The sequence below is a fragment of the Lytechinus pictus genome, chromosome 2, assembly GCF_037042905.1.
Source record: "Lytechinus pictus isolate F3 Inbred chromosome 2, Lp3.0, whole genome shotgun sequence".
In the NCBI taxonomy this organism is placed as follows: Eukaryota; Metazoa; Echinodermata; class Echinoidea; order Temnopleuroida; family Toxopneustidae; genus Lytechinus; species Lytechinus pictus.
In genome coordinates this window covers 57,084,539-57,218,233 of record NC_087246.1, presented here as the reverse complement: position 1 = coordinate 57,218,233, position 133,695 = coordinate 57,084,539, and the positions used below count along the sequence as shown (strand labels likewise).

The 133,695-nt window shown below is 36.3% G+C and overlaps 4 protein-coding genes across 11 annotated transcripts; 3 read left to right on the top strand and 1 right to left on the bottom strand.

Moving 5' to 3' along the window:
- Positions 1-30,859: 30,859 nt before the first annotated feature.
- LOC129277151 (zinc finger protein SNAI2-like) lies at positions 30,860-35,965 on the top strand. The gene is made up of 3 exons (XM_054913367.2): positions 30,860-30,920; positions 32,190-32,988; positions 33,354-35,965. Exons 1-3 carry the CDS (start codon positions 30,860-30,862, stop codon positions 33,622-33,624), a joined length of 1,131 nt encoding a protein of 376 aa, XP_054769342.2. The 3' UTR covers positions 33,625-35,965.
- An 8,459-nt stretch (positions 35,966-44,424) lies between these two features.
- LOC129277139 (neuronal acetylcholine receptor subunit alpha-3-like) lies at positions 44,425-59,458 on the top strand. Of its 4 annotated transcripts, none has more exons than XR_010292672.1 (9): positions 44,425-44,718; positions 47,463-47,545; positions 48,506-48,621; positions 50,493-50,537; positions 52,100-52,209; positions 52,877-53,012; positions 54,316-54,804; positions 56,188-58,918; positions 59,267-59,458. XR_010292672.1 is itself a non-coding variant. In XM_064095241.1 (8 exons), exons 2-8 carry the CDS (start codon positions 47,476-47,478, stop codon positions 56,290-56,292), a joined length of 1,071 nt encoding a protein of 356 aa, XP_063951311.1. In that variant the 5' UTR covers positions 44,425-44,718; positions 47,463-47,475; the 3' UTR covers positions 56,293-59,458. The 4 variants fall into 4 exon arrangements, 2 of the variants coding, with proteins under 2 accessions (XP_063951311.1, XP_063951313.1); XR_010292671.1 differs by having other exon boundaries at positions 56,188-59,027; XM_064095241.1 differs by having other exon boundaries at positions 56,188-59,458.
- A 10,767-nt stretch (positions 59,459-70,225) lies between these two features.
- Positions 70,226-99,295, bottom strand: LOC129277193 (pyruvate dehydrogenase phosphatase regulatory subunit, mitochondrial-like). 4 transcript variants are annotated; one of them, XM_064095237.1, is made up of 17 exons: positions 99,125-99,272; positions 89,794-90,039; positions 85,517-85,650; positions 84,636-84,717; positions 84,130-84,293; positions 83,452-83,573; positions 82,590-82,707; positions 80,762-80,914; positions 79,814-79,938; positions 78,793-78,985; positions 77,566-77,727; positions 76,595-76,731; positions 74,964-75,112; positions 74,069-74,276; positions 73,370-73,459; positions 72,451-72,633; positions 70,226-71,565 (listed from the first exon to the last, which is right to left on the bottom strand). In XM_064095237.1, exons 2-17 carry the CDS (start codon positions 90,033-90,035, stop codon positions 71,215-71,217), a joined length of 2,613 nt encoding a protein of 870 aa, XP_063951307.1. In that variant the 5' UTR covers positions 90,036-90,039; positions 99,125-99,272; the 3' UTR covers positions 70,226-71,214. The 4 variants fall into 4 exon arrangements, with proteins under 4 accessions (XP_063951307.1, XP_063951306.1, XP_063951308.1 ...); XM_064095236.1 differs by having other exon boundaries at positions 70,227-71,565; positions 99,134-99,295; XM_064095238.1 differs by lacking the exon at positions 99,125-99,272 and adding an exon at positions 90,600-90,670 and having other exon boundaries at positions 70,227-71,565.
- On the top strand, positions 98,996-123,411 carry LOC129277171 (U3 small nucleolar RNA-associated protein 4 homolog). Of its 2 annotated transcripts, XM_064095240.1 has the most exons (11): positions 99,392-99,456; positions 106,074-106,136; positions 112,239-112,431; positions 112,956-113,075; positions 113,859-113,924; positions 115,356-115,530; positions 116,463-116,617; positions 117,090-117,309; positions 118,822-118,928; positions 119,973-120,072; positions 122,243-123,411. In XM_064095240.1, the coding sequence occupies exons 3-11, from the start codon at positions 112,267-112,269 to the stop codon at positions 122,356-122,358; spliced, it is 1,224 nt and encodes a 407-aa protein (XP_063951310.1). In that variant the 5' UTR covers positions 99,392-99,456; positions 106,074-106,136; positions 112,239-112,266; the 3' UTR covers positions 122,359-123,411. The 2 variants fall into 2 exon arrangements, with proteins under 2 accessions (XP_063951309.1, XP_063951310.1); XM_064095239.1 differs by lacking the exon at positions 106,074-106,136 and having other exon boundaries at positions 98,996-99,456.
- The last annotated feature ends 10,284 nt before the right edge of the window (positions 123,412-133,695 follow it).

The window sequence follows — 133,695 nt, the reverse complement described above, 5'->3', positions numbered from 1 at the left end:
ACCTACTTCACAGATAACTGACTCTGTCATTCAGATTATTTTTGTTATATATATATATATATATATATACTTTTTTGTAGATATTATGTTCCTTCACAGCCAAAACTTTGATGTTGACCGGTATACATATAGGACCACACCGGTCATTTTACACCGGTGTTAAGTTTCTGGTGTAAGTTCAATGCACATGGGTGTTGTTACAACATCTTTGGTTGTTACTTTAACATTCTAGCATATCTTAATTTTAACACCTGACCGAGGGAGTGATACTCGATGGAAAACAATTAACTGGTGTCGGTTTAAACACCCAAGTTTTTATTCTGGAATCATACACTACATCAGTGGCGTAATGGGGGTGGGGGGGGGGGGGGCTTGGGGCGCTTGCTCCACGCCCACCCCCCCCCCCACCAAAAAAATAAATAACGACCAAGAAAAAAAATACGATAAAGAGAAAGGTGAAATATGATATCATTTTCTGAAGATTATGCCAAAATTTATCACATAATTGGATTTTTGTAATAAAAATATCAAAATTTTTGGTCGCTCGCAACTTTTTTTATTGAATAAATTTTGCCCCATTATGGAAACTTTGCCATGCAATGGTAACTTGCATGGATCCCTGATTGTGATTGGCTGTTGATCAGCGTTACCATGGTAGTTACCATTGGATGACAAAGTTACCATAGTAACTTTTATGCAACGGGGCCCTGGCCCCCTCAAAATATTTGGCTCTTTTGCACTATGAATGTTGATCTGTCGTTTTACTCCTACAAAGGGTATTCCTGCCTTAATTCTCTGAAGATAAACGGCCCGTATTCTAGTTCGGTTTAATTAAAACCATGGTCTAAATTTGTACATAGATTAATATGGGAAGCCCAAGATGTTGATAATTTGTAAACTGTATACTCACCGGCCTCATATTCAATTCAAATTTTGTATGGATTATAATGCAAATTAATATTTTGTGAAAATGGAAGAGAATAAATGTTTATTCAAAGGGGAATGAAACCTTCGGAACAAGTAGGCTTGTGTCGAAACAGAAAAATCAAAGAATAAGAACAAAGAAAGTTTCAGAAAAATCGGACAAATAATGAGAAAGTTATGCGCATTTGAATATTGCAATCACTAATGCTATGGAGATCCTTCTATTGGCAATGCGACAATGATGTGTGATGTCACATGTGAACAACTTTCCCTTTGATGGACTATAAAATACCCTCAAAATGTCTCTTTTTGCTTTTCTTATGGTGATACAAACTCTTTATCCATGATGCATTCTTTAAAAATCTGTATTACATGCCCTCTTATAGAAAGAACACATGATCTACTGGTAGATGTGATAAAAGAGGCATTTTAAGTGAATTATATACTAAAGTAATGGGGAGAGTTGTTCACAAGTGACATCGCACATCTTTGTCGCATTGCCAATTTGAGGATCTCTATAGCATTAGTGATCGCAATATTCAAATACTCATAACTTTCTCATTATTTGTCCGATTTTTCTCAAATTTCCGTTGATCTGTTTTTTTTATTTTTCTGTTTTCACACAAGCTCTCTTGTTCCAAAGATTTCATTCTCCTTTAAATTTGAATTCACCTTGTATTTTCTGGACTACTATCAAATATATATCTTTGATTAAAGTTATTGAAATAAACACGTTCTGTAATGATATTAGCAATTATAGAGAGTTATTGAAATATTCCATCTCTCGAGATCAATTGTGTCACACTCGCTCATTAGCATATAGATGGGGGCTGGGGCCATGTCCCCTCTAATATGGAAAGGAAGAAATTATGAAATATCTTATTGTTATCTAAATATATTGTCAAAATCTATCTCAAAAATTAGCATTTTGGTGATAAGTTTTCCAACACATTTGCTTGCTCGTGCATTTTTATAAATTTTAACCCATTCATCATGTTTGCCCCCTCATATATTTCTGCACTTTGCTTCCCGTATTTTACACCACAGTTTCAGAATAAGGACCATAGAAAATAAAGGCATGATGATGATTATAGTGTTAGGGTAGGCATGTTAGGTTTTAGATTTATTAATTTTTAGCTTTTTCCGAAGAGGGGGTTTGACCGAGAAATTTGATACGCAAAAACAAAATGAAGGTAATTTTGTCCCGAAAAAATGAAAAACACAAAAAAGGGGTTGGCTCCAAAAATGTAGGTCATTACTTTTTTTTACTTTGCAGTACAAGAGGTGGGGGCTTTAACCCCTTATCCCTTTCCCGTATGCTTCTAAAATAGTTAAAGATAAATAGTATTAGTAAAATAAAAACAGACCAATTTGATGAGCAAGAAGAACTAAAAGTATTTTCCCTCCAGTATAGGGTTCCACATTTTAGACAACCCATGCAGACCTCTCTTTTGTTTGAAAGTCTTTTTTCTCCCACCCCTTTCCGTCTTTATTCAATTTCCCCTCCTTGTTTATTAGTACACTGTAACAAAAAAAAAATCGACGAGGTGATCGCCTCTGCCCCCCCTCCCCTCTCTCTCTCTCTTTCTCTGTAGCGCCACCCTTCGATTAAATATTTTTGCATAGATTAAGAAAACATGAGGAATAAGGGTTAGAGTTTGAGCTACTCTAGAGGTTAGTTTCCGTCTGGCCTGGTTTCAGTATAGATTTTAAATTTTCAAGTATTTAGATTTTTGCTAACTTAGGGCAATTATAGTGAGAGCATGGAGCTATTATACAGAGCTCTATGGTAAGAGAAATACAATCGAACCCGTACCACTTATTTAGCCTCTACCAACGAGAGTATAAGATGGACGCTCGAAAAGGTTGTTGCTACAAACCGGGAGTTCACGGGTAATAACGGGGGCTCGATACCGCTGTGCCACTGTTCCCTTATTCGGTAAGGTATGCCCGTGCAACAGGTTCTATATAGTTTGCATTTCCACAGGGTGTTCTTATTTAGCACCATGATTCAAAGTATAACGATAGGAATTACAGTGTGACTTACTCAATTCTGATTACAATTATTAATTTATCAAAATATGTGAATTGCAAAATCAACCTTAAAATGCTTTGGTTGGGATGTTTCACTGAATTCCATGAATTCAGTCCATTTCGCTCTTTGGGGTTTTTGGTGAGTTCAGTCTTTTGAAATAAGGCAAAGAAATTAATCATTAATAACTTCTTTGGTCAACCGATCAAATATAAAGAAGGGGTGTTGTACATGTATGTGAAATCGTTGAATGAATATGGATCAGAATGATATCGACGGAAAACAATCATTATTTCAATACAGAGCCTTTATAGAATGACAAAGATATTGAACACATTTTTTTTTAACTCGTTACTTTTTGTGTACGGTCTTTCAACTCCACAGGCTGAGTATGGCGAAATTAAGTGATGGTGAGTGAAAACAAGGACCTATTTAAGGAGATTTTTCAAAGAACTACATGTATTTTCTCTGTTCGAAGAGCGCATGCGCGTATCCAGGATACCTCAATGTTTCTATAGCAACCGACTCTGACACTCCGATCAGCATTCCACTACACTCGTAACTGCGCGCATACTTTAACCCGGGAACCGAATTACGCTTTCAATATTTAAAACCAAAACCATGCAGCAAAAATTGTGATGTTCACCGGCGCGAGGACCGACCACACCAGGGGCCCATTGCATAAAAGTTAGGCTACAATGGTACATATCCTGAAATCCTTTATTCTGATTGGCTGCTTCGTATCGTAACCATGGTAGTAACTAAATGATGCCAACGGAGCCCAGACATGTTACTCTCGTGTTAAATGCCCAACCTTTACATTTATAGTGTCATATTCGAACTATATAGGGTGTAATTTAAACACCTCAAGGTGTGGTCATCTAGGGGTACCGACTGGTGTCGTTTTTACCACCACCACTACCATCATCACCATCATCATCACCACCATCATCATCATCATCACTGATACCAGATGGAACCTATATCATGAATCATAATCTTGGCATGTTAGTTGGAGGGCTGTAATTATTGATGATAAAGGGCAAGTCACCCCCCTAATAAAAGCTGAATGAGAAGAGAAAAGAAAAATTAAGCAAACATACATGACATAAGGCTGAAAAGTTCATCTAAATCGGATCTAAAATCATGAAAATAGGAAATTTATGGCAATCTAAAGTTTCGCTGACTCTAACAGAACAGTAAGTTGTATGCACATCCTACATGGTCGGGGTACGTATAGAACTGTGTCGTCAATCACTCAATGATTATTATGTAATTTTATTATAAGAAATACCTAATATTATTATAAGAAATACCTAATATTATTATAAGAAATACCTAATATTATTATAAGAAATACCTAATATTATTATAAGAAATACCTAATATTTTATGTTTTTCTCATAATAATGTGAAACAAGATTGATTCCTCCGGGTATGTGGGTATATATGCAACCTATATTTTATGAAAAATAAGCAAAACTTAATATATTATATAAATATATACTCTTATTTTACATCCCATTTTTATGAAATGTTGTTGATTCTTTTCCAGGAACACAGAATACTATAGCATGATTACAAATTCTTACATTAAACTTAACATGACTTGTTCATGATAACATATACAATAACCAGTGCCTTTGGATTACCTACAAAAAACTTATTATTTCTGTCTACTTGATCTTTATTTTCAGCATTTAATTTTTCGTTATTAATTCAAATCTACTTTGTTTGGGGTGGACTTGCCCTTTCATATATTATTCTGTCCATCGTTATCCAAGGAATCAGTGCCTGACAATCCGCAGACTATGCCATTATTGCTCGTCTTTCACGATTCTCTTTCTGCCGATCCTGCCCGGCACGCGAGCTCGCGGGCTCGGCCCATTTTTGGGCATGCTATATCCTTTTTCATAAATGCACAGAAAATAGAATTATTCCTGGCATCTTTACTCAATATCTGATCTCTGCCGGAATTTGAGAAGTTAGGGTCGGGTCAAAAATAATGAGGGGATAAAAATATATGTCCTTAGTTTTCTTTAGTATTGTTTTCTATATAAGAATGATTCGAAGAAGATTTTGACATCACCTATCGCAAAGAAAATATATCTAATTTCATCGGTTATGATATAAAAAGGCTTATTTCGAAGATTATATACTTTTATGGAGCAATATATCAAATAATGTTTCATATAACGTGAAACATGAAATATCCTCTGTTTGTAAGAATGAAATGTTTAATTCAATTCAATTCAATTCATGATTGCATTCAACCATCAAAAGTATAAAACAAAACAAGATAAAATTATAATAGAAAAACAAACAAAAAGTCGCAAATATTTTTTGACATTTTACATTACTGTTCAAACTGAATAGGAACAAGGTGTTGAAATATATAATTCATTATGTTTGGACTACAACACCCTATACATTGTGCAGTAGAAGGGGTACACAGTAAAAAAAGACTACGGTGTTAACAGGTGTACATAGAGCGGACTACACCAAGTACACATGTGTTGATATTGGAGGTGTTAGTTTAACACCTATAGTGTTATTACAATAGCTATGGTTGTTAAACTAACACCCTTTGGCGATAAGTTTGAACTCTAGGGTGTTATTTCAACACCTTAGGGTGTGGTCCTCTCGAAACACCTACTGATTTTAACATCCAAATTTTCACAGTGTTAGACCCTTATCGGCTTTATCGCAGTTGAGATCATCACTATACTGACAATTATAAAGGTTTCTACTTTTAAAGACAATATTGAATTTGATTAAGACTCAGCTTCAAGATTTTTATTGTATATCATAAAGGGGAAGTTCACCCTGGATATAAGTTTGTTGTAAAAAATAGCAGAAAAGATAATAAAAAAATATTGGTGAAGGTTTGAGGAAAATCCGTTAAAGATTAAGAAAGTTATTAGAATTTTAAGTTTTGGATTTGTGACGTCATAAAAGAGAAAGTGCCCCATGTGTTATGTAATATGAAATGCATGATTTTGATATTTTTGATGGTTCCTGATGACTTATTTTTGGTTCCTTTTTTTGATCGGGTGTGAAATGATTTGTCTATTGATATACAAAAGGTATAGTAAAAACCATTTAGAAATTTTCAAAGAAAATTACATTTCATTAATTTTTTTTTACCATTCGCTATGTAGGAATGCTGCTCGCATATGACGTCACAAATCAAATGGATGAAATTCTTATAACTTTTTAATTCTGTGATGGATTTAATAAAACCTTCCGTAATATTTTTTTTTTATTGTTTTATCTGCTATGTTTACCAAAAAAAAATTGTCAGGGTGAACTTCCCCTTTAATTTTGATATTTTACTATAATATAGCTTGATATTATTACCACGGTCATGGCTTGCCCGCAAACAATTTATACACTTTATCCATTCCCTGATGAGCATTCCAACAAGAGTTAGAATATTGTTTTTCCGTTGTTTTCCTTCTTCTCCTATTTTTTTTTTAATATTCCCCTTTATTTTTGACCAACCTGACCACAGATCCTACTTATTCCGAATCTGGTTTAAAAAAAAAGAGAGATGCGTGCACTGAATATGAACGACAGTTTGAAGTAATATAAGCCTAGTTGTGGATAACATATACTTTTGCTTCTTCTACTGTCAAAACTGTCATACAGTGTAACAAACTTCCCTAATAGACAAAGTTAAAAGTAAAAATATGAAATTAAGATTTTGATTACTTTAGTATCCAGACTGATATTATTATTGTATTTTCAAAGACGTTTAAGGACAATTTCTTATGTACACTATGTGTTTTAGAAAATGCATTGTTCATGTTTTTAATATTTATCTGTGTATTTTATAAACTGTTGTTATTATAATTTTCAATATTATCGTTGTCGTCATAATCATCATTGAAATCATCATCATCACTACCTTCACCATGATCATCCTCACTACCACTATCATCACCATCACCATCCTCATCCTCATCATTATCATAATCACCATCATCATCATTACTATTGGAATATCACTTGTTTTCCTTACTCTTGTTGATGCCTGCGGGGAGAGTTATAAATATATTAATTTTCCTTATGGTTCAGAACAACCCTCTTGCTTTCATCGATTTCATTATGAGCGCAAGAACGATCCAACGCTAAGTGAATGACGTGAGTATGGAGAATGCGGGGGGGGGGGGCTCGTTTTGGTTTTGAACTTGATGTATCTCTGCCCAACTCATATGAGATGGGCAGTTGATGTGTCGGCCTGATGGTGAGCTTCAAAGACTGCATTTATTTATAAGAGTGATAAACACTGCACTGTGTGTGCCACTCCGGAAGCAATTTATATAACAACCAATATAAAGAGGTTCGAATGGAGATGGGTAGGAGGGAGTTGGAGAGAGGGCGTGAGAGGAGGAGAGAGGGAAGAGAGAGCGAGAGAGAAGGGTGAAAAAAGAAGGAATGGAAAAGGAGGATGAATGGGGAAAATGAGCGTTAGGAGGGAAAGAGAGAGAGAGAGAGAGATAGAGAGAAATGGGTGAGGGGTGTGAAAAGAGGGAGGGAGGGGGTGTGGGGAGAGAAAGGGAAAGAGGAAGAGGGGGTTATTATGGTCATTTTCATATTTTAATTTGGATTAGATCCACTGGCATTTGAGATTGAATGAAACAAGGGAATTAATAAAGAAATGATGATCAGAATGGAATACTTATTTATGAGCACAGAAATAGAAATTGAAGAAGAAAATAAATCATTAGATGTCTACAGGTTGCCCAGTACTCAAAAAAATAAGAAAACAAACTTAAAAAACTAAGAACTAAATATATGAAAAGAGGGAAGGGGAGAGGAACAGAAAGACAGATAGACAGAACGACAGACATTTATTAGGGGAGTTAGAGATGGGGTGGGGCAAGATAAAGAAACAAACCAGATGATTAGCAGCACAAGAAGTGATGCACTTTTTCGATATGATGGTATCCTCGAAATGTCTCCATAACGGGAGTGAAACACCAGATTCCGGCACACGCCATGGTCATTATCATCATCATCACCACCCTCCACACCATCCCCCATCTGCAGAAAAATGCCAAGAATCTCGTCGTCCTCTCCTAGAATTCCTCTTCCATCCTCCCCCCTCGATCAGCCTGCCAGGGGCGGATATCATCAATGGAACATTAACGAAGGGATTCATTGTTGGTTTACTGGTCTTGTTAGTGGGTCTTCATTGAGCAGGAGAGAGAGCGAGAGAGATGGAGAGAAACGGAAAGAGATGGGGAAGGTCGCGTGCCGATTTTGTCCGTCGCGTGGCGCGTGGAAGGTCAATGTCCAAATATGGACGATAAACTGAGCTGGACGAACGGACCAGAAAGTTGGGACGAGCCGTTTCACGGTGCGTCAAAACACAGAGCCAACTTGTCACAGCTATGGAAAGTTAAAAAAATATATAAAAATGGTCGCAAAAAAGGATGATAATGATAGCGGTGAAGGTGCGATGTGGTTTAGAAGAGACGTTGTAAATCTGGTTTCTGTTTGGGGTGTGTGGTCAGAGCTTCGTTCTTTGTGTCTGAGGAAATAAAAAAAGAAGCTGATGTCATGTGTATCTCATTATTTTTTTCAAGATGATAATCATTAAATAATCTGAAAAAGACCCGACGAGTAACAGCATGCTTGTGTCAAACAAGATCAGAACTCATAAAAGAAAAGAAAGGGGAAATATTCATATGTATCCTTGATATGATTATAGAATAAAAAAGGAGAATTCAAGACATTTTCAAAGTTTTCCGAAGTACATCCAGAGCTGGATTTTTCACTGCCACCACCACTACAACAATCGACATGTCAATCTACAACCACCTTTACTACTTCACTACACCATCAGCCGACAAAATCAACGCTGGAACTATACAATACATTTTATTACATGTACAATCACTATTAAAGTGCCTACACTGCAAAAACTCCGGTGTTGATTTAACACCCGGAATCTATATTATGTCCACACCAGAGAAGTAATGAAACAACACCAGTTCGGAATCAAACCGATGCTGGTTTAATACTTGGTTTTGTATAAACACCTATCTGGTGTTAGACCAAAACGAAACTGGTGTTGTTTAACACTTCTCTGGTGTGGACATATATAGATTCCGGGTTGGTGTTAACTCAACACCGGAGTTTTTGCAGTGTAGTCCATCCCAGCAACACGTTGATTTCAATTTTGAAAAGCTGGAAATAAAAAAAAATGGATGAAATTTGGATGATAAAAAATTACATTTCATATAATTTGTTTCAACTTTTGTAGATTTGATCATAAAGAGACCCTTAATCTTGATGAAATGCTTAGTGGTACGATCGTCTTAATTTTCACTCAAATTTAATTCAAATCAACTTATTCATATTCATAATAATTTTTAAATGGGTCTCTCTGTTCCTACATATGATATTAAATTTGCTGATATTTTCTGTTTACTCATGGAAAAACATGAAAACGTATTATATATTTCGATTCATGTTGTTTGTACATGTATCATTATATACCGTATGCAATGTCATCCTGATACTTCCCCTGTTCTATTATAAGTGATATAAACATGAATTCAATTCAATTCAATTTTATCATCGTCCATGAGGAAATTATGGGATTTACTTGACGTATGAAATGCATGCATTACAGGATAACATTGAATTTAGAAGCCGTTTCTATGATTAGCTTCTGTTTGAATGTGAACTGATTGTATTACTTCTTCTTGCTAGGTGGTCCACCTATCCTTTCCCCTCTTCATTTCTTATCATTAAAATCATGTTAATCCCCGAAATCATCGCAATGATAATAATAGGAGTGGAGAATGGAGGTGCGATGTAAGAACAACAAGCCACGCCGCAGGAATACGATGTTCGGGTTTATCTACTCCAGCGGATTATTTTATGTGAGAAGGACAACTGTCAATCCCAGTTGCGAAAAAATTGGTTGAAAGCAGTGATGAGGGTGCAGGCATATACAGTCATGAAATAGGCGATAAATAGGCATATGTAGGCAAAAATAGTCAAATTAACTGGTTGCCAAATAAAAAGGCCCCCCCCCCCCCATGATCGGTGGCCGCGGAACAAGGGTTGGGGTGGTTTGGGGCTTCGACTCCCGCCCCACAAACATTTGTTTAATAAACGGGTTTTAAAAAACGTAAATTTTACCGTCAGGATTTCAAAAACTTTCTGCGACCCACGTATTCGAAGGAACATTACAGATATTCACAGTGTCCCGATACGCCGATAAAGACATACTGCATTCTACAAGCTCCGCTTTTTAGCAGCCCCTCCATTCCCAACTTGTTTGTATGATTATCTTGAATAATTATAATGTACATATAATTTTCTCTTTATTGTTTCTTATATGTATAATTAAGACATACGGAACAAAATATATTGTAAATGGAGGAAATATGTGCACGTTTCTGATGTCTGTTTCAGGGATTAAAACGTAATATTCATCTTGACCATTTTGAGTTTCCTTTACGGTCAACGAATGATTCCATCAACGGCTAAAAAATAATTAATTCTTGCCGAAACATGTTACAATGTTATTTTTCATATAGGTTTCTCTATTAATGTTTATAGTTCGTGCGATTTATTTTTGGGTTCAAATAATCACATGACAAAGAAAAGACAATGTACTATATCGTTAATATAAAACAATTATATATATATCTGGTCATGCCTAACAAAAAATAAAAACAGACAAAATGTAGAGAAGTTAAGGGAACTATTGAGGTAAAGGTGTTGAATTGGGGTGATCTGAATCATCGCATTATCTTGTGGGAAATCAGGTAGAATAACTTCATAGTATCATGATGTATGTATTTATAAGAAAGAACGATTGCGAAGATAACCAACAAAAGTAAACATTTGTAGTACTAAGTATCTCGTGGGTGGTACGAGCTTCATACACTTCATTGATGGAGATATGGGTAGGCCTATATTAGAAATACCAACCATTCACTATATTCAGACACGACTCATTAACAAGTGCAATAAGTGTGCATGGTCAGTAGTCAGTGGGGGCACCAAAGGAACCCTTCCCCCTCGTAGGCAAACGTCTATATAGAGATTAATTTTTCATAAGGTTGTCGCAACCCCCATAACTACAACACCCGTTAATTTGATTACCATACTGTGCTAGTGTGCAAAGTGATATAATTCTCTCCAGAAAGTTGTAATTTTTCGCTAAACTCACTCGCTAAGCTCGCTTGCAAACAGACAACTGATAATAAAATGAAATAAAAATAATGTTAAATATATAATCAGTCAATTTTTTATACGTTTAGATACAAACGCGCAAAAGGAAAAGCGTAGTAAAGGAATTTGACTGCATGGCGTTATTGCTCACTTCGGAATGAGACAGATAAGCGTATATTTTTTGGGGGGAGGGGGATGAGGGTGTTGCAATCATATTTCAATGTTTGCATAATGTTCATTACTAGTAATTTATCTTCAAAGTTATCACCATATACGTTTCCTGAATGGCTGGGTTATAATAAATTAATACTAAATGGATGAGAACGGCATCTAAATTGTGTAATTTCGTGGAATATCTTGTCGCTTCGTTAATCTTTATTGAAAATGATACAATTCTCGTCAAAGCCAAGACGACCAAATTGCATTATTTTAGATCAAGTACTCGCTAATATCATTTCAGGCAAATAAAAATAAATAAACAAAATCTGGACATTTTAATTGGGATTATATCTTTTATTTCAGATGACATTGTAGAAACCTATGAATTGTTTCAATATTTATGAATAAATTACTTGAAATTGTACCTTTGTGTGGATTAATTCATTTTGTCCCTCGTCTTATTATGATAAATCCACAGACATTAATCATATATACATTGCATATTTTTCATATTCAGAAGCGTGCATGGTTTTGTCCAAACAATGCCCACAGTGCTGGAATTTCTTTCTTTCTTTTTTTTATTTAATAAAAGAAGGTAACCTTGCTTCTAAATCTACAAATATGTTAAGAAAATATGTGATGGGATTTCTCCTTGAACGATACTATATTTACATCAGTCGTGTGTCAAGTGCGCACGCCTGTATGCCCCCACACGACGATACTATGCTTTCTGTTGATGATGTTGATCTGGTTTTCTATGCTCTTGTGCGATCAAAATGATTGGCTTTATGCGCAATGTTTCAAGTGTTATACAAAGGAATTATGCATCATCTGGTACTATCAAAGAAATATTACAAAAAATGCATGAAAATTACTGGGCTTTGGGTTTAGCAAGATAACCTTTTGTTTATATTTAGCGGTTATTGCAAGTGAATAAAGCATATTAAAATGTCTTTAATCCTCAACATTGTCCTTTTAAAAAAGAAAGTTTATCATCTAGATCTATTTCTATTTATTTGTACGTTCATTTACATAGTGTAGCATTGTCAGTTATACAAAACTACTTTGTACAACGAACCTTTCCGCATAACAATAATCAAACCAGCAATACTTACATAATCAGATTCATTTATTTCACGCCTCTTTAATTTACACAAAAATACATAAATACAAATAAAATGCTGATACAACAGAACAGATATTGACAAGTATATTGTATAAGAATTAATAAACAGATAGTAAGGAATAATGATCACCGCTGAACGGCGGATGTGGGGAAAGACAGAAAGCCTATCGAGGTCTACCCTGATTTACCGTACCACAGGGAAAGGACTAATCAATGACAATATCACGATTTAAAAGAAAAAAAATCAATATCTAAATTTTAAACTTTCACACTAAAGTAAATCGTCTGTTTGTTTGTCGGATGATTGGTGTGCTAGTATTCAAATAAACGTTACACCTCAATCTGGGTTTCTGCAAACAATCCATGCTTTGACCGTTATAACCTAACTGTTCCAAATGACCAAATCTTACGTAGCTAACAAAGGTTTTTTTGCCCCAATAAACATGATGAATAGGCCGAGATTCAATCTGAACGTATTCTAAAATATCAATTAACTGTAATTCTTTTCACATCGATCTTGGGCATTGATGGATTGATTGATTGCTTGATTGATTGATTGATTGATTGATTGATTGATTGATTGAATGAATGAATGAAGGAATGAATGAATGATTGATTGATTGATTGATTGATTGATTGATTGATTGATTGATTGATTGATTGATTGATTGATTGATTGATTGATTGAATGAATGAATGATCGATTGATTTTATTTGTTAAGTCACCACAACACAATATACAGTAGCATTAAAAAACAAGGACAGGCTTGCACAGGATGACCCACGAATGCTCCAAAGCTTCTTTCCATCCTGCAAAGTTGTTTCAAATCGTTAAAAAAGTGACAGCATTCTTCAAAAATCACAGTTGTATTGTATCTCCCTGTCAGAGTACTTTAATTTGTCGTAAATCTTTGTATACAAATCCCTTGAATATATTTTCTTTCTTACAAAATTTTCTTCGATTTTCAAAACTTAAAACGTGTTTCTATATAATTTTTATGTCTATTACAAACTATACGCGTAACAGCAGTATATTTTCTACCGTGCATCATAACTCTCTCTACACATTGTGGTTTATTTCCAATTCGTCTAATGCCAATTCGTCCAATTGCCAACTCGTCTATTTTGGTCTACCATCAGTTTGTCCACTATCCACATGGTCTAATTGCCAATTGTCCACTCACCATTTTGTCTAATAACCAGTTGGTCCAATAGTCATTTAGTCCATATACCGTTTGGTCTAATTCGACTAAGTGTTAATTGTGCAAAAATGAGTGAAAATAAAATGGATATTAGACCAAATGGTTATGAGACGAAATGACCATAGACGAAATGGTGATTAGACGAAGTGATGATTGGACCAAAGGGTTATTGGACCAAATTGTTGTTAGACGAAATGTTGATGGACGGAATGGCATTAGACTAAATGAAAATAGACCATTATGGTGAGTGGACGAATTATACCACGCTTTGTTGTCCTTTTTCGCAATATCATTATCGAAACACTCTGGCAAAGTTTATTTCATCTCACAAAACTCACACAGCTGGGATAAATCACTCTCTAAACATTGTATCTTTTGTGCTTGTGACTCGGGAGTGGGTGTGGGAGTGTAAGGGGGTACAGAAACGTCAGTCATGGCACTTGACCGACAGCAGTATAGGTAGTCCTACGACAACGGGTAAAAGTTGTGTATCGTTGTCTCCTTTTCCAAAACCCTTCTTAATGATATCTTCTCTCATACAATCTTCGGTAAATCTTGATCTATTTTACATAGAATATAGTGCACCGTACCGTATAAGCTATCTTCTAATGTTATATAATTTCATTGGGTTTCTTGTCTTAACTGTGTCTCTTTATTTTACATTTGGACTTTTGCGATGCACATTTTTATATGGCCACAATATTTTCAATGAAACTACAGATGTTATACAAACGTTTATTCCGTAAATTATTTCGTATAATTCTAAGTTAATTTCTTGAAAATGGCCTTGCATTCTTGTGATTTTATATTAAAAATGTATTTTCTTCTTCATGATCTTAATTATTTTTTAAAATAAAAACCTATCCTAAAAAAACCTTATCCTATACCAATCCTAATCATCATGTGTAACTTTTAAGCAAGTTCGACCATCAGACGGTCTGGATAACATCAAGACATTGTTAATTTTACGCACGAGCTGCGTCTTAACTGGTTTATCAAGGCAACCAATTCAACTCATCAGGATACCCGCCTGTCAAAATTACTTGACAGATAGGAGCAACCAATGAACGTGCATAGAAGACTTGCCACGGGCCGTTGGCTCCTTAAACAGGGTTTTGATTGGTCGGCTGTACCGACTGAGTGGCACGCGCGCTATTCTGATTGGCTGAGCCGCGAGAGGCATGGTAGTGCAGTATGGGGTGTGTTCTCCACAGGGGGAGATGCGATGATGGCGATTCCAGTCACCAACCACACTGATGCGTGCTTTAGCTGGCCCATCCCACCCCAGAACTGGTATCAGGGACCTGCCTGGACTGTCGGTTCAAACGGATAATAACACTTGTTGCTGGGATGAATATATAAGGTGGATACGCAGTATATATAGGATCTAAACATCGCTTGGTGTCCAGTCTGGCCGGTTGTTGCCCATCTCTCCATCTCATCCTCCTCCTCTTCCAAAACGACGCTTCATCATCAGCATCATCATCATCATCATCAACTTTCCAGTCAACCTATATTTCACCTTTGATATTATGATTGTGTTGAATCATCTTACTTTACCCTTAACGCTATTGTGAGTCAGTGTGTGTCACTGGAGACCACCACCATACTGCAACATCGACCCCGCATCACTTTTAAAGCAGGAGGAATCGTCATCATCTTACATTCGATATCATCCCTACCGTCAATATCCGAGTTGTATGACTTCTCACATATTGTTTATTCCATTTTTCATTCCAATCTCACGGACAGACTGAGGAGAAGAAAAACTCTTTTGAAAAAGAAATTGTCATTAAATGTACTTATATGTTCAGTTGTTTAAAACATTGCATCATAGTTATTGAGTAAGAAGAAAGAGCACAATTCCTTATACACTGTACTAGAACTGCAGCAACATCCACCCCGCATCATCATGCCTCGCTCTTTCCTAGTCCGCCGTGTCTCCCGGCCGAACAAGGAGAAGGCTGCCATGTGGGACTGCTTTGCCGCTTCTGCAGAAACAGCCATCCAAAGTAAGTTTTCATCTTTTATTTAATCATCGCCAGTAAAAATAAAAAACAACTAGTTTTTTGTTAAATCAATTTTGACAGCAAGTTATGTTTATGACGCTTTGATTCTGTACTTTATACCCCTATACTCTGGAGTGCCCCATGTCAAGTTCACTAGGAAAGTGGGATGTAACAAAACTGGATTTGTGAACTTTCTTGCTCCTTGAAAAGAATTCCGACGGCTTAGTTTCAAAATATGTTGTGGTAATTATATACAGTGCTAAAACCATGACTTTTAGCCTAATTGAATTTCATCTTATTTGTCTCAGAACGACAAGTGTACTTTTCCATGGAACAAAATCTCGTCTTCTATATTTAGAAGAAAAAAAAATCTGAGATCGACAATATTAGGGAAGGTGATCTGGAAAGTTTCCCTCAATTATCGTCTAAAATGAACAAATTCACCTCCTAGTTCGGATTCATTTTCTTAATTTGATACCAAAATTCTTCTCGGTCCATCTGTCTTTAAAGTACAATAAAAATTTTGTGCTAATTAAGGTTGAAAAACAATTTCTCCATCGGGAAGGCGATCAAGCGTAAAACGAGGTCTTCAACTTGCTCGTAACACGCTTCATTTGTTGTATTGAGAATGGAAGGGACTCCTCTTACCCCCAGTTTATAGTTAGGTCTCCCGTTGATGAAGATTTTAAGTTGGTGAAAAGGACTCCCTGATGAGGATGGACGAGTGGTCAAGCGTATCGCGGTCAATTTCATTGCTTCGATCAAATGGTCAGTCCTCTTCTGTTGACCCATGGGTCATGTGGGTTAGCCAACCAAACTTTGTTTGTCTTTTCACATGGCGCGCGACCGAAACTCCCTCCAGATAGGCCGTTGAAATACATGTGGGATTCCATTACCTTTTGAATTTAAACTCTACCAGATACTGGTAGAAAATGAAAAGAAACTTGAAGATTACAATAATAAAGGATAGCTCGAAGGTTTCCTTTTTGTGTTTGGTTAAACAATAAGTTAGGGGAGTGATGTTATTCAATGCTGAAAACGATGTGATCGTTCATCTATTATCACCTGATTATTGCTGATGACTTTGATATCTTTGAATCTACTGATTTACGATACTCAACCCAATGTTCGACGAATTTTATTGTATCTTCATTTGAAATCCATACTTACAACCATTGCAGATTTACCGGTCAACTGCAGTCAAAATGTTCTTGATAGGGAGAATGACCTGATTATTTTGTATTCTCGTACAGTTACAATAAGGTAATATTATTAAAATCAAAACAGAACACTGAATAATTCGTTCGCATTTATGTCCATTATCTTTCTTTTTTTTTTTTAGTTTTAAGATACTCGCTTGTCATAAACAAAATAATAGGGCCTGATACGAAGTGAATAAGTGAAATGAATTGACAGTATTGTTTTGTTTACAAATCTATATGTCATCTTTTCATAATATCTTCAGTGAGATGACTACATTCTATTATTCATTACTGGTATTGATATATCAGATTATAAAGCTTTATGTAAGTTCATGTTAGCTATTTACATGAACAGGTTGTACTTATTCATTGTAAAAAAAATACTGATGCGCGGAGTTAGTCCTATAACCACTTGGCATCTCAACTCATTAGAACAACTCCCGGTAGCTAGTACTAACCGATTTTTCTCCCATCCGATAAACAAAAGAAAAAAGTCTAAATTTCTTAAACAATTTACTCCCAATGTCTTTCCTTACTCATATTCCTACCAATTTTCTCACTGTTTTTCAGGCCGAGTATATACGAAAGCAAATTAACATCTCACGGTTCTAGAAATTCAAAGTTAATCGACCTAACGAGCGAATTAAGCATCGTTATGTTGTTAGGGTTGTTGTGCAGACGATCCGAGATCTTTCTCCGGGTTTTCGTCCACTTTTTTCCCGCCAGATCCCACGGGGTTTCTTTACCGTTGTGATTTAGGTGAAACCACCTTTGTACTCAATTCTCTCGACTAAAACCTTGTTTCGACTCGGCGGGGGCTTGTCTTTAGTGATATTTTGTTCAAGCTAATAGGCAAGTTATTTCCATGATTAACCGGCACTGCACTTTCGCGAAATTCCGACAGCTTTGCGTCATTATTTCTAGGTGGTGGTGGTGGTGAAATTTCTCCCCTGTTCCATTGTTTCATAAAAAAATCATTAGCCTTAATTTCTTCTTAAATGCATTTATACCTGCAAAGTACCCGATCCCAAGAATCATTTTTTACAAAGTTGGAATTAGAGTTCAAGACTTGCTTCTTCATTTATTAGATTATCACAAAGAAAATTTAATGAATAAAACTGACAAAATACAGAGCTCAGATATAGTTTGAAAAATGAATTTCATCATGATGCTATATTGATTATTCATTACCTTTTTTTGTTTATAAATATACATTTACCCAGTTAAATAAAACCCGTAATTTTTATCACAATAAGGATAACACAAACGTCTCGATAAGCCGTCACTTCTCATTAATATCCTGTGAAAAGCTACCAAAAAGCCTCGAGAAATAGGCAAAGCTACCTCCTCGCAACATCCCTCGTTTTCTTTTCTTTTTCCCCCCTTGTTTATGGACCATGCTATTTGAATATGAAACAGGTGAAATGGAATGTCACACTTTCGGTCTAGATATTTCTGCCTTTTTTTTTTACTAGGATCTAAGTTGATATCAAGTGATTTTTGACTGGGAATGTTATGTATTTGTGACCCGAGTTGAGGTCGTTTCCCAAGGGAGTCGAAGCCCCGACTTTGACCTGGACTGACAGTGGCAGACCTCTGCTCCAAGCTAAGCGCACACTCCTTTAAATGTCAGAATTTTACATCAGATGTAAAAATAACTGTTACAAAAACGTGCCTAGTATCCATAAAACTGTGAAAACCTATCCATTTTATTCTCCTTTACAACTGCGGGCAAAAAAATATTTAATTAGAAAGTATTTGTCCCCTTTAAAATATGAATCTAGAATATTGTCTTAAAATTCCGACCAAGAAATTGTGAAACACTATTTCAATTTTAATTCATCGCCATTATTTGCTTTTCGCCATTTTAAGAACTTTCAATCAAACGTTTTTTCTGCACTATTATGCCTAAACCCGAACTTATGCAGTAATCACCTGAGTAAAAATGTATTATAAATCGGTATATTCTTATAAAAGTGAAGTATAAGCCGAATATATACTCTATTCGAATGCATTATGAAATTGATCTCTTAAGTTTCATTTTTCATTAAAATATTCAGTTCTATCCTTGTTTCATTTTTATATAGTTGTTTAAATCAACTTGTTGATGAACCGACCAGGCCTTTAATAACTTTATCAATTCAATATTTTCATCATCTGCGAATTGTTTTCAACTCTTTTCTCTCTCTGTTTTCTTCCTTCCTTCTAAAATCTTTCTCTAATCTCTTCTTCTTCTTTTTCTTTTTCTTCTTCTTCTTCATCTTCTTCTTCTTCTACTCCTTCTCCTCCTCCTCCTTCTTCTTCTTTTTCTTCTCCTTCTTTTTCTTCTCCTTCTTTTTCTTCTCCTTCTTTTTCTTCTCCTTCTTTTTCTTCTCCTTCTTTTTCTTCTCCTTCTTTTTCTTCTCCATAATCCAATCATGTTTACCCCCGTTTCATTGCACCCTGAAGTCTCTTGTGAGCGCGAGTCATTGCCACTGTATGCCGAGCTTTCTTGGAAGAACTTTAAAATAGATAGCGGTCAAAGTGATTAAGAGCGCGAAGATGATACTCATATGGGTCGTTGCTGGTAGAAGGTGGTAGAGGTTTACAGGCCAGATAATAATGATTCGCCTGGGCTCTTAGCCAAGTCTTATGATGACGAGGATGATGATGATGATGAGTTCAATTGTCAGCATGACGTCCGCGTTGTTAATAGCAACCTCATCTCCATGAGCAAGATGGCCACCAATATAAACGAACTTTAAGAAATCATCTCTTCAATCTTTTCCCTCCTTAATTGTATACAACTGTTACAAATCTTAAAGTGAACACTTACTAATTTCATTTTCGATTGAAGGTTTCTTTATGTTTGTAATATGACAAAATATGAGCTAACGGGCATGGTAGATCAGTGGTAGCGCACCTGCTCCGTGAAAGGGAAGGTCGTTGGTTCGAATCCAGCCCTAGTCATACCATATAGACTTAATAACTTGTCACCTTCTACATTATTCTCTGGCACTAAACATTTGAAACGTTAAAGTGTAATCATAATAAATCTTATATACATTATCTTACCCACCCGTATATATCTCAAATTTCTGCAAAATTCTAATGAATGTTTGAAATAAAGTTTGGGCATCATTTTGATAGAATTTCTTATTTTTCTTATTCTTCAAGTTATGAAAGGGCCTACAATTAATCAATGTACAATCATTAATAACGGGAAGGGAGTGAATTTGACAAAATTTTATTCAAAGTGATAAACTTACAAACACAAGCTCATTGTTTTACAAATCTTACTATTTTTTGAAAAAAAAAACGTTTGCATGGAAATGTCCAGTAAGCAGGACTACATGTTTAAAATAAGGACATCTGAGTGCCCATTTATAAGATTTGACTAGTTTATCAGATATTTGAAAAAAAAAAAATAGTCATGAAATACCAGTAATCTCTCTAAATCACAACAGGCGATCAGATGGTCTTACGGCTACTAAATCCAGTCTGAGCCGATTGGCCGTCAAAATGTCGTCTTGTAAAGAACGCACATCTCGACCATAAACACATCGTTTAGACTATAAAATAATAACCATAAAGCTTCTCGAAATATTTATTTTCTAGAAAGGTTTGGATTAACCGTTCACTCGGCGCCCAAAGGAGTTTACGTCGATTTTTGTTTCTCAAGTTGAATATCCCTTCTTCTTCTTCTTCTTCTCCCCCCCCCCCTCTCTCTCTCCTTTCTCTGTCCTTATGGTCATGATAATTCATTCTCCTCTTCCTCCTCCTTCTTCTCCTTTCATTCCTTCATTGGGATCGGGCGTAAAGGAATTCACCACCGAGGGGGAAACGGGTAAAAATGCAGGAGCGGTATGCTCCCATTCGCTTTTCGATTTGGTTAAAATTCCTCATCAAATCTCCTATCGAAGTCTTGGGTTTGGATGGCACGCTACTGGGCTCACGCGACCAATAGAAGGGGGGTATGGAGGGGGTTGGGGAGGGGGTCATTCTTTCATTTGGTAATGTGAACTGACACTTTAAACTTTCAATCTACCCTATAAAATGATATAAATTTCTTCTATATTTTTTCTTGTAGTGCCTTTCCTCATTTGGGCTGAAGCATGCCAACTATAACTTTGGGCTTAACTTAAATAAACCAGCATTTTTTTATTGACATCATTTCAATCAATAATTCGTTTTGCTGGGGTTTGCTGGTCTATAATTGAACTTTTACTATAAGATTTGTTTTATACATAATCTTTTAAATCCATATCAATAATTTGACATCGACATTTCCACTGTCAAAATCCATAGTTACTTTCCGATTTTATCAGATTCAAGTTTATAGGTTTAGTGGGGTTTAGTGTTCGAACATATATTATTATGGGACCTTTCTGTTTATTTACTTCTTTTTAACTTTGATGGGCTGGTGCAGGATAGTTTTTTATCATCAATGACCGATTTAAAGGCTTCTTGATTGTTAAAAACCGACTCACATTATCCTGTAAATATTATGTTTTCTTTTTAACTAACGGTAACGAGTATAAGTTAGGTTTGGTAAAGAGACTAGGTGTAAGTAGATCGCAGGAGAGAAAAAACGGCCTGTTAGATTCCTGTGCAATCTCTACCCGAACCGGGTGGCCGTGCTTATGACCATATTTGGGCATTTGGTCGCGTGGCAAAGTTGGCGAGGGCATCATCATCTTCTTCCACCACTGTGCTAACTCGCTCCTCATTTCTATTCGTCTCTCCCTCTTCCTCTCCCCTCTCTTTCTCTTCATCTCTCTCTCTCTCGTTCTTACTATTTGTTTCTTTTCTTCTTTCTTTTTCTTTCTCTCTTTCTTTCTGGCCTTTTTAATTTCCATTCTTCTATCAGTATCTCCCTTTTTCGTTCGTATATTTTCCTTTTATTTTCTTTAATACCTTACCGTCCAGACTTTTCTTCTCTGTGTTTTCTGTTAAAGTATATACAGTTTTCTTTTCCTATAATTTCTATTTCCTTGTCTTTATAGTTCGCTTGCGTATCTGTCCCTTTCTCCGCCTCTTTAGTTCGTATTGCACTTCATCCTATCTTTTGCATCAGTTCTATATCTTGATATCGAATCAATATATTATAACTCCCTACTTTAATCCCATATTCATATCCCTGATTTACCAATGTTTTCTCCCTCCTTTCATTTTCAAGAATTTCATTGGGTCTTTTTCCTAACTTTCATGAATCTCCCAAATCTGTTCTTTTGTAGATTTAACGTTTTACTTATTTTTGATAACCAGTTTCATTTCATCATTTCAGTATTTGCTTTCATTTATGCTTTGCTTTCGCCCGCAATCTTATTTGTTCATCCACCTCTGCAGTTTCGTTTTGATAGACACTAATATATCCACGATTGTTTTAAATGAGAAATGAAAAGAGAAAGATACGTAAATGGGGAAGGGAAAATAGAACGAAAGAATGTAGCAAATATATGGATTATTCTTATAACCGTACTTTTTTATTTTCAAAACTCATTTGTTATCATGAAAAATTATAGGGGACTTTGCATCTTTCGAGGAAAGTTGCAAAGTCAGTCTTTCTAAAAACTTTTTTTTTTGGGGGGGGGGGTGGGGGACGAACAACAACATATCATTTAAAACGTTATCGATATTTGGTTATTTACAATTTAATCTCACAAAATACACTTTTAATGTATTTTTGTGGCAATGGGAATGTATTTGACATGACAAGCCAATAAAATAAAATCTATTTAAAAGACTGAGCATAAATGAAAAGAAGAAGGTGTTTTGTCCAAGAAAATTTGGCGGGCGCCTCTAACGGTCGCGTGTTCGTAATTGTCGTTCACATGTTTGACGGTGTCTCTCGTTGCCACACCTGTGCTTACAGTGCTTTACCATCCTGTTGGGTCTATCATCAACCTACCTGCTTATTGTATCAGCCAGTTGAACTGTGATTTTATCATTTTAAAAATGGCTACGTCAATAACGAACTCGAACGGTTATGAAGTTTCGCACTTTCTTGATGAAGCGCTTTATATTGAGCTATAGTCAGGGGTGTCTGATCTACCAGAAGTGAGCGCTGTATAAGAATCCAATATCGTTATCCTTACTATAAAGTAAAGCTTCTCATAATGATCCTTTAGTTGTTTCTTCTCTACTGATATAGTCGATTGTACTGTTCCCCGTGCCAAGCGACATGCAGTTGCACACGGAATATCCAGCATGTGAGGCAATGGCTAGGGGGATTGAACGTTTTCCGAAAGGGGATCCACTTTAAGGGGGTCAAAATACTCTGGTAGCGGTGAATCCTTTTGTTTTGTTGTCCCACATCAGCTATCAAATCCCCTTTCATGAAAACCGACCCGACCTATCTTTCTCCACTCACTCTTTACTCTGCTCTATTTTCGTACGGTATTTAACCGATGCAATGCCGCATTACGCCCCATCTACCACTTTGTATCCACCCTTTTCATCGCTTTTCTCTCTTTTTTTTCCGGGAGGGGAGGGGGGAGTGGATGAAGACGTACATGAACGAGAGCAGGTTTCATACCTTAAATATCTCCCCCAAATTGGGGTCAGAGCTCCTGAAACTAAAGACCAAAATGTATTGATACACGAAGCTTAGCCTTCTGGGAATGCCATTTCGTCAACACTTTGGCAAAAGGTAGATTTAAAAGGGTGAAACCACATCTGAGCAGGCATGAAAGCTTCTTGATACAAGCTACAAGGCTTTGTCATTGTTCTAACACTTCCAATAAAGTATTATGGAAAAAAATGACACATGTTTTCTTTGTTGATTTATCAGCAGTGGCCGAACATTATGATTTCATTCATACATATTCAGATATTGTCAACTGCCGTTTGTCCTATAATGCTAAACAGTTTACCACCCTCAAGGTGCGGTGTATGAATTTGATACATGAATTTTGGAGAGTCTTTCAAACCTCATTTGATATTAATCGTCATCACTACCTTTCACTTCTCCGAATGAATCCTCTTGGCTCTATATCCATGAAAAGAGTGAATCATGAAGGGACTGCATGTTTGGTCAGTGACGTATATATTGAGCATGTTGAGAGGGCAGAAACAGAAACAGAAAGTAAATACTGCTACACGTTTCTTAATTAAATGTCTCTTCTTTTAACTCTCAATCTATCTTCCCCATTATCGTCTACCCCCACTCCCCTTCGTGGCTCCTTCGTTCTCCTTAAGAAAATTTGCAGTAGTAATGCAGTATTCAAATATTATTCGGGGGGAGGGGTCGAGAGCCACATTTTGTCCACCCCTATTGCGCATGACCATGCTGTGACATTTCATAAATGCTTGACCGAGAATGACATAAACTATAAAATATTATCGTTCTTTTGGGGCAGTTTAGTTTAAAACAAAAGAAAATTATGACGACTCCTTATACTCCAATATTTGTAGATGGTGCTATTGATCGTATAGGGATGAGGAATGGATGTTGCGCCCCACCTCCCCGGGTTGCGTTATTAAGATAATGCCACCTGGTTATGGGAGTAAGCCCCTATTTCTTTTTAATGCCTGTAGTGGGAGATACTATCCTAGATAAAGCAAGATAGTGAATTGAATTAAGATGGTGAGGGGAGGTAACGCCATATGACAACTGTCAGTCGCGTGGGTGCTGTAATTACGTTATGTATAGAGATAAAGACATGTATTACGCTAGGGGTCAAACACACTTATCCCGAATTCGTTGTAATTCTTCCCCCCGCCCACAAAAAAAAATGGAAATATGAAATAATAATAATAATAACAACAACAACAACATCTAAAACAATAGTAATAATGATAATAATATTAATGATAATAATATGCTTTTTTTTATACAAATTTAACAATAGCAGAATAGAATATAAATAAAAATAAAAAAGGATGGAAATAACAAAAAGTAGACTGTCGAAGTTGTGTCATTGGTGTCCATATCATACTAAAGTCTTCAATTATTGTGATAAGTTTATAGTATATTCATGGAGCTATTAACGCAGCTCCGTGGTATTTTGAAGCGTATTCATCGAGTAACCGTGGTAACGAATCCAGGTCCGACGTCCAAATCCCTTAAAAGAACCATGTATAATCGTTTGAAAAATTCGAACAGGTTTAAGTTGTCAACTTGGTGAAAGTTGCCATCCCGCGTAACGCTCCCCCCTCCACGCGACCACAGTGAGCCCTGCCGACACGCGCGTGCCGCTAACGACCTCCACTGACACACAACTCCCGCGGTGAGATAAATATACCTAAACTTGTTTAAAAAGAAGAAAATGAAAATTATACGAGGATGAGAGGGGTTGGGGTCCTTTTGATTTTATTTAATAGCATGATTATGTTTGGCATGACCACCTACAAACCTCCGGTCAGTTTTTTAAAAAATTATAGAAATCTGTTTTATCGAGATTTTAGGCCCTATACACTTATCGCGATAGAGTTTAAAAGTATAATATTCACTTAATTGTATTTCATTCTTATTTGTATACTCCATTAATCATAATTCATTTAACATAAAAAAAAATGAAGTATAAACGGAGTAACATATAACCACTATTCAGAAAAGCATTTGGGACGAAAGTAATGGTACGTATAAACTTCAAGTTTATTAGTTTCAAAATAGTTGAAACAACCATTAAATGACGCATGAAAATAATATTATCCGTTGGACACGTTGGATGAAATCATAAAAAAAAACAGAGCAACAATCTCACTTAATAGCGTGTCTGGAAAACATTGCAGAAAGAGACATAAACTTTTCAAGAATATTTTTTAGTTAATCAAAATTCTGTCAGGGGGCACTCTCCCCCCCCCCCCCCTTGCGGGTACGCGAGCGCCTAGGCTGAAAATTTGAGAGATTTAATAAAAAGCGAAATGAAAGTGAAAGCCTTAAAGTACTAATGAGGCTACTAATGATTTCTTTTTTTCTTCTTAAAAAAACCTGCCCCCCCCCCCTTTAAGGTACGCGAATGCCTACGCTAAAAATTGGAGAGATAAACTAAAAGCGAAATGAAAAGCCATTTTACTACCACTGAGGCTACTACTGAATGAAAGTCTGTCTGAAAACCTGACTACCACCTGTGATGCTGCGCGTCAGGTCGAATTGAGTTGAAGAGGAGGGTAAAAAGAAGAGAAAACGAGGAAAATTATGAATGGAACTGAAAGTCCATTGTGACCCCTACGGTATACGAAAAGAGTCGGGCTAAATTGGAAGGTCATAATGTCATGTGTGTCAAGCTAATCAGGCACACGTCAAATACAAATTGAGGAGTGACGTTTGGATGCCCGGTCCGTGATTAATCTGTATGAAGTTTCTTGGTTTACGGCGTCGCTTGATTTTTAGTCTCTTTTTTTTTTAAACATCGGTTGTGGATCGGGAGGTTAGTAGGACAGGGATTTAAGGATTATAATTACATTCATGTAATTATTGATAAAATCAATACAATGTGATGATTTGTGCAGCAAAACGTGGAAAATGCTGACCAAGAACATAACAAATATGGGTGATAAACAATTTTTTGTTAACATAGTAAATGTGATGATACGATAATGTTCTTAAAAGCTCAATGGATGGGGAAAGACCACACGCCCGGCAAAGGACATTAAACAACGTTCTGACAAGAGTTTTTCCGCACCATACAGATACAAGTTTAATTCCCAGACCCCATCATAAGTTTGACGTTCCTCTAAAGGCTAAGATTTACTGAAGACAAATAGAGCCTTCTCGATGAAGAGAATGATATGTTAAAATCTCCATCTGATTATAAGACCTTTTAGTTATTCAAATACAAATAGGATGAGACAGATCAGTTTATACCAATTAGCCGATCTTCGTCCGATGGGGGTAACCATGTACCCCTGTCGTTTACCCACGATCCCCAAACTTCTCGATGTCAATCCCTAATGATTTTTCATAGAAATGTTATACCACCAATAATCCACCAGAGACAACGATTTACCCCTCCCTTTCTCTTTCTTCTCTCTTCTATCTTTCCTCCCCTGTCTACACCCCCCTCTTTATCTTACTTATTTTCCATTTGTTCTCTTCTACGTCAATGTCAAGGAATTCTTGAACGAAGACGCTGGTTACATTCATTTTTAGATTGTTTGTCTCTTGATTGTTTTTATTCTGTTCTTGTGACCCTGTAAATCTTTGTCATGTGGGCACTGTTTGTGTGCAGAGGCTCAGCAAAGTTGTGACCCCCACTTTGAGGTCATCCGATCGAATCTTGACCTTAAACAAATTTCTACAGGAATATTTTTTTCAATTTAGCACGAAAAATGCAAAGAATAATGATAACATGCGGATATTTTAGAAAAGAAGAAAGTAGAAGTCAGTCAGGGTGTGCAAACTTTCACCTCCTTTAAACCGATGTCATATTTAATTACTCGCTTTCTTTCAATTAGTCGATGTCAAATGCAATAGCCAAGATCTGCATTCATCACTTAAAGGTCACGCAGAAATGTTATCAATCGGATCAAATAAATATCATCGAGTATTTTTAGAATGTTCATCAACTAAGAAGAGGAGAGATTTAGATCTTCTAATAGTGTCCCGTTTCATACCCGCTGCTGACATTAAAAACATTGTGAGGGAGAGCGACTGGTAGATCGCTGCACAGTCGATGGTCACAAAAAAATAAAAGGAAAGCTTGAAGACGTTGTTAATGTGAAATGAAAAACCGTCTTTCCGTCGCAATGTTAAAGATGATATCTGCGAAGTAAATGTGACATGAACTGTACATCAGCGTCTGTCAAACAGTCCTTGCTTTTTTATTTTCATCCTTTCGGTTTCGGCTTTCTATTTTAGAAGGGGATGATAAAAAGCAGTCATACTTCGGCATCAGTCAATTTGTGAGCGTCTGCTGCTTGGTTGGGAGAAGATGGAGAACGAAAGTACTTGAAAGAGAAAGAAAAATGAAGAGGGGGAGTCGAGAAGAGAGAAAGAGTGAAGGTATGGTGTGTGTTTTAGAGGCACGTGGGTCGGGAGCAAGCATGACCATATATGGATACAACCGGCGCGCGCCAGTGGTGGCTAAAAACTTGTCTTGATTGAGGCCTGTTACATGAAGGCCCACTTGATTCTCCTGCTTCTTGTCTACCCCCAAATATTTCAGCACGAGCCCTCATCGACAGTCATCTTTTTACCACTCTACCACCGCATCGCTCGTGTTGTTATTTCATCCAATCAATCCTTTAAAGATACCTAAAAACCGCTAACCCGTTTTCTTTTTTTTTTCTGGGCAGCATCTCTGACTGACTGTCCATTTTCAACAACTTGGTCTTTGTTGAGTCCCAGAAAGGCATCGGAAATGTTTCATTAAGGCCGTGCTTATTAGACATGTGTGGTTGATGAGTTTTGCGGACGGGCGGACTCGTTCGGTAACAGTTGCTAATAAAATAGACACGTTTGGAAGTTCGAGGGGAGAATTAAGTAGAATGCCGGATGTTTAATTTTGACACATTCTTGCGTATACAATTTGCCGTTTGTCCCCCGCTTAACCTTGGCTACATGTGTATGAAAATATGAAAAACAAGTTTTTTATTTTGACGCAAATGAATTACCCCCGCACGTGCCATTAACAAGAGAGAATGCACTTTGCGACTTCTCTCATCGTCACCTTCATTTAAAGTTCAAATTGAGTCCACACTGTACTTAATTGACACAATCTGATTTAAAAAAAATGGAAATTAAACAAAGTATAGTACTTTAAACTTTCGTTTTGTCATTAATATGATTAATTTTGATAATGTTATTAATATTACTATCTAAAGATAAAGTAAGCATACTTATTAGTTTTTATATATTTTTGCTAAATCCTTCTTTTACATAGATATTTTCTAAATAACGTATTCTTTCGTTAAGATATCTATCCGACAAACCCATTTTCCTGCTCGCTGAACTGATTTGTGAACTCTAATTGAAATGTCATAGCATTCAGATGCAGAGAAGGTAGATATATGATTCTCATTTCTTCTAATTTCACTGTCTCCGAGTCTAGTCAGGCAAACTGATGATCGGTGGAAGACAGGCGTGATGGTGGAGTCTAGCATCTGAGCTAATCATTCAAGTTTCTAGCCAAAATGCATCTATGGTAGCGTGTAACGACAAAAGAAAAATGTGGTGTGGTATATTATGTTAGGCATGGCCGAAATGTATTGGTCCTAAGACTGTTCCGCACTCTCTGTTTTCGTTATAATATTTTCATCATCGGATTTAATTTGACCATCGTACTTTCTTGACAGAGTTTATGATCTTGGCTACGTTGATTAATATCTTTATTCATTCGATTAAACAGAAGAATATGTTGAATATTGGGTTTGTATATATCCATAAAAATGATAAATAATCAAGATACATCAATAACAACAACAACAACAAAGCAAGTCTCAATTCATTTCAAAATTAGTTGATCATCGGCACAACAACGTACCCCTGATTTTTTTTATTTTAATTTCCTCTTTCGACTTTGGAGGTTTGATGTGTTACAGTCACAGCAACAAAACCAACTCCGATCCAAACCAGATAACGCGATCGTTTGATCGGTTTGGAGTCGGAATCGTTGGTATGATCATACGCCCATGGTATGACTAAAGCATTACAAGTGTTGTCTAGTCATAGCCACCAGTTATCAAGTCGGCATGCATCAGTTGGTTGGCTGATTTCCAGTGAGCAAGCGTGACAAGTTGGTTTGCTCTCGTTGCTATGCCATATGACAGGATGGTGATGATAATGATGATGAAGGGTATAGAGGCCAGCGACAGGTTACATCATTGTACATACGTGATATAAGCCATGTTTGTTACTAATCCTGTTAAAGAGATGCACTAACGGGGGCAGGGCATTTGAATAACATACGCTGGTGACATTAGTACCTCTCCGGAACAATTACATTAAATGAAAGCTAAATAATAAAAGCGATTCAATGTTTCATAGCTCAACTTCATGGGTCCATGTGCCGATTTTGTCATCGTGATCGAATTTTCGTTAGGATATTATTTCTTTTAATGAGAAAATACCAACAATAAATAATTACAAAGCGGACAACCGAAATTGTAAATTCCTCAGTCATGATACCATTTGATTACGCAATCGCCAAAGAAGAACTTAAGGGTCTAAAGAGAGACAAAAATGGTGCTGAAGATGTTTTATATTTGGGCTAATGAAACAGTCTTGTCTGTTCTGCTCCAGGCCCCCTCTATCTGGCCTCATCTTTCTCGCAATCAATCAAGAAAACAGCTGTTCGTCAGCGAACTACTTCCACCATCACCACCTACAAACAAACGTAATTTCAACGGCTATTTACATGTAACATCATGGAGGTACAGTATAAATGATATACAGGCCTATAGTGGAGAGTATTTGGGGAACATGGTTACAGAATATTCTAAATAAAATGGAATCAAGAGCTCAAATTGATGTTGAGGGGGTGGGGGTGGGTAACGCACTTACAGAAAAGTTGTCCGCCCTAAATCTTTTTCGAGAAATCAAAGCGTGATAATAATTGATTTGCGAAATAAATCGAAATAAATGATATTGTGGATGTATAATTCCATTCTCTACGATCGTTTTAATGTATACAGGACTCAATATTGACTATCACGACTATGACGATTTCTGTTGTGGTGGTTGACGTAAAAAAAAAGTTGACGAAATTTCACCGCAAACAATCGATTCTTATATTTTCATTTGTGATAACTATTATTATGACACGGTCTTTACGAAATTTCTTTGGCATTCTTCTGGCCACCAGCTAATTGAAAAAAATATGACTGGGTTACATCAGACAGCTTCGCACTTTTGTAGTGATGGAGTAATTAAAGATGGGTCTCCTCCCGAAGGATTTATTTATCGATACCCATTTCATATTGAAGGCACAAGAAATAAAATCAAAATCCTTTTTTAATAAACTCAACAGCATAACATTGTAGGATGTATCTCAAGATTCTAATAGAATCATCGGCGGGGTCAGATGATTTGCACTTTTCCTTCGCAACTTAACTTTAAAAAAAGTAGGAGAAGTGTGAGGATGACTGAAGATGAAAATAATGGTCGCGTGGCAGAGAGGTTGGCTAGACAGGCGGCATGCTGTAAGGCACGGGACTGGGAGGTTGCTTATTTCATAGCCACCATGACGCACACAGCGCCTGCCCCAGGAGAGAGTACCACTATCTATTTGACACAACCAATCAGGACGCGCGTCCTCTCTTCTTCTGCTCGCTTTCATCTCTCCTCCGCTGCGATGGAATGTCGACTATTTTTTTATTCAACCCTGATGCTGCTATTGCTTTTAGCTCATCCAAGTTTTTACCCCACCCCCTTCCCTCTCTCTCTCCCTCCCTGCCCTTTCTTTCTTTGTCATATGACCCCAGAGTTCATGGAGTTGGTGAGTTTGTTTTCTAGGTGCGGTGTATTCTGATTGATGTGCAACGGCATGCCCATGACAGCTGGCACGCGAGCTTGATTAACATGCGCACTATGTATCCTTCTACTCCCCACTCGTTGGTTAGTCTACTGCCGCCCATGAAACGTCCTAACTCCTAAAATTAAATCGACGATAACCTGCTCTTTTACTTGTTCTATTTTTCATGATGCATTACCCTTTGTCAGTCACAGTTTCTACCTTTTTGACACACGCAAAGGGCAATAAGATTCATTCGATCGTATATTGTGTTTTACGTTAACTGAAAAAATCCCACAAGACTGTGATGAAACATTGTAGAAAATATTTGACAAATATTATTCATGATTTATAGCTCAAGATACTTCAACTATTTTGTATAGTGTTTTTGTTAATAACCTCTTTCGTTAATAACCTCTTTGATATTTCTAACCGTTGTTAGTGATTTATGAACTTGGACCTTTTTTTTACCATTTTCAAATTAAAATCAGAGTGTGCAAACGTCACAGGTTTCAATGAAATCCTTATTTTTCATTCACTTTTGGTTTTTACACCAAGCTGTATATCTGCCCTGTAAAATGCGATCAAGTTTTGGTGGAACCCTTTTATTTTTATTATCATAACATGAGGGTGACGATGTCAATGCTCTAAACCTCGACATCCCGGCCAATCAGTCAGACGTTCCTTATCAGCACCAAACAGACATTTTCCAAAAAACCGTGTTGTATTTTTTTCTTAAAATGAATATAAGTGTTATTCTATTTTGCAATAGAATTCATGGAATGTAACTTTCATATCAATCTGCTGGCAGAGTCTCTTGGTGTAATCATGTTCAAAACCACGTGGGGTTAGAAATGAAAACAAAGGGACCTCGTTATCACCTCGAATCTACTGATGTTCTTTTTTCAGTTTTGACGTGTAGTTTAACTTGTTTATGTATTTTTTTTTTCATTCGAAGGTTACTATGGCTACTCCAGCGTCATTCAAATTCCATCTGCGAGGTCGGTTGTCTCGGCGACCTCACCACGCAATCGACCCTTCCACTTCCACACAACATCTCACCCTTCTCAAGTTGGCAGCAAGGCTAAGCAACGCAGAGGGCGCCCTAGGAGTGAAGCGTCCGCGGACAAGAAGAAACAGAGGATTCAGCAAGTGACAACCCTTAACATCCCGTCCACGGAAGGGCTTCTCAAGACCATGGACTCCTCGCACAGCGGACTTTTTATTCTATCTACACTTGCTGAGAAGCTTGACAGCTCGGAAAAACAATACTACGACCAATCCCAAGCCCTCTTCTACCCTAATGATATCAGTGGACTTCTAAATCAAACCCATATTCGTCAAGCCAACGCAACTCTCAATTATGGTTCCATCATAGGTAATGCTCAACCCGCTGAAGGGTCTGTACCTTCTCGTAATGACCGCGCCACTACTCCCTCAAGTCCCATCAAGGCAACTTCACCATCTAGTATGGTCGTGCCCCAAACCTCATCAGAAAGCTCGCCAATCTCACATTTCAACAGTCAACCTGGCAGTCCGACGTCGGCAGAATCGCAACCGATGGCGGTGTCGCCTTTGAACGGGGCAATGATGCCCGGTGGTCATTCGTGCCCTGAGTGTGGTAAGAGCTACAGCACTTCGAGTAACCTGGCCAGGCATAGACAGACACACAGAAGCGTTACAGACCAGAAGGCAAGGAAGTGTCCACACTGTGACAAGGTCTACGTCTCAATGCCTGCACTCAGTATGCACATTAGGTGAGACTATAACCTTTTAGCTTTACATTGCATTCTGATGTCCCCATTTAAAAGGAAACGAAACGATAAAAAAATCATATAATTAAAAGTGCTCATCCATAGCATGATTTTTTTTTAATTTAAGAAATATTATACTTGGCTTTGAATATAAGATAGAAATGGGGTATTTGTTTTTGGAGACAATTTGATCCTTCAGGGTAAATTTTCAAACTTTTTTATACTTGAATATATTAATTGAATTGTATTACTATCATCATCATTATTATCTATTGCAGTTGTCAGTCTAAAAATATAAAAGATTCGGTATGAAAATAAAATGAAACAAAGTAAATTAATATATGTTTTCTTTCTCATAACTTTTGCAGGACACACAAGCTTGGATGTAAATGCCACATTTGTGGAAAGTGTTTCAGCCGTCCTTGGCTTCTTCAAGGTCATATCCGTACCCATACAGGAGAGCGTCCTTTCTCCTGTCCACAGTGTGGTAAAGCCTTCGCTGACAAATCAAACCTGCGCGCGCACATTCAGACACACTCCACCGTAAAACCGTACGTCTGTCAAAAGTGCAACAAGGCTTTCGCGCTCAAAAGCTATCTCTACAAACATGTCGAGTCTGCGTGCTACAGGACCACTTAGAGAACTATTTTAAAACACTTCTTGATCGTCCGTCTATTTATGGAATATCTTATGTATGTTTATTTATTGATGATGCAAGTATGCTTCTTGTGGACGTAGGAGTTTCAACGATAATTTTTTTTTTTCAATCAGTTATCATTTTGTTGCATATTGCTCTTTGATGACAATCTTGTTGCGTTACGGGAGCAGAATTTTATAAATCGTTTTCAATATTCAGTGCCTTATGAATTACATCGCCTTAAGAAGTGCCTTCAAATAACTTAAAGATCACCAAATTACGCCTTATAAATCATACTTTATAGTTAACCTTGACTTATAGCCTTAACAGTATCAATGTACTCGCAACTGATTTATACAATGTAGCCTTAAATTGAGCGATAAGCTTATTTATAATTATAGATATCACTTTCTTTCAAATCTGTATGATAAATAAGGAACACAAACTAAAAATATTTAGCTACGTGAAAATGAAAAAAAAATCGATGTAAAAGTTTGCATTTATGAATCCAAGATTAAAAGAAAATCATGTATGCTGAAGAATGAAACTTAGATAAAGATGCCGCCACAATCGGATTTTCATTATTGCTTGATTTAACAATTCTGTTTTCATTATATGAATGATTTAATGTCCTCCTATCATGAACTCTTATCTCTTTATCAACGCCTTTAAAAAAATATTTAGGGCCAGTTCTGTGCTTTCAATTTCCTTTTTTTAATAAGAATCATTCTCTGAATAGGTTATGAGACAATCCTTGGAATATATAACGGTTTTTTTTTTACCTAACATGCCTAAAGAATGCAATTTCGTATTACGTATCAGCTTATGGCCTTGTTAATAGACTTCCTTCCCAAAAATGCGTATTTTTTTTTTTACATTATTACATTAATGTTATATGTTAAACCGTTGATATGTTTTTATTTTAATTTTTAATAAGTCATTTCCATTAATTCAGTGACGTTCCTATTCATGAGTAACTTTCCTTTGCAAGAATATATTTTTTGCAATTAACTACTGAGCTCTTTTGTACAGATTTCCTTTGTAAATATATATATACCTATTTATAACGATGTGGTAAACAGTACATGATAATAATAAATGATTGTTGTAAATATATAAGACTTATACAATACGAGATAGAATAGATTGTGATTTATTTGAATGTGAGGAATTTACGCAATATCTTATTGTGGGTGTAGTATATATTATTTTTAATGTAAATCTTCAATGTTGTTGCATAATATTGTCTGATTTACAGCGATAAGTGCCAACATGTAACTTGCCGGCAAAGGTGCCTTATTTTGTAAATTCGTTTTGTAGATTAGTTTTTGAATAATGTACAGATTTTATGTATTGAAAACGTGATAGCTTTTTAAATGATATATTTTTGGTATGTTTAACGTTGCAGTTACAACTAAATACCAACTCTATAGTCCAATCGATGATATGCCATTGAAAATAACGTTGTAGTTCTCATCAGGCTAGAATCAGTACGATTCAACGTAAATTTCCATTGATGCCAAGTGCCAATGGGGCAAGCGAAGACACTTCAAAAGATCACAAAATAATTTCGAACAACATGAAGGAAAAGACGATTTTCATGAAGACTTGTTGCAATATAAAATCCACAATTACTACAACAAGTTTTACTCAAAGCCAAATGAAAGACAAAGAAATGTCTATTTCAATTGAGTTGAATCCAATTGAACGCTTTCAGTAGCTTTAATCTGTTGTTGCAAATTTGTTATCCTTAAAAGTTTTATGACATTGTTCCCATGGTCTTGTTGCAAAAAAGGTTACTATTAAGTTAACTTCAATAGCAATTTCTATGGCAACACGGCTCAACATCCAATCAAACATGTCGAAATGAATGATGTCAAAGTTACCGTAGTAATGATTTTCATGCAACGAGCTCCAGCACAAATCGACTGAAATTCTTTTGTTATTAAATTTGTATTTTTACCTTGTATTACCTTCTGTAAACATGGTGAAAACACTTGGTGCATATCCAGTTACTAGACAAACCAAAATTGTAATTAACAGGTCAGTTGATAAATAACGGGTATGATTTTTTTTCATTTAAGCAGGCAAAATTCATAAAACGAAACCGAAGAGTATAACGGCATTGGTTAGAATCCAATATTAACTGTAAGTATTTCAATTGAACTTTGTAAATCTGAATTTATCGTTCCTAAACTATTGTGAGATCGATAAACGTGACAGAGTGAGAGTGTGTTTATTTATATACAGTATGTAAAGAACGACTAAGCTTTAATTTGTTGATATTGATTTTGTTGATACGTGATTTTCTATGTGAAATAAAAGATAGAACTATGATACATGAAAAATTGATATTTTTGGATGAATTATTTACCCCCGTTCAGATTGTTAAAGTTAAATACTTTATGAAGTAAGGAATCGGATATCCGACCAAATATTGAGCTTGATTATTTTTGGAGATGAAACATTTTCCTCTAGAAGGATTTCATCAAATTAAGGTGTTTTGTCAGATATTTCATTAATTGGCCCATTTCCCAAGCGAATATCAAACTGAGGTTTTCAGTCATAAACCAGATCCAGTGGTTAATTTGAATTGATTTCGTTTCATTTGCACCTAAAGTATAGCACTTATATATCAATTATAGCAATACATAATTCAAATATCAATTACATACTACAAAAGATAAAAACAATGAGAAAATTTATTGCGTTACTATAACTGTGAATATTGTCAGTTTTTTTCTTCATGAATAGAACAGAAGATAACTTCAAGTCGAAACAGAATAAAAACCATGCAGGAGACTGCCCTCTTACGTTGAAAACTTTACATTGATAACGGCGTTGAAACGATTAGGCCTACACTACAATAACAGACATTTATTTCCATAGAGATATATCTCTACGTTTATTTCATGCTGTATATAAGAGATTAAATAAACAAAACAAAACAAAAATGAATAAAATGGGGGAAGAAAAGAGGGGCAAACTTAGGAAAAGGAGACTGCAGTCAAAGTATTTTTTTAAATTCTCTCTCTTAGTGACTGTGAGTGTATATAAACGCACAAGTTATTACGGTGCGTGGGGTGGGTGGGTGTGTTAAGGGGGATGGAAAAAATGAGGGTGTGTATGTACATATATCAGGGACTGATCCAGAAATTTTCAAAAGGGGGGCAGAATGTTTTTAATGTGAAATTTTCGGGTTGATATTGCGAAGGAGCGTCACAAATTTCTTGCTATGAGAATTTATGACGGCAGTTAAGCATCAAACGGGCCCGTGAGGGGTCGCCCCCTCCCTGCCTAGGATTCCAATATCTGTTTGGGTGGTAATAATTTTGGGATGACAATCTCCACCAGAAAGAAACTTTGTGCAGATAATAATTGGTACCTTTCCTCAAAATTTTAATTATCAAGACCACCCCTCATAACAATGCGTGGCAATATGCTCCTATTCAGCAGACTCCAAATCAATTCATCACCACTGATCTGTAGGTTTATTTTCAATTCGTCTAATGCCAATTCGTCCAATTACCAACTCGTCTACTATCATTTTGTCTACCATTACTTAGTCCACTATCTACATGGGCTAATTGCCATTTCGTCAACTCACCATTTCGTCTGATAACCAGTTGGTCAAATAGCCAATTTTAGTCCACAGCGTTTGGTCTAATAGGACAAAGTTTTAATTCGGCGAAATTAGTGAAAATAAAATGGATAATAATAATAATAGTAATAATAATAATGATGATGATGATGATGATGATAATAATAATAATAATAATAATAATATAATAATAATCCGCTTTTATATAACATAATACATCGGAACGAAGTCTATATTAGACCAACTGGTTATATACGAACTGGCGATTAGACGAAGTGATGACTGGATCAAATGGTTATTGGACCAAATAGTTGTTAACCGAAATGTTGATGGACGGAATGGCATAAGACTAAATGAAGCTAGACTATGTGATGGGTGGACGAGTCACGAGTTGGCAACAGTCGAATGGGCAATTTACCGATCTGTATTCGGCTTTGTTCGTATACAGATCAATGTTCCTCACAGCATTTTAATAAAATACGCCCTCTGATGTCAATATGATTCATCTCTATGATTTTTTGTTTTATCGTGACCTGAAATGTTTGCTATCTGCCAATTATTCTCCATTTTCTCCACTTTCCCCCTCCCTTTGTTTCTTCTTCCTTTATGTCACTCTGCTGCTTTTCTTCTTTTTTTTGTCCTCTCCTTTTCCCTTCTGCCCCCCTTGCCCCCCCCCCCCCCCCCCATCTATGTCTTTCCATTTCCCTTCATAATCTAATTTGGTACAAGAAGCGGCAAGAACTTTAAGATTCCTAGTTTAACAATATTGTAACAAAAATAAACAACTGATATATTTTAGTTTTAGGCCTGTACGCTTTCATTTTGTTCTCATTTTTCCATCTTCGTTATACCATTCATGGGATATGTTATAGGGCCGTTCCGACACGGTATCTTTCTTTTTCTATCCATTTTTCCTTTTCCCCCTCTACTGTTATTTTTTTTCCTTCTTTTATTTCTTGGAAGCAAGATCCTCAGAGGTCCTTTCGCCCTCGTACTACATTTTCATTATCAATCTCTTTTTTATCTTCCATTCTTTTGCGGAGAAAAAGATGAGAGAGAACAATTTTTATGAACTTTGAAAAAGAATGGAAAAAAGCTCAGTGAGCCCTACCCTTTATAATTATCAACCTACAGACCTACGTCCACGGGCAAAGGCTGTGCTTTAAATTTTCTCCCCCTTTTTTTTTCTTCCCCCAACTGTGTCCCCCATCTTCGTGATCTTTTGCCTCTTTTTCACTCTCTTTTCCTTACTTTATCTATCCCCTCTCCCTACCTTCATTTCATTCTCTTTCTTTCCTTTTCTCCCCCTTTCTCACTTTCTTGCTCCCCCATATCATATAATTGTGGTCAGCAACAGAATTATGAAAATGGGATTCTGCGGAGGACAATAAGCAGGAGGAGAAAACAAGAAAGAAAAAAAAAAGAAATTAGTAACATATTTTCTTCATACATATTCATAGCAAAAAAAGTTTTGCATGAATGACACAAGACAGTATTATGTAAATATAATAGGAGTAAAATCGCTAGGATTAATTGGAAATCGTGTACACTTGAAGTTTTTACCGGCATTAACAAGACTTCCAAGAAAATAAACATTATCCAAATAAATTCTCTTTTCTGTCAATATTAAATTGGAAGTGTTGTCCTATCGTATATATAAAAAAAACTAGATTTGATTTCCTGAACGACAGCGTTCTTTAGTACGGGATATCCGCTGGACACGCAGCCAGATGAACGATTATTCGTTTTTAGTTTTGATTATTAACGCATGTGTTTTTATACCGAGGGGCTCGGTTATAGGTGGAAAAAACATTTTATCAAAATTTACCAGATTCCCGAATTCGGCCTTCTACATATTGATATTATTGATATCAGACGGTATCATAACATAGAAACGACAGACGAATTCCATCTATAGACCAAGTCCACTTGTAAGGGGCGATCACACTAGATGTTATTCTCATGAATTCCATTCTCATGCATGTATTAGTGCATGATAGGTACAAAGTAAACTGGATTTGTACTCGCTTTGAAATTAATATGGTTTTGCCCTCTTCAATTTCTAGTTTGTACCAAAGTCAAAACTTCAATCGAGTCCCTATGGCTACCAAATAGGTATTTCATAAAGCCGTTCGAATGACTTTACACAAGACTGGTATCATTTCTTTATGCTTAAAGGTATATCCCTATGTAGACTTAGCACATAACTGCATAAGAACATGTTCCAGTCCTGTGTAAAGACGTGCACTGTAAAAAATATTGGATAAAATTGTTACCACCACGAGGGTAATTATGTGTCCAACCAATTTGGGGCAGTATTTCATCCAATACAGAAAGCATATTGTCCAATAAGGTTAAAAAATAAGCAGCAGTTACTTAAAAATGGGCAACATTTTCATCACACTGGATAAATAACAATGCCCAAAAGAAATGCCCAATGTTGGTTGGACACATATGCCTAATTACCCTCAAGGAATACTTGTACCCAATATTTTTTAGAGTGGTGTGTAACTTTACGACCAGCTTTATGAAACACTGACCTGGGTCCCGTGAGGTTAGCGATCAATTGCACGCTTGATTTTCACGATTGATTGTACAAGCATTCATGCTTTCTTAGCAATCAGGTAAAAAATCACCACCACCACCACCACCACATTGTAGTCAATGTACTAGTAATCGATCTTAGAAAAAATGTTGTACGATCATTGCTAAGCTTTGGGTAATGAGCCCCAGATCATATTAAATTCCTACCATAGCCACAGTCAATGAAAGTGGCGTAAAATTTAGCAACAAACAAAATCATAGTTGTGAACTGTTTTTTTTTTTTTTTTTTTTTTGCGAGCACACGGTTTTAAGTTATTTTGTAGGAGGATATCGGCTAGATAAAAAAGGGGAAGCGTCGTGGTGTAGCGGTTCTGACTCTCGCCTTGTAATCAGAGGGTCGTGTGTTCGAATCCCACCATGGCCTAGCGTCTTTTGGCAAGGCGTTAATCCACACTTTGCCACTCTCCACCCAGGTGTTAAATGGGTACCCGGTAGGATGTGAAAGCCTATATGTAGTATGCCTAGCAATTGAGTCTTGGAACTCTTGTTGGAATGCTCCCCAGGGAGTGGAGAAGGTGCATACATTGTATGCGGGCATGCAAGGATGACCAGGGTAATAATATGTCTGTAAAGCGCTTAGAGACGTCGTTCCGATGTATTAAGCGCTATATAAATGCGGAATATTATTATTATTATTAATTCGATAAAAAAATATGATGAAACTGAATTACACACATTGATTCAACAAAAATGTCACTTCTGCCAACGTTTTGTTGACAGTAGCCCGTTTATGACACTGACGGTGGAAGCATATAAATTTTCTTCCAATTTTTTCCCGTTCGGCTGCAAAAAGCTGATTAAAAAAAATAGGGGGTAGTCCCCATTAGAGTCTGAAGTACGTCTTAGCTCAAGATAAGATAAAATATATCATATCATTTAGTGATCTCAGTATTAATGCTTCGGAAAAATTAAGCACCTAGGTTTATATTTTGATAAACATATACTATTTCTACTGTTTGTTGTATTGTCACATATCATTTGAGGAACATAACTAGAATTCGTAAGTTTATTGATCAGTCAACTGCTAACTATGTCATACGCTCCCTTATCCTTTCTCGTCTTGATTTCTGTAAAGGTCTTCTTTCTTCTGTAATAGCGGCCCACTTAAATCGTCTTTGACTCCAGAATTGGACCGCTAGTCTTGCTTTTCGATGTCCGCCTTGACAGACTTCCTAAACCCTGTTACATAATTTACACTGGCTCCCTATTAGACAACGGATCTTTTTTTCTAACGCTACTTTTTTTGGGTAATACAAATCACCTAATAACATAGCCCCAAAATATTTGTCTGATTGTTTAGAATTTTTTGTCCCAGGTAGAGGAACTAGATCCTCTGAAGACCCTCTTAAATTAACATATTTAACCAAACGAAAATAGACCGGGGATAGAACTTCATTATTGCATCCTCAATGGAATGGAACAAATTTCCTCTCACATTAAGACTATCCCAACAATTGAATAATTTTTGTTCTAGGCGACTGCCTTCATTTTTATGTATGTCATTCTGTATTTGTTTTGTATGAATCAGGTAAACTGAAATTGGGAAAAGTTCGTGATAAATATTGGGTATTATCTTATCATTATGCATGAATTAACAATAAGAGCGCGAAGCGCGAGCACAAATGTTTTGATATTTCATGTATTCGGACCTGAAAATTGAACATTCTAAGCCGTTTTTGTAGTCATGAACAAGATGCCTAGGTCCAAATAAAATAACAGTTAATGGCGAGCTGATTTTTTTTGTTTATGTACTGACCATGCAGTGACTTGCAGTGACTATGAACAAGATACATATCTCACCAAACAAATAATGCGAGCGCGAAGCAAAAGTTGATTTTTTTTTTATTTTACGACATGAGAAACTTGGCATTCTAAGGACTTTTTGTGCATATTAATGTTGAGTTGAAGACAAGATGTTAAGCCACATGTTATCTTGATGAACAGCCTTATCTCACGAAAGGCAATGCGAGAACTAAATTTTCAGTTTGGTATACCGACCTGAATTTTGCTGTGAATAATTATTTTCGAATTATCCCATTCCTTTTATTTACTTTTCTTTTTCCTCTTATAGTTTCCTCCCTTCTCTCCTCTTCTTTCTCCCATTCTCTTTCCCCCGCTTTTACTCCCCCCATTTTTTTTTTTTTGGGGGGGGGCGCTAATCTGGCCTCCTGGATCCGCTTATGTATCAAGGTGCCATTATAAACACTCTATATAGATAATAATAAGAATGGTCACATTATCAAAAAGCAGCCTTGTGAAAATGGAAGGATATTATCATGTCTTTCTTTCCACCTTATACCGGAAAGAAGCTGTTATTTACTCGTTTTCTCGTGTGCAGTGTTTTTTTTTTCTTTGATGAGCGAAACTTGAAAGTTAATTGCTTTCCTATGTCCGATTACGGATTGTCACATAAGGGATGAACTCTCAAGCTCTTACAGTCCTTTTTGACCTCTCTATACCGCAGGGCAGCATTGAGACCAATGAAAGACCAATGAAAAACCGTCAAAAGAAATATTTCATAAAATACTCCAGCTGAGAACGACGTGTTCAGATGCGTTCGCGATCGGAGTTGGTTTTAAAGAGAGAAAGAAATGATACACAAGAACCGGCATAAATTAAGGCTGTAGAGATACAATAGTATGAATAAAAAATGATTTATGGTTGTGATCAATGGTGATACACGGTCTTTGAATTGTAAGAATTGGTTAATATCGTTTTATTGGGCCGCACCGGTATACCGTACCTTTGATGTCCAATAGGGGTGCTTCTCCATTCTATACATGAGATCGTTCCCACCCCTATTCCTGCAGGCCATATGCCCTATCTTTTCTATCTCACTTATTTAACATGACATGATCAATCATCGAAATGACACTAGTTTACACGTAAATTCGCTTCACGAGAAAAAAAAAATGCTTTATTACACTGAGTTGATCTTTTTCCTGCATGACTATAATCATGATGCATGTTTTTTTTTCTCGAGATTATTCGATAAAAAGACATTTTTAGATTTTGTATTGAGAACTTCATTGATTTTGAAATAAAAATAATGAAAGGGGGAAGACACCTTTCGAGTAAACAACAAGGTGATATTAGTGTTTCAAAGAAGGAGGCGCGATAGCTCAGTCGGTAGAGCGGGGATTCGTATTCCGGTGAACCGGGTTCGATTCCCACTTGGTGCGCTATAGTGCCCTTTGGTAAGGCATTAATCCTCATTACCAGGTCCTTCGGAGAGGACCTTCAACTCAATCAAGAACAAAAGTGGATTTATTCTTTCGAATGAGATACAGATTCACTTCCTTAATGAATCAACGCCAAGCCTAACGTTAAGTCTCCAAAATAGTCTATGGAACAGCTACCAAACTTATTATAAACATTAGGCTAACCGAACACTACAGCTATTTAGGCCTAACTTGTAAGTTAGACAGCAGAAATCCGTCTGTTTGGATGAGTTTTTAAACATTTTAAAACTATTTTTGTATCGCCTGCATAGCAGAGCGAGACCATAGGCGCCGCTTTTCCGACGGCGGCGGCGACGGCGTCAACATCAAATCTTAACCTAAGGTCAAGTTTTTGAAATGTCATCATAACTTATAAAAAGTATATGGGCCTAGTTCATGAAACTTTGACATGTCAAGTATTACTGAACACTCTGCCATAGTTTCAGATAACATGACCAAGGTCAAAGGTAATTTAGGGTCAATGAACTTAGACCATGTTGGGGGAATCAACATTAAAATCTTAGTCTAAGGTTTAGTTTTGGAAATGTAGTCATAACTTAGAAATTATATAGACCTAGTTCATGAAACTTAAACATAAGACTAATCAAGTATCACTAAACATCTTTTGTGAGTTTCAGGTCACATGACCAAGGTCAAAGATCATTTAGGTCAATGAACTTAGATTATGTTGGGGGAATGGAAACGAAATCTTAACCAAGGTTAAGTTTTTGAAATGTAATAACTTTGAAAGTATATGGAGCTAGTTCATGAATCTTGGGCTTAAGAATAATCAAGCATCAGTGAACATCCTGCGTGAGTTTCAGGTCACATGATCAAGGTCAATGAACTTTGGTCGTGTTGGGGGTATTTGTTGAATTGCTATCATAACTTTGAAAGTTTATGGATTTAGTTCATGAAATGTTGACATATCAGGTAATCAAGTATCACTGATCGTCTTACACAAGTCTTCGGTCACACAATCAAAGTCAAATATCATTTAGGGACAATGAACTAGTATATATCCTTATTTTGTGAATAACTATTCTATGGTCGTTTTCAAAGTCAGCACTGCTGCTATATTGAATCGTGTAATGCAGGCGAGACTGTCAGAGGAGCTCTACTTGTTTAGATATATGCCCATCCTGTTCATGGTTACATTGCTTTGAATGTCCTGTTTTAGGATTACTTGTATAAAAAAAAATCAGCTCGCGCTCTAAATACAATGGTCTTATTAAAAACGGGCTTGAATTGTCAAGTTTTGGGGTCTGAAATTTGAATGTAAAAAAATGAAAATCGACACCGGAGCCGCCCCAGAAATATCTTAAACCTAGACCTTTAGGCCTATTTCTGGATCTCCTTTACAGAAAATGAGATCTGGCTTGGTGAATAGAAAAGAAATCACCCACACCCTTAACGGCCCTCTCCTGTTTGCTACAACCACTGCGTTCACACATCAACTGTTATCGTTTTAGCAGTATTTCCTAGAAAAGTTGATTGATGTGAATGCCCCCTCTGGCAGAGATGTTAGGTTACTTCTTTATATATTGGACGCTGACAATTCTCGAAGCCACACAGAAATAATACTCGCTAGTCAATCGCTGACAGTGTTGGAGAGTCTTTGATGTTCACATCGCTTTTTTTTTCTACAAGTACCAAGTTTTCGGATCGCAGTAAGTTTGTTTCAGAAGCTATGTTTTACAAAGTTTCATGGTGTTTGGTAAGGTATTATTTTTCAATAATTTATTTTTTATTTCTCAGTTATGTTTTTACTGGAAACTTCAGCTGACATTAACATGGAATGTATGTATTGTATATGCAACAACCGTTCATCAACCTGTTTTCGTTTTAACCTACTAAAATGAAGAAAAAGAAATTGCATCTTGACACACAAAAACGAAAATGGTTATTTGAAATAACTGATTCGCAATAAAATATTACGGATTCATATAATAAAGATGAATCGATGCAATCATGTCACAATCTGAAGTGGTTGATCGGTGTCATGTAATATATTTTGTCTTATTTTTTTCTTGTCTCATTGTAGAGGTGTATTTAACACCCGGTGCCCACTTCCATTGACGAGTGGATACCATGCGCGACCATGGGGTCTCAAAAAGCACCCTAAACACGTATTTTCCATATTCTGAAAATGCACCCCTTAGCAAGTATTGGCGTGTGAAACCCTACCCTTAACAAGTATTGGAAACAAAATTATACTCTTGGCGAGTATTCCCTGAATTAAACCCCTAAACAAGTACATCGATATTTTAATTGTTATATCACGGACGTCGGTTTTACCTTTAACTACATCAATGGGTTTAGTACGGTCCCACCTCCCACACCTCGCGTAAATGATACTCTAAACACGTAGTGTTGACTATTGGGGCAAAAAGTACATCCTTTAACATATTAGTCCTAATTTACTATACCCTCGCAAATTTGACCCTAAACACGTAGCTCTTCTAGCGAAAATAGATACCCTTTTTTCATTATTTTAGTGTTTTTGACACCCTTATTACGGTACGTACTTAACGTGCCCTATCTTGAAAAAGACACCCTTTTTTACGTGTTTTTTGGTCGCGCATGGTATCCACTCGTCAATGTAAGTGCCCCCCCCCCCGGGATTTAACATCGCCTTTCTGCTCGATTTTTGTTTTCCCCTCGATTGCGTTTGGTAGTGATTAAAAGTATTATGTGTGGGCGTTCCTGAGGGTGATGGTGTGGGTGGTTGTATGTATGTGTTATGTTTAGAGATGAATAGTTTTATGAGAGAAATAATTAATGTATTGGTAATTTTCTATTGATGAGGTCGATAAAACATTTGAAAAAAGGGTGCGTGAGTTGTGTGTGGGTGTGTGTGAGCGATCAAAACTTATTTTCGTTCCCGTTTTCGTTACTTCTTATCAAAATTCGATGAATAACCTATCGGTATTCTGTGCTTGTAAAGTCTCCCTTTCAAAAGGGCCATTTTCCTCAACTTCAAGGGACCTTAAGAAATATCATCCAATTTCAAAGAGATTTTAGCCTAATGCATTCCATTCCCAAGGATTAGGGGTGGGGGGAGGGGGGTAACGTGACCTGAATAATCGGAGAACAAGTGTGTTATCCAAACCATGGACCCACTCGATATCTAGTAGGTCCATGGTCAAACAAGCCTATCCGCCCCATGACTTCTGATCTTTTGACAATAACCTTTGTGACCCAATATCTCTATGGCAACAAGGAAACAAGAAGTTTCCTTGTTTTACTTTCCATGTTTAGGAAAATGTATAGGCCTACTTGGAATGCAAGAAATTGTATTTACTTTTCACACTTACTTAACAGGGGCCGCGGTACTGTTTTCAAAGTGGGGGGGGGGGGGGCTGAGCCAAAAGTGGGGGGCTGACCATGCTAAAAATCACAATCATATGGTCATTTTTACGTTTTTGTACACGGTTTTGGAAAAAAGTGGGGGGGGGGGCTGAAGCCCCCCCCCCCCAGCCCCCCCCCCGGTTCCGCGGCCCCTGCTTAATATGGATACTTATGGATGCTTCTGAACGCAACCTTAAGCATTTGTATTTCAATTCCAAATTCCTTCTCCTCTTTAGGTTGGTCGGATCATTCTTTCTTTCTTTTAAAAACTTTGTTCAATATCATTTTCTCTCTAAACGCCCCCAAGATTTCGGCCTTTGACCTCGCGATCGCGAAGAAAATTTATCTGCATATTAGCCACAAAACTGGAAATATTCTGATAAGATTTCATTACTAATTAATAGTTTATTATTAATTCGTCTAATGCCAATTCGTCCAATTGCCTACTCTATTATCATTTGGTCTATCATCAGTTCGTCCGCTATCCACATGGTCTAATTGCAAATTCGCCCACTCACCATTTCGTCTAATAACCAGTTGGTCCAATAGCCATTGATTCCATAACCATTTGGTCTAATTGGACTAATTGTTGATTGTGCAAAATGAAATGGATATTAGACCAACTGGTTATGAAACGAAATTGTCATAGACGAAATGGTGATTAGCCGAAGTGATGATTGAACCAAATGGTTGTTAGACGAAATATGGACGAAATTGCATTAGACTAAATGAAATGAACATAGATTGTGGTGAGTGGATGAGTTGGCAGTAGACGAATTGGCAATTTACCCTAATTAATTACGCTAATTATGTAAATATAAAATCGAGATTTTGCTGTAATCAACTAAAGAAAGCCCATAAATTGTTATTTTTCGTCAACAGACTCTTCGTGGGATTCTGATCTTTAAGAGAAAAATGAAATAGCGTTTTGCATTCAAAATTAGTAACAATAGAATAATCCTCCGCGGATAGGTCCATGATTTCATTTCATTTACGATAGGTACTATATGGATCAGTGTTAATGAAACTCACAGTGCAATAATTGTTTATATTTTGTTCTCAGAATAATTTCCGCCATGAAGGTGTTACTGGGATTGTATTTGCTGTGTTTCATTTGTATGTTTGGAGAGACAATAGCTAATCCGGGTGAGTTATAATCCTTGACATAGTACATTCCCGCCCATGTATATATATGTCCCAACTGTAGGGGGTACACTGCAAAAACTCCGGTGTTGATTTAACACCAGCCCGGAATCTATATATGTCCACACCAGAGAAGTGTTAAACAACACCGGTTTTGGTATTAGTCTAACACCAGATAGGTGTTTATACAACACCGATTAGTTATAAAACAGCATCGGTTTGATTCCAAACTGGTGTTGTTTCAATACTTCTCTGGTGTGGACAATATATTCCGAGCTGGTGTTAAATCAACACCGGAGTTTTTGCAGTGTACAAGAGGTAGGTTATCGGCATAAAAGTGGGAATTATCATTCGTATAAGACTCGAACATTTGATACGGATTAACAGATACACGAACGGGAAACTTTGTACAAAATTTTAGAAACTTTTTATTTGATAACAAAGTTATGGATTTTTAAAAGTTTATTAAAAATGTTATCTGTACATCTATAATTTAGTTTGAGAGCATTATAGGTGGATTTGGGTTTACCTTTTTCGCGATATAGCGTTTTTCAGAATAAAAATTCCTCGATGGTTATTCCAAATAGACGAAATCTAATGTTTGATATCACTGATATTTATAATTCATTATTATTAGTATAATGATTACTATCATCATCATCATCATTATTATTGTTATTATTATTATTCATTTTATCATTATCATCATCACCATCATCATCTTCATGATTATCGTATACTTTTTAATCATTATTAATAAAATCCTTATACGATTGACGTTAATGACCTCCCACCAAGGCCTCCCACATATACACACGCACAGGCGCACAGCCACCCAACTATCTTATTTTATTGAAAACAGTTTGAATGTGTGATTTTGCCCTGGACTGAGAGGAATATTTTCCTTAAATTACGCTAATCTGATTCTCGATTTCTCTTTTAAATTTTCCTGGTATTTCGCAGTTGAGAAGCGCTTGAAAGACACTCTATTTACTGGCTATGACAAGAGTCTTCTACCCTCCCATGAAGAAAGTCTGGATCTCAGTCTGCAAATGTCCTTAGCATGCTTGAAAGAAGTGGTAAGTTATTATTGGTTCAGGCGCGGATCCGGGGGGGGGGGGGGCATAGGGGCAATTGAAGTGCCCTGTGACAATATCGATGTATATTGTCAAGCATGAAAGTTATTCGATTTAGGGGAATCCCCCTCGCAAATTGTAAGAATCGTTTGTTCATTTTGCTTGTCCAAACAATTCTACAAAAATCTATCGACTAATAACTGTACTCCACCTATTAATGACGATCCGCCCCTGATTTGGTTGCATGTGTATTTACAAGGGAGTGTAACTGTTGTGAAAGTGGAGGGGGTGCTAATCATGCAGAAAACAATCAGATTGTAATTTTCACATTTTTGTACACGTTTATAAAAAAAGAGAGATGGAGGTTAAAGCCTTATTCACCAAGTCCCCCCCCCCCCTCCCTGGTTCCGGGGTCCCTTTTTCGGTTGATAAACATTAAAAAGTTGTAAATTAGTCGGTCTTTCATCAGAATTTGCTGTTCTTCGCTAAAGAAGATGTTTGAACCTATACCCACTGATATAATCTGCAATGCTCCGTTTCGTGCCCGTTCTGATCCACTTTTTAATGAACTTAATATCCTCAAAGTTAACGATCTCTAATTGTTTCATCTTGGACAATTTATGAATAAATCAAATTCTGGTGCCATTCCTTTTGCTCTTCATGACTTGTTTAGAAACAAATCATACTATTCATAATTATCCCATAAGACAGTTGGAAGAATTTCATTTGCCCTTTCTGAGAACACTTTCCGCACAAAATACATTCATTTTTAAGGTCCTAAATTTTGGAATACTTTGCGCATTGATATGAAAAATTTCCCTTCACTCGTAGTCTTCAAGAGAAAACTCAAAAACTCTTTATTGACTCCGTATAAAACCTAGCTTTCTTTGTTGTAATTAGACTGTCTCTTCTTTTCTTATCAATACTTTTTACTGTTATTATTGTTAATACTGTTATTACTAATATTGTTATTTTATTACAGTTATTAGTTTTGGTATTTATGATTATCAATATCATTACTACTATCTCTATTACTTTAATTTATTGTTTATTAAAGTTGATATCCAAAGAACTCATCACCACTCCTCAACCAGGCATAATCTTTGACCCGCTTAATTCCCTTGCGCGTTAACTTCATATACTTGTTATACACCACATGTGATACATTTTCTTATTTCAGTCCACACGCAGAAATTATGTTCTCTTCATCGTCTCTCCTCGTTATTTTTTGTACATTGCTCATTTCATGTATTATGTTATTGCTTTCATTTTTTATTTTTCCTTTTCTCTCTGTTGGCTTCAATCATTATTCTAATTATGTAATCAAATATTGACTATTATTGAATAATTTCATTCGAGTGGTCCACGATTTACAAGCATAGCTTCACAGTGGACCTCTCCATTTCCAATATGTTATTTTCAGTTACAAAATATTTTTTTATGATCCATCCAGGTTTCAAATGTATTGCGTTACGTGTTGGTTTATACCACCATTTTTTATCATAATTGTATGTTTATGTATTTGTATACTGTTCTGTTGGAAATGGGAAAAAATAAAATTGAAACTGAAACTAAAATTGCACTTTTATATCATATCATATAAAAGCCTGCATAATACATGTACAGAATGATTACATCTGTGCGATCTTACACTCTGAAAAATTGGGTTCTAATATGTGGACTAACACTTGGTTTAAATCTTTAGGCTACATGTTTTTTTTTATACCATCACACGCAGAGGTTCCGGATTATATTTATCACGTTCATTCTGTTATGAAACAATCATTGAATATGCACAATGTTGTTATGACGTTTTCAGATTACTGTGTTAGTTGTTTTATTCATTCTTATCCATTTCCCGCCTTTCATTTCAGGATTTTTCTCAAGGGATCATAAAAATGAATGTGTGGCTAAAAATGGTAAGAAAATAACATAAACGAATATTTTCATCAAACTTATTTATGGAAAAGGTTGAATATTTCATTTTTTCTTGATAAACAGATCATCAAATTAATGAAATACATATAAGAAATTTACACAATCGTTGTTAGTCTGCTTTTATACTCAGATTGCTATACAGACCATTGCATGAGCACAGATATATGACGTATCAAACGGGAAGTGTTTTCCTGGTTTAAAATAAAAAATCGAATCAACAAGAATCAGTAAATATATTTGGTGTTATTTTGATACTGTTTGCAAGAATTCATTAATCAAAAGAGCTCATATCTCATCAATCATTATGTGAGCGCGAAGCGCGAACTGAAAACGTTTACTATACAGACCCGTAAAGAAACATTGTAAGAACTGTTTTAGGGAATTTGTGAACAGTTTTATTAATCTAATAGATATAATGTGATCCTTAATGTTTGATATTTTGACGGAAAAAAGGTACATTTAAGCACTTGTAGCCATGAACTGGGCGTGTCTCTCACTAAACAAAGTAATGAAAACTTGAAGCGAGAACGGATTTTTGTTTTTATATTGCATAAAAAGAGGATCTCTTATTAAGTATGTATGCGGCCGCTTTGGCTCCCTGGATCTGCCTTCATTCGATTATCTATTTGTTTTCATATTTGATTTTAACAATTCATAACTGGAAAGATCTACATGTAGGTCTTTGTACAGTGCGTCCTATAAAAATAAAATAGGGGTTCACAGATATGTTTTTCTTCACTGGCATATTTATTTTGATATTGCATTTACACCATTATAAAATTCAGTTTACCCTGTATTTTGATACAGGATAATATGTATTGGTACAATATCAATACTTCACGCACTAATGAGTAGGAAGACAGATTTTGTACAATAAAATGTACAAGATTTATTTAAGATATAAATTGAACCTAATGGCTCATCCCTTTTGTATTCTCTAAGTGAGAGTTGATTCAGATTCTACGGAGCCCGCCAGGTGACATGAGGAGAAAAAATTCTCCGTACATTATTTCGTTCCCACGAAATACTATTTCGTGGCCACGCAATATTATTTCGTTCCCACAAAATAATATTTCGAGGGAACGAAATAATATTGCGTGGCCACGAAATAGTATTTCGTGGGAACGAAATAATATTGCGTGGCCACGAAATAATATTTCATGGGAACGAAATAATGACGGAGATTTTTTTCTCCTCATGTCACCTGGCGGGCTCCGTATGAACGAAATGCTTAGTACTTGGTCTCAAACCAAGAAGAGTTTCCACTCTTCCACTCTTTGACACTTATTATAAGTGTCAAAATGAACTTAATTAAAACATATTTAATAATATGGGTTTCCCTTTTCTGTTTAGGGCACATTGTATTGGTAACAGAAAATATGGAATGATTTGCGCTGATTAAGATTGGTCAATAATTCCCATTTTGTAACTGAAATTTGAAATAAATTACAGATCAATTTATTACAAAATCCCTATATTAATTTTTAGCCTTCTGAATATATTCGGGAATTCATTGTTAACCGCTACAAATATTTTTGCACAGTTATGGCAAGATTCACGTCTGGAGTGGGATCCGGAGCAATTTGGAAACACTTCTATCTTGCGCGTTCATTCTTCCGAGGTCTTCAAGCCAGACATATCCCTCTACAACAGGTAGGTAATTAATTAGTTAAATTGATGATGAATGACAGAGAATCGATTGTTAGATCACCAAAGAACCAATTATAATGACATGATAATTTGCTTTTTGCAGAACAAGAAAAAACATAACAGTCTAAAGCCCTTCTCTTGAGCCCGCCTATGTACAGGGCATGGTCGTATACAATTTTTACCGGGGGCGATACCATGGAGACAAAATTTACTGTTTAACATTAAAAATAAACAACATTAAAATATTAACATAAAAAATAAACAACAACAGATATTCAATACACATCTACCTTATTATTTCATTTAGTTTATTTTCATTTCAACGATTGCAGTATAATGTTTGGCTTTGCGCAACTTTATGCAAGCAATAAACAAAAGAAAATGTCACACAAAGAAACAGGAGCAGCAGCTACCTAAGTACATGAAGTAATTTGATTACAATTAAATTTATTGGGAATATGACATAACTTTAAAAACACCAACTGAAATTAAAGCTATGATTAAGATCTATATAAAACCAGGTATATCCATGAATTAATGATTACACGAGAAGATGAAAAGAGGAGGAAGGAGAAAAGGAGGCAAAATTGTGTAGGAATACTCCCAAATAGGCACGTCATGACGATCAATGATTACGCAATTCATAGTTTAGAACTTGTGTTTCCTCCAGCCATTCACCAAATGAGATGCTTTCGGATGATATTGCAGTTCTAGTGTACAACACTGGTACCGTGTTCTATCTACCGCCTATGGCTATTGAAGCATCATGTGCATTCGACTTCAAGGACTACCCATACGATACACACGTAAGAATATGAACACTAAATACCATCCGGTTTCAAGTTCGGTGTTGTTACACTTTGTACTGCGCTCTTAGAAATTTAGATATGTTCATTTTAAGCATCTTTAGCAATGCCACCTACACTAGAAGCACCATATATGAAGGTGCACCAGAAATGTGCCAAGTTGCACCCTTTTGATGTTCTATTTTTCCCTTGAGTTTTAATGTGGGTGTTTAGGCTGCTATTTACCCGGGGGTTGGGGGGCAGTCAATTGTATTCTGTACACATTCGTGACCAAATTATTTCCAAACACCCCCTAAACGAGTTTTTCTCTGTGTGCAAAATAACCCCCTAAACAAGTTTTTCGCGGGCTTCATTTACACATGTTGGCCCCTAACCAAGTTGTCGCCAGAATATCACCCCTAAACAAGTTTTGTCTCGGGCCTGAACACTTTTCAGAACGAGGAGGAAAAAGCCTCGGGAAAAAAAGCTTGTGGAAAAAAACATACCCTAAACACGTAAAAACATTACCTAAATACGTTTGATCCCGTGATTGACCATTGACCAGTATTTCAAAACCACCCTTTTTTTTAAATCGATGTTTTGATACCTTAAACTGCTAAACGAGTGCACGCGCGGCCCGTGTCCAAAACTGAAAAAAACACCCCTATTAACGCGTTTTTTGGGGTCACGCATGTGTACAGCAAATTTATTTGATCGAATGTCACTCGATGGATATATTTTTTGGTATAAACTGAAATTTGGTGTTGGTGCTATCGATACACGCTATTCGAGACCTTTAGGTGACACAGAGCACCATGCGAATGATGCGATGCTAATGATTGTGTTTCTGAATTGAACTAGGAGCCTGTAAGTTTCCCAGTATATTTTGTCAACTTGGTTTAGAACTCAATTTTATTTTCTTTTCTTTTCATCATGCGTTGCTCTTGGTGAGCTAGACGAAAATTTTAAAACCTCTCTTTACTAAGCGCATTCTTTTTTAATTTGTTATCATAATCAACCTCAACATCAAAGAGAACCTTGGTAATAGATATTTTTTTAAATGATTATAAAAGTTACGGTGATAGTCGGAAGAAACTGGACCAAAAACTAACTATTTTTTCAATTAAGAATTGTTTAGAAATGAGAATTTAGTCTCGACAGGTGCAGAGGTTGTCTACATTATTTCTTGGAATATATTGCTATTCCATTTAAAATTATGGGCTTTATTGTAAACAAATGAAATTTAGCAAAACGAAACTTCCAAAACAAGAAATTGGAGGAAGGAGTGCAAAAATTCTGACTTTATCAACTGTTTGATTTATAGAAATGCCGCCTGAAGCTTGGATCGTGGTCGTATGATAACTCGAAAATAATGGTCACTTCATCGGCCAATGTGATAGACATGGCAGACTACTGGGGACACCCCGTGTGGGACATTGTAGAAACCTCAGCTGTTAAAAACACCATTAGCTACCCATGTTGTGAAGACGTATACGAGGATGTGACCTTTCATTTGACCATACGACGTCGAGACAGTCACGGTTATATAGCTTCCTCCGTGATCGCCACCTGGCTTATCCTCGTCGTCTTCCTGATCGGACCGTCATCGGCCGGAGAACGTACCCTCTTTGCGGGCTTAGTCTTCGTCTCATTGGTGGTGCTATCAGCAGCGCTGAGCGGCGAGGTTCCCATCTACTCAGCAACCAGACTCGGTCGATTTCTCATCGCTGGGATGCTCGTCACTGCCATCGTCATGGTCATCAACGGCCTCATCTGCCGTTTCTACCCCAAGGACCAACCTGGCCAAATGAAGGTGAGGGAATGGGATACCGGTGTACACTTCAAACTGACAACTTTCATTTCAAATTACAGGAAAAAGGAATCGTCTTAAGATTTTACCGTCACTTTACTTTTTATTCCGCATGTCAATGGAAAGAACCCTTTCATATTTTCTTTACACGTGTTATTCAAAGCTCCTGTCCATTTTATTAAAAACACGAAGATGATATATGCATGGTTAATATTTCCTGTTGCTTTTCAACTTTGCAAATCATATTCCCCAGTATTCAAAAGGGAATATGTGTTTCAGTGATGTAGGCCTAAATACTGCAACTAAAGCACATCAAGAACAAAGAAAATAATGAAGGCTTTTTAACAGAATATACACAGTAAAACTTTGGTGTTAAGACTGACACCAGTTGGTGTCTATAGAGGACCACACTATGATATGTTAAAATTACACCCTAGAGATTGAACATAACACCAAAGAGTGTAAATGTATAAACAAACACAGGTGTTGTAATAATTGTGTTAACCCTAAAATGGCCGGGGGGGGGGGGTTGAATCAACCCCCCCCCCCTCAACATTTTCTGCGATCATTCCGCCGCGCGAAATTTTTTGACCACGCCACTAGCAGAGTTTATACTTTTAAGTCTCGCGCATATTTTGAGACCAAATTTACGACGCTCGGTTACGCAGTTCCGAAATTACGCAACATTTTGTAAGTGCATGTCAGACCAAAAATTGTTCCAAAACGTGATTTTGTGTACAAAGTCAATGCAAATTGAGTTTTCTCATCTTATTCATAAAGATATGATTATTTTTACTTTAAACAGTTGAAAGCAATTGATTTTAGCATAATTATGCTTCAAAATGGTTGTGCAATAAATCTGGTGAAAAAACAAAGAAAAACAAAAGGTTGAAAAACAAAGAAATACATAAGAAATTCATAAAACAATAAAATACATAAAAAATTGATTTCCAAACCGAAGTTTTTTTCAATTGCCATTGTTAAGAATGCTACAAAGAATATTTTTACCAAAAATTAACATTCTACGAGCTTTATTTAGTGAATTAGAGCAAAAAGTATGATTTATGCATAAATTAGCATAATTAATTCATATAAAATAAAATCTCATTATTTTGGAAAATTTTACCTTACAGCCTTGTAGATTACATCGCACACTACCAGCGTGCAAATTTTTGCGGCGCTCGCGCGATCGGCGGCCGAGATCTCAGGGGGGGGGGGTTGAATCAACCCTCCCCCCCCCCCCCCCCCCCGGCCACAGAACAGCCAAAAAAGCCCGGCCTAGTTAGGGTTAAACTAACACTGTCAATTTAACACCGGAGTAATAAAACTAACACCTCAGTTTTGCTGTGTAGCTTAAAATTTACATTTTGTCTCTACATTATGCAGGAGGGTGATGGAACTGCTCCTCGCGTGTTTCTCTTCATTGATATCGGTGCTTTCCTTGGATCTGTCATCATCCTCGCTATATTAACAGGCGCCCTCTTCGCCTAAGGCAAGGTAGTTCTTAATTTAATTCTGCCTTCTGGACCCGGCTTCTGGAGAAATTCAACGTCTGATTTTTTTTCAGAACTGTACCAATAACTGTATCAATTATAACATATGATAATTATGCTGAGAATATAAAACATCAAAATTGTGATAACCCGCCTACCTCCCCCACAAAAAGTATATGTAGATAATTTTTACCCCATAATCGATTGGTTAACATTGGTTTTACTTTTAAAAATCTGAGCTAGAAGGTCACACTTGTCACCTGTGTCTGTGATATGTTACAAAAATGAAGCCCAGAAAAAATTGCGTTCGAAAATTATTATTTAGTGCTTCAAAAATTGAAATATAAAGTGACCGAAAACACCATCTTAATTTCATCCCATACACTTATGTGTACTATTTAGGCGTCTATAAGACGCCTATTTACAAAATCGGGGTTTGCCTTGTAGTTTTAGCTTTTCATTCTCAATAATGGTTGTTTTCAGGGTTTATTAGTTCTAATACATGCACTTGTACACATGTTTCATCTTGGTTTGAGAATTTTTTAAATCGGCTGCTCACAAAGTTAAACAATACCTAGATTTAATCGCAAAATGTATAAACTTCCTTCATTTAGTATTTGATTTATCACAGTTTGTGATATCTTTCCGAAAATATGCACTTTCTGTACGTTCTTGTTTCTCTGTTTGTTTGAAATTAGTATGTGTTTTGCATGACGAAAAATATGTGTTATGCATTATATAGGGATGAATAGTACCTCGGGCCAATTATATGCCATAGTGAAACAACTCTCATAGGAGACATATGCACTGACTATAACGCTCGTATTCTCAAGTCTGGTTTGATTGAGGCCATGGTCTAACTCTGTTCTAAAATTATGAGAAGCAGAAAATGACAGAATTATTAAGTCACTGTGTTCTTTCATCATGCTATATTGGGGACGGAAACAAATTAATTTACTGTTCTCAGACAGTTACGAACTGATAAAATCGAACGTATACTTTTAGAGAGTTTGTGTCACATGGCTGTCCATAGTTAAATCACAACTTGAGACCAGAGTTCAGAATAGGGGTCTTTGTATATATGGGTTGAGGAAAAGGACTATGCATGCACGATCACTTTGTTATAGTTTGAGGACAATTTCAATGAATATATTGTCGGCGTCGCTGGTTTGTCCATTATTCATTAATGCATTTATTCTTACATTATTCATTCATTCATTCATTTATACAAACATTTATTTTCTTCCATTAAAACTATCGACATGTATTTATACAAAATCATGATGTCATGAAAGGCTATAAATATCTCATCAGCACTGGCGTAAATCCCGGGGGGGATGGGGGGGATATATCCCCCCCACTTTTCGAGGAGGGGGGGATGGCCTGTACAAACATCCCCCCCACTTTTTCCGAAAGAAATGAAAAAAAAATCACAAGAGATAATTGTTTTATTGGTGAAAATTCTTCCAAAAATACCGCTTAACAAATAAAATAATATTATTGAATCATAAAATGCAAATAAAGAGCCAGTTCACCATTTCCAAACGAAATACTTATGTCCTTATTATAACATTGAAGAGAAATCCCCGTTTCTTCCAATTCATCTATGTTGGGGTCTTTGGGAAGGGATTAAGATGGAATGTCAAAAATTTGTTGAATGTAATCTCTAATAAAACCATTAAACCATCATGGGGTAAAAAAGATAATAATATTGGAGGGGTATTTGCCATATGGACATACAGTGGCGAAACTACGGGGGACATGGGGGCACATCCCCCCCCCCCCTCCATCGGCTGACCAAAAAAAAAAACGGGGAAAGGGGGAAAAGAGGGAGAAAGGAAGAGAAACGAAGTGGGAAAGAAGAAAATATTATTCATTAGAATGTTATATTATATTATAACTATGTTAAGTTACATTACATAAGAAACATTTTTATCATAACTTTATGAAACATAATTTGCCCAGGGCCTACGTCTTCATTGTTCCTGGTGCTCGCATTGTCTGTTTAACGAGATATATAATCCTGTTGTACTAAAACATCCCGTTTTCAAGTCAATATAAACCAAATATATTTCCTAGCACTTGAGTTATCATTGTTTTATGTAGTGACATATGCTTCTTTTTCATGACACAAAAGTGATTGCCCCATGTTAAGGTCTTCGTATATATGAAATATTTCCTATCCGTGATTACGTTCGCATTAGTGGATTGGTGAGATATGTCTGCTCTTCATGAATTCCTAAAATCAGTCCTTCAAATGTCCCTTCTTCTGATCTGAATATCAAAAATTTTCAGCTCGCGCTTCGCGCTCGCATCATTTGGATATTGAATTACGTATGGTCCTACTTAATTCCTACAAAGAAACCTTAGAATGCCCCACTTCAGGTCTGAATTATCTAAGTTTTCAGCTCGCGCTTCGCGCTCGCATTGTTAAGCGAGACAGGTACCTATCATGATTACACAAATTTGATTATAATGTCCCTTTTTAGGTGTGAATATAAAAAAATTTCAGCTCGCGCTTCGCGCTCGCATTATTTGATCTGTGAGATACATATCCGTTTAATGACATTGTCCTTAAAATGTCTCTATTAGGTCACTCACTCAGTCATTCAAAAATTTTGCTGGTGCCCCCCCCCCCCCATGCCGTGACCCACGGTCACCACTGTGGACATATCAATGACAATTCCTTGCATATCTAAAAACATGATTGCAAAAAAATGCCAAAATATTTCAGTCATCCCCCCCACCCATCAACACGGATTTACGCCAGTGCTCATCAGGTTTTATTTTTAAAGAAGAAGGCGTTGGTCTGTCGTTCAGGCACGGCGCACACGGTTTTGAAGGGGGGGGGGGCTGAGCCAAAAGTGGGAGGCTGGCGATGCAAAAAAGCAAAACAAAAACAATCAGATAGTCATCTTTACGTTTTTGTACATGTTTTTGAAAAAAAATGTGAGGGCTGGAGCAAAACCCAGCCCCCCCCCCCCCCGTTTCCGCGGCCCGTGGACACAATGTTATAATTATGTTTCTACACGTGACTTGTGTTTGTTATTCTCGAAATGTGTATTTTGTTAATATTTTTTGTTCTTTCTTTGTAGTCTTGGTATAACATTAATACCATTTGTATATGAACAATAATTCTCATTAAAGTAGGCCTACATTATAAAGATATTTTGCAAAAAATGTTTTTTTTTTTTTTTTTTTTTTTTGGGGGGGGGTAGGTTTTATTTTCTCTCGTATTTTAGTGTCTATGACCTCATAATAATTATACTGACTGCTCTATGTGATCCTCATTATACTCCCCCTCCCACTTCTTCTTCTTCATCTCGTCTTCTTCTTCATGTTCTCGTATACTTATCCTCCTCCTCCTCCCCTTCTTCTTTTTCTCCTCCTCCTCCTTCTTCTCCTCCTCCTCCTTCTTCTTCTTCTTTCTTGTTTTCGACCCTCTCATGGGCGGGTTATTATTTAGGACCCTCAAATTGATATTTTGAACAAATAAATTACAGCATAATTAATCACTAATAATTTTTTTTTTTTCAAAATGGCCACCGGCTGCCATCTTGGATATTTTGTCAGTAATCTCTGATTAGGAGGTCAAGTAGACTTCAGATTTGGATTTATTGGCCACTAAATAAAATCTCCCGTATTAATTTTGAAGAGAAGTTTAAGTGTGGCGGTCCCCTAACATATATAGCCTTGGTCTATAGATGAAATTCGTCTCCTTGTTATGATACCGTATGTTAACAATATCCGGGACAATATCAGTAGGTCCTATGTAGAAGGCTGAGCGAGAGAATCTGGTCAAATTTGGAATAATGCGTTTTCTCACTCTAATCGATCCCAGTGGTATAAACACACACACATGCGTTGATAATCAAAACTAAAAACGAATAATCGTTCAGCTGCATGTCTACAGCGGATATCCCGTAGAACGCTACCGTTCAGGAAGTATAATCTTCTTTCTATGACACTAAGACGAAATTTCACTTTTCTATCGACAGAAAAGACAATGATTTATGTGGGTAGTCTTTTTTTTTTTTTTTTTTTTTTTTTTTTTTGGGGGGGGTAATCTTGGTAATGTCGGTCAATAACTTAAAGGGGAAGTTCACCATGACAACAATTTTATTGTAAAAAAAAAGAAAAAGTAATGAAAAATGTTACCCAGGTATGAAAAAAAATTCATTAGAGAATAAAATAGTTATTAGATTTTAATTATTTGATTTGTGACGTCATATGCGAGCAGCTTTCCTACATATCATAAGGTAAAAAATCAATGAAATCTCATTTTCTCAGAAAATTGAAAATGGTTTATACTGTACCTTCAGTATATCTATAGAAAAATAATTTCACACCCGTTCCTAAAAGAAGATTAAAAAAAAGTCATCACGAACCATTAAAAAAATGAAATTTATGCATTTTACATTACATAACATATGGGGCAGCTGCTAGTATATGACGTCACAAATTCAAAAGTTGAATTCCAATAACTCTTTCGTAATCTTTAATGGATTTTCCTCAAACCTTCACCAATATTTTTATGGTAATAATAATGATAATAATATGTTTCATTAATATAGCACTTTGAACGATTGTTTCTAAGCGCTTCACATAGGAATAGCACAAAATAATAATACAAAATATAGCACATGAACATTTCATATACCAAGGATTAAGTCAATTAAAAGTAATAACAGATATCGATCACAATCACAATTAATACTTAATAAATTAGGACAAGAAGAGATGTGTTTTGAGGAGACATTAATTCAAAAGAGGTTGACTGACGAATATGAGATTGTTCCAAAGAGTGGGAGCAGTGACACTAACTAAATTCTTATTTATTTATTATTTCATTTTCATCTTTTATTTTTTTCTGCTATTTTTGCAACAAACCTTTCTTCAGGGTTAATATCCCATTTAAAGAATACCCGATAAAAAAATGTAAGACCGGATGTATATTCAAACAGTTTCAAATTTGGACGTATTATAAACCCCTCAAAAATGTCTGCAACCCCAAATTTATGGGGGGACGGGTGTACATTTTTTTTAAAGCTCTGATCATCGTATATATCATTAGAAAACATGGTGGATTTTTTGCTCTTTACTGATTTTGCTATGCTAATGTGGGCCTGATCATGGAATACACAATCCTGCAAAATTTGTTTTCCATTTCTTTTTGAGGATGGACAGAGCTTGAATGATGAAAACCATCTTCAATCTATTTATCTTTCCGTTATATTTTGTTATTTTCAATAAAATATACAAAATTCAAAACTCAACTATTTTGGGGGTGATTAGTCACGAGAATTATTAAATGAACATCCATGTATATGAAGCGTTGAAACAACACCAGTTTAAAATCAAAACGATATTGTTTTAACACTAATTGGGGTTGCTTAAATGCCTAGATCTGGTTTTAGACTAACGCCACACCGGTGTTGTTTCAGGAACTCTCTGGCGTTTTCCGTATGGGGAGAGAGAGCTAACGAAGGGCTATAGACCCCCCTTACACTACACACACACCAAATGGGCACCAAATACAAAAGGTGATGCAAGTTCCCGGGTGTAAGTTACAACTCTCGGCAAGATACATGTTCTTAAATGCTAAGTCAGCTACTGTAAATCGGGATATACGGTACAATCAACATAAGAAAGGATCACCAGTCGTGCTACAAACAGCTTTATGAAACCTTAAGGCCTGGTCACACCGCCCGCGCGGTGTGAACAGGCCTTAAGGTTTCATAGAGCGTTGTTGGAGCGGTCGTGGAGCGGAGAGAAAAAATCATCACCGCTCGCTACCGTTCACCACCGTTTAACCAAAGTTGGCCTCCGTTAAGGCAACGCCGAATACGCTCGGCCACCACTGATGGTCCCTCTTACCGCTCCGAAAGTTTTGAGCTGCTCAAAATATTGCGAGCGGTGAGGAGCGGGCAATTTTCCGCTCCCGCAAAGTTCACCCCCGCTCCAACAACGCCCAGTCAAAGTTTGGCACCGCTAGACGAAAGTTCGTGAACGCTTGGGTCCGCTAGGCCAACGCAGAAATCTTGAAAGCTGGACCACCGCTGCGGTGCACAAACTTTGGTAGAGCGGTTGTATGCGTTTTACGAGCGTACACGGAATTGCTGGAACGGTATCGGCCGTTGAAGCAGCGATCCATTGCGGCGATGAACTTTGGTTTGGCGTTGATATGGAGGTCTTTGGGTGCACCGCCGGGGTGCACCGCTAAGACAACGCCCGTGTTTTCGAACCCCCTCCCCCCCCCCCCATTTTGCGCGCGTAGACGAGCGTTTCCGAAATTCTATCCCTCCCCCTACCGTTCAAGGACCTCTCCAGCAAAATTCTGGCGGTGGGACCACTACTTTAATGGTGCAGTCCTAATATATGAGTCAAACCCAACTCAAAACATCACTGTCACGTCACCGGTACCTGTCGCGCAATGCATTGTTTCGTCATAAGGATAGAGCGCACAGCAACATGACCAATAGTGTAACATAAACATTATCATTGATTTTTTTTTCAATTCAGTTGAACAGTTCCTGATCTACCAGTCTCGTTCACAAAGTTATTCCAAATTGAAAAAACTAGCTATTACGAGGAATTTTGTACACCGTTAATAAAAATGAACGCCTTGGTGAGTTAATTACTTATTTTAATTTCATATCTTCAGTTGAGGAAGGACAGGGGGGTCTAGTTTTTAACTCAATAGATCTATAGTATAGGAATGTCAATGAGAAACTTTGAGTGGTTTTGGGGTTTTAGTCTTTTTATTTCACCATCCGATTAAAAATGCACAAAAGGTGGATAAATGAACAAGTTTAAAAATTCGATCTAATTAAGTTACGCATACAACCATTTTAATGTTTAATCTTTTCCTGTGTGTTTTCGCCTTTAGTTTCTATGTTTTTTATCATGATTTTGTAGGCCTACGTGTATAGTTTCACATAAGTTTGTATGAAAGTTATACTTCCTTCCCAGCCTTTAACAGTATTTCGTCAATTTTCTTTAATATATATACGTGCAGTCGCTTAAAATTGTGCTTTCAGAGTTGTTACCTCCAGTACATTGCAACCAATACGAATGTCATAATATATGAATGATTTGGAAATAAATGTTGAATTGAATCTCAAATTTGGAATCTTTTAAATATCATTTAGATGGCCAAATATAAAACTGAAAGTGCTATCAGTACTTTTTCATATTATGCCCACCTGTTTCGCCTTCCCAAAATAGGTCTGTTTAATGTGATTTTTATTTACCTCCAAATGAGAAGACCTATTCCTTTAATTTTGTTATATCATGAAATTCAATCTTTAAATCTCAAGAACAAAATAAAGATTGAAGAAAATTGAAGAAAAAGATAAATTAACCGTTAATCGAAAATTCACTGATAATAGCATGAATCATACAACAGAAACTATAATCATAGACTTGATAACAATGACAATAAACATATTTATGATAAAAATACCAACAAATGAGGATAAGAGGAATTGGTATTCGTAGAAGTAGCAGTGATGAAACAAAACGGTAACGGAAAGAATGAAATAAAAAAATAGGAGAATACGAATATTTTGCCATTTTATCTTTAATGTTCTAGCTTGTTCATCGATCACACGCTCGATCACCGATTGGTCTGACGACCACCACCAGTCCAACCATCATCGACAATACGGAACAGACTCCCATGTGTGGTCCTTGGCGATGGAGGATCCCAAAACTCCACATTGCTTCTGTCTTCTGCTCTCTGTACTTGAGACTTCGTGGACGCACACCCGTAACGATGATCAAACCAAACGCTAATGACAGTGAAGTCAGTACTGCAGAGAGATCACCAACTAGCAGGAGCAGTAAGGTAGAGCCTCTGAGACCAACTGCTTTCTCAACACGCAGTGGAACGTGCCTGCAGTCCTCTATTGGCAACAAGAGCTCCCCAGTGCCACCAAGCTCCTTGGTGAGTGGGATTCGTGATATCAGCATGCCCAGTCGCTTATCCGTCCCTGGTGTGGTCGGCGAGAGTGAAGTCTACAATCTCGACGGACCAGTCACAAGTAAATCAATCTGTGAGACTTTGATCTATCCACCAGCAGATCTTGACAGTGACAGAACCACTGATGACCTTGCGACTGAAGCCGACCTCACAGATTCTATGATTGACAATGAGTTATCAAGACACTCAAATAATGACAGAGACATTATTGAAGTTGAATGTGAGGATTCACAGTCAGAAGACAAAGCTCAGCACCTAGCTGACATCCTTGAGGCTAATTCACACCCATCGTCACCAACTAGTGAAACCGGTAGCGATGTTGATATCAGCTTCCAAGACAATGGCATTGATATGGATGAGGCAGTGCAACCAAGACCGTTCTCGAGAATGGGGAGGGAATGTTGGGAAGGACAAAAGTCTGCAACACCATCCCCAGTTGAGGAAGATACTGAGGCAGCTGGTATCGGATCATCAGCGGACTTTAGCAAGCCTGATGATACTGAAGCAGAAATCTCATGGGTCAGGAGTGAGGAAATGGCAGATGATCCTGAACTAGAGGACGAGCTTGATTATTATGAAAATAACAACGAAGATGGTGATGATGCGCTCGACATAGACAAGGTTTTGAGGAAATGCCCACCAACCGAGGTCCTTCAGAATCTGAGAGATATGGTTCAGCTCTCAAAGAACACCACCAGTCAGCTTGAGAAGGCTCTTCGAAGAGCAGCTCGTATCTCCTGTGGTCCTTTCCCTCGGCTTCCTAGCTCTGGCTTCACCAAATCTGAGGTCATCAACGTAAAGTGCCAAAAACTTCTTGGAGAAACAGAAGACTTCCTTGGAGAAATGAACAAGAATTTCTTGACCTTCTACACCGTCCTGGAGCAGATGGACAAGGTCAGTGTCCAGCAGGACAGCTTTTTCTCCTCTATCATGGTACAAAGAGGACCTCGTGACTGGCGCAGAGGTCATGCTGCCATCCTTCGGAAGATGGACAAACTTTGGAGCAGAGATTATCCCAAAGTCATCACTAGAAAGCTGAAGGGTAGAATCCAGGAGACCATCTACGAGGAGGATGGAGAATGAGGACACAACAGCATTGACCCAGTGTTGAACATTTGAAATGCTCACTGGTTATGCTGCAAACCAAAGACAACTGGTCCCGAGGTATGATCGACTTCATCAGTGGTGATGCTGTACTCCGCAGGAGAGTGGACAATTAGCTCTGTCATGGATAGTATCGCAAGGAGATCACCATGCAGGATGTTCAGAGGAAGCATCCATGACACTAGTACAACGTTGGTGCAATGTTGAACATTAACAATGCTAACTGGGCATGCTTCAAGCAATGCAAACAGATCTTAGGAAACGATATAGTTGATGGAAAGTCTTTGGAGCAAAAACTTTCCTGAGGTGATCAGCATGAAGGAAAATTGGAGAGCATCCTGGATACTAGAACAGCATTGTGAAACATCATAAATGCTCGCTGGGCATGTGACTGAACCCAAGATATGATCAAACTATAGAACAGGAGGGATCGAGTCTCAAGGGCAGATATAATTCCTGGGTGATTGCTATGTAGGAAACAAACCGGAAGCGTCCACAAAATCTGCCAATTTAAAACTGAAGGGTAACACCGCTGGTGAAGAATCAAAAGACCATGGTTTAGTGAATGACCAATGAAATAAAATATAAAATGACATCACTATTCTGCTTATTGGTGTCCAAAGTTGTCCAAAGCAAGATGGACAGTCTTTGGAGCAAAGACTTCCCTGAGGTGATCAGCTTGAAGGAAGTTTAGGAGGGCATCTTGGATACTAAATCACTATCCTGCTGATTGGTGGCACATTGAAAATTGATAAAAAGAGGCAACTCTTCATGAATTGAACTATCAGAACCACATCCAAAGCAAATCCAAACCACCCTACAAAACTGAGCAAAATAGAATATAGGTGTGATATTTCCAATAAATTAACTATGAACTGTATCCTCAACAAATTTCAAAGATCATGGTGCAATTGCAATAAATCTGAAAAAAAAAGAGATTACTGAATGCCTTTATGTGTTTCATTTGCAAGGGTATTATAACTGAAAATATGAAGGTTTGTCTGTAAAAAAAATTTGGCCTCCATATCACTTGATTATTTTTTGTTTTCAACACTTTTATATATGCAAAGGGCCACTCAAGATAGTAAAACCATTTAAAACGATGTGTTTGAAACAAGAAAATATGCAAAAATTATACAAATGGCAACAAGATAATAGAAATGATAATATAGAATATTTCCAAAACACCTAATCCACATGGTTTATGTGCCCAGGATGATGAGGAAAGGCAAAATATATCAATGACAAAGGATAAGGAACAACATTGAAATGAAGCTACAGGAATGTAATTTTTTAACAGATAGGTTTTGAAAAAATTCAAAAATTTTAATAGTACAAATGTTTTGTGGCAATTGATTCCATGGGGAAGGTCCAGTATATGCGCAAATGACCGATGATCCCCATGATTTCCTAGATTTTGGAACAGCAAGCAATTGGGAATCATCGGATCTTAAATGTTGAGGAATGTATGGCATCAACAAATTAACATTATATTCTGTGACAGATCCATGTATACAGTGAAAAACTAGCAGTAATATTAAGGTGTAATTCACCCTTTCTGTAACTTGATTTTGATGAAAGCAGAAAAATGAGAGAAAAAAAGTGAAAGTTTGATGAAAATCCATGAAAATAATAAGAGAGATGAATTTCTAAAGTTTTTAATCAAATATCATGTCATATGCGAGCAGCATCCCAATGTGATATAAAATTAATTAATTCCCAATTTCTTAATTAAATACGATGAATAAAAATAATGTTGTCTGATGGTATAGCTTTCCACAAGTAAAATCACTTTCGTCTTTTATTAGAAAATGAAATATATTTATATCACACAGCATACAGAGGAGCTGCTCGTCTGTGACATCATAAAATCAAAAGTTTGAAAATTGATAGCTCCATTCTTTGGTGGATTTTCATCAAACCTTAACCAATATCCCTTATTCCTATTTTTCTGCTATTATTATAAATAACTTTTCATCAGGGCAGACTTCCCCCTTTAAATTTAATATGGACTCAAAAAGAAAAGAGTCTGATAATGGTAACAATACGGGCTGCAGAATTCTGTAAATTTTGTAAGAATGAGAGTTGGGATTGTGGAAGTTGAAACATACTGTAAGAGAATTACCGAAATCAAGCCGGGAAGATATCAGAGCATATACTATATTTTCTGTAGCCAAGAAGTATATATATTTGAAAGAGATGCCTAAATCAATAATACCTAAGAAATTTACACATTGTGGAGTCAAATAAAACTCCAAGACATCTACATGACTATAAAAGATGGCATCATATCAACATTACCAATTTTCAAGGATCATGGAAGACCTATCTAATAAAGCTTTAGAGCTGATATATAACATTCTATTGATTTGCTCTGTACATTCTCTGAAAACAGATCATTTGACATTCAAAGATAACTAAAAAAGACATTGGAAGTTAAAATTTGGACATCAAAAAATTTATTGTACATTTAAATACATATAATAACCATCATATTTCAGTTAATATAAATTGAAGATCATAAACTCATCATAAAACAACCACATTTATAGAAGTGATGAGGACAAAGAATTTATCTGTTTCATAGATCAAAGCTCATTATCACGAGGACCGTAACAGTTGGTCAACCACTTTTTCCTAAGACATATCAACTAGCAAGGGCAATGCATGAGAACTGAAAAATTAAAGCATTTTTAAACTGAGCAATGAATCCCCAAATAGAGAATAAGGATTATTTGGTAGAACTGTGCGTGAGATTTCAGGAAGACTATTATCTTTAAATTGAATACTTAGTAACTTTGATAGAGAAACATGATTAATGCATGGTGTTTCTTACACTATGGTCATATGATCTTTTAGAATTAACATGGACTGACATCAGAGCAAGGGGACAATTTGTGCACACAGTGGCGGACCGTGACCCGGAGGAGACAAAGCATTGGAGGGGCACAGCGTTGTTCGCAAACAATATACAGTGCCCCTCCAATGCTTTGTCTCCTCCGGGTCACGGTCCGCCACTGTGTGCACATGTATTCAATATAAAACAGTAAAACACAGATATTGTTTAGCAATAGATTTACAAGAGCAACAATTTAAATGCTATACATGTTGAATCCACTTTTCTATTTCCAAGTTATAACAGTAAATATAAGAGAGAAATATTAATACTTAACATAAAATAACAGGTGGGTGTGTCGTGAAACTGTTCGTAAAGATACGCATGACTGGAACATGTTCTTAGGTGCTAAGTCAGCTGCAAAGGGATATATCACATAGAACAAGAAAGGATCATAAGTCGTGCGTAAAGTCATTCGTATCTTACGAACAGCTAAATGAAAAACCCACCAGGGGGCCGTTTCATAAAGCTGTTCGTAAGTTAAGAGCAACTCTAAGAACGACTGGTGATCCTTTCTTACGCGCTAAACCATCGCCTATGGTGTATATCATTTACGAAAAGAAAGGATCACCAGTCGTTCTTAAAGTCGCTCTTATCTTACGAACAGCTTTATGAAACACCCACCAGGTTCTATAAAATGGACAGATAAATGGATATACATTCCACACATGTGTGAAATAGTAAGAAGAAAAAGGGGGAGCGCAAGTGACTTGTAGGCCTTAAATCTATATATATTATAGGGCAAGTTCACTTTTCTTGAGGACATCTTTCACCACCTCAACTGAAAAAAAAAATTAAAAGAGCACAATTACATACAAGGCCAATATGAGGGGCATAAAGCTCAACCAACATGATATCCAAAGTCGTGACATTGCTTTCTGGTATTGGATGAATTTATGGACAGGATTTGTGCCTCTCATTAAACTCCAATAACTTTAGAATAATAGGGATATTCAAACTTTTGGCTGTGCTCGGACAAATTTTTAATTATAATAATCTTGATCAAATTGTGGTCTACATTGGTTGATTTCAAGTATGGTGTTGAAATCTGGTGTTGTGACAACACCTACACCAGCCACAACACTGTACTTGAAATGATGCTGGTGTTGGGGTTGACCTCTGAAAATATGATGTATTTCCGGCAGTTCGTGTTGAGCACTGGTGTTGAATGTTGTCTGCTGAACCGAGCATCACAGCTGGTGTTGACGATCTATGTGTAATTTCCCCATTTACCAACACCAACCCCCAGGGATTAGGAAAATCATGATTTCAAGTTTGGTGTTAGTGTTGCTGACTTGAAGCCCCACGAACAGGCGGCGAACAGGATGAAACATCCCCATAAAATTTAATTTTTTCAGACAACATGAGTGCAAATCATTAGGGCCTTATCCATTTTAATGGAAAATAATATTTACTCTTTCAGATTCTTGAAGTTATTTTAGCCTTGGCATTCTGTACGATGAGATTTTAGTGTAAATTCTCCCCAATGTCACTTTCATCGTCGAGAAGTTCTCGCATAAAGTTGAGATGATCAGCAGCGCAGAGGCGTGATGTCACAAGTTATCAATAATGCGATCGGTATCGTTCCTCCGAACCCAGCTCGGTTCAGTAGCCTTTTCACACTCTCAACACCAACATCGAACTTGAAATCACCTAATTAATTCTACATTTGAAATAATTCTCCATGATATCAAACCTGCATCTACATATTGCAATAAACCACTGTGTACGTCAGTGACCCACTATTTTTTCACTGCTTTTAATGCAGATATGAACAAGCAGACTCAATAGCCACACCCCATGTCCTCAACTACTCAAATCAGGCCAGGTTCCTGACCCATAATCCAATATTCTAATCAGCATAGTCTTGCAATATAGGCCCACTTGAATGATAATCCTACCAAAACAGTTCTCAATACATTCATACACCAATAATAATTTTTTTTTTCTCTGTACAAATAAAATAATGGGTTAGTTAACACTCTGTATTATCTAACCCTATTTCAACTGGGCTATTTCAGACAATGATATACAGGGGGGGGGGGGGGGTCAACCAGACCACCCCTTAGATCTAAGCAGCTGATTCCATGATCGCTGCAAAAAATTGCACGCACGTAGAGCCAGATGTAAGCTACAAGACTGTATAGTAAAATTTCCAAAAAATTAATTTTTATATTTTTTCATTAACTAATCATGATTTGTCCAAAAGTTTTTTTAATGTTTTTGCCTTTAACTCAGTTTATATAGCTAGTAGAATGCTAATTTTGGTGAGAGTATTAATTTTACATTTCTAACAAATATAAAAAGAAATAGCAAAAATATAATTAATTTCTTGTGTTTTTTCCGATGAACTTTGTCGGGGACACTTTTGCGATCATAAATAGAATAGAATAAATCCATTTAAACCAACAACAGTAAAAATAATCATACATTTATGATTTTTGGTTGAAAAACACAATTTGCATTGACTTTGTTTTTGCACACGGAATCATGTTTTTGAGCAATTTTGGGTCTGACATGCACTTACAAAATGTTGCGTCATTTCCGAACCGCGTATCCGGGCGTCGCAAATTTCAAGACCAGCTATTTATAATACACAATGTTGGTCAGTTTGCTACCCTTTTAAGAAAAATGGTGTTGAGTGATGCATTATTTTAATCAAGGTATCAGTCGAAATGCTCATAATGCTTCTCTTGAAGTTAATTCATTTTATTGGCACTGTTATATCTATTCAAATAATATTCAGATGCCATCTAGCATTGAAGCAATGGTTAGTAAAAAATACAAATAACACTTCTCCACATTCGAAAAGCCCTTACATCAGAACAATCTCTGTAAGTGCTTATTGCCCGATTCATCGGATCCTGGCTCGCCTGCACACGATGCATGCACTTTCTCCACTCCCTGGGGAGCATTCCAACCAGTATTCCCTCCTCTCATCCTATAAGAGCATGTCTTGTTGCCTGCTTATGAGGATACAATGATGCTTTTGCTTTATACCGCTGTCCCGCTATGTCCACCTCGTAGTTGGCTTTGGTGACGTAATCGTGGGTCATAGGGTCAGAGTTCGTGACCCAGCCGAGACAGACAATCTTGCCCAGGCTCGGGCCATAGCCAGTAGATGTGACGAGACCAGTATACTGACCATTGCGATAGATTGGCTCACCACCGGCAGGCCAGAGGTGGTAGTCGATGTCGTGGTCTTCTAATGTGAATTGGGTTAGACGACATCGGATCCCTCTGTTCTTGTGGCCTAGCAGGGCTGACTTGCCAATGAAATCAATGTCCTGACATGTAAAAAAAAATGGAATATGGTTTGGTCTGATGTCTGTGTTTATGGGATATTTGCCACCATTTGGATATGAATCAACCTTGTATTTAGAATGTCCAGATATTTTGGTATAAATCTCTAAAACACACGCACAGAGTAGACTGGTATTTATGACCAGCAGATGTTAGGTAATGCCACTGGAAATTGCCTTATGGTAAAATTGTTATGTCACTTTCTCTGGCCTGACATTTGCACAAGGCTAAGCAGGCTTGGCCAAAGAATTTCTCTCTGTTACACAAAGTTTACTTTCTCTCAAAGACATTTCTGCTACAGGTATTTCTCATGCTAGGTCTGAGGTCATAATCCACTTCAATGAAATCAGCACCCACCAGTCTTGTTAGGGTTAAGTTCAATGTGAGAACATCATGGGATCTTTGAGCATTAATGTACCCTGGTGGGTGTCTCATAAAGTTGTTTGTAAGTTATGAGCAACTTTAAGAACCGGTGATCCTTTCTTATGCGCTATATGTCACCATGAACATTAGGTATATACCATTAGAAAGGGTACCCAGTCGTTGGTAAAATTTCTCATGAGTTACAAACAGCTTATAAAACACCCACTAGATTGTAAAACAACCCAGATTAATATCGTATATGTGCTTCTTATACCAACACCAACTCAAACACCAGACTTGAATTCCCTCATGAGTTACAAACAGCTTATAAAACACCCACTAGATTGTAAAACAAACTAGATTAATATTGTATTTGCGCTTCTAATACCAACGCTAACTCAAACACCAGACTTGAATTCCCTCATTGTGTTATGATTGACCAGCTGTGTTAACTAGTCAATACTTCAAGTCCTATCAATTATGTAAGACAAATGAGCAATACAAACCTTGTCAAATTTCACTCTGTGCTCTCGTCCAATCTCGTATGGAGTGTGCGTGTCATTGAAATCATCTGCCCAATACGCAAAGAGCTTTTCTATCCTCAGCCACCTGAGGGCGTAGTAACCTACATTACGTATTCCATACGACTTCCCGGCACTCATTAGAGAGTTGTACACATTGATAGCCATCTAGAGTGGAAATGAATCAACCGTAAATACTTTCAACTTGAAGAACAAATTACAAAACTTTAGCAGTGGTCATAATACAAGTGAAACCTCTCATTGGAGACAAGAAAAGCAGTCTTCATATTACAGACAGGTTGTAATATATTCAATGGGGAATAACATTGAAGGGAAAGCAAACTAGTGTCCTATGATCACTTCTTAAGCAGGTTATTGAACAAGGTCCCAAAACACAAAAGTTAGCAATAATTGTATGCTTGATTTTCACGCTTGATTATAGTCAATGCAATCAATCGTAGAAAACTGTTCTACGATCATTGCTAAGCTTTGTGTTTGAGGCCCCATATGGTAATTTTGATCCAGTTCAGTTTCTATGGATTAGGGTGGCTGTAATAACACCTCACTAGTAGCAATGACCTCCCCCTCAGCTTCTTCCATTTTGCCCGATTTAGTTCCAGTCTCCATCATCCCAACCCTCCTACTCTCATCCTCCAGTTGTCCCTTCTAATACCGCCCATTGCGTTCTTGCCATCGAGTACATGGAATATTTAACATATCATAAGGCAAAAACATCTGGAAAAAAAAAATCTTTGCAGATAGTTTCAACACCACTTTCTCCATATTTGTCTACATTTTGTATAAACTGGATAAATGCTTTATTTTAAGGGTTATACTAGTAGATTATTTTCAAGAATCAAACGAGAAATTAGAGAATAGTAGAAAATTTACTGTTTGGTAATACCTCATTAGGAATGTAAAGAACACAGCCATCCTCTCCTGCGTGTGTGACCGATAGGGCTCTCACGGAGTTGGCATATCCTATACTAATGTCCTGTAGGTTGAGAGATAAACAATTCAAGTCTTCCATTAAACCCACTAAAAACAATTTAAATCAGGTCAGTAACAAAGCCTTCTCAAAGACCCTAGACTGAGGCACCTCCAACAGTGCGGCATATTACGGTTTAAATGTAATATATGAATGACACAACTAATTGATACAGATGCCTCAGAATAATGTGATGGAACAAAAAAGTTCCACTGCAATTGCTCTTCAGATACCTGACTATTCAAGGCTTGATAACAAAAAAGTTGAAATGTAAATGTCAGTTCTGATCTGAATGGGAGAAACAGTGTCAAAGTAACTGAAAGGATGTTACAAATCAGACAAGAACTAGTGTTTGCTCTCAGGCAGTTGCATCATCCAAATTAGAACAAATTAACTAAGGTCTCCTGAGAATCACATGAACTGTGCATGGAAAAGCATGTATGGGACTACAAATAAAAGATAGGGACCTATTTTGAGCTGCAAATTGTAATATCATGAATAAGAGGGCATTTCAAGAGAAATCCAGAATGATTTAATAGCTCTCATAAAGATTATGTCAATCTTCAGCACAACTGTACTAAGCATATCTTTGAGAAAAAAAGTAACTTCATTTACCCTGACGGTGAAGGGCTTCATATCTACTAAAGTAACTGATGTTGTTGTGAGCCTTTGTAAGACACTTCTTGCCCTTGGTCCCAGTACATTGATTCCCGTGTAGTAACTCGTGACATCTCTCAGCTGTACGGAACCATCCGATGGCAAGTGTTTGGAGATCCACTTGAATCCTCGTCTGAGTTGTTGAGTGGGTGAGATCATGAAGTACCTTGAGAGGTAAAAAATGGAAAAGAGTGATACTAAGGCACCTCGTCAGAACCAATATAGGCTGAAACAATTGTCCCGAGAAAGAGAGATTTCACAATATGACCTTCCTTCTTTGACCTCATGACCCCCCAAAATATAATCAGATAATCACCCCTCCAATTTTCATAGATGAAGCAATATTGAAAATCTCTCATATATGGTTCTTAGATTGTTGTTAGTAAGATGTATGTCAATGTATATAATGATCTCTGACATTTTTTGTCACTCCCATATGCATACATGAAATAAGTTTGAATTGAATGCTCAAATAATTCTTTAGTAATCATGAGACCAAGATATCTGAGGGTATAAAATGGCTTCTACTTTGACCTCACAACTCCAAAATCTAATCACATCATCGCTGCTCCCATATGCATACATGACCTGAGTTTGCAATAGATTTCTCAAACAGTTCTTTAGTTAACGTTGAACAAAATAAAATTTTCGATATATAGTATACTACTGTATATGACCTCTGTCATCATTGACCTTTTTCTTGATACCCCCAAAACTAATCATCATTTTCACTTCATTGTGTTAATTTAATTGGACCATGAATCAAGTAGATCTAAAACAGAAAGCACAGACGACCTGAAAACAGAATGCCTCCGGCAACCACCTATGGCAGACGGGGGCATCTGCTGCTTACTTGTTTTCTGAAACTCTTGCTACACTGCAGTCGTTCTCATATCCTCCTCTCTCATTGAGCATTGGCGTGTGTGCAACTGATCCTATTGGCATGTTCATCTCATTCGGGCACAACTTCTGGAGAAGAGCACATGCCTCTGGCCCATCTGACTGTCAAGATTTCAATGATAACATTACTCAGATTTTGGATGGAGAGGTTTGCAGTAACACCGTGTAAGATAGTACTGTAAAGTGCTGTTTATCTTTCTGATAATAGCTCTTAAAAGAACTGTTATTCTCGACGTTTCAAGCACATAAGCTTTGTTCTTTGTCCTGATGAAGAGCAAAGTTTATGTGCTCAAAACGTCAAGAATAACAGTCTTTATTATTATCCAAAAGACAAAAAGTCCTTTTTAGGACTAACTTATATGGTGTTAACACAAACTGTTCTTTTTTATTATCAGAAAGACAAACAGTCCTTTTCAGGACTAACATTAATATGCGGTATTCCCACAAACCTCACCATCCAGTCTTATCACCATGCAAAACTGGGCACATTAATCAGCTTTTATAGGAATAATAATAGTTACATATAACTACTAAGGTGTTCCAAACTCAGATTTAAAAATGTGAATTGTTTTAAGGCAGCTATTAAAGTTAAGACAGAAGTGGCAACCTTCTTTTGCCCAGAAAGAGTTCTCTTTAGGAATTTGGAGACTGTTTTCTGATAATATGAGGTTCCCACCATTGCAATGATTTAAAAATTATGAACACAGCTTGATCTAAGCTGCCCTAAGATATTCAAATTTTAAGATCCAAGATTTCAACATTCCCAGCGACAAGATATAAAGTAGTATGATTTTTTAAAAGCATTTCTAATCTGCAATCGTTATCATTCTGGTCATTTGATGTATTCACTATTTCATTCCTAAATGCACCATCTCTACTCCCAAGGGAGTATCTATTAGATGCCAATAGGTACTAACCAGCACACTGATTTGCACATCGTATCAGGTATCCATCTTACACCTGCGTTGAGAGCGACAAATGTGATAGTGTCTTGGAAAAAGGCATAAGTGCCAAGTGTAATTCAAACCCCAAACCATTTGTTTATTTAATAGATTAACATATATTTCAATGGAAATATGTATACATTTATCATAAAAAAGCCTCTCATTACATCTTCTGAATTGAGAGAAATTAATAAAAATATATTGAATAATCAATAATGAAATATTCAAAATATAGTTTGCAGGTGCCAACCCCCTTTTAAAATAATATATAACCCTGTTGAACGACTGTGACATCTGAAAATGAATGGCCCGAGGAGGAAAGAAAAAAAAGATTACACGTAAAGATGCGGTAAGGGAAAGCTGTGTATCCACTCTTGTAAATCTCAACTCAGTTGCAAAATGGGTAACCAATAGGATGTGAAAGTAATTGTAGCTAGCTTTTTCAATATTTTGTTCCAATGGCGAGTGGTTGGAGTACTCCCCAGGGAGCAGAGGATGTGCATACATTGTGTGCGGGATGACTGACTGAATCCAATGACTGGGAAATTATAAATCTGTAAGTGTTTAGATAGGTATAAGCACATTTTAAATAAAGTGATTATTATTATTATTATTTTAAACATATACATTTTCTCATTACCTCTAATTCAAATTTGCTGAAAGAGGACATATCCATAAGGCAGACACTCTCCCGGCACGCCCAGTACTCTTCATTTACATAGTCAAACCAAGCTGGCTTTCCAAAAGTACCCTTCTGAAGCTCCTCGTAAAGTTCCTCTGTAAAAAGGGATGAGTAATATAATATTAAATGACTTCAGTGGTATATCAGAATTCATAAGTATAAATATTGCATGAGTCCAGGATGAGTGCAATATTCATGCTCATGAATGCAATATACCATGAAAGAAATTCAAGATCATTGTCATAAATACAAACCACTATCCGTGACAACAGCAATACATTTAGTTTAACCAAAAAAGAGAATGCTTAAGGGTTTGATTTGTTTCTCATAATGAAACCCTATACAGCCCGGGCTATTTGGAAATTGCATAGCACGGGGAGAGGGGTGGATATTTGCCGACCCAACCCCCCCCCCTTCAGATCTTGGCCATTGATCACATGATCACAATGGAAATTATCGCCTAGAATAAGCCTTGAATACCCTTCTGGTATAGGAGTGTTCCCTGCTAAAAGCGGGGCTCCCGGCAAAAAGCAAGGAAACCATTGCTCTGTACTGAAATCATTAATTAATGCATAAAATCAGAATTCAGATTTTAATCTTTAAATAAAACTCCTGTATGTACACATGAGCAAAGTTTGAATTTGAATCTTCAAAGTGTTCTTTAGTTATAAAGAGAATGAAAACGGAATGGACGAACGGACGGACAACCTTAAAGACATAATGCCTCGGGCAACCAACTAGGAGTGGATGCAGGCACAAGAAACCAAAGCACTGTTTATTGAATCAATCTTCCTTGGCATGGGCTTGTACTAGAGCAACTCTCACCCTTTTATCAGGTACAGTAATTGGCAAAAGGGTCATACACTATGGAGAAAAATGATAGATCAGTTGCCATATTCTTTAAAAAATGTGACGCTATCTGCGGTCACCTTGATTTGCTGGGTTCATGTAGTAGACTGGCCTCTCTACACCAACCTTCTCAGCAAACACTGCTCCAGCTTGCTTCTGGGCACCAAACAGAGGAGAACAACGTAGCATACGCCCCGTCTCAAAGTTAATATCTCCCGGGTAAGGATTATGATAGTGCATTCCTAAAAAGAAAAAAAATATTAAGACATAACAGACGTGAATTAGGGGATAGGGTAACTTTGTGGAGGTTTGTAGGGGTCCTTCATTCTGCCAGTTCAGGAAATAATGTTTCTCGAGGAAAGTCTGAAAATGTTATTTCATAAGCATCATTCCATACCTTGCAACACGATTAAAAAAAAAAAAATTCCTCCATAGCCTAGAATAGCAACGTAATTGGGCCTACAGATGCTAATGACTGTAGTAACCACTACCAAATATCAAAGCAACTGATTAGCTTTAAAATCTCAGTTGATTCCTGTCCGACTGAGAGGTTTGCAATTATGATCACAGCGATAGCTGCAAGAGGACAAAATATATTTTAGATCCCGAATATATAAAGCAAACAGCATTTTTCAAAATGGATTTCACACCATTTGACATTTGAGAAGGAATGCAGAATATTGTATATCAATTACTACCAGCTGAAATTAGGTATGTGAGGACAAACTTTCCCCCATGAATTAGAGTATAATAGTGATGGTAAGCAATGTTCACACAACTTTTCAATTTTTCTTACATTTTTCTTCAGCTACGACCGACATACAAAAAAACTGCCATAGACGATCGATTAATAAAACAAAATACAATATACCTCAAAATTTGAAATATGAGATGCACTCCAATGCCTTACAGGGTGAGTGAACTGTGTGTGGTCTCTCATTGACTGTGTGTAATAAATACACGTTTTCAGATATCTACTAATACTACAGAGAATAAATTGACCTGTAATTGTATTTGTATAGAGAAACAGCTAAAATGTTTTGAGAGGAAAAGTATTTTTTTGCTACTTGGTAACATGATTATTGCGGCATAAGTGTATTGAGTAGTTAATTAGCATGTTATTAAAGTGGGTCTATATTACTAGACTACACTAGAATTATGGGTCAGGAAACTGGCCAGGTATGAGTAGTTGAGAACTCGAGATGGGGCTATTGGTTTGTATCTGCTTTAATTTGTTTGCAATGGATATTTCAAGCACAAATAAAGAATTAAACCAAAGTGCATAGAAAGGGTAGGAATGGACATACCTTCTGATTCGGTGACCCTGTCTCTCAGGAAAGCCTTGTTATTGTGGTACTCAGTGAAGCGACGTAGATCCACACACCATGTGTTGAGGGGGGCGTGGCCATTGACGATCCACTCGGCCATGACCCTTCCCAGACCTCCGCTCAAGACCACACCCTGTGAGCACAGGCCGGCCATCACAAAGTAGTTGTCCATCTACATGGAATGAGAGTGATCTACTTAAGGACACTTAGACCTTTGATATCATGTACGAGAATGACCACATGAAGTATATGGCAGAAAAAAAATGTGTATATATGTTTGCTTCTTGACAAAAAATTATTTTGATTCATGTCCCTTTTAAAATTTGCTGAGGATAAAACTGCAAATTAAAGATGATAAAGGTAATTTATTATCTGACAGTCACATGTACTGCCCACAGAACACTTTGTATGGGTCTTCACATAAATGTTTCCTCTATTAATAATTTTTTTTCATTCCCTTTTAATGTTTTGGGCATTTAAAAAGAAATCTTTAAAAAAGTAATAAATGAGAAAAAAAAAACACCCTGACACCTCACAAAGACACAGTATTTTTTTTTTACTCCTTTACAACTTGAGTTCACATTGATAAGTTGGTTTTAATAATGACAGATAAAATCAGAGAAAAAATATTGAAGAATTTTTGATGAAAATTCATCAAAGAATACGAGTAATGAATTTTCTAAGATTTTAAGTTTTTATGAATAATTTTTTTTTTCCTTCTATAGAAGAGGGTATAAAATGAAGGGTCTGATACTAGTATTTCACCTGCAAAAATGAATTCACGTTCATTTGTTTGAGAACATTGCATTTAGGAGAATTTATCATTTGGAGGAGTTGCTCATCAGTGATGTCACAAAATCCAAAGTTAAAAATTTCATAGCTATGTTATTCTTGACATATTTTCATCAAACATTTCCCACTATTTTTCTGTTTTTTTGTTGTTGCTTTTATCAAAACCAACTTATCGGCATGGTGAACTTTCCCTTTTTAAGAAGACTACCTCAGGTGCTGGTCCAAAGAGAGGATTGCAGTCGGGTGAGAAACTCTCAGGTCCGTTGAAGAGCTGCTGGACCTGAGCCTTCTCAGCGGCTGGAACTCTTCTTAGAAAACCCTGCAGATGTGGAGCTTATCCAGGTAAAATGTTAGGGTAAAAAAAAAGTATGATGAAAACCATATTCAGATTGATGCATAGTACAGTAACCAGCCAGCCAACATTCAATAAGTCGCTGAGGAACGTTCTCTGTAAATAGCGACAGGAGTAATTTGGTCTTCAAAAAGTAAAAATTCGCTTGTCTGAGAGAGCGATTCCTCTTCTTCATACTGTCAAAGTTTGAAGATGTAAAGTTGAATAAAATACGAGATACCTGGGGCCCGTCTTACAAAGAGTTGCGATTGATCCAATCAATCGCAACTATGGAAAGCCAGCAACGTCAACATCTAAAATACATGTTTGTTCAAAATATTTTCTAGAAATGTGTAGTCATACATTCAACGTTTTCCAGACAATTAAGCATACTTCTCTAGGGTTTCAAAGGACATTGAGCAAATTTCATAAAGAAAAAATTATGACATTGATGGATTTCCATATACTTGAGATTGATCGGATCAATTGTAACTCTTTGTAAGACGGGGCCCAGAGTTTCTTTGAAACCATTGTTTTCTGGACAGCTTGGATGTTTCACTAATCCAGCACAGTGTGCACATCTCATGCTTGAGTGAATCCCAAACTTGTTTTCTCCTTATCTTTTTAAGCTGTCACTGACTTTATTCTGCATTCAGACTAGTGTGGGTTATTGTTAATCAAAATTGGCAAGTTGTATATTACCATCAAGCATATGAAGTGGTTTTCCATGCTCAAGATCTCAAAAATTCATTTTGGGCAACCTTTTTTGGGGGGGAGGGGGGATGGCAGGTTATATATTGAATATATACTATTAAAAAAGCTCACCAAAATGATCCCAGTCTTCTGGCATCGACAAGAATTCTGACTTTTCAGGGATTCCGTCAAAGAAGATAGGTTGGCCTTTCTTGGCAAACATCCCGACCAAGAAACCTCCACCCCAGTCTACGATATAGTTTCCAGTATCATAATCTCGTATATCTACGGCAAGAAAAAGAGCATATCAGTATTCACAGGTGAAAACTTGATGAAAGCAAGCTCGGGGAAGAGAGACGGCAGGTGAAGGCAAATAGTAATAATATACATGATATGTAACATTTACTTAGTACAATCCTAATTTCTTAATTAGATGTTCAATGTGCTTCAAAGCAAATTAGCAAAAGAAAAGATACATTACAGGTTCAAATCTGAGCAATGAATTCATATAAAATGGTTGTGGATCAAAAGGAACTCTTGTACAGGTATGTCTTCACATTGCCCTGGATGGGTCTGGGTTTTCCAACTTTGTGGAAGAGAATTCCACATGGCCGGCCCCATATGAGCAAAGGCTTGTTCCCCCATGATTTCTATGAAATTAGAACTTGAAACAAGAAATTCTGGAATTTAAGGTTCGTGATGGTTGGTAGTTATGTATCAACAACGGATAAATTGCCAACTCGTCCAATCACCACATGGTCTACTTTCATTTAGTCTTATGCCATTCCATCCATCAACATTTCGTCTAACAACCATTTGGTCCAATAACCATTTGGTCCAATCATCAGTATGTCTAATCACAATTTCGTCTCATAACCAGTTGGTCTAATATCCAATTCATTTTCATTCATTTTGCACAATTTACACTACCGGTAGTCTAATTAGACCAAATGGTATATGGACTAAATGGCTATTGGACCGAGTTTTTATTACACGGATTGGCAATTAGACTCTGTGGTATAATATAAGTATAATATAAATAAACCTAAAAAACCTTCTGTAACTGGAGGAAGTTCCATTGAAAGCTTTATTCATAGAAGAAAATCCTCCCTATTTTTTTTTTAAAGGATGGTTATTTTTTAAGAAGGGCATTTAATATTGCATAAGTTCTAGGGCACATGTCCTCTGAACAATCAAGAAGCTTGAAATTTAAAACAATGTATAATTATAAAACAAACATGACTCGTTATCTCTTGGCTATGTAAAATTATTGGTTCAGTCAATTGTACAATGAAGAGTAACTGTATTAAGCCTATGGCAGACTACAAATAAATATTTACAAACAATTGTAAATATTGATTAAAATCATGTGTAAATATCATTTCTACTGACTTACAAGAGACACATGGTTCACCACATAATCAGTCTTAAAACGTATTGGCATCTGTGTGTGAAATTGGAATCTAATTGATTTGAGTAGACAATCAATTGTACATATTGACATTCTGATTATAATAAATTGTAAATATTGACTGTCTCATTTCAAGTAAAAGGACTCCGGATATATCATATACATGATATGATAAATTGCTTATAATAATGCGCTTATCACATCGAAACAACGTAAGTGATCTACATATACATGTATATTATTACCCCGTTCACTGGATTCTGGCTTGCCTTCATACAGTGTATGCACACTCTCCACTCCCTGGGGAGTATTCAAGCAATGGGCAGTCATGATGCTCTAATTGTTAGAAGCCAACCACAATGACATTCGCATCCTAACGGGTACCCATTTAACACCTGGGTGGAGAGTGGCCAATTGTGAATCGATGCCTTGACATCAGACACTAGTGTCTCGGTGGGATTTGATCACACGACCCTCTGATTGAGGGCAAGAATCAGAACCACTTCACTATGTGACACTTCCACATGGTATATAATCACTGGTACTCACAAGGATCATTATGAGGCTCTACACCGGGAATAGGCTTGGTGATCATGTATTGATGCTTGACACTATGCAGAGGAACCCTGACTATAGGATCACTCTTCAATCCTATATCCCGAGCCCACTGTAATCAAACATACAAAAATAAACATGTTAATTAGTCTTACTACAGAGAGAATACAATGGAAATTGTACCAAGTGGAATGGGTAATTCGTGCAACCCGCTCTACGGACAGAAGGCTAGATTACGGGTGGCACGTGTATGAAATTCTTGGCAAACCCTTTTTCTGGTTATGCCGACAAGTCATGCAACTGCTTACTATGGCAATTGCATAAAACATATTTCAAGTTCTTAAGTTGGAGTATGAACAAAAACTGGATGGATCTATGACTGAAGATTATGAAGTCTGCAATGTCCCCTTTATTTAAACAGTGGTATAAAAAAAAGGCAATTTTAATACCATTATATGATTTTTTTATATGCTGATAAATCAAGCAGTGATTTAAATTTCATGAACTTGGGAAACCTATTGCAAAAATTCTGCACATGTGTACCAATGGCTATTGTTATAAATACAAAACGAACGTGAATAAAATACATATATCAATATGATGAATAAGTTAAAAATCGAACAAAACAATGATACATGTGGGTTATTCAATCTGAATAAGACTACAGGGTGAAAAAAGGATTGATTATACAGTAGAAATAAGACTACAGGATAGCACAACAAAATGTTGCTCATACAGTACAAATAAGACTACAGTGTGACCAGGCAAATTGTTGCTTATACAGTAGAAAGCATACTACTAGATTACCAAACAATATAATAATGAAACACAGCCGAGAAGATATTCTTTACTGTACCTGACCTCCACAGTTGACAAAGTATTCACATTTGACAGTGCCATGCGATGTCTCCACAGCAGATACTCGTCCGTTCTCACTCTTTATTTTGCTAACTTGAACACCCTCAATGATACTGACACCTGAAAAAAAAATAACGGTATATTTACCCAGGGTAGCAACTTCAGTTCTGAAAACTTTCTCCCAGCAGGCCCTGCTTAACATAATGTTATCATTACCGTGGCTTAAGCTGGGCTGACTAGGTGCTCAAGCATTTGAGGAATGGAGAATGGTAAATGTAGATAAACGCCTTGCTGTGCTGCAGTGAGATTTGAACCCCTGACCTCGTGGTTCATAGTCTGAGACTTATCCACTCGTCCACAGTGCTGTCATAAGTCTTCCGGTGTTACCCCAAGATGTGAATTTCATAATACATGTGCAACTAACATTCAGAATTACCTAGAGTGAGAACCGAAAACTGAAATAAAATTATTACAACTGAATAATGAAATCCTAAGCACAGGAGCAACGAGTACTACTTTAAAGGAGAAATTAACAAAACTGCAGGAGCCAGCTATCACTAGGAAAATGCTTGACTGAATAGCAGCCAATGCTGGGGCAAGAGATGATTGATGATAACCAACATTTACAAAGCACCATTTATCTGTTAAAAACACATTCAAAGTCACTGTTTCTTACCGTTAAGCCTTGCTCCTTTGGCCAAAGCCATGACCGTGTTAGGGGCATCTGTTCTGCCATCTTTAGGTGAATAAAGACCACCAACAAGGTCGGTTGTCTTTACGTAAGGAAGTAACTTCTCAATCTCGGAAGGAGTCACCATCTCACATTCACTTCCAATCTCTCTGAGTATAAAAAAAAATATATATATATATAATTGATATTTTGATATACAATAACAACAACAATAATAATAATAACATTTACTAATATAACTAATAATAAAATTATTATCATTAATAATAATACATGTAATAATAATATGCACCATTTATGATAATACAATGTTTCTAAATGCTGTATACTATTACCCTGGCTTTGGCAAGGCTACTGCGATCAGGCACTTGAGCATTCAAGGAATTTCTTTCTACACCTGGGTGGAGAGTGGCATATGTAGATATTAGCACCTTGCCAAAATATGCAAGTGCTGTGGTGGCATTCAATCATAACTGCATAACACAGCTTACCTCTCTCTTGCCTGCAACCTCTTGAAGGAGATTAAACGATCTTGTGTTTGAGCAAGCATGACTGCCCCGGTTTCACGAAAGCCTGTCAAACAGGAAAGACAATGTTTGAAGATGATGTGGGAGATGATTCACCATGAGGTATAACAGAAAGAGTTGCAATCCCGGAGGGGGGGAGCACTCAGATTTGGAATAGGTATTTTTGTAGGGGTGCGTTGCCTCAAAATCGGAAACCATACACTTCAGAATGGAAGTTGCTTATGAATTATGGGGTTTAAGAAATAAAAAAATTGAAGGCCCTCTGCACATGGGGTCCGAAAATGGCTAATTTTTATACTTTGTGTACAAATTCTATGGGAGATGAAATTTATAAAAGGGTGATTATTTTTCATTCTAATTGATCTGCTTAATTAATTTAGGGTGTAATTTAGTTGTAAAAGGGTCTACAATAATTTCCATTGAAAAAAACAATAAAAACAAAAGATAAAAACAAAGAAATACATAAGAAATTCTAAAAACAAAGAATTATATAAGAAAAAAATTGGCTTTCGCAATTTTTCTTTGTGGAAACCTTTAAATTAGATTGAAAAGATGACATCTGGAAAAAAAAAATGTTAATATGCAAATGATATTTTTCACGAATAAATTTGCATATTTTATTCATAAAAAAAAAATTAATAACAATTTTTTTTCATACTGGCTTGTGGTTTATGTGGTAAAGAATGTGCGTGCCAAATTTCGGCGCAATCGCGCAAACGGCGGCCAGGATCAGAATGGGGGCCTTCATGGCCCCCCTAGTCCTCAATAAAGAAAGGTAGATGAATGTTAATTAACAAGAGCACAGATTTAATACCCAAAGAATTATAACAAAGATTTTTAAATACCTGTATCAATATCTGTTTCTTCCTTGAGACTTTCATAAAGTTCAGCACTCCATCTTGATATCTGACTCAGCGCTGAATTGCTCTTTAACACGCCTACTAGCCCAACAGAATGCCAGGTTGTCCCACACGTCAAACTAGAAAATTCAATCACACACACAAGGAGGAATCTCAGCATAAAAAAAAAGTTTATCAAAACTTAAAGAGGGTAGTTCCCTGAGGTCTGTAATAAAGTTTCAAAATGTTTGTGTATATTATATTAATTAAGCTTTTTTATTCATTATAATTCTATTTATTTATTACTCAATGTTAAGATTATTTCATTAAATGCAGAAAAAGAGTTTGTATCGCCTTTCATGCTAGTTTTCTTGCCTATACAAGACCTACATTTTATGAATTAAAACTGTTAAATATACATGTATATAATTTGAATATTTTCAATACCGCTATTTTAATGTACTAAATATTTAAAAACGGTGTACCTATATTAGGCCGTGGGCCGAACGATCAAAAGTGCTTTAGTTTTTAACTTTGTTTCAGTGACCTTGAGGTATTTTTTATATACTGAAAAAACGAAGGAAAATACATTGATTGGGAGATGGCTTGTTCCCGCAGTCAACTCGCTGCAGTTAGCAAAATATGTAATTAAGAACTCCGGTTTCACCATGCTGCCTAATTATTGTACGAGCCGCACATTTAGCCATACGCACTGCAATAGCACAGCGGGGAAATGCGAGCACCACACTCGAACTACGAGTCAAGTTTGGTCAGTATTAAACATTATTATTTTTACACCTACTATAATGTATCCCTGGAGATCTCTGTGGATGTCTACAATTTTCTCGACTGTTTCGGTAAATTTTAGGATATCATTATTGAATATTCATATATTTCAATGATTTACAACTAAAGGTAGGTGATTGACGTCCAAAGAGATTTCCAGGGATACGTTATAATGGGTGTAAAAATAATAATACTGTTCAATACTGACTGAAATCAACTCAAAGTTTGACTGAAGTGCTCGCATTTCCCTGACGTGCAATTGCAGTGCGCATGGCAAAATGTGCGGCTCGTACAATAATTAGGCAGCATGATGAAACCAGAGTTCTCAATTACATATTTTGCTAACTGCAGCGAGTTGACTGTGGGATCAAGACATTTTCCAGTCATTATATTTTTCTTCGTTTTTTCAATGTATCAAAAATACCTCAGGTTTCAACTGAAACATTTTTAAACGAAAAACACCCTCGGCCCACGGTCTATACATGTCACATACAAAAGTTCACTTTGACTTCTGAAATAACTTCTTATGACATGCGTAACCAAAAGGACAAAAATGAGGAAAGCTCTGTCAGAAGAAATGAAATCAAGTCCTTCATTAAACGCTTTTAAGAGAATGGCAAGAAATTTATACAAAATTACATTATCAGGCTCATTTTTATTTTGGTTATGTTATATATCTGGTCTGGTTAGGGTTTGTAAGGTTTTGTAACATGTTCAATTAAAAGATTTGAAATCCATTTACACTCTCTTCATATTTTCTTGTATATTATTTGGTTTTGATTGTTTGTATATTGGTGGCAGCATTTGATAATAAGACTCCAATGTTCTTCCAAGCTGTCTCCACATTCTATATTTTTTTTTTTTACCTTGTAATTGTTTTCAATTTTGAATGAGATAAAATTGAAATTGAATTGAGTAAAATGCCACAGTGAGTTTTCTGTTAAAAACCCAATAGTAATTTGGTCTTCAAAAGTAAAATTAGGTGACCAGAAATTGTACAGGTCAGGACAACTTTCCACAAGTTGTGTACTTAATCATCACAGATTTTGGTTTTCTCATAAGTACATATTTTCCAAGGGCAATAATAAAAATAAAACACAAATAGCATAATTTAATGTCCTCAACAAAGAAAATTTGATTTGAAATAATCTCTTTTAAATCCCAGGACCAAAATCCAGTTAAAACCAATTAGGGTAAAACCAATTGAAACCAGTTGGCCAACTGGTTTCAATAGGGAAATTGGAACAACTGGTTCCAATTGAAAACCAGTTGCCAATTGGTTCCAGTTAAAACCAATTGGTTCCAATTGAAAACCAGTTGCCAATTGGTTCCAGTTAAAACCAATTGAGCAACTGGAACCAGTTGGCAATTTGTGTCAATTGGTTCCAGTTGTTCCAATTTCCCTATTAAAACCAGTTGAATCCAATTGGAGGCAACTGGTTTCAATTGGTTCCAGTTGAAACCAATTGGAGGCAACTGGTTTCAACTGGAACCAGTTGAAACCAATTGGTTTCCAACTGGATCCAATTGGAACTTCCAGTTGGAATGAACTTAATTAGTTACAAATTAATTAGCATTTGCACTAACTATTGCTCATGCCAACACAGAAGCAGTGTTATATGTCTATTAATACCAATGTAAAGGGCATTGATAAAATACAGACTTTCATATGTACATATATTTGTATGGAAGATCTTCAAATATATGTATTTTCATTTGATGTAATTTGGTAACAGTTAGTGGTGTACTAATTATCCTTTAATCTGTTTTAATTATAATCTATAACATTTATGAACATGGTTTTCACTGCAAAGTATTCTAAATACTTATCTTTAAAAAGTGTGGTACTTGTAATTGAAAAGAGAAAAATAGATACATTGTTAATGATGATGAATCTCATAAAACATTAATCTGTGCACACTGGCAGATAATATGCAAATTAACTGGTTTCAATTGGATCCAGTTGGGTAACTGGAAAATTTCCAATTGGAAACCAATTGGAAATCATTTCCAGTTACCCAACTGGTTCCAGTTAGGATTTCCAGTTGCCCAACTGGTTCCAGTTGGGATTTCCAGTTACTCAACTGGTTCCAGTTAGAAATCATTTCCAAGTGGAAGTCATTTCCAGTTACCCAACTGGTTCCAGTTAGGATTTCCAGTTGCCCAACTGGTTCCAGTTGGGATTTCCAGTTACTCAACTGGTTCCAGTTAGAAATCATTTCCAATTGGAAGTCATTTCCAGTTACCCAACTGGTTCCAGTTAGGATTTCCAGTTGCCCAACTGGTTCCAGTTAGGATTTCCAGTTACTCAACTGGTTCCAGTTAGAAATCATTTCCAATTGGAAGTCATTTCCAGTTACCCAACTGGTTCCAGTTAGGATTTCCAGTTGCCCAACTGGTTCCAGTTGGGATTTCCAGTTACTCAACTGGTTCAAATTAAAAATCATTTCCAATTGGAAGTCATTTCCAGTTACCCAACTGGTTCCAGTTAGGATTCCCAGTTGCCCAACTGGTTCCAGTTGGGATTTCCAGTTACTCAACTGGTTCCAGTTAGAAATCATTTCCAATTGGAAGTCATTTCCAGTTACCCAACTGGTTCCAGTTAGGATTTCCAGTTGCCCAACTGGTTCCAGTTGGGATTTCCAGTTACTCAACTGGTTCCAGTTAGAAATCATTTCCAATTGGAAGTCATTTCCAGTTACCCAACTGGTTCTAGTTAGGATTTCCAGTTGCCCAACTGGTTTCAATTGGTTTCAACTGGAAATTATTAAATTCCAGTTAAGACCAATTGAAACCAGTTAAAACCAATTGAAACCAATTGAAACCAATTGAAACCAGTTGGAAATCCAACTGGTTTCAATTGGATTTTGGTCCCGGGATATTAAAAAAAACACAGTTCAGCCATTTTGTGGCAAATGGAAGTAGTCCCAATCTGACATCACTATGACATCACCAATGTGGCCATTTTGAAGTCTCAATAGGTATAGGGATTACAACAAAATTAAAGCTTTTAACAATTCATGTTTTCTCATTTTGTCCTATATTGTTTTAACTTTTATTGTTTGTCCTATATTGTTTTAACTTTCACAATATATATCCACTTGTCCAAATTATCTTTCGTTTAAAAATAAAAACCCTTGAAATTAAGCTTGCCTTTAATTCAATAAATTGCCATATTATGATACAACATGACTACAAATATTTTTTCTCCCATAAGTGTGTTTGAAAAGTGTGATTTTAGGCGTTTTTGTAAAGGATATTTTTTGGTTCAAATATGAATAAAGCAATGATGCATTATACTAGAAATGCCAGGTTAATAGTAATCATTTTCAAAACATATTTTATATGCAAACTTGGATAAGCTTTGCGGTGGATGGAGATTTTCTTGGGCTTTTTTTAATTTTCCAAGAATCTTTCAAACAATTTGGGAGGGAAATCGCCCCAAATCCCTCTGTAAGTATTTTTTCCCCCTGAGAATGGTCATGAAAGTTACCTACCTTCCTTGCTCAAGAAGTAGAACATCATTCCATCCAAGTTTAGCCAGGTGATATGCAATGGAGGTCCCAGCCACTCCTCCACCACAAATCACTACTTTGGCCCTATCCGGTAAATCAACCGATGGGGAAGATTGACTGCTGGCAAGACGGGTGACGGAGGGGTAGAACATCCGATGGGAAGCATTCCAGATGGGTACAAGCCTCTGGACGGGCACAGACCCACCCTTTAATAGATTCTGCATCGTTCTAGCAAATAGAAAAAAAGGGGGGGAGCGAGTCAAAATAATGATTTCTATGAAACAAGCAATAATATCACATAATAAATCATAACTTTCAAGATTCGATTACATACATGTACTGCTTGACACTCTTAAAACAGTTATAAAAGTTTCTAATCATTTTCAACTGAACGGAATTAAAAAGGTTGTATGATAATGATATAAACATTTTTATTTTTATTTGAATAAATTGCAAATATCTTTTGGATTTAATGAGTCAAATCAAAATAATTTTGCTCAAATAAAGTGAAGTTTCATCTTTACAACTGAAAAAAGAATCACATCCAACTACTTCACATGGACAAGAGAAATAACTACATATATTACCTCATTACGAGATACTTAATGCAAGTATTACTGATTCATAAAAACTTGCAGAGTTGTTGCAACTTTAAAGCACAGCTTGTCTACAGAATGACTGCATGTAAGATCAAAATAATATCGAATACAGATTTCATAAAGCACGCCCAGTTTTGGTTCGGTGGTTTCACAGCACTTGTAAGGACTAACGGATTTAAAATACTTAACCCTGGAGCAGCAGTTCCCAGTCAGACATGCACACAATGAATCATGACAAAAGTTCATATACCTATTCTACTGACAATTGTCCCAGGGACCGAGACTTTGAACTGAGTAAATATTTTCCTGTGTGTGTACCACATGCTTCCTTGATGTTTCAAGGTGATACACATAATATGTGTATCACAGTATAGGGCAAAGTTCATCTCCATCATATAATAAAAGCAACAAAAGAGGGCGGATAAATAACATTATCATTTATATAGAGCGTTTCAGCCAGACATTAAAAACGTGTATTTTTGTCTGCATCAATTGCCTGTGCAGTATCAGAGCGTATCCCTAGAATGGCTGAAATCCGAAGAATATCCCATAGGCTCATGTACAATGTTCGCTTTTGAATATGAGAGCATTTTCAACAGTATAGTGCGCATGCGCGAAATATACAACACGTACAATGAAAGCAATGCGGTGCGCAGCATAGAGCACGACTATGCTCGATGACGTCATAATGAATTACATGCAAGTCTCATGTCAACAACCAAATTTGATCTAATGAAGTGATGATGCCATTATGTGATAAGTGATATGACTTGTTTAATCAAATTTCTCCCTCTTTTTGATTGCCAGGGGTGAGACAGATGATAATAATTATACTGGATGGCTTTCTTTCATGGAATACCAGAAATATTCCACTCTTTAGGGCCAATATTCCACTCATCTGCGATTCATAGAATATTTGCCCAAACTCTTGTATTCTGAGCCATCCAATATAATATAATTATTATACATGTACTTGCCTGAACAGAAAATTCCTCTTCTTTCTTATTGTCACAGTGATCACACTGATAATAATAAAGTTGAATTTAAGGGATTACATATCTGTTACCACATCGAAAGAATGAAATAACATTCCCTCTTCGATAACACCGCTGTTTGTACCAGACGTTCATTAATTTCAAACCATTTTATGCCTGCATTTTATTTGAATTATTATAGGTTTTCCCATCCAATTTTCATATAGGAGTCACATAAATTTATTAATGTGCATTTAAATCCACGCGTTGTTTTCCCAGGGATATCAGTCATTTAAATTTTAAAATCAGACACTAGAATTCATTTATAATCATTTCAATAAATTCATGGTCAAGACTATCTCAAATCTGATCATTTCAGTATTTGTCACATGCTTTTGTTTTCGTTCTAAGGCAAGGAGGTTCCTCAATTATATTACAAGTAAGCAAATGTACTTTTAAATTTAAAATGTTGGGCAATTAAATTCAGGAATTGCGCATTCAATTTAATCAACAATGACCGATGGGATTGCTTGAGCAACCTATTTGATTTTTGAAATTTCAAATGAATGTTGTGTAATTTGTTTGTTTTGCATGGCATCTGCATCTAATAGGCCTGGGAGTAAACATCGATTAATCCAATGGTTCGAATGGCTTGCCGCTGATCGCTAATCGAATAGCAAAATTTGCACTGTTCGAATGTTCAGCAGATCCCGATTATGACGTTGGGATAACTCGAATACCCAAGTAATAGTGACAAAATGGCAAGATAACAATGATGACAATGGATTTTGAATACTTGATACAGGTTTAAAAATGATGTTACCAAGGTAATTTGTCAAAAATAAACAATGATTGTATCAAATTCAGCTAAACGCCCACCTGAAAGAGCTCTGAAAATGTTAATCCCACCCGGCCTTGCCCTCGATACACAAAAAAAATAAGTCATCGTCTGCCTGCTCAAAAGAGAAAGTAAACACAAAACTAGGTCAATTGAGCTGATTAGACCTTCGATAGCCAAATAAAATTTTGGGGAAATAAAGAAGAAGAAGCCACGTGCGTTCCCTTATCAGGAAAGGTCATGACTTAAAGGGATGGTCCGGGCTAAAAATATTTATATCTATATGGATAGAGTAAAATTCACAGAGCAAAATGCTGAAAATTTCTTCAAAATCGGATAACAAATAATGAAGTTATTGAATTTTAAGTCTATAAATATTTTGTGAAAACAGTTATATGCACATTGTCATGAATATTCATTAGGTGGGCTGATGATGTCACATCCCCCCACTTTCTTTTTTCTTATGTTATTACATGAAATCATAAATGTTTCATTTTTTCATACATGTTTAAATGTGTCTCCGTTTTGATGAAATAAGTTGCGGCAATGAATAAACTAATGCACTTAATCAGTCGTCAATCCAATTGTTTTAGTGCTTGGTAGAGAAATTCTAAATAAACCTAATTTCATATAATAAAATACAAAAGAGCAAGTGGGGATATGACATCATCAGCCCACCTAATGAATATTCATGACAAGCCTAGAACTGTTTCACCGGAATAATGCAAATCTTTAAAATTCAATAACTTTGTTATTTATTATCTGATTTTGATCAAATTTTCAGCATTTCGCTCTGTGAATTTTACTCTATTTATTGAGATAGAAACATCTCCAGCCTGGACCATACCTTTAAGAAATAAATTGACCCCTCCCCATCTGTGTGGGTGTAAGGGATAGAGAGAGAAAGATAGGGGGTGGGAGCCGGAGAATTCCTTTCATGTTTCACAACAATGCAACCTTTTTTATATCCCCCCTCACACAATCAAAACAACATTCCAACATCACGCCATGTATAACTGGGTCTATTTTGGGAGACTAGTCGACAAAGTACCGGTGATGGCGATAATTTGTTAAGCTTGTTCCCTTCCCGGCAACATGGACTTGTCCTGTAGACATCCTTGTTTCTTCCCTCTTTGTACTCGTGTATTTACCTTGTAACTTCATTTTGTTAAAAATTAAATGCCAAATGAATTAAAATAATCATTAAATCATCAAACACTACAGATCAATTTATGAAATTACTAAAGACATACTCCTTTTCCGATTGGTCAATTTCTTTTTATCTCTGTATTGTATTTATGTATTTTTGTTGTTTTAAGTTTGAAAATGCTATATGATATAGTATACAAATGATGCATGCACAGGAGTTCATTATGCGATTTATCCTCACTTGAGTTGAGGTTCTGTTCAATCCATTGCACGAAGCTGTTAGGCTCAGTGCAATGGATTAAACACAGCCTCAACGAGAGTGGATAGGTCGCATAATGGACAAATGAAGACATGCATCATATGGTTTACAAAACAACTCTTCTAGATCATGTTATATGACAAGTTAGAAGGAAAAAAAAAGAAGATGGAATTGAAATTTGTCTTTGTTCGGCAACTCATTTTCTCTGACAACATGATTATTTTCTCCATGTATGAAAGAAGTTAATTGCTTTCATTCTTTTGTGATACACTTTGATTCATGAATCTAAAGTGTGCACAGTCAGCCTTGTTGAAGGCGCTTGTTGATGCGCTTACTTCGCGCGAACACTCACACACATACATATTGTACATACACACACATGCTCAATGGTACAAAATGAGGGAGAGAGCTCAACCGTGCAATGAAAAAAAAAATATGCACGGTCGCCGTGCAATGGAAAATAAAATATGCATGCAGCTCAAAATGGATCAAATATTGAATGGCTTTCAACCAATCAAATTGCAAAAATCTTTGTATGAGTTGTATAATTTACTATGGAGAGTGTACTAAGACAGGGAAATTGGCATCTTCACCTGGTAGAATATATGTGGAGGCAGCACAACAGAGGCGAAGTTTTGTTTGAAAAGTTTGTGAAGGATGCAGCAGAATTGTACGTACAACCCCAACAAGTAAATAAATGGTAAGTGAACTTGATTACATTATTTATCTAGTTCTAATATAGTATACCCTAACCCTATACCTTATACCCTAACCCTAAAACCCTCCACTAAATGGTTATGGGCAATATTAATCACAGAAAAACACTTGTAAAAAAGCTAGAGATTAATACATTGGCCTGTGAACATAGGCTTATGTACATGTATAAATACAAATATAGCTATAACTTTTTTATTGATAATTTCCTCATTTTTTTATCATCAGATTTGTGTTTGGTATTAATATTGACCATATCCATATTTTTTTTCAATTTTAGTGGAGGGGACATACATATGGAAGTCTTGCCCGCGGGGGGGTCCCAACATTTTCGCAGGTTGTTAAATTCGTGATCAGAAGATGTACAAAACACTTCCACAGCATTTCGAGGAAGTGCAAATCATCTCATGCTGATGTGTCTTCTGTACATAAATATGTCCCTGTAAAAACAGTTACAAAATGTGGAAAAAAGTGGCTTAAATTTCACTTTTTTGTACCTTTAGATCTGAAAATTCATCATGTCACAGTTTGATCTGTAAGAGTAATCTTTTGAAGTTGTGTTTTGTTTGATTCACTTTTTAAAAAGATGGTTTCAGTGCAAATATGTTGAATTTTGTAAACAAAATCTTACACCCTAAAAGCTCAGGTCATGTGACTTGTGAATATTAATGAGTATGCAAATGGCGGCCAAAACGTGTGTATATAGTGAATCAGATGACAATAAAATCAAATTATTTCATAGAAAATACATTTTAATATTATAGTGAGTGAATCAATATCAATAGAATTATGTGAGAAAATAGTCTAGGCTCTGATTTTGTTTGGGAAATAAAAAAAAAGTGAAATTTTTGAATCACTAACTGTACTTTTTCAACCTTATTTTTTGTACAAATAGAGGTGCATACCTCAAATTTTCACAACACACAATGTTTTAAAAGGGAAATCCAACCCAAATAAAAAAACTTGTTTTTATAAGGAAAAGAAAAACCAGACAAGTCGATAGGTGAAAGTTTGAACAATATTGGACAAACAAGAAAGTTATGAATTTTAAAAAGTTGTAAATATTGGTAATCACTATACCCAAGGAGGCTTCAAATTGGCCGCATATGGGATGTCATAGTGATGTAAGGCAAGGACTACTCTTCCATATACTCCAATACATATTATGGCTAAAATGTCATTTTTCCCCAAAGATTTATTTCAAATTATATTTTTCTTTCATGAGGATATAAATATAGTACCTGGGTTATATTTAGATTACTGCCCCAGGGGAATGGGTACTTAGGAGAAAACCACAAATCCTTGATAATAAAGTACATGGCCTATGGGAAAGTTGTCCTTGCCCCTTGTCATAATATACTTACACAGTTCAATTCAATTCAATTCAATTCATTTATTTTCTCTTTCAATCTTTTTACATAAATTAGTTCAATATACATATTTACAAAATATAGCATTCAAATCATTTTTTATAATACAATAATACCATGAAATCGAAAGGGAAGGAGACCAACTAAAAAGCAGAGCTTGTAGGGTGAAGGCCCCCTTTATAAGTAAATTTTATGGATAAAAAATAAGATAAAATAAAGAAATAAACAATATATATATATATATATAATGAATAAAAAAAATAAACAAATAAAAATAAATAAATAAATATTAAATATTGCCAATTTGAAATCTACATAGTATTAGTGATCTCAATTTTAAAGCAGCTATAACTTTCTTATTGCTTGTCCAATTTGTTTCAAACTTTCACCATTCTGTTTAATTTATTTTTCTCCTTCCCAACACAACATTTTACGGCCAAGGCTGGATTCCCCTTTAAAAGCAAAGCTTTGCTGTTGGGGATATTGGCACTGACTAATAAATGTGTCAATATTTTCGTGTGTTGATAAATACACGGCCGATCGGCAATTCGCGAAAATAAAAACCCCGCGAAAATAACAGCTTATACAGTAGTTTGTGCCTCAATGTCAGGATTCTGTGTCACGACACTCATCCTAGACCTTCATCCATATAATCGAGGCAAGTGCATAATTTATTTTTCCCCTTTTATTTGGGTGCTATTGCGACCCCATTCTACCCTATTTTGGAGAGTATCATCTGCATAATATTACACAGCTGACTAGTCCTTGTAACAGTAGGCAGAGGATACTCTCCAAAATAAGATAGAATGGGGTCGCAATAGCACCCCATAAAAAGGGGAAAAATAAAATTATGCACTTGCCTCAATTATATGGATGAAGGTCTATCGTACGTAGGATGAGTGTCGTCACTGTCGTGACACAGAATCCTGACATCCAAGGCACAAAACTGGACCCTCAAAAAAGGAAAAGTTCTGTCTCGTTCGTTCTCCTTCTTTCAAAACTAAAAACAAAATGGCCGATTGATACCAAGAACGAACGCGGCATGGGGGTCTAACTTTTCCTTTTTTTGAGTGTCCAGTTTGTGCCTCGACGTCAGGATTCTGTGTCACAATAGACCTTCATCCATATAATCGAGGTACATGTAAGTGCATAATTTATTTATTCCCCTTTTATTTGGAGTGCTATTGCGACCCCATTCTAACCCATTTTGGAGAGTAACCATGGGCCGATTGCATGAAAGGGTCTTTCCAAGGACCATCTTTCGTGTCTCCCATCTTAAATTATGCGTAATATTTCTGAAATGTATGATAAACAAATAAAATTTGTTAGCTAGCATTTAAATCAATTTGAATACAATTTCATGATTTATAAGATAGGTGTATTATTTCAAGCATCGCGATTGGCCAATATGCATCACATGACATCCAAATTTTTGTTGCGCAACTTTTTGTGCACTGCCGTGCAGTGCACAAAAAGTTGCGCAACAAAAATTGACATTGCTTGCTCAAGCACACCAGTGCAGTAGAAGTCCCGGGAGAAGTCCAACAAAACTGTACTATAACTTTTTAAGAATTTGTTTCTGTGTTGCTATTTTATAGAACAAATAATGCACTTGCTCTGTCGTGCGTAAAAAGTAAATGCAGATCGAGAAAGCTCGGTTTCGTCAGATGGTGCACACTGGGCACTCGCCGCTAGCGGCTCGTGCACAGTGCAGCACCTATCTAAAGAAACCTTGCGTGCTCTTAGCCTTGAGGACTCCATGTCTGATATTTTTTACATATTTTGACATTATACTTCTACAGACATGGAGCCTTGAACCGCCGGTCATATATGTATAAGTGACACATGTACACAAAGATTGATTTCCCTAGGAAATCTATAGTTAGAGGATGAAATCGGTTTGTAGGGGTGAATTTTATTTATCTATGAACCTTCATGTGCCTAATGCGTATAAAGGGATAAAAATTATTTCACTATAAATGGTAAAAATGAGACGTCACGTTTCTTACCAGACCGATCTCCTGTAGATCCCTCGATCCGTTTGTCAACAAAGCAAAGACAATAGGCCTGACTCTTGAACCGCTTCGTTATGACGTACATCCGGTTAGCGATGCCCTTTTGAAAAACAATTTATAAATAAAAATTATTATTTCACAAATAGGAAAATTTAATACGCGATTATAAATAATTAGTAGTATATATACTAATTATTTATAATCACGTATTAAATTTTAGTATTTGTGAAATAATAATTTTTATCTATAAATTGTTCTTCAAAACGGCATTGCTAACCGGATGTCCGTCATAACGAAGCGGTTCAAGGGTCAGGCCTATTGTCTTTGCTTTGTTGACAAATGGATCGAGGGATCTACAGCCACAAGAGATCGGTCTGGTAAGAAACGTCTAATTTTTACCATTTATTTTTTATCCCTTCATACGCATTAGGCGCATGAAGGTTCATAGATAAATAAAATTCACCCCTACAAACCGATTTCACGCTCTAACTATGGATTTCCTAGGGAAATCCATCCGGGTGTGTAGGTCTCGCTGCAGCATCTATGGAAAGAGTGTCAAGGCTCCATGTCTGTAGAAATATATGTCAAAGTATTAAAAAATATCAGACATGGAGTCCTCAAGGCTAGCGTGCTCTGCATTTCCACTAACGCACTCGGCTGCATGCATTATTTGTATTTATAAAATAGCTGTATTATTTCAAGCATCGCGATTGGTCAATACGCGTCACATGACATCTAACTTTTTTTGTGCACTGCACGGTAGTGCAAAAGGTGTGCAACGAAAATTGACATTGCACGCTCAAGCAAACCAGTGCGGTAGAAGTCCAACAAAACTGTACTGTAAAAGTGTAACTTTTTAAAAAATTGTTTCTGTGTTGCTATTTTATAAAACAAATAATGCACTTGCTCTGTCGTGCATAAAAGTAAATGCAGAGAAAGCTCGGTTTCTTCAGATGGAGCACACTGGGCACTCGCCGCAAGCGGCTCGTGCACAGTGCGACTCCTATCTAAAGAAACCTCGCGTGCTCTGCATTTCCACTAACGCACTCGGCTGCATGCATTATTTGTATAATTGTATAAAATAATATCACATCATTTTATATAATTATAAATTATGAACAAAGAGTTTGTTTACTTTAACGGATGAATAAAATATGTTAGCAGGTAATTTATTTAAAATGCGTTTCCCATGGCGCATCCCCAAAATGGGCGATACGAAAGACGGTTCTTGCAAAGACCCTTTCTTGCAATCGGCCCCGCCCCCCCCCCGGCCCCTGGTCGATGGTCTGCCTAGTTAACACAGACGACGACGGGGCCGGAGCTCGGCTAGCTACAAAATAATGAAAATCAATGCTCTTATGCACGAAATGATATTGAATTAGGCCTACCCGGTACCGTACTTACTCTGGAATTTCAAGAGTTCAGGAATTCTTTCAATTGAGAGTGCAGTGATGAGTCTTCATCAAACATTCTGTTGTATAACTATATAAGCAACAGCGACGAGATCCTCCGGCATTTCGACCAATTTTCGCCGTCGGCCGGCCGAGGGCCGGGCGCGGGCGCGGCGCGGCCTGACGAGAGGTTGGCCCTTTGGGTTGGCCATATCGGGCAATACCGGTACCGTATTTTGCTTGCGAGTTTCGGCCGCGCAGCACACACACGTGCGCGGTGCATTTACGTGAATTACAAATACAAGTTGTCTTTGTGAAAGACTTTGATGCAGAAATGTGAGTATTTTATGATTTTGAATATTTCGTTCCAATATTGTGCCGTGTTTACTTTAAAGAGTGTGAGTCGAGCTAACTTAGAGCTAGCTAAAATTTATTTGGAGGAGAAAGAAAGGTGATACTGAGTCTACTCGTCTCGCTCGAGACTGACATAATTTGCGAAAGTGTTTTGTGCAGTCCCACCCATGTACTTTCTTGTCAGTTAAACAAATAAGTCATTAATTTCATTGATTAGATTTAATTAAAGGACAAGTCCACCCCAACAAAAGTTGCTTTAATAAAAGAGAAAAATCCAAAGACTACAACACTGAAAAGTTCATCAAAATCGGATGTAAAATAAGAAAGTTATTGCCGGTACATTAACTTGTCTTAGTTAGGCACGGCCGTAGTCACTAGATGGCGCTGTCGCGGAAGTGCTCAAAATTTGTACGCAAGCTTCGTTCGCATGTCAATCATTGCAATCGCATAGCGATGCGATATCGTCAAAATTAAGCCCCTGTTATCGCGGATGAACATGATATTTTCTCTTTGTGCTTGTCCTCCCGTGCGATGAAAAATATGTCATCATATTGCACAGGACTTTCGCGAGCTACCGATGTCATTTTCGTGCCCCAAATTCCATGAAATCTTCCGAAAATAAACATGAAAGTGTCGGTAAGTCGAAAATGTCTTGAGTTGCTTTCAATTCTTACCTTATTTAGTTGTATTTCTTGTAAAATGGGTCTCGAAGGGTTCCGGATTTTCCGTTGATTGTGAAACTTGAGTTGATTTCCTTTCTGTGTATTGCAGTGAAATTGCAGCGCGGGGAATCGCAAGGGCTGGGGAAGCCCTTCTCAGTGAGGTTTGCAAGCTGAGCTGCCCTTGAATTTGGTCGAATTTCGAGCCATTTTAATCGCGCGCGGGATGATTAATTTACATCATAATAGAGATTAAGATTACGTCACGTACGTGCGTACCTGTGATACACACAGAAATGAAATTGAACTTGAATCACACGGAATCACAGTCAAGAAATGCTTTGTTTTCTTTGTTTGCTGAATGATTTCCTGAATTTAAAATCATGAATAAACACCAGAGTAATGACATGAATAAGATAATCGTGGTCATATTTGAGAAATAACTAAATATTTTCTGAAAACGAGTGAAGATGATGGGGCAGTGATGTGCATGCACTGGAAAATGAACATTCACTGTCAGCTAGTGTCAGTGCCGTGGTGTCAGTGTTTTACTGCCAATACTGGCTTTACTTTTGCACTGGTTTTTCTTTTGCCAACTAGATTAAAAACTCATTTATTGATATGTTTATTGCAATTTTTGAATAAATGGTAATACAAAGTGGGAAAAAAAAGATAAATGAAGATAAAAATACTTTTGACTAAAAACTTGTCATGCCATCACCCCCCCCCCCAAAAAAAATACCCACTATCTTGAATGACTCAGGTAATTTAATTTGTATTGAAAAAAATAAACAATTGTATTTATGCATTTTATATTTCTGATTCTTTCTGCCAGAATACCAGATGCCATCATGAATAACCTCACCACCAGGTTGAACTCCTAAACATCTTGATGATGACTATCTCCCGAGATATATCTTGCCTTCTTGAGATTGGAAGTTTTAAGTTCAAGTCAGAGCGACCTAAGGCCCTACTACCAAGAAGAATCCAGATTTACATAAAAACAAATCCCACGAAAGATACAAACTGATTTTACTATTAATGTGTAGTGTGTGTGTGAGACACTGTGTTTGTGTTTATTTTGATGAGGATCTCCTGTCTCTTTTTATTATTTAATTGACTGAATGAATGATCAATACCTAAAAGTGAGAACTGATTTTTGAGGAGAGTAGATAAGTGTATGGTTTTGAGTGAATTTGAGTAACTTTTGTTTTTATTACCGGTATTTTTTTCATCACTATCATTATTTTGCCTTTTATTACATATTTTCAGTTTATTTAACATTAAGTTTAAGTAACCAAACTTGATCAAAGTGTTCAATTTTTGGGATAGAATTTTGTAATTTCATTTATCAGGTAATAAAACTGAGTTTGGTAAATCTAAAAAAGGACACTAAAAATATGAACACTTGGAGATGCTCACTAAGATGAGGAAAAAACATGAAAGGAACTGGAACTTAAGTGGATGTTATAGCATGCCTTTCGAAGATCTCCAAGCACCTGGAATCATAGGCGGTGGAAGTGGGGGGGGGGGGACGTATCCCCCTAAATTTTAGGTGGGGAGGGGACGACCCCCCCCCCTCAATTTTTTGTTGATAACCTTTTTTTTTTTTTTTTTTTTTTTTTGGCTTGTCAATTTTCACTTTTGTTTCCTGTGTCCCCCCCCTAAGATTTTTGGTCACTATTTTTTTTTTTTTTTTTGTCAAAAAGTTTTGGCGGTTCCCCCCTAAAATTTTTGGCTTCCGCCGCCAATGCCAGGAATGATGATGTTCAACTGAGAGTCGCTGAAGTGGAACTTGTTGCAGAGAATGATTATTCCAGGACAAGTTAGATGATATTACCCAGCCCATACATCACAACAATGGAAGGGAGACAATATACCCCTGTACTACGTGAAGTATCATATTATCTTCAGGTTGGTTTGGAAAGTAATAATAGTCCTCTAGTCAATATTAACGTCTGTCCAACATAATGGTACTATCGAGCAATTTGGGGGTTCAATCACAAACAGCAAAAGTTTAGTAAATTGACACTAGTAAGATAATTAAACAAATATAATACAGCCAAACTGTCTGACCCCTTACTTGACTACTGACTTAACTACTTATTAAAAAATGACAAGTGATGCTTAGGCCCTTTGTAACCATTGTATTGGGCAGACTTTGAAGCAGATGACTAGAATTCATACTTTCATGAAGATGAAGGAAGATCAAAAGAATTATTACAATTTAGCAAATATGAAATTAGAACACTGTCATGGTTATAAAAAATAATGAATTTCTATCAAGTAAAATGACAATACAATGTAAGAAATAATTGCAATCAAGTAATTTCATTTGCAAATGATATTTTCCATAATTTAATAACCAAATTTCTCAAGATAATATTCTTCTGCACAGAAGTGTATGACACGCTCAGTGTAAATCATGCTGTTTATAAATCTCTAGGAAACCTTTTTTTTCAAAATGAAAATACATGTAAACTTAATAAAAACCAGGGGTGGATCCAGGATTTATCCTGGGGGGGGGCACATTTTCATGATGAAAGTTTGTCAAGCAAAAAAAGGGCCTTGCTTTCCGGGGGGGGGGCATACTTTGGTGAAAATGGCATATTTTCATTACAAATCTCGACTGAGGCTCTCTAAGGGGGGGGGGGGGTGAGCCAGATGTGCCCTCCCCCAGATCCACCAGTGATAAAAATCAACATTTGTGAAAGATGGCATACGTACCTTATACTAAATTGGTAAATTCAATGCATATGTCTACAAAATGAAACTGACATGTTTGAATAAATTGCTTATTTTTGTTTCTAGAAAGAATTCATTAATAACAGCTTAGAGTTATTGAGAAAACATCAGGCAAACATAACATTCTGATATGCAATAACTAAATCTGTTTTAAATATGCTTTGTTTATGTCAAAGGCTTTATCGAAATAAGATTATGCTATAATTTATAAATTACTGCATTTTGGAGCCCATTAAAATTCAAAATGAATCATATAGGGCAGTGCCACACCTTATTCACTAAAATAAAGGAGGGGTGCAGCTGAAAAATCTCATCAGCAGGGGCAATAATTTTCACCGCCATTTCAATAGTACTATTAGATATCCTGAAAACACATAATTAAAATAAAATTAACTTTCTCTCAGGAAGTGCCCCTGTATACTATTACAGCCCTTGACCAGTATATTCTCTCAAGAGGTTCAATAATTCCTTCTCTTCCCTTAATTGTAGAGTCGGTTCGGGTGCGAATGTGTCTGAAAAAAATGATAAGCCAAAAAAAAAAGATCATTAGTAAAAATTGTAGAGTGAACAGAACATATCATTAAAAAAAAATGACAAGCAAAAACAAAGATTGATCTGGCATTGGAAAATAAAAGGAAATTAATGAACACCGCCCCCCCCCCCCCCCCCGCTTCAACATTTTTTGTTGTTTGCTTCTCCTGCTTACAACTTTATAACTTTACCTGATACACCATATATGGACCTTTCAAAACTTTTGGCTCCATTATCATGACTTTGCCACTGTTCAAGTATTATTTATTTGAAACCAATGCTAAGACTATAAGGTGAAATGAAATTATATAAAGAAAAAAAAATTTCACAAAGTATAAAATCATAATGATGTAGGTCATGTTGAAATTAGACCCTGGACTGGACTAAAAATTAGATCAAGTGTAGTGTAGACCAAATGTAAATTACACAAAGTGTAGACCAAATGGCAATTAAAAAAAATTTATAGACCAAATGGTCAAGCCCATTTGGTATAAAGACTAAAAAAATATATATAAGTAAAAAAAATATAATTAAAGGTCAAGTCCACCTCAGAAAAATGTTGATTTGAATCAATAGAGAAAAATCAGACAAGCACAATGCTGAAAATTTCATCAAAATCGGGTGTAAAATAAGAAAGTTATGACATTTCAAAGTTTTGCTTATTTTTAACAAAATAGTTATATGAACGAGCCAGTTTCATCCAAATGAGAGAGTCGATGATGTCACTCACTCACTATTTCTTTTGTTTTTTATTGTTTGAATTATACAATATTTCAATTTTTGCGAATTTGACGATTAGGACCTCCTTGCCTGAAGCACAAAATGTTAAAATAATGGAATTCCACATGTTCAGGGAGGAATGAAACTTCATTTCACATGACAATGATGAGAAAATCAAAATATTTCATATTTCATATAATAAAATACAAAAGAAATAGTGAGTGAATGATGTCATCAGTTCCCTCATTTGCATACCGACCAGGATGTGCATATAACTATTTTGTGAAATTAAGCAAAACTTTAAAATGTCATAACTTTCTTATTTTACATCCGATTTTGATGAAATTTTCACTGTTATACTTGTTGGATTTTTCTCTTTTTATTCCAATCAACTTTTTGTGGGGGTGGACTTGTCCTTTAAGTAGGTCATGCTGAAATTAGACCAACTGGACATTTCGCAAAATGAGGATTAGACCAAGTGTAGACCAAATGGGTTTAGCCCATTTGGCATTAGACTAAATGAGAAGTGGGCAAACTGCATGTAGACCAAACGAATATATACATATTTCACACTGTGGAACTGCATGATATCAAAAAAGCCAATTTTATGTACCGGTATTTGACAAAGTAAAAAAATTGTAATTATGTAGGTTATGCTGAAATTAGACCAACTGGACATTTCGCTAAATGAGAATTAGACCAAGTGTAGTGTAGACCAAATGGCAATTCAGTAGACCAAATGGGTTTAGCCCATTTGGCATTAGACTAAATGACAAGTGGGCAAACTGCATGTAGACCAAATGAACATACACCATGTACACATATTTCACACTTGGGACTGATAAAGAGAGCCGTAGCAGACGACGGAGATGCGTACATGATCTGCGTCCGCAAATAACGCGCACGCATGTATGTACTAACATGAAAAACAGCATATGGGACGATCTTACAAAAAATCGCACATGCGGGGCTATTGGAGAGTCACAGCAGATGACGGCTAGCAGACGCCGATGGGCGCGCGCATTTAGCGAGCACATCGTGATCGTTTTAACTATCGATAGTACGAACAGTGTATTAAAAAGGTACCGCGATGTCTATGGCTTTTTCGGACCATGTTGGTGCTATGAATTTGTTTTTTTTTACAGTTTAAATGAATTTTACGTAAGTTTTAAGTGGTTTCACATGATAAATTAGATATTAAGGAATATTTTGATATCATTCTTGGGACAACAAACACATTTTGAAATTCTTGTTGTCCTGCCTATCTTAGTTTCTTTTCATTTTTCAGTAGAGCCTAGCAGTAGCACTCCTAGTACCAATGAGGTCCAAACATTAACATGTATGGACCTCATAGGCGACAATGCGTTAAAAACAGGTTAGAACTTCTAAACGTACTGTTTCCTGCACCCAAGTATGATATTACTCCCAAAATATGAGTTTTGTCCTCGTTTGTTTATCATTTATTAAAAGATTGCCCATTAAATATATTCCTATTCCTAATTTGAATTTAATAAAATAAAGGGAAACTTACATTTGAGTCATTTTTCGATCTTTTTTTGGCAGTCAGTCCGGTCACCGTCGAGTGCGATCAAAGCGGTATGAAGCTGATTTTCAGATCACGTGATACGTGTGGTCATCACCTGATCAATCGACTATCCTTTTTTAAAGACCGCAACAATTATAAATTTTATTATAGAATATATATAGAATGAATAATTGCATGATATTATATATATTTCTACAATTAAAAATATTTTGTGATATGAATTTAATATTTGACGTAAAAATCGCTATTTAACAAAATATTTATTAAAAATCAAACAAAATAAAAACGCCTTGGACACAGTGCAAAAAACCTAACAATTTGGCCGCGTTCTTAACAACTATCGTAAGGGGCGCTCTATTTATAAATAAAGTTGCATATGTAATTGTCTACCGCGACAGGAACAGCCGCAGAATTGAAGCCAGAAGCGTGGGAAATTGCCAGAAAATTCAAGAAAAGAACCGGTGAGTACCGATTTAACAGTACTAATATATTAAGTAACATTTATTGAATCATTACAAGATTTATTTTTTAGTAAAACAAAGCTTAGTTCTAAGCTAGGGCGGCCCAAATGCGCGTGAGTGGAGTCCCAGTTTATTAGCACGGGTAAGTATTGGGGTGTCGCCTAGAGTGGAGCCTAGGCTAGAGCCACTCACACAACATGCGAGGTTAGTATACTAACCTCGCACAACACATGTGATTTCATAGTGCATTTTGACGTTTTCATTCATCACACGAATGTGAGGGACTAAACTATGCCAAACCTTTCAATATTTGTCCACTATGTTAATCTTGATCGTATGGTTTAAGTTTATTTGAAAAAGAAATTATAAATTATTTATGAAAGTGTTTTTATCGCTTACCTCCAAATCTCAACCAGGATACTTCGCTCGGTCCGTCCTTAGTCATCCTTCGTACTGCGGTGGAAATTACGCAAACAACAATCGAAATGCGAAATTTTCCTATCGAACATTCTCGATTCAAGTCGTCGGCGCATAATAGGAAATTGTACCAAAAATCAACATAGTTCTCTATTTATTCAAACAATTTTTTCTGGGGTGCACTTGACCTTTAAGAGATTTTCCAATGAAAATATTACATGGAACTTGGAAATACAAATCATAATTTGGTTGAACAAAATGTTTTCTGTTAAAGTATAAAACAGAAGAGGAACATATCCTTCACGTATTTTTATATCCAAAATATGTTGCCTTAGTATGGAATAATCACAATGACATAAAATGAAAATGGGTAAAGTACCTTCCTAATGATCATTGAGATTTCGCCTTTGGAATCATTGTTTAATAATTTTCAAAGCTTTAAATAGATGAAAATGTTCATTGAGAAAATATACATATATATATATGAACAAAATGATAATGTCCCGATTGTTTCGCATTACGTGTGTTAGATTGCGGGCGTTTGTGTGTGTGTGTAGGAAGCAAGATATTCGTGTTAATGTTTGCACAAAAAAGGAGAGGGAAAGGGACAGGAAAAGGGGAGGGGGAAAGGTAGAGGAGAGAGAGGGAAAAGGAGACCATAAAATAGAAAGAAAACAAAGGAAAGGAAGAGGGGAAGGGAGAGAGAAAGAAAAATGGAAAGAGCGAGAAAAGAGTAGGGGAGGGAGAAAGGAAAGAAAAGAAGGGAAAGGAAAAAGGGAATGGAGGGGGCGGGAAAGGAAAGGAGAGACAATAAAAGACAGATCAGGGGAGGGGGAAAAGTAGAGGAGAGAGAGGGAAAAGGAGACCATAAAATAGAAAGAAAACAAAAGAAAGGAAGAGGGGAAGGGAGAGGGAAAGAAAAATGGAAAGAGCGAGAAAAGAGTAGGGGAGGGAGAAAGGAAAGAAAAGAAGGGAAAGGAAAAGCGAAAAAGGGAAGGGAAAGGGAGAGAAGAAAAGAAGGGAGAACGAAAATGGGGAAAGGGAGAAGGAGAGGGGATGATGAAGGGGATAGGAAAATGTCAAGTTTGAAGATCTGAATATTAACACTAAAACAAAATTAGACTCCCATGTTTTATTTATAAAAATACCATCTTTTTCATGATTATAAAGGTTCAAATGCCCTCGCATTATTTTTCATTTAGATACAGTCCTGTCATCAATATCAAAAACTCTAAGCGCGAGCTTCGCGCTGGCATCATTTTTGTAAGTGACATTTATGATGTTGTTCATATTTAAAAAATGTCCATTTGTTGAGGTTTAAATGTCCAAAAGTTCAGCGCTCGCATAATTTGTAAGGTAAATAGGCCTACCCTTTTAATTGTTTTACAAAGGCGCTTATACAACGTCCAGAATGCAGTTCGGAATATTGAAAATAACTATTGGTCCCGCTATTTCTGCCCGTGCGACAAGCATTTATCATTTTGAATCATGAGATTCACCTTTAAAATATGATGAAAAAGTATCGTTAAGACTGAATTAAGAAAAAAAGAAGCTCACGTTTCACGCTCGCATTTTGATCCGTTAGCTTGTGATAATAATGGTGACTTCGTTAATATATCTTAGTGGACATGTCCACCTTTTGGTGCTTCAAGAAAAATAAACACAACACACAAATAATAATAGAAAACGAACAAGAATAGAATAGATAGTTACCTATCCCACTCATGAATTCTTATTTAACAGTCCCCAAAACGTCTTTTTTTCGTGTTAGCTTATTTCATATACATATATATATATATATATATATATATATATATATATATATAGGTCTCCTCATCATGGTTATAAAAAGTGCTCAGAATGTTTTATTTTTCAAGTCCTTGTATCAGAATTTTCAGCTCGGGCAGCTCTATCGCATTTTGATTACTATCCTGTTGATTTATTTACTTGAACAAAATATTTAAAATGTCCAGCTTTTAGAACAGATATCAAAAAAAGGTATTCACCTTTGATCATAGATGAGGAAGAAGAAAAAAGTGCAAAAAAATAGGAAACAAACTAACAAATTAATGTGACATAATTTTTCTTCATTTCAAGGCGACTCTTTACATTTCATCATCGCTGATGGCGCTACAATAGAAAATACCGCTTGACAGCAAAAAAAAAACAGAAAGAGGAAAATAATGCTGAGCGTCTAAAATGCAGCTAGCAGTACAAGCTGCAGAACCGTAAACAAACATCTTGTGAATAATATCGCGCGCCCTCTTTAAGCAAAAGTTTACAACCACGATGACCCTGCGGTATCTACGTGAAGATCACGAGAAAATGCTTTTTTTTCTTAAAAACACACCAAAGAGAAGACAAGAAACGATCCATATGGTTCGGTAAGTGTCATAGCTCAATTAGAAACATTATTTTAAAAGGAATGGCATAGTTATTTTAGTAAAAAGGGTGTGAAAAATTCGCGTGCACCATGTGCATATGAATCCTTCGCACGCGAGATGCATTGATGCCATGAGTGGGCTAGAGCCAGAGGCGCACGGCCAATATATGGGAGACTGTCTCCTATGAGAGAGATTATCTCCAATATCAGAGACTTTTATAAAGAATTTGGGTATCCAATTTCAGAGACAATCTCCAGTTTGGGAGACCAATTTCCTTTGTTTACATTTGCTGCAAAAGAATTAGCTTGGCGGCAAATAAAAATGTGATAAGCAGATTCCTCATGAAAAATCACCCTTTTTCACGTCTACTTTTGTTTTGATAAGGATTTTTGTTGTCATCCACACACAAAACAAATGGGCTTCTGACCTCAGTGAGACAAAATATTGGATGGAAAAAATTACGCTTTTGTTGGTGTTTCTTTTATTTTGCAAAGCAAGTCTCGAATGCAATGTGGGAGACAATCTCCCATATTGGAGAGTCTCCCATATTGGCCGTGCGCCTCTGTTTTTGTGGTAGGCTTTCTTTTCCTTTTTTCCTTTTTCAGTCTTTTGCCTTTTTCTCTTTTCTTTTCTTTTCCTTTTCCCAGGTTTTCCTTTTATATTTCTTATTTGTTATTTTTTCTTCTTTTCTTTTCTTGGCCTTCTAGGGACAGTGATTTTCCGTTTCAAAAAATTGCCTTTCCGCTTCAGAAAATCTTAAATTCAGTTTCAGCATGTCAGAAAACGGAAATTCTGTTTCCCCATAGACTTTGTGTACAGGTAAAAGTGACAATTCAGTTTACCCATTGAATAGCAATATAACACTCGCGCTGGTCAAAATTTGTATCTGCTACTGTACCAACAACGCAGTAGAATCCGTTCTATTCGGATCTATGCGAGTACACAAAATATTTTGACAAACACATTTAACATGAATACATCCTCACCTTTCACATTATTAGCATTATTTTACAGTTAAATGAAATTTTATCGATAATTTTAGGGTTTTTTGGACATCGTTTTGAGCCGTCAACGATTTCCGCTTATCCGCCATTTTGAATTCTCGTGCTGTTACATCTTCGAACGTAGAGGGCAGCAACACACGACCGTGTTGTTCAAAAGATGTGTGCATGTGAATGTTGTTTTCGATAAGCCCAACCCGGCGCCCGGCCGTGTACGGTATGGTACGGGCGAGGGTACCGGGTACGATCGAGTGATGAAGTCGAGTGCAGTCACGATGTGTGATTGTCATGATTGTAGTGAAGAGAGATCATGTTTTCTGGGGCTTTGTGGCCATTTAATATTCATATTTTGTTGAGATTTTAGAGTAATTTCTGTTGCTGTTCTGTGTATTTTGTGGAAAAATATGTTTTCCGTGATTTTCCGTTTCAAAAGGCCCTTTCCGTGAGTTCCGTCCATTTTCCGTGATCGCAGAAAATCACTGTCCTGCCCTAGCCTTCCTTTTCTTCATTTGTCTCTATATTTCTTTTCTTTATTTTTTTATCCTCTTTTGTCTTGTTTTCTCTGTCCTGGGCAATTCCAAGCAAAAGTGGACATTTTCCAAAAATTTATATTGGCTCTATTTTAAATCTGGATCAAATTTTTCTATTAAAACTCATATGGGATTTCATAAATACAAAAGGGAACATAATTAGCCACACATTTTTTTTCTTACACACCTCCTTAGAGGAGAATCCAATAAACAGACCTGTTATCATAACATCTAGGCATCGACTTAGCACTAGATCCTATACTCACCATTTAAAAAAATAATGGTGCACTATATACCCTGTGGTGAGTTAAAACAACAAACGGTGATATCGAAGCATTAAGAAAATAATCACCCTGCATTCGCAGCATGACAATTTTTTTTTAAATTACATTTGTAGAATTATTATTTTCTTGTTTTCTATTTTAATGCAAGCAAAATTGATTTTCAGTATTTTGGGGGTTTCAAAATCATATTAATTTCTTCCTCATTATAACATGTGAAAATAATGAATAACATGAAATCATTCAACATAATTTAATCGGAATTCATACATAAAAATGAATTGATTGTTCAAAATGTACACTAAGAATCAATTTGTACATATCTCTTTGATAAATTATAATTACAAAGGGAACAGTGATACAAAATAAAATCTTCTATACATATAGACACACATACACAATTAAAGGCATACTCAGCCACGCTTCACCCACCCATCCATCCCCCCCCCCTATAAACAACGCATAAGAAGAATGAAAAGGAGAGAGAGAAAATAAACACATGACAAAATAAAATAAATTTAAATACACAAAAGTATAGCATAAAGATATAAATGAAATTTTTAAAATTCAGTCAGAAAATAGGCCCTACATGTAGATCTATATATTTTTTCACAAAAAATAGTATTGAATTATATGCAAAATCACGATTTAATTGAATTAATATTGAGGCAACTTGCAATTTGCCGAAAGTTTTCATCTCTTCTTGCTATGCATATTCATTAAAGTGTGTTGTAAAAGCAAGCAGTGACAACATCTTGTAAATATTCATTTGCGCATGCGCAGTTCCTTTTTTCGCATATTACCTTAAACATAGCGATGGCGCAAGAGCTGCTTAAGGGATTATTCCTTCAAGGTTCAAGGCGCAATTGGGAAGATTTCCGAAATTTTTTGTTCTTTTCAATGATTCCTTGGAATTATCTTACTTTTAAGGATGACGTGTTGTGGGGTCGGGTTGTTTAGGTAAGATGAATTGTAGCTGTCATATTTTGGGTTTATTTTTATCATCCATGTAATTGCAATTTCAAGATGAAAATAGTGCATCGGTGTACTCCGGTGGGAATGATAGGTTGCATTCAGGACCTCGACACTGTCTGAAGACGTGTCGAGGTCCCCGGGGCAAGTCTAGGCCTAGATCTAGCAACGGACGGTTCTAAATATCAGACAAAAATTACTTCAACTCCCTCCCCAGAACTACAGGGACCCGCACTGGTGGCACTCAAGGTTCCAACTCGGGCGTAGTGCACAGAAAAGTACAAGGCACAACACCTGCAAAACTTCCATGAATTTTTTTATTATTTTAGCCTGTAACAATTATTTTGATCAGCCATTTAGCAGTTCATTGTAGATCTTTGTGTTAATAGGGAACCCTGTATTGAAACTATGCTGTACAACCATCGATGCTCAAAATGTACAGACAGTGTGAACGTTAGAACATCGGCATTATCACAGTTATAGGTCTGATCAATATTTTTCCTATTTTCAATCACAGATAAAACATATAATTGAGAAGGTTAACCATGAGTGATTTTCGGGTCCACCATGTCAAGTTCTTCAACTATGTTCCAAGTGGAATCCAGTGCCTGGCTTATAACCAAACAGATAAGCTTCTGGCAGTTGGCCGAGAGGACAGCTCTGTTGAGATTTGGAAGACAGGAGAGGGGAGGAAATGGTTGCAACAAAAGGTTCGTGAAACTAGAGGTGGTCGCAGAATGTTGAACAAGTTCCATGACATTTTGCTCCTACTGAATATCGATAAATTAAATCAAACATAAACCCAAGTTTTAAAGCTTGCCATAACCTTAAGTAATCCTAGTCCTCACACCATTCTGACCCCAAAACCTATACATTCTTCTGTGATCTGATTGTCAAAGAAATTGTTTGATGGCATTTGAAATGAATATTCCAACCCATTGAAATATTTTTTTTTAACTATCAAAGTTCCAAATAGTGGGGTATGAGTATTGAAGTCAAATTCCAGACAAAATGGAAAGTAGACCAAGTGGGTACTATAAACCAATCAGTAATTTACTGTTCAAAGATGTAGACAACTATAAGAATTAAAGCAAAAAAATTGTATATAAATCCAACTATAGTATACTACGTAAACTGTGGTATGAGTCATTCATTATTATATTTTGATTTTCATATTCAGTGAAATAATATTTTTTGTTAATTTTCAATTTGATTCATTCTTGAAAAATATCAGGTAATCCCAGGTTCCAAGAAGAGGAAAGTGAACAGCCTTGTTTGGGTCAAAGGTCGACTCTTTTCTGCCGGACTTCAGGGAGACATCACAGAATATGATCTGCATTGTCTGAAGCCAAAGGTAACACAATATCTCTAAAGATCCACAGAATTCTTTGGATTTTGAAATCATTTGTTCTGTGACTATAATTTGTGTTCTGGGAGCGGCACTCGCACAGGCAAACTACCATGTGTAATGGGGAAGATAGACGGATGTCAGAAGTTTATAAATGAATCATTAAAAAAATCATTATTCCTGTCTAGTAACTATACCCTCAAAAATTTAATTATGAAATGCATTAATAAATGAATTTTCAATTCTAAAGATATATAATTATTTTTCTCCTGTCTGATAAGTATTTTGTTCAATGCCTTCTTGAGGGAGGGAGGGAACACTGTATGTGCTAGTGCTAGTGCCTTTTGAAAAGGCTCATTACATTTATGCACAATACCAGGTCCCTTGGAGAGGACCTAAGTTCTTTGGTCCTGTGTTTGCTTGCTAACAAGCATCTATTATTTCTTAGCATCTAGGTTAAAATCATCACCACCAGTAACTACTTGCATGTAATCTCAACCCTACATAGATGGTGGGGAGGGATGAATGTACTGGAATTTGACATATTTCACTAACTAGTTTGTACTTTGATAATTTTTTGTTTATATCTTGTTCGGAAAAAAATTGTTTTAACTTGTGATAATACTACTCTCTGCCACAAAGAGTTAGATATTCAGTGAAAGTTTGAATAAGTGGTTAGTAAACATTTGTATTGCACTGTGTTATTACTTCGCAATTTTATAGACCACAACTTTTTACACGTAACAAAATTGCACAGTAAGATGTATTTTTCTTTTCATTTTTTGCCAGAAATCAGTCTACTATGGAAATGCCTTTTGGTGCATTGCAGTGAATCATGCTCAAACTCATATAGCAGTAAGTACCAGCTTTTCTATGTTCCATTAGCATCAGTGGAATCATGGACCTATGAAGAGATGGACGATTAACGCAAGCATTTCTTTGATCCAATGATAGTGACCGTCACCTGGTTATGTTTATCTAACAAGAACATACAGGTGTTATGACTGCAGCAATTACCATGACCACCAAGACATATCTGATCACTTAAAGACGGATCAGTTTCCCCGGTCTTAGTTTTGTTGGCTGATACCCTGTTTCAGCATCTGCCTTTCAATCAACCTGCTTCATATTTAGAGCAGCAAACTTGAGAAGCAGATGATTTCTGTGATATAAAATATGATATTATTCGATCCGGACACTTCTAGATGCACGTAAGGACCTCAATAACATTGAGAGATATACGTTCTATACACGTTATGTGCCACATATATCTGGAATATTATGGAGAAACTTGGGAAAATTGAATTTTAAATGGTTAACAATCAATTATAAATTAGCCTCTATATTAGAATATGCATATATTTTTCCCAAATAAAACACATGGAACTTAGATTACCAAGGTAAACAAGAACTGCACATCAATTTTCCATGATTTAAGTGATTTGTTATCAACTGCACATACAATCTGTGAAATATGAAGTTCCAATCACAAACTGCTTCAGGCCCTTCTCATGGTAACGATCATAGGACCAAAGTAGACAAGTATGAAGAGAATTTTATTCAGGTGACAATAACAGCCACCTGTTAGTGAATTCATATTCTTGGCGATGAATGTCCATCTTTTCAAAGGTCTATGGTGGAATTAAGGCATTTAACCTTTTTTTTAAAACTTTGAAATGTTAAATTTAAAATCAAGCAATGTAAGTAAAATTTCAAATGTAAATTAAAAAATTCAAATGTAAATTAAAATTTCAAACTGCAAGCATGTAATATCAAATGAAAACTTCTAGTGATTTTGCGTTCAATACTTTGATTGCAACAAAAATTTCTTGCGACACCTCATTACGCTTGATTTGCAATGAAAAGTAAGTTTCTTGCATCACCCCATAAAAGAAATATTTTATTAAGAGAAATAGAAAATGAACACATTTTGCATTCACCTTTGCAATTTAAGGTTTCTACTTAAAATAGATTCTTTTATGAAATAAAGTAGCAGTTTACTGATGAAGTCAGATAAATATACTGCTATTTATCAATAATTTAAGGTGTGCAAATTATTTTTTCTTTTTACAATGATGGTGCACAATGCATTGTGGGTCATTTTAGAGATGCCTGTTGCTGTTGACAACCAATCTTCTTAGTGAAGTTTTATTTTTGTAGTCAAATCATTTTTCAAAATATATTTCAATCTGTCAGAGGTCCCAACTGAAATAAATGTTCATATAAATTGTCTTGCTGTATCTTAATTTGTAAGAATTTAAATTTTGCTTTTAACCCATACCCAAGGCAGGTTGCGAGGATGGGTACATCCGTCTCTATGAGCTAACTGACGAGGGCCTCCTTTACGACAGGTCACTCCAGATGCAACAAGGCCGGGTCGTGTCACTGGCATGGCATATTTCAGACGAGGTCATTGTAACTGGATCACTCGATAATATCAGGATATGGAATGTAAATACAGGTATGTGAAGGGTTTGATATTCAATTTATATCAAGTTTTCAATTTGATTTATTAATTTTCCCCCAAACATCAACACCATTAATAACAATAACATATAAATGGAAATTGTACACTTTACACGTACACTGCACAACCAGGAAGGGGGTTGGCTCAGCATACCCCCTCCCCACTATTGGTTCAGCTTCACTCTTTTTTTTTGGTAACCATTTACAAAAACATGAAAAGTAGTTTCCTCAAATTCTACATAGTAAGAATAATGTACACAATATTAAACGTGTCAAGACCAAGATACAGCATATCATATGTTGTTCCAAAATTATTTTCAACCCTTGGAAAGTTTTGGTTATGTGGGATAAGACCAAACAGAAAGAAGATGAAGAGGGTGTAGACCAGTCAGCAAGTTTCCCTTTATTCATTTGGTCAACGGTCTGTGGTGCATATTTTACCAGGAATCCTGCTATTAAGGGAGCTATGCACATTTTTATGTCTGTGATGAAATGTGGAGATTGTTTATTAAAAGTCAATTTCAGGTTCACTTGTGTTTTCAACGAAAACTCATATATGTATGATTATTTTTAATACCTTTCCTGGTTTAAATTGATTTATTTTACGCTGTTTTATGATCGCAAAATGGTCCCTGACATAATTTAAAAAAGTAAAAAACAAAGAAATACACAAATTCACAAAACATAGGGTCAAATTACACTTTCTAAACACCATATGATCGCAAAATGGTCCCTGAAAAAATTCATAAAAGTAAAAAACAAAGAAATACATAAGAAATTCACAAAACATAGGGTTAAATTACACTTTCTAAACACCTTCAGGACATGCAACATGTGAAGATTGTGAAAAGTAAGTTTCAGGTTCTCTGTATGCTGCTCTTTTGACAAGGCGATTTACACTTCCATCATTTTCTTTAACACCTTCAGGTCATGCAACACTGCGGATCACCACTCAGAGGGTTCAGAAACATACAGAGGTTGTAGTTTGGCAAGTAGCTATCTTGGATGATATGACCATCATCAGTGGAGACTCTGTGGGAAGGACACAGTTCTGGAATGGCAAACATGGGACGCTGCTCAAGGTATGATCCAAATCACAGGGGGGCATTTCGTGAAGAGTTTTATCAGTGATTTTCACTACTAGATTGCTCTTAGCCAATCAGATGCAAGGATTTTCAGTAGCTTCTAACAGTTGTCAGTGAAAATCAAAGAATATTTGTTTCATGAATTTCTCCATAGCTTATTGAGAACTATTATTTGAAGCCTTTCGGCTTGGTCCCACTGCACTTACCTGGACATTACCTGTTAGCACAACAATCAATTACTCAATAAATTCAAGTATCAACATGTAGATTAGTGCTTTTTTAGATGTTCTTAAATATTATCTGGCAGATCTTGCGGTAGCTGTAGAAGAGATGGTCACCCCAAAGCACTCAAGTTTGAGAATTCTGGGGGTGATTTGGGCTCTGAAGTGGGTGAAATCAGCCATCACCCTCCGGTATATCCTACACTGATGATAATTTGTATCTTTTTCCCTGTGTTTATCTTGGACAGAGTTACACCAGTCACCGAGCATCCATTCTGGCCCTCGCTGTCTCCCAGGACCAAGGCCGTATCTTTTCGGCCGGGGTGGATCCCATCATTACAGAGTTCCAGCTGGTCCAGAAGGCTTCGGGTTCCGAGACCAGGCACTGGGTCCGTGGTAAGACAATCCGGGATCACAGCCACGATGTCAGAGCTCTGGTCATAGCTGGTGATACACTCATGTCAGGAGGTATGTAGGTAAACAGGGGGGGGGGGGGGGTTGTTTCACAAAGAGCTGAGTGTGACTTAGAGTTGCACTTAAATTTCCAGTTTGGTGTGGTATAAAATGTAACACGTACCGCATTGGTCAAATCATGCTCGGAGGATGTGCACTACTGTGTATTAACCAGTATATTGCACGTTACAATTCATGTACATATCAGAATTTAAGCATGATTCTAAGTCACATTTTACTTGTCAAACAATCCCCTAGGCTGGTATTCAATTCAGAGTACTGATTGACAAAGTAAAATGTTTCACTTGGCTATACAAAATACTTATATTCATATCTCTTCTAGGTATTTTAATTTATCAAGACAAATTAAGCAATATATTTCCTAATAACCATTGTGATGTTATGAAGTCTTTGCAATTCATGTGTTCACCTGTTGGCAGCATGGTAGTCTCCACGTATGTACATTTTGTAAACTGAACACTAACCAGACTTAAGCCAGCCAAAAAGGGCGATTGAATAGCAAAGATGGTTAAGCATTTTACTTATGCACAATACTAAGTAAAATTTTAGTTGAAGTATTGACTTGAACACCAGCTTTGATGTAATAATAATAATAATATTCCGCATTTATATAGCGCTTAATACATCGGAATGACGTCTCTAAGCGCTTTACAGACATATTATTACCCCGGTCATCGGATCCTTGCATGCCCGCATACAATGTATGCACTTCTCCACTCCCTGGGGAGCATTCCAACAAGAGTTCCAAGACTCAATTGCTAGGCATACTACATATAGGCTTTCACATTCTACTGGGTACCCATTTAATACCTGGGTGGAGAGTGGCAAAGTATGGATTAACGCCATGCTAAAGGACGCTAGGCCATGGTGGGATTCGAACACACGACCCTCTGATTACAAGGCAAGAGTCAGAACCGCTACACCACGACGCTTCCACGCGTAGGAAGGGGTTTATTTGAAGAAGAAAAAAAATCTGTCAAATAAATGCATCAAAATATTTTATTTTTTTTGTAGGCCTATGACGTCCATTCACCCACAATTGATGTACTATTTTTACAGTCTGCGTACACGCAATTTAGAAAATTCTAGTCAGACTCTGATAGTCTACAATTTTGAGTCTCTGCAACACACTAATACAGTCCCAATATTTGTTAAAATATTCATTTTGACAATTATGGAAATTCTTGAATCATGGCAGCAAATTCATGATCCAAGCTTTTGTTTGACTGATCTTATTGAAAATCGGACAGTAATTGTGGGAATGATGAAGAATGATGACATCAAATTATTCAACACAGAACAGGCATAACCAGGATGCACACAAAAGCAACCTTTTAACCTTATATGCACAACTTTACAATGTCAGAATTTTCTTCTTTTTTTGTAATCTGAATTTGATGAAATATCAAGTTCTATGTTTTTTTAATTTTTTTTATAGTTTAAATCGACTTTTGTTGGAATGGACTTGGCCTTTAACATATCAATGGTTTGTTTGCTACAACACAGGTGTGGATACCTTACTCGCAGTAAATCCAGTGGACATTGAGACAGCTATCGGCAAACCAAGTAAATCAGCGGCACAACTACGTCACAGAATACGCAGCTTCCCACATGTGAGTCTTATCTTGTCTTTTGAGTCAATTCACCCCTTGTTTATTCCTTTATGTGTCCATTGTCCATTGTGGTTTCCAGAGGTATTGTCTTCTCAGGTCTTCCTTCCATCTCATTCTCGTTCTTGTGATATCTTAAAAACAATTCGATGGATCGGCTTCGCACTCATTCCTAGTAGGCAAGTAGGACTGACAATGATCTGATAATTTGTGGGTCATGAGGTCAAAGCTCAAATGTTGCAGAGGTCAATATAATTGAAAATATTGGGTTCCTGCAATAACCAAAGAACCATTGGAGAGTTCATCTTCAAACTTGATTCATGTATGATTGGAGGGACAATGATCAATTAGATTTTAGGATCTGAAGGTCAAAGGCCGCATGAAGTTTTCAGATCGTCCAGCCATATTGTTTTTGTTATTGCATAACTTAACCGCATAACTTAACCCTTACAATAATTTGAATAAATCTCAATTTATTAAGTTAGACTAGAAACAGTTTAGAGGATTTTTACAATGAATCACACACTCGAGCCATTTCTGGTCAAGTGCAAGCACTATATAATGTGTAAATTCAAACCCCTTACCCAGGTGTAATGAATTTGGTTGTTCAAGATATTTACCACTAAGAATTTTTTTTCTTTGTTTAATGCAGTGTTGATTGTTTGCAAACATGTTGCATCTAATAAGGGTTGAAAACTGGTTAATGAATCAGCTCTAAACTTGTCTGTTGTGCACATATAGGAACGACAGAGATCTGGTAAGGTTTTTTCTGGGGCATCAAGGTCAAAGCTCATGGAGGTCATTATATACCTGGAAATGGTTTTCCTTGCACTGACTAAAGAACAGTTTTATTAAGGGATCAACTTTAAAGCAAATTCATGTATGCATATATGGAGAGACAATCTGATTTGGTATTTCATATAAAGTATCAGAAATGTGTATGGTGAATTACATCTCGCAAAGACAGAGGCAAAAATTTGGACTGTGTTTTAGTTGAGGATCCATGTAGGTTCATTCTGTCTTGTCTCATATTTTTCTGTCTTATAGAAGCCCATTGTTTGTTTGGCGCCCAAGGCCAGGATGCTTCTCTTACAATATTCTCATTCCCTTGAGGTGTGGAAACTAGGCAACACGGAGGCCTCCTCAGGTATGTGATGTAAAAACACAGTAATTACTCTACCAAAGTGTGAAGTGGTTTATTTTTACTTGGTCTAATGCCAATTCGTCCCATTCCCAACTCGTCTAGTACTATCATTTGGTCTACCATCAGTTCGTCCAATATCCACATGCTCTTACTGCCATTTCATCCACTCACCATTTTGTCTAATACCCAGCTGGTCCAATAACCATTTAGTCAATATACCATTTGGTCTAATTAGACTAAGTGTTAATTGGGCAAAATGAATGAAAATAAAACAAATATTAGATCAACTGATTATGAGATGAAATGGTCATAGACCCACTGGTGATTAGACGTAGTGATGATTGGACCAAATGGTTATTGGACCAACTGGTTATTGGATGAAATGTTGATGGACCAAATGGCATTAGACTAAATGAAAGTAAACTACGTGGTGAGTGGACAAGTAGGCAGTGGACGAATTGGTAATTTACTGTGTGAGGTCATGTCTTTGACTTACCAAAGCTTAATATTGTCTTTAATGATAAAAATCTTTAACTTTGAAAATGAATTTCAAAGCTTGATATGATCTTCGATGCTCCTGTGAGAGTCCAATGAGACTCAATTGCATGATGAATCGTAAATGTCTTAAAGGAGAAATATATTGATTATGAATATGGCCTTATTATATATCAGTGGAAAGGTCATGATGTGGGGATTATCATTGGGTCATTCAAAATAACGAAAATAATACATAAGGTGGAAATCGCCAATTAAAAAGCGCTAAAATGCCTCTCCAAAATATGCCTCGCATCGGTCTCTGAATTGACTTGAATTTGATGACGTGTATGTCTGTACGAGAGAGACGTGATTGGCTCTCCCACGTCAAGCTCCACTTGCATGCAAAACCTGTTGCGAGGGTACGTTTTCTCCACACTGTCACTGAATACTTCGATCACGAAATGAAAGAAAACCCAGAAGTTTATCTAGATTTGGATTTTCAAATTGATGATTTTGAAGGTGAAGAGAATGATGATGAAGTTTCGAGCTCTAGTGAACAACAAAGTGACGTGGATGGAGGTAAATTAGGGGAATTACGCCGATGATGATGAGTCGGACATTTCAACTTGCATGCCGATTCGCTACCAACTCATGCAGCTACTGGCTGCACCGCGGGCCAAAATAAATCCATGAAAATTAATTCCAGCATGACCACATCCAGACAGAGTCTCTTCCCTCTATCAACAAAATTTACTCTAATAAAGGAAAATAATGATATAACTGTACTTACAAACAAGTGAATATATCCGAACCTGAAGGCAAATCAACTCAACGAATAGCAGCAGACGATATGCACCGACGATGAACTTCACGTGGCTGGGATAGATTGTCACTCGTTCTGTTAGATATAATTTGTATCTCATTATTTTGACAAAATTACGAAACTCAGGGAATTATTTATCTATATAAAATATAGTAACACCTTGTACTATTTTTTTAATTACGATAAAACCTTTTTTGAAGCAAAAAGTTGAGGTAAATTAAAATTAGATGTAAAAAATCATCCCCAACATGCATAGCTCGTATGTGATTGTAAACAAACAATCACAAAGACATATTGCTTGCTCGCCTTGGCTGAGAGAGTAGATGCACGTGTTGCAAAGCTCTCAGTCAGCAAGGCGAGCAAGCAATTAATTTTGGATGGTTTGTTTACAATCACATAAGAGCCAATCACGTCTCTCATACAGACATACACGTCATCAAAAATCCCCAATGTCGCGGACGTAATTCTGCATGTTTGAAGCATTCAGAGAGAGAACTTTAAACTATCAATTAACTGAGTTTCATTGGTCTCCATGATAAATGATGTACACCATCGTGTTCTTCTTATTTCTCCTTTAATTTGATATATATTTCTCCATTTTTATGATTCTCAATATATTTCTACTTTAACCAAACTATCTCTTAAATTTGATCTTGAAAACACTGAGATTATGCCTGTAATCCTTTGTAACATTTTTTCATCAGTATATGACTGAATAATGCAAGAGAAATTTTTCAGTTGTCATCACCTTTACTGATATATATTTTATGTTAATCCTTTGCTCACACAATATGGCAATTTTTTTTTTTCTTAATTTTATGAATTCTTGCCATCAACTTAATATATTTTGTGTTGTTTGTTTCCTCAATTTAGATGAAGATGGAAAACAATTACCATTATCAGAACAACCAGTGAAGTTATTGGAACTGAAGGCTAAGGTAGGAATTGAAGAAACTTGGAATATTTTACACCACAAGTATAATTTATAAAGGATTGTAAAGCATATTCCATTTATTGTTGATCAGTTTTATTCTTAATCTAAAGAGAAATGTCATCCACATTTTTTTTTGGGTTGGGGGCTGGGAGCTAGATCCCTTTTCAGTTAACTCATGCTAATTTCTAATCACTGCACAAAATTGGCAACATAGTGAAAATTGGAAAACACTTTTTTTTTAATGCAAATTGGTAATCCCTTCTCACTTAACTTGCGCTGAAAGCTGATCACTACACCAAATTGGCTACTTAAAATAAAAAGTACAAACACATACTATTTTAAAATGATAATTGGCAATCCCTTCGCAGTTAACTTATACTAAGGGTTAATCACATCACAAAATAGGCAGCATAAAATAAAAACTACAAATCACTGTTCAGAAAATGCAAATTAGCAACTTTTCCTTAAAAGTCTGTTATTATCATACAATTTGACGTACTTGAAGAGAGATATGAAATTATTGATTTTTGCCGATTTGAGGAATATAATCAGATTAATTTTGACTCTCTATGGTGATCCCAACCAACCAAAATGGGACTTTGATTGACTTCTATACCTTTGTTTTTTCTCATATGGTAAAGTTATTATCTTACCCATCCCTTGGAAGCATTTTAAGAAAAGACTTGTCAAATGTTTTATCTGACAGTCTTGTTTTATCCAACCATTACCATAGTAACACTGCTTCTCAGTCAATCAAAACTAAGGCAAGTTGTCAGATCTGACATCTTGTCAGAAAAAAAAATGTTGATGAAATGCTCCCCAGGTCTGACTTTGCTGACATCAGGCAAAGGAATGTCTTGAGATCCAATATGATGGCAAAATTTATTTGGCTGATCCCAAGAAATTACAGGTATATTACAGTGATTTATGTTGCTTCTCATGAAGCCTGGTGTCAGCGAATTTGATATTTTTTGCTTCTCATAATTTTTAAACTTCAGCACTGACTTAGACCTAAGTCTATACGTTAAAGGGGAATCCAGAATACAGGCCATAGAGTTCAAATTTAAAGAAATGGAGTTGAATTTGAAAGGTGATGTAATGCTAGATGAAAAAGGAAAGAGAGTATTCGTTGATGGGATTGGCTGAAGTCCTTAAAAGGAATGTAAACGATAACTCCAAGCAGGTGAAGAGTCGATTAGGTATGAGGATGTGGGAAGTTTGAGGTGGGGGTGTACATCTTGACTGTTCATCATCAGGATTGTTAGGTTTGTTGATGGAGAGGTGTGTAAATGGCAAATACCCACACGGCGGGCTCGTTTCCCATGTTAACTCAATTTGGCCAAGAGAAATACACAATTTCTATAACAAGTTTACCCTCAGCCCATCAGTTTGAAGTATTTCAGTAGCTTTTAACTACTATTGCAAATTTTTTATTGTAAAAGGTTTTATGAAACAGGCCCCAGGTTCATTTGTTTTCTTGATTTGCATTATGGTGTGAGTCTGCACAAATAATTTGATGTAACAGGAAGGTAAAAAGACAAGTGAAAAGTTAAAATAATTAAGAACAGGATGAGGTTGAACGAGAGAGTGCATTCAAGACCAATTAACACGTGGCTAGGTAATGCCTTGACCCACTGAATGTCTTTCAACAGTGTATAACAAAGCCTTGTTCATTTTGGGGGAATAACTGTATATATTCATGGATCATATTTCTCTACTCAACCTTTTGCATCCAGTCGTATTTCTTGGACTCTAAATTTTGTTTGTTTGTTTCTTTGCCTATTTATTTGATATTTTGGTATTACTTGATTTATTTATGTATCTCTTCATGTATTTTTCATTTTTATATATGTATTTATTTATTTAAATATTTGTATATTTATTTATTTATTTATTTGTTTATTTATTTATTAATTCATTCATTCTTTCAATCTTTTATTTATTCATTCATCTGTGCAGGGGAAAAAACACACGGGGCTTAGGGTGATTTTGACCCTGAAATGCTTAAAAGAGCATAGAAAAATGCCCATTCACTGCAATACTCTAATGTTGCAGATTTAGGCAATACAGGTTGTGAAAACTAGCTCTTGAAAATGAAAAGTTAATTTTGTTGCCTGCATCCATGTATTCATTTTATTTTGAATCCAGAAATAATATATTTGAAGAGTAGAAATGCAGAGATCATTCATTAATAATTTTAGATTTCAAAAAAAAAATTAATAGTGAGCTGTCACAGGCTCTTTTCATTTATGATAGGTGTTTTGATTTTCACAAAATATAGAATTTGCATCATTTAATAGGAGTCACTAAATTTTTTTTTATTACATTTAGAATATATATATATATATATGGAAAGAAGAAAACTTTTTAAATGCTTGTTCAAGATCTCTGTTGCTTCAAGGTGACTTTAATTGACCACAGTTCAGCAAAATGCAAATTGCATCATTTAGCACTTCATGTTTGTTTTTTGTCCCCCAAAACATTTATTTTGCGACCAACAAATAATTGCTTGAATTCAATCATTTATGAATTAGAAATGTTTTAGCAGCATGATTTAAAGTGGCAATGGATCGGCGGAACCATGTTATTAATGTTCTCTGTTAGCATTTCATGTTTGGGTTTTCAGTTATTTTTATTTTGTGACCAACAAATAATCCATTGAATGCAACCATGTATGAAATATAAGTGATTTTTACATCATGAGTTAAGTGATCACAGTTTTGCAAAATCATAAAACAAAATTTCAGGATTTCACATTTGTGCTTTCAAAGACGATTCCTTTCAACAAATATCACACTTTGACCTCCGTGAATTGATCATGGTGAAAAAAATAGTTGGCTGATGAACATAGTCCCAGTGTATGCTTCCACAAGTGTCATACGATATGGAAAAACAAATAGACAGATGGCAATGCGCTTCCACAGAACATGGGATAATGTTTGAAAAACATGGAGGAGTAGCAACTTGCATTTGGGCACATGTTGATGTAGCATTCTACAAACTCTCTCATTCAACACTGTATGGCTCTAGAGACATAGACCACGTTCTCATCTACTTTCATAAACCCGTTCAGTGGAAACCAGTTCAGTATAAACCGGTTTATCATGTAATGGGAACACTCACAGTGGTCTTGAAGCAATCTTATTAAATGATCTTCCAAACCAGTTTCGAACACCACCTCTTGATGTGGTTTTCAAGACCGCTTTGCCTCATTAAACTGGTTTGAGCACAGATGGGGATACAACCGCTCTTCGGGAAGTGGTCTTTACCCGGTAGTTTTATAGTGTGTGTTTGTTGGGCGAGCTTACCCAGTACACATGTGTACATGTATGTAGAATATGGTGATGATGCCGATCGCTGCGGTTGCAAATTTTGCACAAAACATGTGACCCCACTGGGACCATTCCCTTAGCAAGAGGACCACTTTACGTGGTGGTTCTGGAAACAAGGTCAGGGCCTCATTGCATAAAAGTTACCATAGTATATTTGCCATCCAAATTGTAATTACCATGGCAACAATGCTTAACAGCCAATCAGAATCAAGAATTTCATTAAAGATGCCATTGGGTGGCAGACCTATAAAAAATTTATGCAACGGGCTCCAGGAAATGGTGATGGAATGGAGGCGAAGCGATCCTCTAAACTGATTTTGTGAGCTGGTTGTACAGAAACCAGCTCAGGAAATGGATGAGAAAAGGGTCTTAGAAATGAAGCAGTAGATGCCATTAGCAGTAGAAAATACATGTCTGTAAAAATTGAGACCTTTGTTATATTGCCCTTTGCTGGAGACAGTTGCGATAATAATCAGTGGTTGTTATTGCTTTATGCTACTAATAATTCAAGCCCTCCAATATGTTCATCTTTCTCAGGGATAGTAAAGTATGTGTTATCTTAAGAACCAAATAGATGTAAATCCCTTCTACATATTATGGTGAAAGTGTGTGAGACAGGATATGAAATAACTTAGGGGCTATTTTTGCCATATTGTGGCGATTGTTGGTTTTGGTCGGCTAAATCTTTCATTTCAAGGGCTATTTTTATTTTTTGCTCAATGAGCAGTTATTTTGTAAAAGCATATCTCGTTATTCTGCTATTCGTAAGCATTATTATCATGAGTTCTTTATAATATGCTTCCATATGATTATCCTATAACTGGCCATTGAATCTGAATGGTCATATAAATCCCTGTCTCATGTGAATATATAGATAGTTGGTGAAAGTGCTCAGTGAAACAGACAGAAGAAAGATCGAGAAGAGACAGAGGCACATAGATTACACAGACAAAATGCAAAAGGGAGAGAAAAATTGAGAAAAGAGATAGAAAGGGAGGGGGAGAAATAGTGAGGGGAAAAGAGGGGGAGAGAAGAAGAAGAAGTAAAAAGAGAAAGGAAATGAGATCAAGTGAGTGAGAGAGAGAGATCATGGTTTTATTCATTAAGAATGGTCTCTTGAGCCTTGAATCTTCCATGTCGAGGAATAACTGCCAAGATGTTAACCAACATGGAGCTAATAATTGCTGCAGTCATTATTCCTTCAGGCTACAATATATCTTGAATTAAAGGATGAGGATGTAAGTGGTGGTGGAGCTAGCTGATCTCTCGAGCATCTAATGGGTGTGTTCACTGTTCAGTCAAATTTCTTAGTCTAGAATCTCAAGAATCATAAATCAAAACTAGGTGTTTCATAATTGAATGCCATAAACATCTTTGAAAACTGCGCTTCTAAAGTCAGAAAGTCTTGATTGAACGCAATCATGGTTTTGTACTACAAGTAAATACCCTTAAAATTGTGTTTAGAGGGTAAAAAGTACAGATTGAATGCAGCCTATGAAAAAGCAAATCCAGGTTCTAATTGAATGGGGACCAGCAGCAATTTTAATTCCTTGCTGTATTGCAAATCAGAATAATGTCTCTATCTCTTATTTTTAATGTAAGCAATGTGTATTCCTAGCATTTTATCTTTTATGTTGTCATTACTTCCAATGTAATGTGCTGAACTTAAATTAAAATGAGACACACTGTATGTTTGTTATGTGTGCGGGGGGGGGGGGGGTTAGTTGGGGTCAATAGTTGTTAACTGTGTTCATTTTGCATTCCCCAATTATTGTCCAGAGAGCTCGGAGAATTAATGATCCCCCCATTTTTTTTTCGTCTTTTCCTCATGTCTTTGGGCTCATCCTCTCCAATTTTCTTTAATTTCATCTCCTTTTCCCTGAGCGCTGCCTGTCGGGCGCTGATCGAAGGTTCACTGACCGAAGAAAGAGCGCAAAATGATTTTGATGTGTGACTCATCAGATATGAACAAAAATTGGTTAATATTGTTTTATGATCAGATCCGATTTCACTCTCTTCTTCCTCTAATAATGGCTCATCTATTGCCAGAGAGAGAACAAGAGAGAGAGAGAGGGGGGACAAAGGCATAGACATAGAAATTGATAGATAAAGAGTGATAAATTAAGAGAAATTGGAATTGACATAGAGAGGGGTTGGTTGGAAGAGTGGGAGTGCAGGAAAAAGGGGGAGAGACAGAGATAGAGACAGAAAGAAAAGGATGGGAAGTGCATTAACGCTGGAAAACCACAGTCCACATGTATAAAGCCAAATCATTTTGCTTTTCACCAATCATACGAAGATGCGGTTTTCTGTCTGACTCATACATTTCGAAATCTATTTCTTGTTGTGATTTCATTGCTTTCAGTATTCATATGCAAATGCTTGAGAACAGTTCATTGATAATCCAATCTCAAGAAGAGTCCACAGGAAATTGTAAACAGTTCATAAAAAATGATTTGCACAAAACTTGAAAATAGTTATATGAATAAAAGTAGAGGTTAATCATGAAGAGCGCACGGACTTTAGCTAAGAAAGAGGATTGAATTTAGATATGTTTTCCTTTCTAACTTGCTACCTTGGCCAAACACTCCCTTGAGCGCCCCTGCCCGCCCCCAGCCCTCACACGCACACACCAAGACTATTGCAATAATATCTGCTTTACATGTAGCAGTGATTCGCATGAAATAATAGGCCTGTTTTTTTATATTCTTTGCCATGCCTTGGGAAGTGAGGAGAAACAAGCATGATATAAAGCATGAAATGTTACCCCCTTACTCCCCCTTTTAGATGACCAAACTTAAAGATAAATGCTGGAGATGTCTGAAATAAACTTGTGTTTACATTAATTTGTTTCATTTTATGTCCTCAGATCCAGCTGGTACAAGCAACCTAAAGTTTATGTTTAACTAGACTTAAAATTTTCCTTTTGGTAGTAAAGTTGTTATTGAATGTTACAATGTAATTTTTTAAATTCCATTGACCCATAGTGCCCCCCAAAAGAAAAAATATATATATATATTATTGGTTTTTTATTCTCCTCTACTCATTGACACAACATGAAAATCATCATTTTTGCACAACTTGATTTCTGCGAGCTTTACAAAAATGGACAGTGCTCACTCATTCAAAGGATTCTGTCAAAAATTATACTTTTATCCTGTAGATGTGACCAAAGCCTAGGAATACAGTTGTATATTTGAAAAAAATATCCCCATGTTGATTTTTTTTTTCAATTAGGGGGAATTTTTCAATGTGTAAGCTTTTTATTGATACACACTGTATGTGAACATGTATATATGCATGCATGATCGAGGACAATGACACTTAAATCAATTACTTTATCTCCCTCTGGCAAAGTTTTACAGACAAACATTGATTTGGGTGGGAAAATTAGAAAAGCAGAGCTCACATATTTTCCCTCCACCAACGACATACTGTCCATATGATTTTGCATTATTCATTTTTTCCACCGATCGTATTTCATCCGGCAACCTCAATAGTTGCGGCTGATGATATGTAAATGCTAATCATTTTTTATCCATCATTTTGCTCCCTTGCTGATTGAAGATTAATCTGCCATTAACTGTCCAAATGAAGCAGTGATTCCTGTCGCAGTCGCTTGCTTTTTTGAAACATAATTTCCAGCTTAGGTATTGATCTCAAATTGAGTTGAAACAGAATCCTATAAAATGACCACGACCAAACATGACCAAGAACTTGTTCATTATATCATGAGTCAGGTTTCTAGTTAAAAATGTGTGATTGATGAGAAATGAGCAAATCAAGCATAGCATTTTGGTTGAGAGTGATTCCACACTAGAACTTCATAAATATCATAAATTTCAACATGCTTTCAATAAGTCATAAGTAGTGTAATATTTTACTATAATACCTAAATTTTATGAAAATTATGAGTTTTAACCAAAAGTGAAGTCAGATATAGTTTTTTGGGGGGAAACAGTGGAATTTTCAATAATTTTGCTAATTAAAAAGTCAAGTACAAACACTGCCTGAAACGATTATTGGCAAAGCACGAGAAGACTAAAAATATTGCAGGTCAATGGAATAATGTATCATTGATGGTTCCAAATAATATCTACATTTTCATGATCAATAATAGGGGCAGCCCTGATTTTTCCGAACCTATTTTTGGCAATGTCCCATATGACACATGAAAATGCAAAACTTTTTCCTACAATTTTATTTTTGATGATGCAATTTCACAATATCAGTTTCTCTTTCTTTGACCCATGGGTGATCGATTTATCCCATAAGGATCTAATTACTGCCCTTCATTTTTCAATAATTGTCCTTTTAAAAGTTGTCTTGTATGACACAGTGTGTGTCGTACGGGACATGTCCTGTACAACACATAATATATACTGCATTTAATTGCAGGATTTGGATTCAGAAACTATAAATTGTAGGCCTATTTTAATTTAAGTAATTTATTTGACATAAAGTGAGCTGAAAAAGGAATTTTTTTATCTCCATAGAACATGAAATAGGTGATTCTAACCATTTTAATTGACTTCATGTAGGCATATTCTTTTGTGAACCCCTTCAGCTAAACTGGTGATTTTCACTGGTCAGAGCAGGTTAATTTCTTTCTCATTGAACATGAAAAGAAAACCTTTATAATTGATTCACCCTAGCCTGGAAGATGACTTCCTCTTGCATGCTAATGTGAAAATATTGTAAGATGTCAAAAAAAATATATTCACATATCAATCATCTATTTGGACTTCCCTTGATGATCACTAATTTTTTTTTATACAGTATTGAAACTCCTTACTTTTTTCAAGTTGTAAAACGAAAATCTGGAAAATAAGACAAACCATGTTGTTCAAAAAAAAATCTGGAAAATAAGACAAACCATATGATTTCATGAAATGCAGAAAGGTTTGAAAAAGTAGAATCGCATTTCTTTAGAAAAAAAATATTTTGTGGGATGTCAAGTGACAGTTGTGACATATATCATGTATATATACATTTTATATGAAAAAATCATAACATTTTAGCCCCATAATTTACATAAACAGTTTCATTCATTCATTGTTTAAATAGTGTATTGGAAATCATCAATTAATTCATTAAAATACAACTTCACACAAAACCTCAAGTTTTTCAGCTCGTAAAAATGATGTGAACCATTGTACATTTTCCATCATGAAAAACTTATAATATATTGCTCCCGATTGTATATATTGAGGTTACCTAATTATATTGTCCTGAATGACTATTTATTAAAAGGCTTTTCATTAAAAAGGAAGAATTTAGGGGCAATGCTCCCCTTCTGATTGATAAAAAGTTCATTGTTTTATTCAGACTGTCCAGTACAACACGCAAGTACCTGTTCAACACACAAGTGTCTCGTAAGACACATTATATTGTTTATGATATATTGACAGAAATATTCAGCCAAAAGCGGTTTCTAACATAATGAATGTCTTTAGTTTGATAGGATTATCATTATCATCAGCCAAATAAAGTGATTGAAGAAGTCAAAGAGACATAAAGTAAGAAATTTGGCTTCAATTTAGAGATATCCCGTACGACACATTTTGAGTGTCCCGTACGCCACAATGCTCTCGAAAATTGTAATTTGCTTTATTTATTCATGAATATTTATATTGCTTTCTTTCATAGATGTGTTTGTTCTTGGGTAATTGAATATCAATTTGAGTTCAGTTTCTATGAAAATTATCTGTCCAACTCACAGACTTTAGAGTACAAACTTGAGGTTTCTAAAAAAGCCACTTTTTCTGCGTCCGTACGACACATTACTATTTTAAATCTGTATTATACAGGATGTGAATTCAAGTCATGTTAAGTCTTGGCTTTCCTAACACTCTGGTAGTACTTGATGATCACCTTTAGTTACTGGAATATTTTTTGTTTTTCTTGTAAAAAAAACTGTCAAATGTTCTCTAAATGTCCCCTATGACACATATGGAATCACCCTTGAGTGACTGGTCTTTTTCAAACCAATACTGATACAATTTCTCATGGCACCACTGGGGGGGGGGGTCAGCACAGGAGTACCCCTCCCTCCCCCCCCCCCCCCCCCCGATTCTCAGTGGTAAAAAAAAGGGGTTAAAAAAGAGAAAAGACAGGAAGAAGAGGGGAGAAAGAAGAATATAATAGGGGAGGCCTTGGTTATATAACTCTGGTAATACCTCTATTATTTTAATGAGAATTTAAAACATAATAAAATCATCTCCCCCCCCCCCCTTCAGATCACCATCCAAATACCCTGCCACTGTCCCTGCTTGAATGCAAGTTATTCTCTGATTCTCTCTTTAGATTAATTTAAGATTACCCATGATTAATAAGAGGTGACAGTTCTCTGATTCTTATTGCCTTCTTGCCATCTGTGAAAGTCATTTGAATTTCTTTAATGAAGAGATTTATTTCTAATGCTACTTTTCAATTAAGAATTTAGAATTGTAATAGATTGATTGTGTCATGTTAAATCATGTAAAACCTAATTACTATTATTCTGGATCATAGCAGCTCAGTGGAATAGTCTCCAGACTTTTAAACAGGGAGTTGTAGGTTCAAATCCTAGCCATGGTGTAATTTCCTTCAGCAATAAATTGATCCACTTTGTACTGCACTGAACCCAGGTGAGGTGAACAGGTATCCAGCTAGATCAATTCCTTGAATGCAAAGCGCTAGAAATGCCAGCTTGATCTAAAGCATGGGTTATAATATCAGTTCGCCTTGGAATAGATTACGTCTAGATAATTTCTATATAGAAAACGCTGTACGCTATATAAATAAATTTTTGTCTATTTTATCTATTTTTATGACAATATGGTACAATTACATTGAATAGCAACAGCTGGCGAGAGTCCTGAATTGCACTAACAATTCTTTGTACTGTACCGAGAATGCACAATATTTATCATGTACACATTAGTTAAAGTGACTGAGAAAAAGTGATCTGTATCACTAGCTGCTGCATGGCTTGATAGTCAATGTTCCTTCACTTTATTATACATAGATCCAGTACATAGTTTTTTTTTTTAAACTTAAAACTCATGCATTGGACCCCTCCCCCGCCACCGTCCCCTATTCCAAGAAGGAAAACTACGTATTTCTCAAAGCAACCATGAGACAGAGAAAGCTTTATATCCAGTATGCACATTGCAGAGACAAGTCGATACTCTTGCCTTCAGCATCCCCCCCCCTCCCATCATGAAGAAACGTCCATTTTCATCAGTTGGTAAGCTTTCAATCAGTTCAAGCTTTATCGCACCCAGGTAGTTCGCTGTTGTAATGTTTTGTCAAAAGGAAACTAATGATATTAGGTTGGTATCACTCACATCACCTGCCAGCAGCAACTAGCTATGTGTATCTTGGAAGACAAATTTTGGACGTCTTGCGGTAGACAGGAGAAGGACTTGGCGGGGTAATTCTTCATGGTAAACCTAAGAAAGAACAAGAGTGAAGTGTTCAGAAATGCATTCCTAGAATAGGAAGATGAGACACAACATGGTTTTAAGATAGAAACAAAAGACACAAATGCCATTCAACCCAATAAAGGCTTGTTGAAACATGGTGCCCAATTCATTCATACCCTTCTTGGAATAATAATTGAAATATATCTCTTCACCATTAATGCATGATGATAGGATTAATTTAAAAATACTAGTATACAATGTAAACAAAATTTTGACGTTTTCAGCTTCCCATAATTTTATCACAAATTTAGACCATGGTCTGAATTAAATTGGATTTGAGAATATAGGCCAATGACTTCAATTTATAGACACAGGATATGAAGAGTTACTCCTCAGATAAGCTGGGCCTTGTCTTACTAAGAGTTACAATTGATCCAATCAATCTCAACTGCGTGGAAATCCATACATACCATAATTTTTTCTACAGGAAATTTGCACAATCTCCTTAGTAAACAAAGAGAATCACACTGAATCTTCAAGAGAATGATGAATGTAGGAATATACATCATACCTGGAAAATATTTTGAACAAATTTGCATTTTAGATGTTGACGTTGCTAGCCGTCCATAGTTGTGGTTGATCGGATCAATC

What these genes read in the sequence shown, in the direction of transcription:
- LOC129277193 (XM_064095235.1), bottom strand. An exon ending in CTACTTCTTGAGCAAGGAAG is followed by an intron (nt 85,651 to 89,793) that starts GTAGGTAACTTT and finishes TGAATTTTCTAG; the next exon opens with TTTGACGTGTGGGACAACCT. An exon ending in AGAAACAGATATTGATACAG is followed by an intron (nt 84,718 to 85,516) that starts GTATTTAAAAAT and finishes CCTGTTTGACAG; the next exon opens with GCTTTCGTGAAACCGGGGCA.
- LOC129277139 (XM_064095241.1), top strand. Translation starts at nt 47,476, where the DNA reads ATGAAGGTGTTACTGGGATTGTATTTGCTGTGTTTCATTTGTATGTTT. An exon ending in AGAGACAATAGCTAATCCGG is followed by an intron (nt 47,546 to 48,505) that starts GTGAGTTATAAT and finishes GGTATTTCGCAG; the next exon opens with TTGAGAAGCGCTTGAAAGAC. An exon ending in TGAATGTGTGGCTAAAAATG is followed by an intron (nt 50,538 to 52,099) that starts GTAAGAAAATAA and finishes ATTTTTGCACAG; the next exon opens with TTATGGCAAGATTCACGTCT.
- LOC129277171 (XM_064095239.1), top strand. Translation starts at nt 112,267, where the DNA reads ATGAGTGATTTTCGGGTCCACCATGTCAAGTTCTTCAACTATGTTCCA. An exon ending in AACATGGGACGCTGCTCAAG is followed by an intron (nt 116,618 to 117,089) that starts GTATGATCCAAA and finishes TATCTTGGACAG; the next exon opens with AGTTACACCAGTCACCGAGC. An exon ending in GAATACGCAGCTTCCCACAT is followed by an intron (nt 118,929 to 119,972) that starts GTGAGTCTTATC and finishes TCTGTCTTATAG; the next exon opens with AAGCCCATTGTTTGTTTGGC.
- LOC129277151 (XM_054913367.2), top strand. Translation starts at nt 30,860, where the DNA reads ATGACTGAAGATGAAAATAATGGTCGCGTGGCAGAGAGGTTGGCTAGA. An exon ending in GGCTAGACAGGCGGCATGCT is followed by an intron (nt 30,921 to 32,189) that starts GTAAGGCACGGG and finishes TTTCATTCGAAG; the next exon opens with GTTACTATGGCTACTCCAGC. An exon ending in GCACTCAGTATGCACATTAG is followed by an intron (nt 32,989 to 33,353) that starts GTGAGACTATAA and finishes TAACTTTTGCAG; the next exon opens with GACACACAAGCTTGGATGTA.